This window comes from Tasmannia lanceolata, unplaced genomic scaffold (genome assembly GCF_043159265.1).
Source record: "Tasmannia lanceolata isolate RefF3 unplaced genomic scaffold, GAP_Taslan_0.1 ptg000025l, whole genome shotgun sequence".
NCBI classification, from domain to species: domain Eukaryota; kingdom Viridiplantae; phylum Streptophyta; class Magnoliopsida; order Canellales; family Winteraceae; genus Tasmannia; species Tasmannia lanceolata.
In genome coordinates this window covers 11,018,113-11,152,356 of record NW_027518702.1, presented here as the reverse complement: position 1 = coordinate 11,152,356, position 134,244 = coordinate 11,018,113, and the positions used below count along the sequence as shown (strand labels likewise).

Genomic DNA, 134,244 nt, shown 5'->3' with positions numbered 1-134,244 from the left:
AAGGGTGGATTGGCCTCTACCGAAGATGAAAGGGAATAAGAAGACGAGGGTTGGGATGTTGTGAGGAATAAACATGATGCCCGGTTTCAGAAAGCAGCAGCCGAGAGGAAGGTGTGGCACCTGGGGACTGGAAGTGTTCCCAATACAGATATATTAACTTCAAGGTCGGATCGAATGCGGTAGATGCCAGAAAATCTGGTCATTCTGAGATCTGAACATTCTAAATGGCCCTCAGGTTCCTATAGTTCAAAGCAAAAGAGGCATCCTGTTGGGAGTGGATCATCCCCTCCCAGCTCAGGAGACGGTGATCAGCCAAAGTTCCAGGTTAGTGGTTGACCTTGTTTGGAAGACGGGGGAGGAGGCGTTAATCTCCAATCGATTCCCGGTGCAGTGGTTGTGGGCATCAAAAAATAAATAAAATTTGTCCATGTCAAATTACAAAATCACCCCAATTTTCTTAAGTGGGCCTGACACCCTAAAAAGGGGTCTAAATGTAGGTGGTCTTACTTGAGCTCAAATGGGAGGCCCACTAAGTGGCAAGCCCAAGGGCCACCATTTCAAGTACAACTCATCACCACCAAAACCAAAACAAAGAGGTAGTGGGTCCCACAACCAATTTCACCACTTTGCAAGTTTTTGTGAGTAGTTATTGCATGTGGGAGTAGTATATAATGATTTTTTCCTCTCTTTTTCAAGGGATAGCAAAAAAAAAAAAAAAAAAAAGGGCAAGCAAGGAGAGAAAGCAAAAGAAGGAAAAACAAAGCAAGAAAAAGAAGAAGCAAAAAGGATACAAGAGAAAATAAATCAAGAGAAGAAAAACTCTTCGCCCAACCAAGTAATCAAGTACTTGAAGAAATTCTCCACGAAGATCAAGCCACCACAAAGGCCCCTTCATTCGAGTAAATTCGCGCATCTTCACAGCCGACAAAGCGCGAAGCCCGGAGTGAAGTTCGCACATCTTCAAACATTAAAGAACGAGAATCACGCTGCGAAAGCCCTCGTCTTCAACACACCGATCGTTGTCTTCACAATTTGGTCGTTAATCAAAGGATTGTAGGAAGTTGTACCATTTTTCATTTAATTACAATTCCTTTGTAATTTGTCCCGGGATTTCTTATTAGTGAACGTACGCGAAATATGCTGTCGACAAATTTCTGGCACGCTCGGTGGGACCTCTTTCTCGTCTCATCTTTCAATCAAATCAACTTTCTACTTTCAACAAAACTCAAATGGCCGGAAAGAACGGAGACGCTACTATACCAGTCACTACCGCCGAGGGCAAGAAGATTAACGTGCCCAGCCCGTCTTCCTCCACCAACACTCCCGTTGGCCCCATAACGCGTGCTAAGACGACGACGGGTCTCTCCTAACTCATGGAGCCAGTCGACTACGTAAAAGGGCGACCAGTGACGAAAGTTGTCTCTAGTCCAATGACCAAGTCCGATCTCTCTGGATCAAGTACCGGGTCGAGAACCAGATCTACATCCGCGTTCTCCCCATCTCGAGAAAGCTCTCCCATCTCCGTCCGACACGCGATGATGGTTGACGCCTTCACCATCGAGGAGCATGTCATCCGCATGACCAAGTCCAATGACCAATGACCAAGTCCGATCTCTCTGGATCAAGTACCGGGTCGAGGACCAGATCTACATCCGCGTTCTCCCCATCTTGAGGAAGCTCTCCCATCTCCGTCTGATACACGATGATGGTTGACGCCTTCACCATCGAGGAGCAGGTCATCCGCATGGCCGAGCAACTTGAACGACTAAACAAGACAGTAGAGGAGAAAGATCTTCAAATCGTTGGACTCATGAAGAAGCTCGAGTCGAGCCATCACCAAGCGTAGTGAGTACTACCACCAATCTGATTAAGATTGGCAAGAAGAAGGAGAAGGTCGAACCCGCTGCAACTCAAGACAAGGGGAAGGCTAAGATGAGCCTTAAGGAGTTGGAGGCTTGGAGCAGAAGCAGTACCATTTTCCAGACTCTGAAGTCTCAGGAATGCTCGATGAACTCCTTCAACATAAATTGATAGAGCTACCGCCATCGAAGGGACCTGAGGAAGTAGGACAGGTCAATGATCCTAAGTATTGTCGCTACCATCGAGTAGTCAGCCACCTAATCGAGAAGTGCTTCATCTTAAAGGAAAAGATAATGGAGCTGGCTTGCGATGGGAAGATCGACCTAGGCTTAGATGATGTAGCCGCCACTGACATGGCAACATTGGTCTTTCGGTCTTTTGATCCGATCCATCTTCTGGCGCCACCTCCGAATTTGGAACTACCCCATCGAAGTATAGAGACCTCATCAACTTCAGCGTCAAGACTATTGCACAGTGGGCAAGCTCTTCCCTATTCTTCAAGTGAACAACCTTCCCCAACTGGGGGCATCACTACACTACCACAACAACATGTACCCGTGGATGATGAAGGGTGGACAGTCGTAACTCGTCGAAGATGTCTGCCTCCTCTACAACTTGTCATGCCTCATCGACGCCCAAGGTGGACTTAGAGGAGGACTCGACCCAACACGACACCGAGGAAGAGAAGGACAACAAGGAAGAACAGGGTGCCTCGACTTCCACCTGCCGACCCACAAGAGATCTTCCAACAGCCTCCTCGTAGGCCAGTCACCCCGTTGGCGTTCATGCCTAAGGAATTTCTTCAAGAGGGATGTGTAGCGGTTAACGTTGTTACTTGCTATGTTGTTTCTGATTAGAACGCCACCCAAGACGCTTCTCCAAATTACAATCCTCAAAGCCAAACACCTCAAAGTGACACTACTTAAAGTCATGAAAGAGAGGAGTCGCTTCTTGAAGCCAATGAGATGGTCAAACATCTTGATGAAGTTCCGTCTCACCTTAACCTTTCCACTGCTTTGCAACTGCCCAAGGAGGCTCGCCTTGCTTTAGCTAACCTGAAGCAGTACGAAGGAAGGGCACCCATGGACGAGGAGTTTAAGGCATGTACTTTTTACTTGGCCACCATCACCTTCACTGCCGAGATCTCCTGTTAGGCTCTCGCCCTCACAACAAACCTCTCTATGTCACTCGATACGTGGGAGAGCATAGTGTCGACGCATTCTTGTTGATTGTGGCTCGGCCGTTAACATCATGCCTTTGGAGACATTAGAAGGAATTGGTCTCTCTATCAACGACCCGACTTGTAGCAAATTGGTGATTCAAGGCTTCAACAATGGTTCACAATGAGCACTTGGTATGATTCGCCTAAAATTCACAATTGGTGAGCTATCCTCAACGTCGTTGTTCCATGTGATCAACGCCAAGACGTCTTACCACCTTCTACTCTGTCGACCATGGTTGCACGAAGCCGGAGTAGTACCATCTTCATGGCGCCAATGCTTCAAGTATAGCCAAGACGGGATTCTAAAAAGAGTTGTTGCGGAGGAGCATCCATTCACTAAGGCGGAGGTCCACTATGCCGATGCGAAGTTCTACTTGGAGAATGAGACGGTTGTCGTAGCGTTGCCAGCCTCTGTACCCAAGACCAACGAACCAAAGGTCAGTTGAAGGTGGAAGTGGAATCGGCAACACAGTCTCCCTCCTTTTCTTAGCCAACAAAGAAGGACCTTGAACCTCCATTAACTCCGACTTCAATTTCGGCATCCGTGGCATCCCCTCATCTTTTCTTCCGTTACGTCCCACAATCCCAACGTAAGGAAGGGCAAGCTCGATTCATCTTGACTCCTAAAGTTGATCGAGTTTTCTCCAAAGTGGATCTCACCACACTTCAACGGGATTTAACCTCCCATTCACCTAACTCACCGAGACGAAGGTTATCAACAGCCACTTCTCAAACTTGCACCAGCCTCCCTACAAGTAGTCGAGGCTTCTACGTCAAAGATGCCAATCAATAATTCAACGTCTAATCGACATGATAAAATGGCATGGATTGATCCCAAGCTAGAGAAGTTATTCCAGACAGCTGGATATGGAAAGGGAGAGCCAAAACAGCCTGGAGATCTCCCATCGGATCAAGAGCTTCACTTCCTTACAAAGACACAACTAGATCTTGTGAGAGCTGGCGAAAGAATATCCCCCTCCAAGGCCGGTATCGGTTATAGTACGTCAATTCCTATTCGAGCATTGAAACGAGATAAGAAAGCGAATGTCCAACATATCACGGTCGAGGCTGTCGAAGACTCCTAGGTGGATACCTCCACCCAAACTCGCACTTCTGTCTTCGATCGTATTAGAGAACAACCACATCGTAGTTTGGTGTTTGATCGCTTGGGTCAACAGAACACCACCACGGCGGCCCACCCTGCTTAGTCCTCCCGTACCTGGGTATGCGATCGTCTATGCCTCCACAATGGCAAGGAAAGATCAGACTCACATAAGACGAAGAGAAGGCGACACCGACAAAGGACGAGATCCAAGAATGATCCACAGAGCATTGTCCCTTTAAGGATGAATTGCCAAGCTATCTTGGAAGTTTCCACGGATGGCGCTTTGATAGTAAGAAATCACACCATCGTTCACACAAACCAACTTTCAAGCATTGTGGTCAAGGATGTTGAGGCATCTGAGGATGAAGATGTTGCCGAAGTCCATCATAATACAGTCAAGGAGGCCTCTGATGATGAAGACTCAGAAAGGCTTCAAGATGCTCCGCCCACCTTTGAAGAAGGGGGGCAAGCCACCGTGGACGAACTCAAACAAGTTAATCTCGGTACCGAAGAAGACCCAAAACGTATCTTTGTCAGTACCTTACTAACATCAGAAGAAGAAGCCGAATACATGAAGCTTCTACTCGAGTATATGGAGGTTTTCGCTTGGAGTTACAAGGAGATGCCCGGACTCAATCCAAAGATCGCAGTGCACCACTTGGCTGTCAAACATGGTGTCCGTCCAATCAAGCAAGCTCAACGCCGTTATCGGCCAGAGTTAGTACCACAGATCGAGGCCGAAGTCAATAAGCTTGAAGAAGCTGGCTTCATTCGAGAAGTGAAATATCCCACGTGGATTGCAAACATAGTCCCAGTCAAGAAGAAGAATGGACAAATCCGGGTTTGCGTCGACTATCGTGACCTGAATCAGGCATGTCCCTAAGACGATTTTCCCCTGCCTATCACGGAGCTCATGGTGGATGTGACTACAAGGCACGAGGCTCTCTCCTTCATGGATGGCTTATCTGGAAAAGCGTCTCCGTCCTGTGGATCTTTGGAAAGACAAAGAAAAGAAAGAAATAAAGAAAGAAGTAAAAACCTCAAAAACGAAGGAGGTTATGAGTATTGCCACCAATCTGATCAAGATTGGCAAGAAGAAGAAGAAAGTCGAACCCGCTCCAACTCAAGACAAAGGGAAGGCCAAGATGAGCCTTAAGGAGTTGGAGCAAAAGCAATATCCTTTTCCAGACTCCGAAGTCTCAGGAATGCTCGATGAAGTCCAACATAAATTGATAGAGCTACCGCCGTCGAAGGGACCCGAGGAAGCAAGACGGATCAATGATAGTAAGTATTGTCGCTACCATCGAGTAGTCAGCCACCCGATCGAGAGGTGCTTCATCTTGAAGGAAAAGATAATGGAGCTGGCTCGCGATGGGAAGATCGACCTCGGCTTAGATGATGTAGCAGCCACAAACATGACAACGGTTGTCTTTGGGTCTTTTGATCCGACCCATCTTCTGGCGCCACCTCCGGATTTGGAACTATCCCATCGAAGTATAGGGACGTCATCAACTTTGGCGTCAAAACTATTGCACAGCGGGCAAGCTCTTCCCTATTCCTCAAGTGAACAACCTTCCCCAACTAGGGGCATCACTCCACTACCACAGCAACAGGTACCCATGGATGATGAAGGGTGGACGGGCGTCACTCGTCGAAGACGCCTGCCTCCTCGACAACCCGTCATGCCTCATCGACACCCAAGGCAGACTCGAAGGAGGACTCGACCCAACACGAGGCCGAGGAAGAGAAGGACAACAAGGAAGAATGGGGTGCCTCGAGTGCCACCTGCCGACCCACAAGAGATCTTCCAGCAGCTTCCTCGTAGGCCAGTCATCCTGTTGGAGTTCATGCCTAAGGAATTTCTTCAAGAAGGATGTGTAGCGGTTAACGTTGTAACTTGCTATGCTGTTTCTGACAAGAATGCGACCGGAGACGCTTCTACAAATTACAACCCTCAAAGTGAAACTCCTCAAAGTGATACTACTCAAAGCCCTGAGCGAGAGAGGAGCTGCTCCTTGAAGCCAATGAGATGGCCAACCATCTTGATGAAGTTTTGTCTCACCTCAACCTTTCCACTGCCTTGCAACTGCCCAAGGAGGATTGCCCTGCTTTAGCTAATCCGGAGCACTATGAAGGAAGGTTCCCACGGACGAGGAATCTAAGGCTTGTACTTTTTGCTTGGCCAACATCACCTTCACTGACGAAGATCTCTAATTAGGCTCTCGTCCTCACAATAGGCCGCTTTATGTCACTGGATACGTGGGAGAGCATAGCATCCTACGCATTCTTGTTGATTGTGGATCGGCCGTTAACATCATGCCTTTAGAGACATTAGAAGGAATTGGTTTTTCTATCAACGACCTGACTCGAAGCAAATTGGTGATTCAAGGCTTTAACAACGGATCGCAACGAGCGCTTGGCATGATCCGCCTCAAGTTCACAATTGGTGAGCTATCCTCTACAGCGTTGTTCCATGAGATCAAGGCCAAGACGTCTTATCACCTCCTATTTGGCCGACCATAGTTGCACGAAGCCGGAGTAGTACCATCTTCATGTCACCAATGCTTCAAGTATAGCCAAGATGGGATTCTCAAAAGAGTTGTTGAAGAGGAGCAGCCATTCACCAAGGCGGAGGTCCACTATGCTGATGCCAAGTTCTACTTGGAAAATGAGACGGTTGTCGAAGCGTTGCCAGCCTCTGTACCCAAGACCAACGAACCAAAGGATCAGCCAAAGGTGGAGGCAAACCGGGCAACACAGCCTCCTTCCTTTTCTCAGCCAACCAAGAAGGACCTTGAACCTCCATTAATTCCGACTTCAATTGCGGCATCCGTGGCATCCCCTAGTCTTCTCTTTCGTTACGTCCCACAATCCCAACGTAAGGAAGGGCAAGCTCGATTCATCTTGACTCCTAAAGTTGATCGGGCCCTCTCCAAAGTGGATGTCACCACACTTCAGCATGAATTTAACCTCCTAGTCACCCAACTCACCGAGAAGAAGGTTATCCAACAGCCTCTTCTCAAACTTGCACCAGCCTCCCTGTTATCCAACAGCCTCTTCTCAAACTTGCACCAGCCTCCCTACAAGTAGTTGAGGCTTCTACGTCAAAGATGCCAATCAATAAGTGACGTAGCGCGGGTCCCGGCCAAAGAATACGGGTTTCAATTAACCTAGGGTGGATGGATTTTTCTTTCATTTTATTAGTAGGGGTTTGTAGCGTGGTGTAATAATAACCCCTATGAGGGGTAGGCTTGTCCTTTATGTAGCTAGAGATATTATAGATAGGGGTTTTCCTTTCATTTTATGGAACTTTTGACAGAAATTATTGGAACTAGAGACTCGTTTTCTTGTTGAAATGTATGCCCTTCGAAGTGCTCAAGTTGAGAATGTCTAAATGAATTTTCTCCATCTTACACTTCCTTTCCATTGCTGCATGCAATTATTTTTTTTTATCTTTAGAAGAAATTCAGTAATTTTCCATTTAGCCCCATGAATGGAGTTCTATTGCTGAGTTAAAGTCACATCCCTTCCTTCTAGCTAAATTCCATTTACTTTTCCCAATATTATTCTTAGCCGATTGAATTATACTGTCGATGTTCCTTGTGATCAAAATTTCTTGAAGCAACCGTAAATAATGGTGATGTTAGCCTGGTGGTAGCTTCTTAGTTTTCCTGAAATCCAAACTCAATTGGAATGCTCTGTGATAAACCGAGGGGCTTAAATTCCAAAGCTTCCAAGTGTATTTTGAAGGCTAATGGTTTATTCAAACAAGTGAAGCTGAAGTTGAATTCCATCAAGAGAACCTAGTTTTTATTTGGGCTTAGGCCATTTCACCCACAATCTTTGGGTTCAAGGAGTGCTAGTTGATGCAACTGTGTGGCCCTTGGAGCTGAACGAGGAACGGTTCACTAGCTACTAGAAAACGTTACAAAGGAGACTCGTCAGCCCCAGATCATTATTGAAATGGTGTTGGGTTATTAATCCCTTGTAGTGCTGATACTACCAACCCAAATGGATCTCAGGAATGGAAGTCTCAACGGCTAGCTCAGAGACTGTTTGTGTTAATGCCTATTAGAATTTTTAGCTTCCAGCCATATGATCTCTTGAGTCTTAAAGCCAAGGAAATCACCAAGAACCAGAGAACCCATCGAAGCAGTCTCTCCCATTTGAATTCTTTGTGAACTTCACTTCAGTGCCATTTTACCTACATCAATTTATAGTATCAGAGCAATCATTACTCAGAGCCTACATCATTTAAATTGGTAACAAAGCCCTTCCTACAGGGTCCCACCTACGTCAATAAGTCAACGTCTAATCAACAATACAAGATGGCATGGATTGATCCCAAGCTAGAGAGGTTATTCCAGACTGGATATGGAAAGGGAGAGCCAAAACAGCTTGGAGATCTCCCATCGAATCAAGATCTTAAGATCTTAACTCCCTTACCAAGACACAACTAGATCTTGTGAGAGCTGGCGAAAGAATATCCCCCTCCAAGGCCGGTATCAGTAATAGTACGTCAATTCCTATTCGAGCCTTGAAACGAGATAAGAAAGCGAATGTCCAACATATCACAGTCGAGGTTGTTGAAGACTCCCAGGTGGATACCTCCACCCAAACTCGCACTTCTGTCTTTGATCATATTGGAGAACAACCACATCGTACTTCGGTGTTTGATCGCTTGGGTCAACAGAACACCATAAACACGAAAAATGCTCTGATATTTGCTCAAGGTTAGATATACTAACACAGAAAAATTCTGACGATTGCTGAAACGCATAAACTCCCTGATGCTCTGTTTGGATGCCGGGTTTTTTTTTTTTCCTGGGATTTATGTGGGTAAAGGTAGGAGACAAAAGAGGGGACAAGCATTAGAGAACGATATTATGATGAGTGGAGAGAGAGGGTAGAGAGAGAGAGAGAACACCCTTTTCAAGACAAGATTTTGCTGATGTCAGCAAGAAAAAGCTGATGTGACCACTAAACCTTTACCCACATAAATCCTGGGAACAAAAAAAACCTAGCAACCAAACAAAGCATGAGGGATATTCCGGCGACTTTTGAAGACGTCCTTGATAGTCATTTTTCACCCCATGAACGTTTCCTATGCATTTTGAATCCCACCTATGTTTCTTAGATATAATTTGTTCGTGAATACTTGTGGAGTTATCATGGGGAATTGAAGGAAATTGAAGAGGAGGACATCAACATTTTTGACGAGGTGGGGGACCTCGACATTTTTGTTCGTGAATATTCTTGCTACTTTTGAATTGGCTTCAGGTATGCCCGTGCCAATTCATCTTAATATTTTGTATTGCAGGATGGGACTCCTGGTCCCGAATGCTATTTGAATATTAATGAAATTTGTCATCTTTCAAAAAAAAAAGTTGGTCTAGCTAACATTACGATTTACATGAAAAGAATACAATCCATCTAGTTTGCTAGGAGGAAGTGACCAAGCCAATTAAAGCTAGTGGGCTCTGCGTTAGATATTTGAAAGCAGTCAATGAAGCTCTTCTAGGGAAGTGGTTGTGGAGATTTAGGAAATAGAGGCAAAATCTTTGGGTGGGAGTCATAATAGGAAAATATGGGGCATTAATCATTAAAAAAAACGATGATAATGTGCCTTGGAAAATTAATTTAAGGAGAAAAGATGATAACTTCGGGTAAGTGGATATCAGATGATAAGTTCAGGCATAGTGGAGTAACTGTATGGAGGGATGTATTGGTCCTTGAGATGAAGTTTAATGGAGTCATATAAGATTTTGTGCTTATTAGGGGGACAAGATAAAGTTCTGGGAGCATAAGTGGTGTGGGGAGGCCCCCTTCGAGGATGTCTATCCAGAGCTATATTTTGTGGTGATAGAAAAAGAAGTGTTCATAAAGGAATGCGTTGTAAGAAATATGATAACGTGTCTTGGAAAATTATTTTCAGGTGAAACTTCTTTGACAGAGAATCGGATAGGATGGCGAATCTACTGGTAGCACTCGAAGGAATCTATATCAAGAAGTCGGGGAGGACAAAAGGGTTTGGATATGGGGCTCTTTCGGCTTGTTTGGCGTCAAATCATTCCTCAAAAGACTGTTTGAAACTCTGCTCCCTCATGCCTAGCCAGAGTATGGAGCATCCCTGCTACGCCCAGGGTGTGTGCTTTTGGATGGTCAGCATTGGTTGACAAAATTCTCACGGTTGATGACTTTCGCAATCGTCAGATGGTGATAGTTGATCATTGTGCTTTATGTGTGGAGGCATGCGAGCCTGTCCATCATATATTTATTCATTGCAACTTAGCCATGTATGTATGTAGTTGCATGATTCTAATTAGGTTTGAGATATCATTGGTGTTCCCTGCGTCATTGTCAGATTTGTTGGAGAGTTGGGCAATGGCCCCATTGTGAAAGAAGGGAAAAATCCTTTGGAATGTATCATTGTTTGTTATTATATGGGTTAAATGGAAGGAGAGGAATGCTCGAGTATTTAGAGGTGAAGTTAAAAGTCCTCATTTCATTGTCACGAAGGTTATATAGCTCTTACTACATCTTGGGTAGGATCGTCCTCGAGTTCAGATTTGTACCAGCATATGATTTATTGTGGCGATGGCGAGAGGTTTGCTACAGTGATGAGCACTTAAGTTTCATCTTAAATGTCCATTATTTCCAACCGTTCAAAAAAATGTTCATCATTTGCATATGATTTCATATGTTCTCGTGATTTTACAAGATTTCTACCGAAATTTCTGTATGAAACTAACATGGTTCCATTTCCATCATGATCGAAACACACATTGAATCCAAAACTTGAAACCTCGAGTATCACTTGATTCTATGGGAAATGGTGTGCGTGCCAATAAAAAAGACGGGGGCATTGGCTTTAGATGTTTAAAATTGATGAATAAGCCTCTTCTTGGAAAATGAACGTGGAAATTTGGAGAGGAGAGAGAGCCTTTGAATATTGTATTTGATTCTAAATATGGATCCTGCTTTGGGGGCTAGGATTTGACGGATGACTTAGAGATAAAAACTGCAAGGATCCTGATTTAGTGCGAGACTGCAAGGATCCTTATTTAGTGCGAGACTGCAAGGATCCTGATTTAGTGCGAGACTGCAAGGATCCTTCGTCTGGAGAGATATCAAAACGTGTAAGTTCCTATTCTGGGAAGAGATGCGATTTAGAGATAAAAACGAGAAGATTAGATTTTGGATGGATGAAAGGTGCGGTTGTAGACCTCTACAACTTCTTAATTTGAATCTTCTTTGGTTATTTAACATGGCCTCTATAAAGGAAATTCGTGTGGCTTATTCCTTTTGTAGAATTTTTTTTTTTTGAAAAGTGACATATTTCATTAATATTCAGATAGCATTCGGGACCAGGAGTCCCAGCCTGCAATACAAAATATTAAGGAGAATTGGCACGGGCATACCCAAGACCAATTCAAGGGTAACCAAAATAAACAAAATTACAGAAGAAACTGAGCAATCTTTCCTCTATTCTGTAGTATGTCTTCTTAACATCTTCCATCGCAATCTTATAAAACTTCCACCTGTACCTTTTTGAAACTACATATAATTGTAGATCTCCCAAACCAAAACCTCTTGAAAATTCAAGCTGACCGATACATCTGAAACTATTAAACCTGCTTCCTGAGACTCTAAGAGTCCAGATCTGAATTAGAACTCCAAGAAGGTGTAGCAAAGTTAAAATATCCAGACAGGAAAACCTAAGCGAAAGAACGAGTCTCTCAAGCTATGGCTTTGGAAAAATGACAACTTTTGGATAGCGACAAGCAATTCACAATGCTAGTAGACGATAAGAATACTGGAGAATTATGATAGGGATTTACCCTATAGCAGCCTACTGACCCAAATTCTGAAACTCCATAAAAAAACCGACATATTATAAAAAAACCTATACTACCACCAAAAAGCACTAGACTGAGATAGTCTCAAACCTAGGGGAAGAGCCTCCCACACCAGAACCACTGCTAGTGAAGCTATCCCAAAACCCCTATCTCCTTCTAAAATCCGGGCCTAAATTTTCTTGTTGGATTCAGTTTTCCATTCTCCTTCCTTTCTCTATCTTTTCTTTTCCTCTTCTCGTCTCTTTTTTTGCCTCTTCATTCTCCCTTTGTCCTTTCTTTTCCTCCCTTATCTTTTCTCTCCTCCTCTTTTTTTTTTTCTCGGGGCCGCCGGAAGGCCTTTCATTCAGGGTTGTTATCCTCGCCCCCCTTTACACCATCATCCTTGTCAAGTCCAGATTCCCTACGCTCTTTCAAATCCCTAATAGCCATGGATCGAAACAAATTTTTAGTGGCTTCCAAATCATCGTCAAAACTATGCCGAAGACATCCCCTATAGCCAATAACTCATCCATTTCCTCAGAGGGAACATCTTTACTCTCTTCTGATTCCAGGAAATCCATCAATCTTGAGTCCGCCTTATGTCCTTCCACTCCCATCCAAGGTCGACCTCCATGCTGACTTCCCGGTCTAGGGAATCCCTTGACTCCTAAGGTACTTCTGTTGGGATACTCATCAATTTTTCCAAACGCTCAATCTCTGCCGCTTTAACTTCCTCCCAACGCTGACGACGGGTCCTTCGCTCCTCTTCCAGAGCTTTCTTAAAGAAAGGAAATTTATAGATTCTGACAAAAGTCTCCTTCGGGTCAATTTTCCCTGAAACCTTCTGAAGACGGTCCTTGTTAGCCAGAGCGTCCCTCTTAAATTGTTTCCACCGTCTCTTCCAAATTTCCATGGAAATTTCCTTCGGCGTAGGACACTCTTCTGCCGCCATTTCTTCATCATATTCCAACTTCCAAGCCCCTAAGAAACTGTAAGTCATCTACCTCAAACGTGACTGCCTTCCTCTTCTTTGATGCGGAACCAGACTCAAACGACATCGTAGATTAAAAGGGTTTGAAGGGTTTATCGAAGTCTTTGAGAAGAAGGCTAAACTTAGAGGCTAAGTTAGTTTTTTTTTGTTCTTTCTTTCTTTGAAAACCCAATAGATTTCTTTTGAATAGAGAAAGACCTCCTTTTGTAGCCAATAAATAATTCTCCGGACACGCGCCCCGCCCCTTCTGACCTACTCTTTCTCTCTGAAATGGAGTGCCATTTTTAGAGGGATTGACACGAAACCTTTTGATGTGACTATTGTAATCAATCAAGACTTCTGAACTTCCTTTATTCCTTTTGCTTATAAAAAAGCGGTTTTAATCTTTACCGCATTTTCTACTGACACTGGTTGCAGATTGCGACAGTCAGAGATATCTTTCCTGGAAGTTTTTCCAGCGAAAATACAAGATTTAGCTTTTAATGCGGTGGATCGGAACATTAGATTTTCAGAGTAATTTTTTTTATTTAAAGACATGGTCACTTCTCCCCACATAATCAATTTGGTCTAGTTTAGGAGACAATTTTTTAGAGGGGGGATTTTTGTAGAGGTGGATTGGTTAGTCCTGGAAGACAGGATTAACTGTCTTTAAAGGTGTTTCTAAGAAGTATGCACTCAAAACCAAATCCTTTATGTGGTGATCCAGTGGGCAATGAGCCTCTCTCTATGTTTACGAATTATTTGGTGACTACTCTTCTACAAGTCTTGAGAAGAGATTTTGTTGAGCTGTTACGAGGGATTTATAAAGTTGAGCTTCCATTACTCGTGCATAGAAAACCCAGGTTCGACAGACATTGGGGATCTACTAAAGGAGTTCCGATAATGAGATTAGGTTGGCCTTTTCAAGGCCTATTGGTAAGAAAGAATCCAATGAGGCAGAGGTACAGGTCCTTTGTTATAGCATCCGTCACGTGGATCAGACATTGTTGGATTAACTTATTATTGAGGGCGAGGTGTGAGAGGCAGCCGACATCTTGTTTTCCTCTGCTCCCGAGTATAATGTTTTGCTCTCTCTCTCTCTCTCTCTCTACAGTTGTGTTAGTTTTCGTAGTGTGGAAAAAGGCTAGCCAAGGAAACTTGGACTAGAATGGTGGAAATGGCTCATATGGGAGGTTTAATAAATATCTCAGATGCAGCAGCCACCTCAGAGAATATGAAACTTCGATCTTTCAGTAAATTTGAGGGCTTTTGAGAAAAGTCCATCATCTGGTAATTTGAATTCCATGGAAAATGAATTTACTGAATGATCGAAGTTTCATATTCTCTGGAGGAAATTTGCTGTGACCATTGCTTGCATCTGAGAGCACCCACACATGCTATGATTTTGTCTTATTCATTCAATTCATCTGGGCCTCACATTTCGTATTTAATAGGCCCTCATGTCAGTGGTTCACTATATAAAGTCACGTGAATTGCTAAGTTTTCCTCCTTGCCCTTCCCGAAACCTCGACTCGAATAAAGTTCTCCATCTCAAGAAGAATGTTAATATCATCAAGTTGGGTGCAATTGAGGGTCAGGTGAGTGTACCATTGTACTGGGTCGAGTTGGTTGAGTTGATCATGGGGTGCCTAAGGAAAAGACGAATTTGACTGTGAGGATAAATAAAGAGAATGGGTATACGAGTTGTACACAAAAAGGGAATACAATCGGGTTTCAGGATCAAAGAACTGAAGTAGTACGAAATTACGTACCTTAAATCTCCCCTTTGAACTCTAAAATCTCAAATCCGAAATCAAAATAGCAAAACAGGGGGGTATAATGGCACATAAAACAGGTTGGATTGGCAGAATTTTGTGAAAGGTATGGAAAGGAAAAATGTTTCTAAAAGTTCCTACTTTTTTACACATGCAAACAGATGAGTTGAACCATCCCTTTAAATTAACAATAATCATATTATTTCTCTCTAAATCGTGGAAAGGAAATAATTCCAAGAAAATATTTTGTCAGAAATTATTTTCTTGAAATCCAATCAGGGCCTTAGGTACTGGCTCAATTGACGGAGGGAAGATATTTAAACCCCTGAGGATATGAAATGAGGATAAGCAAAGAGCCATCACTAAGGAAAAAATATTCATGTAATCAAGCTGGAATTGACTGGTTTGTCTATATTATAAGAATGGTCTACTTTAGCAGAGAAAACAGGAATATTTTATATTTAGATAAGGAAAGGAAGGGGGGGTATCATTCAATCCACAAGCCCACATGTTTTTCATACTTTTAAAAAGAAATTTCAAATTTCCTAGGATAAGACTAACAGCAACCCGGGCACGAACTTGACTCATACAAAAAATGTGCTTTTGAGAACCCAACGGTCAGTTCAAATCTGTTGTTTGGACTCAAAATTAAACGTGAATTTGAGTCCAATAATCAGTTATGGACTCACAATCGGTTTTTTGTTACTCTTTTGATGCCCCCAAAATCCATCCTTATCTGCAAATAATATCCATTTTAAATTAATCCTACTTACAAGTAGGAGATATGTAAAAATCTTTGGGCACTAGATTGTGCACTTTGTGCTAAACCATAGAAAAACTTTGTACTACTGCACAGCATTAAAGCAGCTTACTGTCTTCCACTGAAAACCTTACTTTCTTTAGCTAGTTACTATAATGGTTCATTTTCTATTTACTAATCTCTTTTACTCAGATGGATTGATTTTTTTTAACGCTTTACCTACGACATTCAGTGAGAGTTACCAAAACACAGCTTGCTCCGCAGCTATATCTTTTGCAAAATTTAAAACAGCTTAGTTTCTATTCATGGTTTTAAATTTCGACTGAAATCCGAAATTTCGGTGGAGACCGACACTGAAATCACCAAAAACGGAAACAGTCATTTATTTCGGCCGAAATTTTGGTTTTTCCGAAATTTGACCCAACAAATCTGTTTTTTTTAATATTAATTTAATATTTCACCAAAATTTCGGTAATTTCGGCCGAAATTTAATATTGAATAAAATATTGGTTTTGGGTTTTGTACCAGATTTGGACCGAAATTTTGAAATTTTAGGGTCCGAAACCGGTACCGAAACCGAAATGTTAAACCTTGGTTTCTAAAACCACTTAACCCTACAGTGGTTTATTCTATATTTATTTATCTCTAAACTGAAATTGGTTAATATTTTACCCCCTTTACATACAAAATTCAGCGACAATTGCAAAATACAGGAACTGATTAGCTTCTCAAAAAAAAATTTTTAAGGAAATACAAAAAGATAAGAAAGCATATTATATCAACCAAAAGAGGGTTATATGATGTATATAGGTGGGGAAATATTTCAATCAAAGAGGGGCAATGATTCACCATTACAGACTTAAAACAGAAATAAAATTGCATAAAAAAGAAGACATTGACAATAACTTGATATTAAAGAAGGCAGAGTTCCAACATGCTCCATGCAAACACAACTTCAGACCTAGCAAAGGAAGAAGAAAACCCAAAGAAAAGGATAAAAAACACTATACCTCATAGGCAGGTAAATCTGAGCTGAAACAACTAAAATCTCACAAAGAGCGAAATTAAGGGAAATATCCTCTCCTCCTATTCAAATCATGCAGGGAAGAGAAACCCTAACCAGAAACTGAATTACTCTGCTACTATTCACCATCGCGCTTGGGCGCCTCTTTGATCTCATCGACCCCGTCATCCTGAAACACAAGCAACAACAAATTTAGAGTCCACAAAAGAAAAAGATCGTTAGGATGATATAGGGAAGACCAAAGCAGATTCTACACCTGCATATCTGAAGTCCACAAGGTGAGATTATCGCGAAGAAGCTGCATTATCAGAGTGCTATCCTTGTAGGATTCCTCCCCTAGAGTATCCAGCTCCGCAATCGCTTCATCAAATGCCTAATCAAACAAAAAAAACAATTTTTTTTTAAAAATAGAATCTAGAAACGTTTCAAGGCGTATTACAATCGCCAACCCATTATCAATACCAGAAGAAGAAAATCAAAATCACTGACCCTATCCTTAGAGATTCATTTCCTATCTCATCCAAGTCATAGTCAAGAAAAAAAATAGAATCTAGAAACATTTCAAGGTCTGCTCTAATTGCCAATCTATAATCAATACCGGAAGAAGAAAACATAAAGCACAGACCCTACCCAAGAGATTCATTTCCTATCTCATCCAATTGCCATGAAACCTTAAAAGACCAAATCAACTCAAAAACCAAGATCACGATTCAAATCTTGTTTCCAAGAACAAAAAGCCCTAGACAATCAGGCCAGATCGATTAAAAAATTCAACATCACGAACCCAATACCTAGATTGGTTAAAAATAAACCTCACGAAACCGAATTCCTAGCCAAGATCTTGTTTTCATGAAGATCACAAACCAAACTTCCCTAACATAAAAATGAAACAATTAGAATTTTCTTTGACATCTTAATCTGCAGATAAGCACTCTCCGTTTACAACATTCAAGAGAATGAAATTGCGAGAGTTTCAAAATCCTATGTGTTTCCATACCTGTTTGGCGAGAGTACAAGCTCGATCCGGAGAATTCAAGATCTCGTAATAAAAGACCGAGAAGTTGAGGGCTAGCCCTAGTCGGATCGGGTGCGTAGGAGCGAGCTCCGCCACCGCAATGTCCTATAATCACAAAACAACATTAGAAAACAAAATTATAATTATTTTTGAACCTTTTTTTTTTCTAAAACCCTAACCGTTCTGATGATGAAGGTGAGGAAGACAACCCTAACCCTAACCCTAACCCTAGCCCTAATTCACAAACCTGTGCCGATTAGTACACAGCATTAGAAAACAAAATATAAATTTAAAATAAAAAGATGAAGAAGCTGAAGAAAAAAACCCTAACCCTAGACCTAATTCACAAACCTGTGCGGATTAGTACGCAACGTTAGAAAGCAAAATATAATTTGAAAAAAAAAAAAAAGATGAACAAGGTGAAGAAAAAAAACCCTAACCCTAACTCTAATTCACCAACGTACGTTAATGTGTACACTGCAAGATGCCGATTTGTGTTTTTTTTTTTACCCTAACCGACTAACCGTTCTAATGAAGAAAGTGAAGAACCCAAAATATATAATTTTTTAGAAAACAAAATATAATTTTTTTCTTAAAAAAATAGAAGAAGATAAAGAAGGAAAAAAACCCTAAAAAAAAACCCTAACCCTAACCCTAATTGACAAACCTGTGCAGATTTATAAGCAGCAAGAGTACTCTCAGCAGCCTCTTTCCTCTCAACCCCAGTCTTAAACTCAGCAAGATAACGATGATAATCACCCTTCATCTTCAAATAAAAAACCTTGGAATCTCCATTCAAAGAACAAGGAATAAGCCTTTCATCAAGCAATTTAAGAATCCCATCACAAATAGAATTAAGTTCGGACTCAATCTTGGCCCGGTAGTTTCGGATCGTGACCACATGGTCTTCATTACCACGGCTTTCTTCTTTCTGTTCGATTGATGATATGATCCGCCAGGAAGCCCGGCGTGCTCCGATTACGTTTTTGTAGGCTACGGATAGGAGGTTTCGTTCTTCTATTGTGAGTTCCGAAGAATCGATTGTGGTTGTGAGTTTTTCCATGAATTCTACCATTTCTTCGTAGCGTTCGGCTTGTTCGGCTAGTTTTGCCATGTATATGTTTTCTTCTCGGAGAGAGGCCATGGATTCTGAGAGAAGGGGGGCGAAAGGGGAAAAAGGAGGGTTTAAATTTGGTTTGGTTGTTTGGGTCTTTTGAGGTTTTAGGGTTTTTTCTTCTTTTAGAGAGAGAGAGAGAGAGAGAGAGAGAGGGGTCCTGCTGGCAAGGACGAGTGGCAGCTGTTGATGTCTGTGGAATTTTTGGAATCCTGCATTTTGGGTACTGATATTGGCACTGCTTTGTTTTAATAGTTGCACGAACTCTGATTATCTTTCTGGTTGGGAAAAATTGCAAAGCGGGGACATCAAAATACTAGAATTGGCAACGAGGGACACTTTTGAAAAATTGTTAGAGAGGGACGAAATTGGGGTTATCAAGTCTGTAAAAGGGGTTATCATCCCTCTAAATGGGGTTATAAACTTTCAAAAGGAGGTTATCAACCCTCTTTAGCAATTTTTCAAAAGTATGTCTCCGTTGGAAATTCTCGTATTTTGATGTCCCCAGTTGGCAACTTTTCCTTAAGGCTCTGTTCACTTGTTTTCTAGCCGCAGGAAAAGAAAAGAAAGGAAAATAATCTGATGTGGAAAACTAGAAAAGAAACTGTGAGAAAATTCCGTTGCTCACTTGGTCGAGAAAGGAAAAGAAAGTATGCAGGCAAAGTGATTTTCTCAGGAAAGTGATTTTCCCATCCTTTTGGTGAGAAAATTTAGAGGGAAAGTGCAAGAAAGTTGGTTTTCCATGTCATTATTTACATTTTCCACATGTGTAATTCCGCTTTCTCGAGAAAACAAGTGAACGGCGAAAAATGTCAAATCATGGGAAATTTTGGCTTACTTTCTTCTCCTTTCCTTTCTCAAGAAGGCAAGTGAACAACAGAGCCTAAGGAAAATAAGGTGGGTCCGGTTGGGTCATTTTTCATAAGCCCATGGAAAGGAACTATCAATGCCGATCCAATCTTCTCCCAAAACCCGCGCCTCACACCGTATTGAAACTACATCCCGCATCATCGGTGCTGACTCTCCAGAAAATGAGACACGACAGCGGAATTCCCGCCACCAAGCAGGAAATTTGTTGACCGTTACACTAAACCCGCCTCCCATGTCAAAGAAAGGAATCAAAGGTTCCCACCAAGACCACCATCCCCCCCCCCAACTCCACCTGGGTATTCAGGGAATCACGCCCCCACAATTATAACCGCCGCCCATTCCGCCCCACGTGGACAAAATTAAGGGCATAATTAGCGTCATGGGCATCATGGGTCTCCTCTCCTATAAAATGGCGTCTACACACTCGAGCAAAGACAATCTCATTCATTTTCCCCACCTTGCTGGTAACTTGCTTTGGCCCTCGCCCTTTCTCATCACCCTTTTTGTCTGTGTTGCCCATCTCTGACTTGAGGAGTGTCGAAGTGGCTGCCCGGAGCCACAACTCCGGACCCACTGACGCCTTGTTTGTAAGCGTAGGATCACAAGCTCTACCGGGCTAGTACGAGCTGCCAGATTTTGGGCACCATCAGTTGGTTTTTCCCAATTCTCATTTCTTCACACGGGTTAATATAAGAGGCTGATGTTGGATCAAATATCATGGGAGGTAAGTCCTACACTGGACTTCACGCTCAGGCGCCATATAAAAACTCCACTACTCATTTGGTTTTAACACCTCAGTAGTTGTCTGAGTCTTTTGCTCCAATTTTTTATTTTTTTAGTCTCAATGGGGTACTGATATACTGTTAGAAAATAATGCAATCGAAATCAGAAATAAACAAAACCTAGACTTTGAGGCACGTTGATCGCTTTCTTTAAGGCTTTATTTGTCCCCACTCGATCTTGAGTTTGCTTAAGGGTTGCAGACAAATTGCCTCCAGGATACAACAAAGTCTTTGAGAATTTTCAGAAACCAAATCTGATAACTCTCCAACGAATTCTCTATGAAATAGTATAATTATGGCTGTATGAGTTATTAAGAAAGAAAGAGAGAGAGATAGATCATCAGTATATATGAAAACCCACTAATTTAAAGTATTTATAGATTATGAGTAGTTGCTTCCAACAGTTAGAAAACACGTAGACAAAGACACCCTTTCATTTTAAATTCTAACAGTCATATCTGTTAGTTTATATCCAACAGTTAGAAAACACCTAGAAAAAGACACCCTTCCATTTAAATTCTAACAGTCATATCTGTTAGTTATAACTGTCAAAACTGATCTTTTTAAATTCAAATATTTTTTGCAAACAAAATTCAACAATCCCCCACTTTTGTTTGAAAAAAGCAGATTTAAAGTTTGATTCCTACAGCCATAGTTAAATGAGAATGATACGCATACAAGGAGGTATCTTTCGATTTAAACCTTCAATTAGTGTAAATGCCTCAGGACTCTATAAAAGTCACTAGTAGCCTCGGCTTTAAACTAGGTACTCCATGTAATAAAATCGGAGACATCACACACACCCCAATCTCCTATTTCGACGAGAAATTCTTTATTTTCTACTTAGCACTATAATGGCCATGTGCTATACCCTGGGTTCATGAACACTCCTGAGGAGAGTAAACCTTACCTCTCTTGAGAAGCGGCACCAGTTCTATGTTCTTATAGGTGAAGCTCTACTATGTGTCTCCATTGCTTTGGACACATTACCAGAAGGTCTTAGACTTCATTAAGAGTATTACTCAACCTCTAAGTCGCAATGGACAATACTGATTTGTTTTATTCATGGATCTCACATGTATCTCACATGTATCAGTATTAAACAATCACTTCTAGTAACTTCGTTTTTACCCTTTAAACCTTATGACTAGTCATTTCCTAGTATTAGGTTGGGTGTCCATTACTGGTGATTCAAATACTAGGTTTCAGTCCCATATCATGGGATGCCATTCTTACTAACTCCCTTGAAAGAGCTTTGGTAAGAGGATCTGCCAAGTTTTTGCTTGACCTTACATAGACAATTGTAATAACACCATCCTGTATCAATTGTCTCACATAATCATGTCGTAGACTTATGTGTCTAGACTTACCATTATACGTACATCTGTATGCCTTTTGTAAAGTAGCCTCACTATCACAATAGATAGTCATGGGAGGCATAAGGTTAGTCCATAAATTTATATCCAACAATAAATTTCTAATCCACTCAGCCTCTTTTCCAGTTGCTGCTAAGGCAATAAATTCAGATTCCATAGTTGAGTAAGATATACACGTTTGTTTCTTGCTTGCCCAAGAAATTGCACCTCCACCTAGAGTAAATACCCATCCAGAAGTGGACTTATTATCTCCCACACTTGTAATCCAACTAGCGTCAGTATATCCCTCCAATACAGCCGGGTAAACATAATAGAACAACCCAAAACCTATGGTTCTCTTAAGATAACCAAAGATTCTACCAATGGCTTTCCAATGTTCTATACTGGGGTTACTTGTATATCTACTAAGTTTGCATACAGAAAATGCAATATCTGGTCTAGTGCAATGCATAGCATACATCAAACTTCCAACTGCACTAGCATATTCAAGTTGTGCTATAGCTCTACCAGAATTGTTTTCTAACTTAAGATTTGGATCAAAAGGTGTAGTAAACTCTTTGAATCCAAGATGATTAAACTTAGTTAACATTTTCTCAATATAATGAGACTGACTCAAAACATAACCCCCACTATGCTTCCTTACTTTAATTCCTAAGATAGTATCTACTTCCCCTAAATCTTTCATTTTAAACACGGAAGATAGATAATTCTTAGTCTCATTCACACCAATCATATTTGTCCCAAAAATTAGCATGTCATCAACATATAAATAGACTATCACACCATAGTGATTAGTAAATTTAGAGTAAATACACTTATCAGCCCCATTATGTCTAAAACCAAAAGATAATATAACTGAATCAAACTTCTCATGCCATTGTTTAGGTGCCTGTTTCAGGCCATACAAAAATTTAACTAATTTACATACTTTCTTCTCATTTCCAGGAAGAACAAACCCTTCGGGTTGTTCCATGTAGACCTCTTCATTTAAGTCCACATTTAAGAAAGCAGTCTTTACATCCATTTGATGAACATAAAGATGATGAATGGATGCTATAGCAATGAGAATTCTTATTGAAATTATACGTGCTACAGGAGCATAAGTATCAAAATAATCTATTCCCTCTTTTTGCCTAAAACCTTTGGCTACTAATCTAGCCTTAAAAGCTTGAATAGAACCATCAGAATTATGTTTTCTTCTAAAGACCCATTTACAACCAATAGGTTTAGATCCTTGAGGCAAATCAACCAATACCCAAGTGTTGTTAAACATTATTGAGTCCATTTCATCGTTAATTGCTTCTCTCCAAAAAGAAGCATCTCTTGAAGACACGGTCTCAGAAAAAGTCTTTGGATCATCCTCTATGTTTAAAACTAAAGGCAATTTCTTGATTATGTTATTATCTCTGTCACCTTCAACCAGAAACACAAGTGCTTGAGAAGAAATAAAATCCGGTCCCAAATCTTTATTTTTCTTTATTCTAGCACCTCTCTTAGGTTCTGGATTAGGTTTAGAGATATTAGAATCTCCTGTTTGATTTTCAATTCTTTGAGAAACAGTAGGTTCTAGATTTTGAGAATTACTTCTAAAATCAGGAGAGTACTTATTTTCAAAGAATTCCACATCTCGAGATTCTACTATAACATTAGACTCCAAATCAAGAAGTCTATATGCCTTACTGTTTTCAGCATAGCCAACAAATATACTTTTAATGGCCCTTGGTCCAAGTTTAGTCCTTTTAGGATCTTGAACTCTATAATAAGCCAAACACCCCCACACTCTAAGATATAAGAGGTTAGCCTTTCTTCCTTTCCATAATTCATAAGGACTTACATTAGTTTTCTTAGAAGGAATTCTATTATGAATATAACATGCAGTCAACAAAGCCTCACCCCATAAATTCATTGGTAACTTAGCATTCACAATCATGCAATTTACCATCTCTACTAAATAACGATTTTTCCTTTCTGCTAAACCATTCTGTTGGGGTGTAGAGGGAGCAGTTACTTGGTGAATAATGTCATGTTCTTCAAAGAAATTACCTAAGTAATATTCTCCACCTCTATCAGAACGTAAAATTTTAATTTTCTTTTCAAGTTGATTTTCTACTTCTGATTTATAAATTTTTAACATGGCAGAAGCTTCATCTTTAGATTTTAGAAGATAAATATATAAATATCTACTGTAATCATCAATAAAAGTTATAAAATGCTTCTTCCCACCACGAGTTAAAACACCATTTAATTCACATATATCATAATGTATTAACTCTAAAATCTGTGAATTTCTTTTAACACTGTGAAAAGGTTTCTTTATAATTTCAATTTAACACATATTTCACATTTATTAAGATCATCATTACCAAAAGTAATTAATTCTAATTTTTTCATATTCCTTATGGAACCAGAATTTATATGTGCTAAACGATAATGCCATAAAGTAGAAGACTCAGCCATATAAGCAGAAGATGCAGTCTTATTGATGCTTAGTTTAAACATCCCATTACAAGAGTACCCTTTCCCAACAAACAGTCCATTCTTTGACAAGATTAACTTGTCAGACTCATACACAACCCGAAATCCATTTTTGCATAGCAAATTAACAGAAACTAGATTCTTCCTAATTTCGGGAATGTGAAGGATATTGAGAAGCATAAGCTTCTTTCCATATGTGAAGTCAAGTTCCGCAGTGCCTTTTCCAGCAACTTTGGCGAATGCTTGGTTTCCCATTTGCACTTCTTGGCCATCAGTCACTTCCTCGTATGTCTTGAACAAAGATCTGTCCTTGCACACATGGACCGTAGCACCAGAATCAGACCACCATCCAGCACTTTTTGTTGCCATGTTGATTTCGGTGATCATGGCTACAAGGTTTTCTTCCACCACGTTTGCCTTTTCAGAATTGGCGTTCTTACGATGCCTACACTTATTGGCGTAGTGACCATTCTTCCCACAAATGTAGCAAGCACCCTTCTTCTTTTGTCCTTCCTTCTTGGGAAATTTCCTTTTGAATTTACTATCCTTTTTCACTTGCAGATTAGGATTCTTTGATTGTGATCCACTCCCCTCCACATAATGCACATTAGACTCATTTGGAACAATGTTAGTTTTGAAACGCAAATGAGACTCCTCTTCTATGCGAAGATGCCTTTGAATTTGTTCCACATAAAAGTCTTCTGTTTTGTGCATCATTTTCTTTCCATAATCTTTCCAAGACGGGGGTAACTTAGAAATAATCATCCCCACTTGGAACGATTCAGGAAGAGAGATTTTGAGGGTTTTCAGTTTGTTCACAATCACTTGCAAATCATGAACTTGTGCAAGAATAGGCTTACCATCAATCATAGCAAAATCATCATAATTGGCTATAAGAAGTTTGTTTGTACCTTCTTCTTCAGCCCTATATTTGAATTCCAGCGCATCCCAGATTTCTCTAGGAGACTTGACATCAGTGAAAAGATCATAGAGACGATCAGAGAGAGTGTTGAGAATGTGTCCTCGGCACAACAATTCATCTTCGTCACGTTTCTTCTTTTCTTTGTTGATGTGATCCACTTCTGCAGGGGATAGATTTTCTCCTTCAACGATTGGGTGCAAACCAGGATCCAAAACGTAGATGATCTTCAAGGCAGTCAGGAGAAACTTCATCTTATCTTGCCAACGACTGAAGTTGTTGCCATCAAATTTGTCGAGTTTCATCACTTTGATTGATTCCGACTCCATTAGAACACAAATAAAGCCTTAAAATTGTTAGAAAATAATGCAATCGAAATCAGAAATAAACAAAACCTAGACTTTGATGCACGTTGATCGCTATCTTTAAGGCTTTATTTGTCCCCACTCGATCTTGAGTTTGCTTAAGGGTTGCAGACAAATTGCCTCCAGGATACAACAAATGAGAATTTTCAGAAAGCAAATATGATAACTCTCCAATGAATTCTCTATGAAATAGTATAATTATGGCTGTAAGAGTTATTAAGAAAGAAAAGAGAGAGAGAGAGAGATCATCAGTATATATGAAAACCCACTAATTTAAAGTATTTATAGATTATGAGTAGTTGCTTCCAACAGTTAGAAAACACGTAGACAAAGACACCCTTTCATTTTAAATTCTAACAGTCATATCTGTTAGTTTATATCCAACAGTTAGAAAACACGTAGAAAAAGACACCCTTCCATTTAAATTCTAACAGTCATATCTGTTAGTTATAACTGTCAAAACTGATCTTTTTAAATTCAAATCTTTTTTGCAAACAAAATTCAACATATACGAACGACTTTATTTTTATAATGGAACTACTCACTTGGTTTTACACATGTTAATTAACTTTATACGGCTTTGAACCATGGTTTAAAATTTTGGTTTCAGTACCGGTTTCGGCCCTTGGAATTTCAAAATTTTGAAATTTCGGTCGAAATCTGGCACATAACCGGAAACGAATATTTCATTCCATATTAAATTTCGGTGAAATATTAAATTAATATTAAAAAAACAGATTTTTTGGGTCAAATTTCGGAAAAACCGAAATTTCGAAATTTCGGCCGAAATAAATGACCGTTTCGGTTTTGATGCATTTCGGTGTCGGTCTCCACCGTTCGGATTTCGGTCGAAATTTAAAACCATGCTTTTAACCGACAAAGATGCTCCCAACACCCAATAAAAAAATGTAAGACAAAAGATGCGGTGCCATTATCAAAATATAGATATCCGTACATCATCTCTCTCCCGGGTCTTTAATTTAAACCGACAAAGATGTGCTCCAAACTCCCCTAAGCACGCATATACGCACGAAATACTTTGTTACGCACGCACGTATGCATGCAGATGCTTTACTTACTATTTTACTTAGTGTAGTTATGTACTTAATAACTTACTTAGTTAAGCACGCACTTAAGTAGTGGAATAAGTAGTAAAAAAAAGGAGACAAGTATTGAATTTGCCTAGGAGAATAGTGGTGAGTAGTGTTACCAACCCCACTGTCGTGTTTGTGGTAAGGGTCCACCAACCTTGTCTAAGGTCTCTTGTTCAATTCCCACAGCAATTGGTACCAAACACCCTCTTTTTCACAATGGTGGTAGGTAGTGTTTGGTTGCGCGGCATATGAAAAAAGGGGCTGTCATTACCAATATTAAGAGGGGACAAGAATTCCCCCTGCAGACAGAGACGGAGCCAAGGTGGGGCGATTTTTGCCGAATTTTTTTGCCACCCTATAATTTCCAAACGTAATCTTCCTGGCCCCCTTGGATTTTGCTGAAATGTTCCTCTCTCTTTAATCTCCAGATGAAATTTTGCCCGCCTCCCATAGGATTTTGCGGAAAAGTCTGTCCATCTTTAATATCCAAAAGAAATCCTATTTTGGAATTGATTTCCTTTCAAGTTTACCCTTCTTAAGATATCTCTCCTAATCTCTCATTTTCTTAGAAAATTAATTAGGTATATAAGGGATTTCACCTTGTTTCCAAAAACAGCTAATTTTGTGGCATTTTTAAAGCATTTAAGATCTTCATCTCTACCGTTGATTCTAAATTTTAACACCTCATATGTCTAGGCCTCTAGGGTCCAAAAGCAAGATACATTTGGAGTAGGAAGGAAGGGGAGACAATTCAAATATCTAAAGGGAGAAAAATAAGTGTGTAACTGTGTCCATTTTTTTATGGTGTGTGGGAGGGAGTAAAGTCCATTATTTTTTCAAAAAGTAAGTTGGGCCCACTTCATAGGATGATCCAAACCGTTCATTTGTTGGGCCACAACCTCAATAAGTTGTGCTTGTAAATCATCTCCATAGGATGACCCTAACCCTCTGATTTGTAGAGGGACTGCACATTGTGGAAAATTTTATAAATCCGAGGGTTAGGATCATCCTATCGAGATGAGTTACTGGGTACAACCTATTTACATTGTGGCCAAATCCAACGGATAAATAGTTTGAATCATCTTATGAAGTGTGTCCATTGTATAAATATCCCCTTGTTCTAACCATGAATCCTATTTCCATATTCCAATTTTATTTTATTTTTATATAAAAAAAAATGTCATAAAATTGAAGCCCCAGTTGATTATTACAGTACACAAATAAACAAGAGAAAAATGAGTGTTTTCATCACTAAATGGGGGTAGAGAAATAAATGAGAATGATTTTTTTTTTTTTAAAAGCAAATTGATTTGAAATTTATGTCAACCTTTGATATTTTTTTTACTTTATATTAATTTAGTAATTGTTATAAAACCACCATCCTCTGCCCCCCTACAGCAAATTCCTGGCTCCGTCCCTGCCTGCAGACATGCAATAGTTACCTAGGAGGCATGCCAAGGAGTCTCTGACTAATGCAGTGTTAGCAACCTAATAAGAAATGACATCGATTCAACCAAAATTTCGACGATTTTACTTAGCCGCTGGGCTTTTAGGTGAGTTTCCCCTCAAACACACCAGTGTGAGATTGGTAATAAAATAAAAAAACAAGCCCTGTACATAATTTTGAGTCCAATAATCAGTTTTGGATTAGCAATTGGTTCTCAAAATCCAAAAACAAACCGGGCTTACTCTTTTTTGCTTCTTCCCATTGTAATGAATTGGTGGGCTCATTCAGGCCCAAGCCCATCTTGGGCACAGCCCATATTATAATAGCAGAGGCCCAAAAAATTGTTTTGCTAAAAGCCCATTTCTCTCTACCCAAGTCATCTGCAGCATCTGCTCTCGTCAGCCCACCCTCAGCGTGGGGCCCACTCAATGCTACTAAAGTTACCCTTTGTCTTCTCGGGAAGATAAAAAAATTCTGTACCTGTCACAGCAGTCTTCATTGACTGGAGGTTGACAAAATGTGCAGTACTTCATCTTTTATATTTGCCCAATGAGAACACGCCACGTGGTATAAGTTTCTCTCTGTTTGGCATCAGTTTTGTTCAATCTATCGTGGTTTTGAGCCTAAAAACCCATTTTAGATCGTTCTGTCGGTTTGAAGGGATGGAGCGTTTCGGGCGTTACGTTTCTGTGAAAGATATCGGGTCAGGAAATTTCGGGGTTGCTAAACTTGTTAAAGATAAGGGAACTAATGAGCTTTTTGCTGTGAAATGCATAGAGAGAGGTCGAAAGGTAAGACCCATCTTCTTTTTTTTCTTCTATTTCTAACTTTTAGTTTCATTTTCTTTAATTGTTTATGCTTTAGTGGGTTTTTTTTTTTTTTTTTCACTTTTGTTTTTGTGGGTTTTGTTTATTTGGTTGTTTTTTTATCATTTTTAGTGGATTGAATTGGAGGTTTTGTGGTTACAGATTGATGAGAATGTGAAGAGGGAGGTCATGAACCATAGGTCCTTGAGACATCCTAACATAATTAGATTCAAGGAGGTAATTTTTTTTAATTTTTTTTAAAATTTTTATCATTATGTTTGGTATGCTTTTCATTAGAGATAGAATATCTCTTTATGGGTGATTTTAGGTTTGAGTTTATTCTCAGGTTCTTTTCCCTTTTCCTCATGATTTTAGTCTAATCCTCTTTTGAAATTCGTTCCATGATTAATTATCTTATGTAGTGTCTGCAATAGGAGAGAATGGAAGAAAATGATCCATGGAGACGAACCCAACTAGTGTCAGGATTAGACTTAGTCAATTTGAGCCGGGTAGATTCTTTCACCTTCTTCATCAAAATTTTCTAAAGGATTCATTATCCGACCCCAACTAGTTTGGGACAAAGGCTTAGTTGAGTTGAGTTGAGTGTTTGTAATAGGAGAACAAGCTTAACCCATCTCAAATAAGTTTCCATGTTTCCATACTAATAAGGCTTTAACAAAGAAAAGTGCCTCCATAGAGGACTATTTCACTAATTGAAATTCCAAGTGGCTTCAAGTGGCTTTTTGTCAGAGAATTCACTTTTCGTCTAACCAGTAGGTTCTTTTATAGACGTGAATGAGTATATGCATGTTGGAAGTGGACTATTCCAAGATACATTGTTGGTTATCCTAACAGAATAGGTAACCTAGTGCAATGATGGATGGATGTCAATCCGAAAAATAACAAAATCGTAAGTAAGATGGTGAATTGCGAAGATATGGCAACATAAGTTGGTGATTGAGAAGTCATGCTTGGTGGCATTAATCTTGGGGAGATTTTGAGAGTAGAATCCACTCTTGTATAAACATTCTCCACAGCTTTGCTTTGAGTTGAGATTTAGCAATCTTATCTTTCCCTATTCGCATTTATGTTTGTCTTGCATGGGCTTGAGATTTGAGAATCTCAACTATATTTCTTTCCATTTTCCTAATATTTCCTTTGATACCTACACTCTCCCTCAAGCTGGCCTTAGGCGGAAAACAAAGACCCAGTTTGATCCTAAAGAACAAAATGTGGAATGAGTGTGATTTGACAAAGATATCAGCTATTTGATCATCGTACGATACAAACTCTGTGCCAAGTAATCCAAGGCAGAAAACAAAGACCTAGTGATAATAAAGTTATGATATGTTTAGTCGATGCATGGAACCTACTGGGCGGGTGAGAAGAGGCGGATATTCCCCATTGGTTATTTTGTTAATCAATGCGTAGGCAGTAGTGGTTAAATCTTCCTTGGCAACTAACCTCTTTGAAGTGTCATTCTTTTGGCGGAAACAGCTATCCGCTTCATTCATGTCAGGGCAGCCTCTATTAAGGTGCAAGGATCATCCCCCAAGGCGTACCTGTAGTGTCTTTCATCCTTCAGATTTGCAGATACAATCGCTGTCAACTTCTGTGCTGCTTTCTAGTTCTAATTGTTGGCGTTTCCTTCCAGTCTTTCCAATTGCAAATATGGGTGCCTTGGAAGTATCTGTTAACTCAAGGCCAATAGACCCCGTCGTCCGGCCGGCCTCCCTCATTCTCTACCGTTCGAGTGTGTCTTGTGTCCCTTGTCTTTTTGCTCTCAGCGGTCTTTTCCCCTGGCAAATGGTCGACATGAGAACATGAGGTAGATGTGGGGGGAACCTGCAGCTGGATTGAATCCTTCGTGATTGAAATGTCCTATGGAATAGGACATGATGTACTTGGACTTCCATTACACATTAAGGGGGAGTTTTTGATACCAAGAGTCCCTCCCTCCATTCTGGATCGTGCTTGTAGTTGTTTCGCCCGCGCTCACGCACTTAGACTTCCACCCACCATTCACGCGCTCTTTTGCCCTGCCCCATTTGATCGGGATTGTATCATTTATGAAAGGCTTTTCTCGGGGGTCTCGCCTTTTTCACTTGGTTGCCAAGCCTAAAATCTCCACTACTTCTTCGATCGACACTTACTTCAATTCCAACGCAACGCAATCTATGTGCCAGTCTTGCTTATGAATATAAGAATATATAATGCTGTTTTTGAAGGATGAAATTCACTCTGACACCCAATTAGACCTACTGTGTGCCTTCGGTCCTTGCCATTGTCCCTTTGAGACCCTTCTTTGCCTTCGGGCTAAGCCCAATTTTTTCCGGCTGGGGGAAACGGACTTTCTTTGGTCATGAAACCCTCTCCTTGGTCACTGCGGCCTTTGTGACTGGAGTGATTGGCATCTCCTTCCTTCATTCCGTAAGCAAGCTACTTCCTATACTTCCCCCGAAGATAGGGGGCTGAACTAGCAATCAGCACATATGCAATCTTTTGACAACGAGAAATGCTTATGATTGTTTGTATAGTATCAGCTTAACTACTAGAGAAAACATTTCTAGAAGCCATCCTCTTCCACTTGGTCATAACCTTTTGAAACTAGTTGTCCCTTGGAGTCTTTCCGGGCTATCACCAGCTTTCAGTTTGTCTCGAAGACCCATTTGCTGCCTGCTATATTCATTGCCTGCCATGAAGAGCATTTAACTCTTCACGCATAGCCACCTTGAAATCGACCCATTTTCAGGGCAGATTTCAAAGATCTTGGTTCATGAGGAATGTGCTCTACGATATGTAAATCAACATATTTGGGATTTGGCGAATGTCCCTACCTTCGACCTTCTGGCCATGGTGTGACTAGGTACATCTGGTATTGAGACTAGTGTTGGAAGATCAATGTCCGGTCTATCTCAATCCGATTAATGAACATGTGGAGGAGTGTTGTGGTGGTGTTGATTCTTCCTTTGAAGGTTGTGGTCCATTTGAAATGAGGCAATTGGCCAAACAAAGTAGATAAAGGATTGGGAGGAAATCATGGCAGCAATATGGTTAGTGAATACTATTTGGCAGCCTAGTCAATTTTAGGCCTTTTTTTTTGCACTGATAAGACTTTATTAAATAGTAAGAGAAAGTGGCCATGATCAAGGCGGTGAAAGCGCCAAACACAAGAGCAGAATTTATTTTTAGGTCTTTCTTTTGAAGGCATAGAAAAGATGTAAAGAGAAATATTTGGGCACAGTTGGGTCTCCAATAATTAATGCTCCATAAGTTTATAATCTCTTATATCTTATTGCGTTGAACAGAAACCAACATTGTTGCACCGGTGATAATTTATACTCTCTTATTGCTATTACTTAATACAAAAAATACAATGATATAAGACTTAAGAGAGTACCCTTCTACAAATAATTGTCCAAAGTACATACATGTGAACAATAATGATTTCAGATTTAATATTGTATGTTAGTAAATATTGTATGTAGGTACATAGGAAACAATCTCCAATCTATTTAGTGAAATTCATTGCGGTGGTTGCAACAGTCATGGACTCTAGCATGGCAGTGGCAATGACATCAGAGGCAGATGTAGGCAGGGCCGCCTTATAGTGAGTTCGATTCCGCATGACTCCTATTCTGATATATGCAACCTAAGCAGCTACTTCTGATTCATCCTTCTCTATTCTACGATCTGATCTCGTCTGTGAACTTACCCGACAAGGAATTTCGCTACCTTAGGACCGTTATAGTTACGGCCGCCGTTCACCGGGGCTTCGGTCGCCGGCTCCCCTGTCATCAGGTCACCAACTTCCTTGACCTTCCGGCACTGGGCAGGCGTCAGCCCCCATACATGGTCTTACGACTTTGCGGAGACCTGTGTTTTTGGTAAACAGTCGCCCGGGCCTGTTTTGCTCGATAGTGGCCGTAGGAGGTCTTCAGGATTTTTCTTGCTTGACAAACATGTTTAGAAGCAGGTGGACAATAAACGTGCGTAGGACAATGGCAAATAGTTGGAGTTTTTCAAGTGCCATGAGGCTAGGGGTAGGGGAGGTAGACAAATACTTATCTAGTAATTAATACTCTCTACTAGCTTATGTAAAGTATGACCACTGGCAATATTAATTATTAGAGCCCCAACTTAGATGGAGAAAAGGAAAAAGGATCAAACAAAGCCGGCAAGGAAAAAGTGTCTAAAAAGATGATTCGTAGCTATCTTTCAAAAAAAAAATGATGATTCGTAGAAGAAAAAGAGAAATAGCCAATTAGTTCTCTATAGTTAGATTTGATAGAAGATGGCTGGAGCCAAAGAGATTGCATATTGTTCCCAATTCCAAGGAATTGAGAGTGAGAGAGAGAATTTGGTTATAATGAAGATAATTAATAGGAATGTTAGGGGGTTAGGTGATGAAGAAAAGATGGCAATTGTGAAGGAAATGATGGGTCGTTACAGGGTAGATGTTGTTTCATTTTAGGAAAAGAAATTGAAGGAGATTCGCCCAACCATTTATAGGTCATTGTAGAGTAGAAAGGAGTCGGGTGGAGCAATTCAAAATCAGTGGTGCATCGGGTGGCATTGTTGTAGGATGGGGTCTGGTAGTAACCAGGAGAATGGCACAAATGATTGGGAGGTACTCTGTATCAATTCAGATAAGAAACGTGGAGGGTAACTTGTCTACACAACCGTAAGTGGTCCCGATGATGATGGGCTGAGGGGAGAGATGTGGAGGGAATTAGAAGGGTGTGCATGAACTTTCTGAATAACTTTTTGGGATTAACTTGTAAAAAATGGTGGCCCTTTTACTTGTCGATGACGTTTTTTTTATGGAATGGTATGACAGGTTAGTTTATGGTGAAAGTTTTTTATTTTTAGCACAGCATTTCTGGAATTAATGTTGGGTTTACAAGAGCAAGCTATCCATACAGTGCACTTTCACCGACTTTCACATGAGCTGTCCTCAATCTTACAGGGATTTAGGGGCTAACACTATGTGATAAATAATGGGATTTCAGAAGTAATATGCACCCGTTTTATCTATAATTTTAAAAAATATATATATAATCTATTGCTCTCCTCTCATATATCCTTGTCAACAAGTGATCATGTAAGTAATCAATGTGAACCTTTTATCATTGGGTCTGCTTAACTAGAAATCAGTACTTTCATGGCTTATAATTCTCAAAAAAATTAACTACAACTTCCAGGTCCTGTTAACACCTACTCATCTAGCCATAGTCATGGAATATGCTGCCGGTGGCGAGCTTTTTGAGAGGATACGTAGTGCTGGTAGATTCAGTGAGGATGAGGTATATAATTCAGAAGTACCTTTTTTTTGTCATTTGTATAGTGTAATTAAGCTTCACTCATTTCTTTATCTATTCATTTGGTGATCTTGACAATGGAATAGGCAAGATTTTTCTTTCAACAACTGATATCAGGAGTCAGCTATTGTCATTCCATGGTATCACCTACCACCTTTCTTATCTAACAATTTTTTAGGTCTCTATTGTCATCCCTAGGCAAACTCTGACCTTGATGATTAAGAATAGTATTAATATTCATTTGATCTTTTCATTGTAGCGAATCTGTCATCGGGATCTTAAGCTCGAAAACACACTATTAGATGGGAGCACAGCGCCTCGTCTTAAAATATGTGATTTTGGCTATTCCAAGGTAATTACGTAATTGGTAGATGGTAGTACTAGATTTTTTTAGATAAAGTCCCAAGTCCCAACCATGGTTTGAAATTTTGGTTTTGGTATCGGTTTCGGTGGTGGCCGAAATTCGGTAAAAAAAATAATAAATTTCGTTAAAATCTGTTTTTTTTGCCGAAATTTTGCTCGGTAAAAATATTAAATTTCGGAAAACAAATTAAAAAAATACAAATGGCTGAAATTTCCAAAATTGGACTTCAGCTGAAATCTGGGCCGACACTGAAATTTGTACTTTTGTTGTCGGCCCCGGCAGAAATCTGAAATTTCAGCATTTCAGCTGAAATTTAAAACCATGGTCCCAACTACTAATTGCTTGTCTGATATTGTAGTCTTCTGTATTGCATTCACAACCAAAATCAACTGTGGGAACGCCAGCTTACATTGCTCCAGAGGTCTTATCTAGAAAAGAATATGATGGAAAGGTGATTACTCGATTCCCATTTTTTCATTTTACATTTTGGATTTTCATTACACGATTTTGTTCTGTAAAACTTGTTAATCTGTAATTCCTGAAAAGTGCAGATTGCAGACGTTTGGTCTTGCGGGGTGACCTTGTATGTAATGCTTGTTGGGGCTTATCCTTTTGAGGATCAAGATGACCCAAGAAATTTTAGGAAGACAATTGGGGTGAGCAAATGGTGTTGCTTTAGAGTTATCAGTTAATTAGCCATTTTCCTGCTTTAAAGTAATAAGTTTATTAGCCACTCCCTACTAGAGTTCAATAAGAATTTACTAATTTTTGCAGCGAATACTTAGCGTCCAGTACTCCATTCCCGACTATGTGCGAGTCTCCATGGAGTGTAGGCATCTTTTGTCACGAATATTTGTGGCTAATCCTGAAAAGGTAAGCAAGTCAATCTTATTCCTCGTGTGCTCTTATACATTATGAACTCCTCTTTGATTGTCTTTGCAGAGGATAACCATGCTGGAAATTATGAATCACGCATGGTTTTTGAGGAACTTGCCAATAGATTTGGCATTTGGAGATGGACGGAACTCACAGAATAATGACATAAACACTCCTTCTCAGAGCATCGAAGAGATAATGTCTATAATACAAGAAGCTCGGAAACCTGCCGAGGGTCTTAATTTAGGTGGGCAATTCGTCGGTGAATGTGCAAACCTAGATGACATGGATGAAGATGTAGACCTTGAAGACACTGAAACAAGTGGGGATTTTGTATGTGCACTGTAAATTAGGAGTAAGGTATGAGCCGATAACTACACAGAGAAATTAATTCTTTCTATCATTATTGGAACCTGCAATTTATCATAGGGAAGCATTGGTATTTCTCACTGTATGACGTTGGAAAACAGTTTTTCCTCATGACCTTCCGAATACAAATATGTAATGGAGCAGGATTGTTTTGGGCAGAGAAATAGGGTATTGTGTTTCTCTTATGTTTATTAGATAAGGAAAGGGGCATTGTTTCATTAAAGTGACTTTCTGTAGTACATTTCATCAATGTACCAATTTCAAAATGTCTGACTAGAAAGCTCAACACAAATGTTTATAAGTTTTGGCCTTAGAAGCACGAAGTGGGGGGTTTAGAAGAGTCTAAGGTTGGGAGCGTCACGGGAGTGTTTATGTAATAATTTTTGTATAAAAAAAGGGCGGCCTGGTGCACGAGGCTCCCGCCATTGCGGGGTCTGGGGAGGGCTAGATGTACGCAGCCTTATCCTTGCTTTGCAGAGAGGTTGTTTCCATGACTCGAACCCGTGACCACCAGGTCAAAATGGAGCAACCTTAAGGTTGCGCCAAGGCTCGCCCTCTTTATGTAATATTTTTGTACGTCTTTCAAAATTCAGGTACATCAAAAACAGTAATTTCTTACCATTTTCATAGATATCTTTCAAATTTTAATTACATAAAAACAGTAGTAATTTCTAACTATCTTCATTAGCGTGCCCTCTTTCCTCGTGCCTTTTGAAGATGCATATGTGTCTTCTCTAATGAAGTACTTTGAAGAGTTGAAGGAGTTTGATGCAAGGAAGTTGGTGATGGTGGGATTGATGGAGTAATAGGAGTAGGTGGTGTGGAGAGAATGCTGTCATCAGTAGGGTATGACAAGCTCCTTAGTCGCTCCTTCCTATGGAGTGCCAAATCGCAGTTCTAGTGCGGAAATGTCACCCATGAGGTACGATTCCCACTTCTAAGGTTTTGGCCCTCCATAATCTATCAAAACCTTAGTCAGGTCGGCTAAGTCATTCAGAAACTCACCCAATCATCCATCAACCTGACCAAGTCAACCCAATTTTGTCTTGGACGAGTTCCAGATTGAATACGAGCTTTTAAAGAGTGACAAACAATTACTGACACACCATGAATACCATTTATATAATTTGCTTGGAAAATCTATAAGAGACAAAAATTAGAGAAATAGAACACTACAAACAAGTGTTCATAATTGTTAACTTACCAACTTCTCCAAAGGCTTAAGCTGTTGGAGAAAGGCGTTATTTATCTTTTATACTTTAACACTCCCCCGCACGTGTGGCCCACTTGGCAAACACGTGGCACATGTGGTCCCACTTTGGGCCGACCATTGCATGTGGATTTTTTTGCTATCCGGGAGGTTTGAACTCAAGACCTTTGGCTCTGATACCATGTTAACTCACCAACTTCTCCAAAAGCTTAAGCTATTGGTGAAAGGCGTTATTTATCTTTTATACTTTAACAATAATTTATACCTTATAGTCGGTTCAAACAATAACTTGGTGTTTCTCTTATCATATTGTGGGTCTAACAAGACTTTTGGAGAAACAGATTAGAATAGGAACCAACAAAAAAAAACCTGTTTAAGGTTAAAACCTAGTTTTTTGGTAATTTTCTGTTTCCGTGTGTGTGTGAGAGAGAGACACAGAGAGAGAGAGATATAGAGTTGGGATATTTGGGGAGGTTAAAACTTAGTAGCTCAAATACTTCGTTAAATGCAGTTCTTCTAAGCCACCAATAAATTTGGTTTTTACCTCCTCTTTCGACTGTGGTGGCTGTCTCGGACAAGAGTTCATCTTGTTTAGGCTGTTAATGTAGCTGCTAGTGCACACATTTTCACTCATTTTCTTGAGAGGTTTGTGGTTTGGTTCTAAAAGATATTCTTCTGATTTTGATCATTATGCACACATTTTTTTATATGTTTCCTATATATTGTTTCATGCCTTTCTTTTCAATAAAATATTGTATTTTCAAATGCTTTCTATACTTATTCCGGTATGATTCAGCATCTATTAGACTTGCAAAAGGCAAGGTTGAATCACCTTACTGCCCAACCAGCTTACCTATTGAGTTTTGGGTCTCGGGTTATATCAACCATATCCAAAACACCTCATGCATTTCCTCCCTGCCCAACTAGCTTACCTATTGAGTTTTGGGTCTTGGGTGATTTTTTATTATATCAACCTATCCAAAACACCACATGCATTTCCTCCCTCCATGATTTTTGTTGATAATTTATGAAGGCCACTTATATAGTTATATCAGCACGACTATGTTTTACAATGGGTGAACTCACCTTGTTTTACACTGTTTACCCAGCTGCCAAAGCCTATTATAATTCCCAAAAAGCTCTCATTAGCCAATTAGAAGTGTAAAAGAAGGTGAGTTTGCCCGATTATCAAAACACGGTTCTGCCGATATCAGTCCTCTTTATGAATTTCCCCCTTATTGTTGTTGGTTTTGTCATTGTGAGCAATCTATGATCCTTATATGCATGCTACTCTGCAATTTGGAGGCAATGTCCAAGGCTTAATTACCTATATATTTCGTGTCAATTCATTTTGATTTAATGATATTGTTCTCATTTCATTCTCATTTTAGGTGTTCTGTAGATCATGGACAGTGAATACAACTATGCGTGTTAGTGACCATGGATTGTTTGTATGCAGTTCCAGAGGCCATTGGAGATCTCAAATCATATTTTTCATCCTATGAATGGAGGATGGGTTGAGTGAATATATTGCAATTATTTGTTTCTTTGTCATTATGATATTGGGCCATTTTGGGTTAAGAAAGTTGGTGGGCAGCTAGAAAATTTATAGCAGTTATGTACAGTTTATTTTTGAAGTTGTATTGAGGTTCACATGAACATGGAACATTTCTTGGTGGATTTCACAGATCTTTTGTAAAACCAATGAATGATTGTGAGAATGATTTGGTTATGTAATACATACATGGGATGATTTTAACAATAATTCATGTCCTGTAAATGGGCAAGTATTAATTTTGAGTCAATTATTCTTGTTCAATGAGAAGTATATCTATTGGTTTGGATTTTCCAGTGGATCAAATTTTTTGTTGCAGCCTCATTAGGCTACTTAAAATTTTCTTAGAATTGAGTTTTGATGTTGAATACCCATTGGAATTGCCAGCCTATTTTGTTAACAGATGATTGTCAACAAAATTGTAGTCAAATAGCACAAATTCAATTTGACATCAATCTACATCCATGGAAAATAAAATTTATATGACAAACAATGCATATTGATTTCCATGGAAATTTAGCGTTTCATTTTGGTAAGTTTCAAACTTTCATTGAAAACTCTACAGGGGCATCTAAGCTACTCTTGGGACTTCTTTGGCTACCATTTTACATGAACATGGTTTTATGTTAAATATGATTATTTGCAAATAATGCTAAATTCATATGGATAATAGCTTATAAGGAGGCATTATTGCCCCATTTGCAAATAAAATTAAATTCTAATAGAGGAAACTGAGCTCACCAAACTAATGTTGAGCTAGCTTGCCCAATCACATGGGTCCCACATTTTGGGGAGTGATCCAAACCATTCATTTGCAAGGCCTTATCATAGATAGGGTGTGTACCAAAAATCAGCTCCATAGGATCATCCTAACCCCTCCATTTGTGGAGGACAAAAATGGACAAACTATGTAAGGGACTTTCAAATGAATGGTTTGGATCATCCTAACAAAGTGGGCCCCCATGTGATTGGGCAAGCTAGCTCACCAACAGTTTCCTCATTCTAATAATACTATTTACAAATAAAGTATAATCTTGGTGGCATATAAAAGAGTCCCTTGGTTTCCCATTTGCAAATAAGAATAACTTGAAGATGAATGCTAAAGTAAGGGTGCCCTTGCAAACACCCAGTCGCAAAGGGTGCCCTTGCAAGTGTTGTTTAGGACGTAGACGTAACGAGCACCTTTCTTTTTAGCATTTGTAATGTAAAAATCCCTTCACATTGGGGTGTTTGAATCTAGAGAAACGAAAATTATGGAAAATAATATTTTTTTCATGGAAAATAAGGGTGCGTTCTCTAACCCTTCTCGTCATGGCTTTTTGTAAAATGTTGAGGACACAATTCTATTACATCCATTTTGCCCACCCCAATGGAAAGAGAATGAGAAGTACTGAAGGGCATGTCCTAAAATTCCTAGGTCTAGTAGGTTTGCATTTTTTCCTTGAAAAACAAAGAGAATTTTCAATTTTAGAAAACAAAATCGCATGAAAAATGAGTTAGCAAACACTTGGAACAAGTCATGTTACCTTGCAAGGATGATCCTAACTACGGCTGCAACAGGGTCGGGTTTTTCAAAACCCTAGCCCAACCCTGAATCCCATTATCTTGGCCCTGACCCTGAGTCAGGGCCGAAAAGCCTCAACCCATTGCCCGCCCTACAGGCCACAGGGCTCAGCTCGGCCCTGGCCCGCCCTGATTGGGCGGGGCTGGCCCTGATTGACCCTAGTGCAAATACCCGTTAAGAGTGCCAAAATAAAGCAATCACATGTCATATAGAACAAAATGATCAATAAATATAGAAAGGAAACAAAATAAGACAATATGAATTCAACAACATGACGGGCAGCAGAGACAATTAATAATAATAATCTTAAGAAACATCAATCCAAGATAATAGAAAACATTAGCAAAAGAAATATGCACAGATGGTTCAATTATATAATAGAAAACTTAGGGACGGGCTGACCCAAGGTATTAACCTTGAACCTGACCTGACTCTAAGTCAGGGCCTAAAAAATAAACCCCGACCCGTCCTCAGGGTTGGAAAATCCAACCCAGACCCTGTTCGGGCTCAGGGCGGGTCAGGACCAAACTTGGACCCCTAATCTTAACTTCTTCATCGGTGGAGGTTTTTATTGTGTACCGTCCATTTTAAACCTCCACAAATTGAATGGTTAGGACCACCCTACAGAGAAGATTTTTTTGGGCACGCCTTATCAACATCAAGGCCCAAGAAATGAATGGTTTGGATCACCCCAAAAATGTGGGCCCCACTATTTTTCTATCCCCAACGTGCATGCACCACCGTCCACTTAATAAATTTTCTTATCTTATAGTGCATGGGCATTAAGTCCAGTGCACTTAGCACCACCCTTGATATTTGATCCAACAGCAGCCCACTTTTCAAGAGTCTGCTCTTGGATCAAAGAGAAACTATACGATGAGCTCACTTTTTGAGAACGTGTTGTTGGATCAAATATCAAGGGCGGTACTTCTTTCTTACACCTGCACTGGATCAAAAATCACTCTAGCCTACACTGGACTTCACGCTCGGACACACCGTATGAAAACTTCTCATGCCCATCAAGGGCCTTATGTCCAGTTCGATTAAACCCTCTCTAGATCGGAGGGTTAGGATCAACCTATGGAAATGATTTTTGGGGCACAACCTATTTAGGCTGTTGCCCATCTAATGGACGGTTTGGATCATCCTGTGGTGCCGGCCATACTGTACTTTTTAATTAAGTGAGGAGTGCCATCATCAAAATACGGTAGTGGTGATATCATTTCCCATATTAATTATCAACGGTGGTTCCGCGAGCTACTATACTCCTCCTTTTGGTCTATATATAACTTGACACGACTGAAATAACGAGAAAACCCTAACCCTAACCGTAGCTCTGATTTTTCCCCTTCTCTTTTGCTTCTCTGCAGCCTCCATCGACCATGAAGGTATCATTTTCAAAACCCTAATCTCTCTCTCTCTCTCTCTCTCTCTGTCTCACATTTTCTTTACTACTTGTGATTTCTCAGTTCAATATCGCAAACCCTACCACGGGATGCCAGAAGAAGCTTGAGATCGACGATGACCAGAAACTGTGAGTTTTTTCCCCTTTTCTGCAATTCCTTTAGGCCTTGTTTGGATTGCAAGAAAAAACATTTCTTGGAATTTTTTTTCTTTATATGATTTTGAGGGAAAAGATGTAGTTATGGTTAATTTAACGGGATCTCATCATAAATAAGGTCGTTCTTAATCAAAATTGAAGAGGGTTGGTTCAAATTTTCATTCTTTGTATGTAAAAAAAAAAAAAAAAGTAAGAAATTTTAGAAATATTTTTCATTTCAAAACTTTTCCAGAAAATTCATGCAATTCAAACTGGGTCTTATCTTTTGTTAAAAGAAATGAAAATTACCAATTAGATCTCAGATTTTCTTCCTATGTGGAATTTGATGTGCATGCTGGATCTCTGCATTTGGATTCCCATGTTGGGACTCTTGGATTTGTCGATAGGAATGGTACTCGCAAAGATCAAAATTTCTGTTCTGGGGGGTAGGACTATGTTTCGTTGTGCCGGGGTGGCTCGGAAAGTAGTAGTAGAATAAGAAGTCAAAAGGGCGGAGATTAGCATTTGATTGGTCTAGAAGAAGTGTAAGTAGTGTTTGATTGTGCGGCAGTTCTCTCCGAGAGTAGTGGAATAATAGTGGGATAGTGGTAAGTAGTGTTTGGTTGCGTGGCAGTTCTCTCGGGGAGTAGTGGAAAAAGTAGGGGTTTCATTACCAAAAAAGAGAGAGTGAAGACTGAAGAGAGAGAAAGAGAGAAAAGACAAGACATTTTCCACTATTCTTCTACCAAAAATTTAACTTTTTGGTAGAATTTGGTTAGAAGATGAGTAGAGGGGGACATTAGTGTCACATGGGCATCAAGTGTGCCAAAAAGCAATAATGATGTCTGGAACATGTTGGGGAGTCAAATGGAACTTCAATGAAATATTGACAACCAAACAATGAATCGGCATTCATTGGCATTTGAAATTCCATTGAAAGCGAGTGTTTGTGCAACAAAACATAGACTCGAGCCATTAAAAAAAGGGGATACGACTCGATTTCTGGTTGAAGTATTTGATTTTTGTTCCTTGAGCCCAACGGGAAAGAGGAGGGTGAAAATATAAAATGTTGGTTAACTCTGAAGAAATAAAAACTCTATTGACAGCTTTGATGTGGTGGTGAGTATTGTTAGGCGCTATCATTGAATCGTTGGAGTCTCTACTATTGGTAGTAAGTAAGATTTAAGAGTGCGTTGATGTTGGAAGGCTGAAACTTGGTAAGAATAATAAAGTATTACTAATCTACCAATGCCCAAATCATAGATCCGTGGTACCAAATCCATTGATCTATGATGTTTCTCACATATAACCCAAAAACATATGATACATATACTAAAATATTAAGAATCAACTGAGGCGTGAAAGTTAATGGATACGGTGCCAAATTCATGGTGCTATAATGTTTTCATGGATTTAACTCAAAATCTGGTAAACATATAAAGCCGAGAAACTGACCCATTAGGTTCAATTGCCACATGTCTTTATGTATTATGTTCCTCACGCATTGTTCTTTACATTTCTCTGGATCATGTAGACCATGCAATGATTAAAAAAACTTTGAAGTTGAGTGTCATTTTTATCCATTCAACGGGCAAGCATTTTTCTATAGTAGTATACACACATGCTTTGGTCATGGGATATTTACTTGTAAAGCATTGTTATCTTCTAATAGAATGAGTGATTGGTGGAACCGTCTACAGAATGATGTCTTTAGTTCACCGGTTCTTCATCATGACCAACAAAATCACTAACAAGCGCGGGTGCGCGCGCGCACACACACATATATATGGCTGATGTTTACATCGTTAGGAAATCTGAGTAAATAAGCATTAAGGCCATCTTTCTTCAAAATATTGCATGGTCCAAACTCCAAACTTCTTGGCTTGTAATTTGTGATAGGACCGTTGGGGGATACTGGTATCCCATGCCATGAGATAAGACGCAATATAAAAATGCTATAAAACTTAACTAGAATTAAAAATAACTAGTTAATAACAATAAATTTGAAATAGTATCCGTAAGACTCACATACTCAATCCTTTTCAAAAGCAAAGAAAGACTCACATACTCAAAAATTATTATAACTGTAAGTATGTAAGAAAAACTAACAGGAACATGATAGCAAATTCAATGAGAAATGACAAGGTTGAAACGTGACAATTATTTTTTTTGGAAATCATAGCGAAATTTATTAAAAACAAGGAAGACCGAGATGGTCGAAATGCAAAGAGAAACGAACTATATAAAAGGAAAACATAAGAATTACAAAAAGCAACATAACTCAAGGCGGAAGTTCATCATAAAGAACAAAAGAATCCAAGGATACTCCATCCTTAGCTAGCCTATCTGCCACCAAGTTAGCCGAACGCCTCACGTGCTTAAACTCAATAGAGAGGGATCACATCCAATCTGAGATTTCATTGAACCATCTATCAAATCTCCCAGGATGGATTTGAGAATCCTGAAGCCATCTGATGACATTTGAAGAATCTCCTTCTAGTACCACGTTGTTTAATCCCTCTCTTTCCATCAATTTCAATCCATGGTAAACAGCATGCACCTCTGCGTCAGTTGAGTCCGACACCCCTATAGGACCTGCATAGGCCCATAGGGGTGTTTGACAATTATTTTGACAAACGAAAGTATCTATGAAGCATCCTCGAGTGCATAAAAATGTCAAAGATTGCTTGTTCATATGTGTGTTCTTGTTATATTCAATTTCCATATCAATGAACAGTCATTTTGGTTGTTTCCCTATTATTACATCTCAACAATGCCACAATGACAGATCTAAATATTCAAAGTATTGCATCTCAACATCCCCACAGTTACACTCCAAAATTTCCCTTTGTTGGTCCCTCACAAAATTTGAAATGCAGGATTGCAGATATCTCTAAAAAAGAGTTCCTACTGACAAATGCTTACTATGATTCATCTCCCTTTGGAGTTGGTGTAATCAGTGGGACTCCACAGTCCATACCATTTTACCACCAAACTGCTCTTTACACGTACAGATTTCAGATTGTTGGATGTTGAGGTTCTAAATAGGCTTTTCACATATGAGACAGTCTGTAGTAGTTGGTATACAGTATTCTGGTGCATACTCTCATGAAATCTGCCATGCATGTATTGTGTACTTTGTATGTTGTATGGTATTAAGGACAATCAATAACTTTGCACCATAACATAATAATTAGTGATTTGGCCCCAAGGATTCCTCTCCTTGTCTTTATCTTGTTTATTTACTTATCTTTAATTGTCCCAGCTAGATTTGCCTTCCAAATGTACTCCTTCTACAAAAATGCCACCAAGTATATAGCATTGGTTGGGGACAAGTTATATAGGTTCCTTTTGATGGATTCAAAAGCAATGCTTTAACCTTCATGTGTTCTATCCAGCCGAAATATAAAAGTGATGATGATGATGATAAATGTATCTTGTATTTATATGGCAATTTACACTTGATCCCTAGCCTTTGATCGATAATTTTTCATTGTTGTGGTCTTATGTCTGACATGATGTCTTGCTAGCTTGTGACATCGATGTGGTCTGATGTTAGTATGATGGTCTGTTGGAGCAATTTCTTAGTTATTTCAAATCTGTTTCACTTAATTTTAATTGCAGCCTTACAAAGCTGTTCTTGAATGTCATGAAATAAAAATTGCTATGACTGGCTTTTAAAACAAATTGGCTGGAGTTTTTTTGTTTTCTATTTTTGATCCCAGTGCTTCATGCAATGTTCTGCGTGATCATTCTTTTTCTGTTTTTTCCTTATATGCATTTTATGCAAAATAATTTTGATAGTTGAGTATCCTTTAATTTCTTTTATAATCATACAGACGGGCATTCTACGACAAGAAGATTTCACAGGAGGTTCTTGGAGATGCTCTGGGTGAGGTATGATTTTTCCACACTTTAATGCTTGAGAATTTTGTAAAGATAGATATTTAAAGTTGGGGTGTTCTGTAGGAATTCAAGGGGTATGTCTTCAAAATCATGGGGGGATGCGACAAGCAGGGGTTTCCAATGAAGCAGGGAGTACTAACTCCTGGCCGCGTCCGTTTGTTGCTGCGTAGAGGTTGTATATCCTTCTCATTTAGTGCAAAATATTGACATTACCTTTCAAAAAAAAAAAATCCCGAGAATTTTAAAAATCTATTGATATTTTCATTTACCACGATAATATCGCAATATTTTTACAGTATTTTAATGATATTTTTATTTTTCTTAATTTATATATTTTTAAATAATTTTATTTGCATCGTTTTTCCCAATATAAACCCTACAAAATAAAACAAATTTATATATCCCGAGAACGATATTTGTGACTTAGCTTACCCTTAGTTTATTAATACTATTGTCTGTTTTGGCAGGACAACCTTGCTTTCGTGGATATGGTAGGCGCAATGGTGAGCGAAGGAGGAAGTCTGTTCGTGGATGTATTGTCAGCCCTGACCTTTCAGTTCTGAACCTGGTTATTGTGAAAAAGGGTGATAATGATCTTCCTGGATTGACCGACACTGAGAAACCAAGAATGAGAGGCCCAAAGAGGGCATCAAAGATTCGGAAACTCTTTAACCTCTCCAAGGAGGATGATGTTCGCAAGTACGTCAACACGTACCGCCGAACTTTCACGAATAAAGCTGGTGGGTATCTCATCTCAATTCTCAGAACATTAGTTTTTCGCTTGAAGGTTCGTCTTTATCAATGATCCATTTTCCAAAAAACATGCATGAGAATTTAGGTTAGTGTTCCTATGTGAATACATAGAAGTCTTTTAGGCCCTGTTAGTTTTGGATTTTGAGTCCAAAACTGATTATTGGACTCAAAATTAAACACAATTTGGAGTCATCTAATCAGTTTTGGACTCCATTGTGACCTGCTGGTCACGGGTTCGAGTCACAGAGTCACAGAAACGGCCTCTCTTCAAAGCAGGGGTAAGGCTGCGTACATCTAGCTCTCCCAAGACCCTGTAATGGTTGGAGCCTCGTGCACTGGGCCACCCTTTTTAATTAGTTTTGGACTCAAAATTGATTCTCAAAATCCAACACGAGCAGGGTATTCATAAATTCAAATATGGGATTTGATTGTCTCTCTATGGCTATTGGTAGTACTGATTTTCATGTACAAAAGGTTCCAATTTCTAGGGTCCTTCAAAGAAAAACGGATTACACAAAAGTTATGGAAATAACAGGGCTGTTATTTTGATTTAGAAAAAGACAAAAACTAACCCGCTAGTGGGTTACTAAGCATCGGGACATGCAAACTCAATTTCTATTGAATCACAGAGGAGTACATATGTTCTTGGCAGGGAAGAAGTGCAGTAAAGCTCCCAAGATACAGAGGTTGGTCACTCCCTTGACTCTGCAAAGGAAACGAGGTAGAATTGCTGAGAAAAAGAAGAGGATCGCAAAGGCCAAGTCAGAGGCAGCTGAGTACCAGAAGCTTCTTGCAACCAGACTGAAGGAGCAGCGAGATCGCAGGAGCGAGAGCCTTGCAAAGAAGAGATCCAGGCTGTCTATTGCTTCTAAGCCATCTGTTGTAGCCTAGGGATTTTGGGCTCTCCTTATTTGAGAACTTATGGCCAAGTAAAACCTCTTTCTGGGTTTCTAGAGGACTTGTACCATGTGAGGTAACATTTACATTTCTTCTATTCTGCTTAAGCAAGTAGGAATGTTTTGAGGATCCATCTCTATATGTTTTGGGATTTTGTTATTGGATATTTAGATGACGCAATATTGTGCTGTTTTCAAGTATTGAGACATGCTTTTCTTGTTGCTGAATTGTTATAAACTTTGATCATATAACAGTTGACTGATGAAAATCCAACTATTGGGCCCTTTTTGTGGATTGCAAGAAACACATTTCTGATGGAAAATTTGTTTCTTAGAAAAAAATTTCTTCCTAAAATTTAAATGGAGGTGATATGATTATGGTTAATTTAGAGGGAGATTATCATAAACTGAAGGTCTCTCTGGGTAAATATTGAACAGGGTTGATTCGAGTGTATCTTTTTTTGTGTGAAGAAAAATTATAAATATTTTTACTTTCCAAAGTTTTCCAAAAAATTCCTGCAATCCAAACAAGGCCATATGCAAAATCCATTATGTGAAAATCCAGCCAGATCTTATATGGCTCTACTGCTTCTTTTTTTTTATATTGGCACGCCTTTCTTGAACCTACACTCCTGACGTCAAATTTTAATATTGACTCCTCTTTACCCATCCATGAATTTTACTTTCCATGGGTTTCACTTTTCCCCACTCTCATTCTACTTCTCGTCACCACACTCCTGCCTAATAAAACAACCAAACACGGCCAAGGGTTAAAAAACATTGCCCTATTGGGCGAAAAATTGACCCCAACAAATCCTGGAGCCTGCCATTAATAGTAATGTGCAAAGTTTCTTCCTGTGATATGAGTTACCACCCCTTGATCACTTATACCACCCCAAACATCTGAAATGGAATATGGCTACCGAAATTGCACTGTATATTCAGAATAGTCCTGATAGGCTATGGAAGTGGACCCTACAAGTAGTCTAAACACTTCTATCCCAGTACATGGGCTACGGACCCAGTAAGCCATGTGCACACCTACATGAGGAAGTGATTTTTTTGTGTATTTATGGCTACTTTTTACACAATATGGGTGGCCCAAGGAAGAAAAGGGGGTGGATATATCATTTCCTACAACGTGACATGCTAGCATGTCCTCACCAAGCTAATAGTGGACCCCTTCATGTCAATGTGTCATGAGACAAAATCGATGATGTACAAAGGCTCCGTAGCTAAAAAGTTACAGTTAGACCCCTGCGGTTTCAATTTGTGTAAGGTAGACCCTCTCAATTGACGGTTCGTCCACAGATTGAAGGGTTAGGATGATCCTTTGGAGCTGATTTTTTGGGCACACCCTATCTATGTTAAGGCCCATCAAATGAACGCTTTGGATCATCCAAACAATGTAGGCCCACTGTTTTTGGTAGTGTTTGGATTCGAGTATGGGGTTGTACAAAATTTTGCCTTTTCTAAGCTAATTGTGGACCCCCTTTGTTTATCTTTTCTTAGAAAAGGCTAAATTTTCAGTTCTTTGTGTTTGTCTCTTCAGGCTTCAGCTATGTTGAGAAGTTATGTTGAGAAGTGCTTAAAAACAAGGAAATAATCAACCATATTTTGGGTGGAGTTTTTTCTTTCCTTGTTTTACAGGCCTTTCTTACCCTCTCCTCACTCAGCACCCCTCGTGTCCATTCCTCTCCCACCGCCCCCACCATTGAGTAAGCTAAGGGTGCGTTTGGCAACAATTCTAATCCTGTTTCCTGATTTTGATATAGTTTCTTGATTCTGTCTATGATTCAAATTCTGTTCATTAAATCAGAATCACGTTTGGTAACTCACATAAAAAAAAGTCATTTTTTTTTATTGTTGGTACAGAATCACTTATGGGATAAAATTGATTATTTCCTACTAGTAATAGACAATCAGTAGTATGCTATTCATAAATAATACTAGTAAGCAACATCAATAACAATAGTCGATATCCTCTCAAGATATCAAATCCTGCCCCAATAATCATTTCCATAGGATGATTCTAACCCTCGGATCTAAAGAGGGACTCACATTATAGGTTGAGATCATCCTATGGAAATGATTTTTGGGGCACAAATTATTCAAATGGACGGTTTGGATCATCATATGGTGTGAGCTCTACCTTCCATTTTGAAAATTTGGGGGTGAATTCATCATAGACGGGCTGAATTTATAGGTTGTCCATGTTATTTTGTTAACCAAAAATCAACAGAGAAACATGCAACATTAATCTTGAAAAAGAAAAGTTCTGTAAAGGCTCTAAATTGATAATGAAAATCAGATGACCATTGTACTGTTAAAATTCAGCTGTAATTATCTAGCATAGCAATTCAAGCTTGTCAGGTAAGAGATTCCAGTTTGCAATTATCAAGGAAAATAAGGGTGGAGAAAAGAGAAATTAATGAAGAAAATTGGGGAAAAAGGAACAGGCAGAGAGGGGAGGAGAAATTATATGGTGGCTGCCCTTTACATATCAAGGGCGGAGAGACAAAAAATCAACCACGTTGATATTTGATAAAGGTAAAAGTCAAAAAGAGAGTTTGACCTGGATCAAAAATCAAGGGGGGAGGGTTTTCTCTCTCTCTACCCTTGTTGTTTGACGGTCGGCCACCATATAAAAACTCGAGAGGGGAAAAGACTACTTCAGCAGGAAATGCTATTCGTACAGTAGTGTATCAGGGTATGCAATGAGCAGAAGTCAGGATAAAGGGTCCTGGTCTCGGAAGAGATGCAGCATTACGAGCCATTCGCAGAAGTGGTATACTATTAAGTTTCGTACGTGATGTAACCCCTATGCTGCTAGATAGCAAGAACCATTTCATCGGACATGCGTCTTTTTTATTTTCCAATGAATTTGCATCCTTCATTAATGGAAATTGTTTGATGTAGTGAGTAATAGGCTCTGGTTGTTCGCCGAGAAATTATATGGTGACCGCCCTTTACATATAAAAGGCGGCCACCATATATATATAAAGGTTTTTATCTCTATGGAGAAAACAGTGGAGTCTTTGGAGAAGTGGTTTAGCTCTTTGGAGAAGACTGTGGAGAAGAAAGGGGTTAAATAGATATAGATAGGTAGAGGAGAGATCGTGCGCCCTATAAAATGATCCCTTTCCTTTCCTTTCCTTTTCTTTTCGATTCTGTTTGGCTCTGTTCACTTGCCTTCTTGAGAAAGCGCAGGAAAGAAAAGTAGCGTCTATTCTCTCAGGAAACATGAAATTTCGTTGTTCGCTTGGTTTCTCGGTAAAATAGAGTTACTGACGTGGAAAAGCAAAAAAAATACGTGGAAAGTCTAGTTTCTCGCAAAACACCGAATTGGTTTCCAGCCAAAATGAGAGGAAAGCTCGTTTCCTTTCTCGCGAGAAAATTTATCGGGATGTTCTTTTTCGACCCACGCCCTCTGGAGCCAAACCCTAGCTGCAACTCCTTTGTCCACCTTGGGCACTCCAGCGACGAAAAACACTTTGGCGAGCTCTAAAATTCCGGCAAGGCTAATCTCTAGACCATTGATCTTGTACAAGAAAAACCGGCCACAAGGAAAAGAGAGTTGCAGAGAGAGATGGAAGCAAATCCGGTCTCCTTCTCCGGGAACATCGCCGGAGCTTCGTCACCCCACGGCATCACCACCATCACCATCATCCGGCAGACAGCCACCCTTCTCTCCCCTCACAACCACCATCTCCACCCCAAACCCACTTTGATTCCCTCCCATTTGCAGCCATTAAAACCCATCATCTCCATCTGACCAAACCCTCCTCCATTAGATTGGAAATTTACAGCTACCCCCACCGCCACTAGATCTGCCATCTACACCACCATCTTCCTCCACCATTACCATTAGATTTGGCCTCCAAATTCCACCTCTCATCACCTTCACCTGTAATTCGCTTGAACCAATAATCCCACCATTAAAAGCCCTAGTTGTAAACCCCACAATGCTATCTCTCTCTTCCTTAATTCCCCAAAATCTGGGATTCTGGAAATCTCCGCCCGAATCCGGCCATTCTAACTCATTCTCCGGTCACTCTCTCCACCACCGATCCGCCATCTATTACCCCCATTAAACATAGGCTCGGATCTGTTGGGGTTTTGAGCTAGAGAAAAGAGGGTTTCTAGGGCATTTTTTTGCAACACAGTAAAGGGAGAGTAGGAGAAGCATCGGCCGCAACCACCACCGCTAGAGAAAAGAGGGTTTCTAGGGAATTTGAACTATCCCACAGTTGGAAAAATGGGAGTGTCTACTTCTGTGGTTACAAAACCATGATTCAGGAAGAATCTGATGATGATGTCTTCACTGATTCTGATGAGGATGAGGATATTCCAATTACGCTCAAGGAAAATGGAAAGCCAGAGGCCAAGGAGCAGCAGCCTAAACCTGCTATGGATAAAGCTAATGCTGCAAAACCTGAATCATCAGTTATGAAAGGTGAGGATTAGTAACTAGGGCATCATATAGTAAAATTGGTTGTTCCTTGGAGGTTCCTATCTATTTATTTTGTTTACAGCGACTGATTGGTAGGCAATGGTTTTTGGATATGTTGTGGTATTTGCTGAAATGCATTTACACAGTGACTGATTGATAGGCAAAGGTTTTTGGATATGTTGTGGTATTTGTTGAATTGCATTCACTGCACTGATTGGTAGGCAAGGGTTTTTGTTGTATTTGTTGAAATGCATTTGACATCTTGTAATCCCATAACAGGGTTTGCATGTTTAAGATGCCAACCCCCACCCCCACCCCCCAACCAATCTTGAACACTACACCGCATGGCTTACACCATAGCCGTGGAGCACCATTTTGTCTACTTTCATCAACCCAAAACCATAAACCCAGGGGAAATTTTGTAAAAAAAAGTTCAGGAGAATAGAACGTGAGTTTGTAAAGCAAACATTCTGAGATTGTTGGACACTGTATTAAGCCATTGCATTTTGGGCAAAAAATAAAAAATAAAAAAATATGGGTTTCTGCATATTTTCCCTTGCTTTCTGGGCAAGTGAACAACTAGAAAATAACTTTCCTGCATATTTTCCCTCGCTTTCTGGGCAAGTGAACAACGAGAAAGCAAGAGAAAATCACAGTTTCTTTTCCTTTCCTTTCCATTTTGCCAAGTCAGATTCCTTTCCTTTCTTTTCCTTTCCTTTCCCGGGAAAACAAGTGAACAGAGCCTTTCGCAAGAGAAACGTCAAAAAGTTGCTCCATTTTTTTCAATTTTGGATCGGAATCAAATCCCGGAAAAGCGGTTACCCTGATTTTAAGAAACGATTTTTGTGGAGTTAAAATCTCACATTCGACTCTACAGTTAGGGCAATACCCTTGTGGTGTAGTCTTCAACAGTTACTATCGGATGAAGGAAAGGCAGGGGCAGCTTATGGTTTCACATAGATTACCTCATAGATCAGTGCTGTAAGTAGTCAAAGGGAGGACAAGCATTAGATTTACCTGAACTTACCTAGAAGACTAGTGGTTTATTGTTGGGCTTTCAACCTCATAGACTAGTGGTAGGTCTCACTGCCAACACTCTATGAGAGAGAGCATCATTCCCAAGAAATCGAAGCAAAATTCCATCTTTTTTTTGTCATTTTTGGCTTGGATTTCATAGGGAGGTGACAAGGGTAACACATCAACAGACCTGCAATGATTAACCAGGAGACATGGTAGTCTCCAAGAATGTCAATGCTATATTGGCTACTAAACAAGGATTTTTGCTGATGTGGCACCCAAATGCCAAGCAAAACCCTAAGCTATCCTGGTTTTGTGCAACCAAATACACACAGAATTGCTTGAAAGACTTTTCTATACGCTTAGGAAGGCAAAAAGGTACTTCTACAGAAGATTCAAATATACTCACCTCAAGAATGTTCTAACTAACAATGCAGAACCAAATCACACATCCCGAAACCCAACCACCAACCAAATCAAGAAGATCTACAGCACATACTGTTCTTCGCTGGGATCACTTGTGCAGGCCCTGGAACAAGAATCTTCTTCCCAGTCAGTGATGCGACATTGCCATTGCCTTGACTCTCCCCGGCAACAAGGTTCTTTCTGTTCACAATGTTGAAAATCTCAGTCAAAACAGTCAAGAACGCAGTCTCAACGTTAGTAGCTCCCAATGCTGATGTTTCCAAAAAGAAGAGCCCTTCTTTCTGCGCGAATTCTTTTGCATCCTCAGTGGGTACGACTCGCTGGTTTTCGAGATCGGTTTTGTTTCCAATCAGAATTATCACAATGTTTTTGTCGGCATGGCTACGCAGTTCTTCCAGCCATCGTGGTATGTGATCGAAGCTCTGACGTTTTGTTATGTCGTAAACCAACATAGCCCCAACAGCGCCTCTGTAGTATGCACTCGTGACAGCTCTGTATCTGCTTGTTATAACAGTTAGAAACAAACCTTCAGAACTCTGGAGCCTAAACCAGATGTATGATAATATATCCAGAATCTAACAATGGAATAGCAAAGCAAAACCTAACATAACATTTTTACAAATTTGTAAATGTCCGATGTAAGGAGTTAAAAGAGGATTAAGGCCATGTAACTACAAAGATAATCCATTAAGGCCATGTATTGCAACCACGATTTTTTTTTCATGGAACATCTGCTTACCAGGAGTTAAGAGAGGAGTAGGGAGAATGAGAGAATTGAGAGGGCATGAATAGAAGACAGAACTACAAAGATACTTCATGCCGTGTGGCGACCACATGTGTCTGAGCATATGCTTGCAAAGTGCCCGTGTTGAAAAAAGTCAACTTCTGAGACAAGGTACTAGCTAGGTGTGAGGCTGTGTAAAACACATAAAACTAGATTGTGCACTTGAGGTAATTGTGTTACCTCTCTTACTTTGTAGGCTTTAGGTAATCAATATGAAGCCAAATTCTGAACTGCAATATGTATAAAGCACGTCTATCAAGTTTGTGGTTCAGGGCAAACATCACAGATATCCTCTACTCAATGAATAATGATGAAGAAGTATATGGTCTTGATTCACAATAATTTGCTATTATGTTTTTTTTTTTTTTTTTGAATGGTATTATTATGTTCACAATATATGGCTCCGTTGGATGTATATATCAAACCTCCAACTCAAATATGAGAGACAATGAAACAACCAATTGAGGTGCATGCTTGACACCAAATATTTGTACCAATTGAGGTGCAGGCTTGACCCCAAATATGTGTACAGAGTACAGACTCTACACTTCTATGCTGAGCACCTACTCGAGTTTTTGCTTTATGTATATCTAGTGTGATATATTTGCACAATTTATGTATTTACTCTTGCCATTAAAAAATTATGCATTTTCTTTGCAAATCGTATACATTGGGATCCTGAAACATATCCTACAAATCACATCAAATTACTATAATCGATCATCAACCCTCTTTGAATGTTTTCTTCTCTGATATTTTGAATGGCAAAGATGTTTATTAATGAATAGAAAGAGAAGAAACACCCAGGGATTTTACGATCCAACCATCTAATCACGTTAAGGGAGTCTCCTTTCACAATCAATCGATCTAAAGATCTGTTGCCAGAGAACTGAATTTCATGCAACACCATCATATATTCTGCTTCGTCGGAATCCTTCACCCCAATAAGACCAAAAAACGTCCACTTAGTTATATTGGTCTTGTCTCTTAAGAGCTCCCCAACTCCTGTGGGCCCGGGATCACCAACACATGAACCATCAAAGTTCAATTTCAACCATCCTGGGGCCAGGGAAGACCAATGAGGCAGTGGAGAATAGGTCTCCACTCTCCACACTGGAGCAGACCTTCCAAAACCACCTTAGAGTAACTGAAAACGAATTTGAAACAAAGTACTCTCTTCCACTTAATTGTAGTCGCAATCACCTTCATGTGAATGAGATGAGCACCTTTTACTTTTCCCTTCAACACGTGATTATTTCTTTCTTTCCACACTGTTCAGAAGGTACCTAGGAGCACTAAACTCCGAAGAATTTTCCCTCTACTTGGCCAGGGAGCTAGTGCCCAATTATCCACAAGCTCTTCTAGCCGGAGAGGAAGTACCTAATAAAGATTGAAACGATCTGGTACACATTTCCACACCTCTCTCGTGATCTTGCAATGAATAAAAAGGTGGTCTACAGTCTCACCAGCCGCTAAGCAGGTCACACCTTGATCAATTATAAGAAATCTTCAGCTCCTCTGATGGTCAACCGTCAAAATCTTATCCAAGGTCGCACACCACCCGAAGGCACACTCCAAAGGGAGCGCTAGCATCCTCCATGTCCTGTTTGCTGACGAGGTAGGTAAGGCAGGCACTAGATGGAGGCAGAAGGATTCGACATTGAAAACTCCGACAGAATTCCAAATCCACTTGTTGCTTCCATTTCTCTTCAAGAATATTGGAATCCAGAGCATCTATAAACCTGGCCATCAAGTCTATCTCTCTGTCAATAAAATTGCGACGAAACCTCACATTCCAAGAAACCATGCCTTTAACCCGCTTACAAGAATCCTGAACCAAGGCATCTATGTCACTTGCCACTGCGAGTAAATCTGAGAACAACTCCATCATAAGAGGCGTCCCTCCCGCCACCACCAATATTACTGACTCTGATGGGACTAATGACAAGGAAATCCGAAGGGGTCCTATATTGCTATATCTTGGACAAGCCATCTATACAGCACCCTATAAATCTGCCCATTTCAGTCTAGCATCTAATTATCAGATAAAATTACCGCAACACCAAGTAGGGCCAAAACTGTCGCTGGAAAGATTTCTGCCATTGGTGGATCACTTTTGTAAACTCTTAGTCTCATAGCCAACCATCTAATAAACATATTAAATTACCACTGCATCATTTAGGTCAAAAGTGTTGCTATAAAGGGTTCTGGCATTGGTGAATCACTTTACAATCTCTCAGTATTATGTCAATATTGCAAGAAGCTATGAAACCAGGATCCTTCAAAATTTTCTTTTCCTTCAGTATTGTCAGTTAGAACACACACACACACACACACACACACACACACACACACACACACACACACGCGCGCGCGCGCACACACACATTTGAATGGTAAATTTTATTATTGTATGGAAGTGTCCGCGTATCTTGAAATTTTCAAGCCAGTCGTTCTAGACCTTGAGGACAGTTTGAGACCTGGTAGTTGGTACCCGTGTCAAGTGTCTAGGTAATACTGAGTAAATCGTATATAGTCAAACACAATGTCAACTAATAATCGATAATGTATAAAACTGTAGGCATTCATAATAATTGGTAATGTACAAACAGAGACACATGATGGATGTCTACATTGGCAAGCAATTAAACATTGGGTTTAGATGGAGCATATAGACCCCCAACAGAAAAACTTTTGAGCCCCCTTACTTTACCTTAAGGTGTTGATGAGTTACTTAGAAGCCAGGAAGCCTCAGTTCTTTAAACAAGGCCAAAGACCCAATAAGTATAAAGAATTTTGAGGTTGCTTTTCGTAATTATGAATGTAACGGGCGCATTAGAGTAATTCACGAGAATTACTCATAAATGTCTATTCAAACATAACTGTAAAGACTTTGAAAGTTTGAAACATAAAAAACAACTACAAATAAGGCGTATTACAAAAATCAAAATTATTCCCTTTAAGAGTCAATCATAACCTGTCACAAGAAAAAAATTAAGACTACAAAATAGGCAATAAAAATGTGGATACTTACTACAGTTAAATCCTATAACATAGAATCATAAACCAAGATGAGCCTGTAGCTCTAACACTCACAGTGATCTAACTAAAGTTCTTACCAATAGGCCTGGGCAATGTGAGAAATCTTGTTTCAAACAATGGATCATATGTACACATAATGTCATAATTGTATCAAAGAACATAAGATATGATTTTCAATTTCGTCTACCCAGTTATACAAACACGTACGTACCAGTTACCATTAATTGGTGTGTTGTTAAATAAGACTGCTCAAATCACAAAACCTAAGAGAACAAACAATGCTCCAACTGAATTAACAACACTGTCATCAAATGAAATATCTTACAAACTCTCACACATCTTTTCCGAGATCTGACTCTGCCTACCAAATGCATCATAGAATCCAACTGAAAATCATAGCCAAAAAAAAAAAGAAAAAAGAATCCGATTGAATGAAGATCTATCAAGAAAAATACTTATTCAGAAATCAGCACTCCGCCAAACGAGTTCTTACTCAGAATCGAATAAAATAAAAACTTACTCAGAAATCAGCACTCCTCCAAACAAACTCTTAATCAGAATCGAATAAAAATTAACTCGCAAGAACTAATAAAACCTAGATCTGGCTCTACAGTTTTCAGAAAAAATAAGAGGAGAAATCAGCACTCCACCAAACGAGCTCATAATCAGAATCGACTAAAATAAAAACTTATTCAGAAATCAGCACTCCTCCAAACAAACTCTTAATCATAATCGAATAAAAATTAAGTCGCGAGAACTAAGAAAACCTAGATCTGGCTCTACAGTTTACGGAATTGAGAAAAAGAGAAATCAGCACTCCACCAAACGAGTTCTTAATAAGAATCGACTAAAATAAAAACTTATTCAGAAATCAGCACTCCTCCAAACAAGCTCTTAATCAGAATCGAACAAAAATAAACTCTCAAGAACTAAGAAAACCTAGATCTGGCTCTATAGTATACGGAAACAAGAAGAACAAGAGAAAATTCGTGTTTTTACCTTTCTTGTCCAGCTGTGTCCCAGATCTGAGCCTTTATGCTCTTATGCTGGATAACTAGGGTTCGAGTCTGGAACTCGACTCCGATCGTGGCCTTAGAATCCAAAGTGAACTCATTTCGAGCAAAACGAGAGAGGATTTGAGATTTTCCTACTGCCGAGTCTCCGATTAGAACGATCTTGAATACGTAATCGATCTTTTGATTGTCTCCGTATCCTCCTCCGCTTGCCATTATAAAAAATGTTGAGACAGAGAGAAGATAGTAAGGTTTTGAGCGAGAGAGAACTTTGGGAAAGGAATTTGGCGAGAAGGAAAGCGTGTAAGGTAAGCTAAATATGAAATTCACGTTCAAGGGGTGCGAATTATCCTACACGGGGTGCGAATTTATCATTGCTCATATGAATCGGAAAGAACAGTGTGGACGGTACTTTTTGGTCTGTATTTGTGTACTGATATTTCGATGGTCTGTGGTTGCGTATGTTGTGGGACCGATACGGGAGGAGGCTGGTCTTAAAATAAGTAGGTTAAATGACGAATCTGCCCTTAAGAGAAATGATATGAGCACAACCAGCTTTTGATATTCTCGCCTTCTCGGTGACTCATCTTGTCTTTTAGTATTTAACCAGCTGTCAAAGTTTATTACAAACAATTCCCCAAAAGCTGTCGGAAGCTGAGTAAAAATAAAAAGACAATGTGGGTCAGTGCAATTATCAAAACATTGTAGTGCCAATATCAATTTCGTAATTTTATTGTCGGCACATTTGCCCTTCCCTTCACATTTGGCCACCGTGAATTTATTTTCCCGGAATATTAGCTTCCCATTGGTGAGAGATAGTGGGCGAGGGATAGATACTAGAGGGAGTGACTAGTGAGTGAAGATATGACAAGAAAAGCGTGAAATCCGGAAACAAAAAACTCTACTCAAAGTATGATCGGCATTTTCCTGATTTTTAGCCAATTCTCACCCATATCTCAATCGTGTCCTCTCAAATCTCTCTCATTCTCTCACCTGCCCTACCCCTCTCTCACCACCTAGAGACACTAATTTATCATGGAAAAAAAATCCTGACTGCCAAACATGGCTTCAATCTTATAAGCTAAAACCTGGATTTTACAATACGTAAAATATAAAATTTAGGTCTAAGCTTATAAAATCTAGGTTTTAGGTTGTAAAATCAGGGATTTTACAATCCTGAATCATAAAATCCATCTGTCCAAATGGGCCTGAAGTGATGGTGTCCTTGCCTACAACTCAACTCAACTAAGCCTTTGTCCCAAACTAGTTGGGGTCGGCTAATGAATCCCTCAGATTTTTTCATGAATAAGGTGAATGAATCAACGCGGCTCAAATTTAATTGACTATGTCTACTCCTGACACTAGTTGGGTTCGTCTACATGGATCATTTTCTTCCATTCTATCATATCCAAGGTCATGTTCGCTTTTATGTTCCTAGCCCTCAAGTCATTCTTTATTATTTCTACCCAAGTTGTTTTCGGTCTACCCCTACCTCGTTTTACTCCGTCATTTTAGAATCTTGAATTATAAAAATCCATGTGTCCAAACGGGCCAGAAGTGGTGGTGTCGTTGCCTACAACTCAACTCTACTCTACTCTACTCTACTCAACTATGTCTTTGTCCCAAGCTAGTTGGAGTCAGCTAATGAATCCTTCATAAAATTTTCATAAAGAAGGTGAAGGAATCTACGCGGCTCAAATTGACTAAGTCTCCTTCTGAAGGGACGAAGCCAAAGGGGGTCCAGGGGGGGCAAGGTGGTAGGGATTTTGATGTGGGTGCCATTCGTTGTTCAAAATCAAAACGTAAGCCAGCAGCATAATGGACCTAATGGTAGGGGGGTCCAGGGGGGGCAAGGTAGTAGGGATTTTGATGTGGGTGCCATTCGTTGTTCAAAATCAAAACGTAAGCCAGCAGCATAATGGACCTAATGGTAGGGTTTTTGATGTGGGTCCCATTCATAGTTCAAAATCGAAACGTGACAAGAGGACTCGCTGCGCTTAAACGAGAAGTTTCCGGAATAAAATATAGGGAATGATATACTTGACCCTTTTATTAATTGGGACAGCCCGCTTTATTGTAAAAGAGGAGTCATAATTGCACTAGAGAGGCTGTCTCAAATAGATCATTACTTTCCATTTTTTATACGAAGGAAAATTATATTTCTAGTTTGAGAAATGTTATCAACACAACCATATTTTGATATTTGCACGAACCCAGCTGTATTTTCTTCTTTAACAGGCTTTTGAGAGCTTTTCGGGAAATGTAGCAACCTTTTGACGAGAAATTATATGATAGGTGGCCATACAAACTCATATGTTTCAAAATGTACAGTACGGTGCATTTCATAGGATGATCCAAACCGTCTATGTGTTGGGTCACAACGTAAATCGGTTGTGCCCAAAAAACACCATTTCCGTGGGATGATCCTAACCCTTCAATCTAAGGGAGACTGCACATTATGGAAACTTTAATAGATTGTAGGGTTAGGATCATCCTATGGAAATGGTTTTTTGGGCACTACATATTTATGTTGTAGCCCAACAATTGGACAGTTTGGATTATCTTATGGAGTGGGCCGTGCTGTATATTTTGAAAAATAAGAGTTTGTACGGCCACCCATCATATAATTTTTTAATTGAAAGGTTTGTACAGCCACCCATCATGTAATTTTAAAATTGAAACTAATTTGAATAGAAATTTGTGCAAATTTAATTTTTTTTACTTTATAATAATTTATTAATTGATGTATAACAACTATTTTTTGCCCCCTCTAGTGCACATTCCTGGCTCTGCCCCTGTCCTTCTGACACTAGTTGGGTTCGTCTATATGGATCATTTTCTTCCATTTTATTCTATCCAAGGTCATGTTCTCTGTTATGTTCCTAGCCCGAATTCGTGGAGCCGTTGCTTATGAGTAATAAATTAAGATGAAAACAAATACACAATATATGAGTTTGAGAATTTATATGGTGGCCGAGCGTCAAAATCACAAGGGCAGGGTGGCAAAACCCTGCCCTTCGATTTTAAATCTATTGTGATTTTGACGCTCGGCCACCATATAAAAACTCAGTTTAAAGTTAGGGTGATGATAAATCGGCAGCTCCAGTGGGATGGTTTGCACCCCTTTCATGTGAATTGACGTCAAAAGTGTTAAAAGTATGGCGCTTTTGATGCTTTTTGACATCAAATCACGCTACAGGGGTGCGAATTTATCATCTCCCAAAAGTTATTATGATTTATGTATCTCTCGAGACTCTCGGTTGGCAACGGTTCGGTTTCGGTTCGGTTTGGGGGGTCCCCCAAACCGAACCAAACCGAAATTTGAATTGGTTTGGTTACCGAACTGAAATTTGAATATTCGGTTCGGTTTCAATTCGGTTCGGCCAATTTCGCAACCCATTACTCAAAATCATTGAAAATCGGGGGCAACGGTTCGGTTTCGGTTCGGTTTGAAATTTGAATCGGTTTGGTTCTACCAAACTGAACCGGAATTTGAATCGGTTTGGTTTTCGGTTCGGTATCGTTCGGTTGGATTGCCACCCTTGTCGAGAGGTGATAAGTATCTAATATAATAAAATCTAGCTTCCCTCATTTAATTTCAACGGTCAAGGAGTACTGGAGTAATAATCATTAGGATGCCTAATGAGATCACTAATTCAACCCAACTAACTAATAATTAAGCCAATAAGTCAATGATCTAAAGATAGTAGTACGAAAATAAAATACTTAATAAGTGGGCACTGACCTTTGTTTTCTTGTCACTTTGTCCCAGTTGCACAAGTCGGTGTATTGAAGCTAGCCCTGGCAAACGGGTGTGCCGGGCCGGGTTTGGCCCAGCACGTACGGGTCCGGGTCAAACGGGCCGGGTCAAAATGACCCGAAAAATTTTATGGGTTACTAAGCTTGGACCCACACCCGGCCCGACCTGTGGGTCACCTGTGTTTTTAGTAAAATTTTGTTTTTATAGGTATTTGCTAGCCACCTTCTCCAAAGGTTACTTCTCGCCCCTCTTTGCAATTGTATGTGTTGAGAGATTTGTCAAATTACACTTGGTGAAAAATGCACGGAGATACTATTTGTGGAAAGGTGGCTAGCAATAATAAGTACCGAAAGAAGTTAGCAATAATAATCATAAGGTACTAAAGTTTTGGAGGAATACGGAATATGTGCTGTAAGGTAGAAAAGTTATTGAAAAAGTACTGAAAATGGTACCTTTATATGACAATTACGGAAAAAAACTACAAAGAAGAGGTTTAGAAATATGACAATTACTTAAAAACTACTTTATTTCACTTCTACAGGCACCCGCAGGTTCATCCGGACCCGCCCACTTTTGACGGGTCGGGTTGACCCGAGGGTCAACCTAGAAACAGGTCACAAAATGTTGACCCGGACCCGGAAACAGAAATTACGGACGGGCTGGGTCGACCCATGGGTCCGGGTCAATTCTTGCCAGATCTAATTGAAGCAATTGGTACAAGTTGTTATATTATTTTTGCACCCCCTCTCCCTTATCATTTTCTTTGTTCTTAAGTAGCTAGGCATTCATGTGGGAGCCATTTGGATAAAGTTCAAAATTGAAATTTTTAGGAATTATAGAGAGAGGGGTTGTTCTTCTTATTCTTGACATACACTCTCTGGGCCCCACCTATGCGATTGGAACTGTTGTTTTTATCTAACGCACGAGATGTTCGTTCTCTTGTGAAATCTGACCGGTGAAAACTGATCCTCTCGTGTACAAAATAGTAGAAACAAACAAACAAACCACAAGATGCACGCATCGAGTTTTTGCATGGTTCGGCCAATATGCCTTCAGGGCACGGGTGAGATCATAATCTCCTACTACAAGAAAGAAATAAACAAAGATTACAACGAGATTAATCGGAAATCCACAACTGTAATCTCTGCTCGGGCGAGATCATAATCTCCTACTACAAGAAAGAAATAAACAAAGATTACAACGAGATTAATCGGAAATCCACAACTGTAATCTCTCTCTCTCTCTTTCTCTCTTCAACCAAGATAACAAAACACAAGGAGAAAATCTTCTCTCATTTTCTAACCATACGAGAAATTTCCAAGAGGGAACTCTCTCTTTCTCTCTTTCACACCCGCACACTTGGATCCATGGTTTCTCTCCTTTTATATAGACAAAATTGGTGGGCCCCACCCTATGAATGGGCACAGGTGGAGATCATATGATTTACGGCATCAAAACATGTGATAAAATGGTGAGGCCCGCTCGATGCATGGGTTTGAGTCGAGTTGGCCATGACTCAATGAGACCCACGCTATCATAACATATCACAAAGCGTCACCGGTATTTTGGTCTTTTTAACGAGGTAGACGGAGAGTACGACCGAGCAAGGGACTGGCCAAATGGTATGCGCAAAAAATCACAAGTACGTGAGCATGCCTTAGGTTTAGGAAAATTAAAAAAAAGTTAAGGCATTTGCACAAGCCACCTCGTGAATGGAGAAAGCAAGCAAATCCCTTTTTTAAATAGTTGCTAAAAAGCCCCTAACTCTGCGTTAATTTAATCGGTTAAAATTTATAAAATGCCAATTTTACCCTCCAACTAAGGCATTCTCAGACTCAGAATTATAAAATGCTAAAATTACGCTCTCGTTTTCAACCTATGCTTTTAGCCATCGGAACAGATTTTTGCTTATTGGATCGTTGTTCGTTCACACATTGTATGATAAGCACACCATTTTTAACCGAAATGCATAACCACAAAATATAAGACAAAGATAGAGAATAACAAAGTGTTGAGAAAATCCGCCGGGCAAATCAATCCAATCGTGCACAAATTAAACGGAAAAGTAAAGATAAACCAAACAAGCCACAAGATGAACACCAAGATTTTACGTGGTTCGGCCAAGCCTACTCCACGGGCGAGAAACATGATATTCCACTATGATAAAAACAAAATACAAGGATTACAATGGATTAATCACAAACCCACAAACCTGCAATCCTTTCCTTGCTTCACAAACCCAATGTTAACTATTTACAATTTTTTAGGGGAAATGGAGCTTAAAGATAGAAAGGCACCACGATGTTAACTACTTACAATTTTTTAGGGGAAATGATTTCAGCGCTCCAATATTTTGATAAACACGCGCTCACTTGTTTGTCGTGTAGTATTTAAAGAGTTTTAAGAGCTTTTTGAGAACATCCCTTTAAATACTACATGACAAACAAGTGGAGCGCATGTTTATCAAAACACTTGGTAGGAGCACATGTTTATCAAAATAGTATCCCTTTTTAGAGATACTATTTTCAATAATCTAGAATGCGTTAAAGAAGAGTTAATGGTAGGAGGGTAAAATTGGCATTTTATAATTTTTAACAAAATTAACGTTTACTCGTTAGTGTGTGTTTGCTGCGTTTGGTTGCCGGAATTTTTCTTATTCATGGGACTTTTGTGGGATTTCTTCAGGAAACCTACGTTTGGTTGGTGGGCCCAAAATCATCCCAGGAACCAAAAATAAGCTCGAGAAGAATTCTTTTCTTCCCAAGAGTTCAAGCTTTTCCCACCATAGTCTGGTCAACCAAACATGGGATTTTTATTTTACTAGGATACTTCTAGGACTTTTTTCCCCCCTACCAATCTCCTCTTTAGGAAGCCTTTTGGATATTAAAAGGTATTCTTATTTCTTAAGGACTATTTATCAATTAGTTTGCTCAATAGGGACTTATCGGTAGGACTGTCAATCGGGATGGGCAAGCTCGAAGCCAGCCTGTTCGGCCCGTTAAAAGCCCGCCCATAATTAAAATGAGAACAAGCCAAACCAAGCTTGGTCAAAAGTTGAAGCCCGAACTCTAATTTGGGCCGAGCTTGATTAAGGGTCGTCCAGCCCGTTATAGGCCCGGGCTCGATAATATATTTACTATATAATTTTTCAAGATTTTTTATGCCCTTAAAAATCAGTAGATATTAATTAAATAGGTTACTTAAATATTATTATCCTATAGGCTATAGTTTGACATTAAATAGTTTTTTTTCTTTCTTAATTTTGCCCCTCTTCAGCCCACTCCATATGAACAGTTTGGATCATCATATCCTATAGGCTATTGTTCGACCTCATATTTATTAAATGAATAAGACAAAATCTAGCAAAAAGTCAATTAGTGTGGCTTTTCTCACATGCCAAAGCCAACAAGTTTAATGGCTTTTTATGAAATTGGCTTTTCTGTCTCTGGCTTAGTCTTTTCTCGGGCAGAAAGGAAGAGGTGATGGGCAAGCCCGAACTCAGCCCGAAGCCCGTTGTGGAGTTTGGGCAAGCAAATTTCTAATTTAGTGAGGCCGCAACTCGGCCCGAAGCCCGTTGTATAGACATGGGCTGAGCTTGAGCACGTCAGGCGCGCCCAAGCTCGGCCCGATTGACAGTCCTACTTATCGGCAAAATCCCCAAAATAAATTAGGGTTGTCTTGTTTTTCAGAGAGAGAGAGAGAGAGAGAGAGAGAGAGAGATGGCTGAGGAAGAACATGAGGTTTATGGCGGGGATATTCCAGACGAAGGAGAGATGGAAGGAGACGTTGAGATGGCTAGGGCAGATGAAGATGCTCTCAAGGTTTTATCCCAACTTCATTACTCGATGATAGAGTTATGGATTTATCAAACCCTAAACCTAATTCTACTATTCTGCAGTTGCAGGAATTAGATGATATGAAGAAGCGTTTGAAGGAGATGGAAGATGAAGCGTCTGCTCTCCGTGAAATGCAAGCCAAAGTCGAGAAGGAGATGAGTTCTGTACAAGGTACCGTCTTTTTCTTTATTTTTTTAGGGTTTCCAATCTGTTCTTTTTGTTTCATTTTTTTTTAAGTATCTAGGGTTTCATATGGTAGATCGATTGATGGGCATCTGAGGTTCTTTGTGAAACTTCTTATTCGAAGATCAGAATCTGCCTCAGATGCGTTCTAAACACGGGCTTTGTTGTGTGTTTTTGTATTTAATCTATCTTAGAACTTTATGACTGGATCGAATGAGCTTAATTTGGAGATTGTTGGGAATGTGCCTTATTTCCTGTAATGTGGTGGGAAGGCTGAAATAGGAAAGTAGTTGTTTCTAGGTTATGTCAAACCTAGGTATATAACCTCTTCACCACACGAACAGAATGTGGCGGCAAAAAAGATTGTTTATTATTCAGATTTATGTCCAGTGCGTCTTTGATGATGGTGGTAGATGTTAGGGGTAGACATGGTTCGGTTCGGTTCCGGGGTATACCCCGAACCGAACTATATGCAATCGGTTCCTAGAATTTGGAACCAGAACTGAACCATATATCTTTGGAACCGAATCAAACCGAACCAGAACCGAACTTGATCGGTTCGGTTCGGTTCTGGTTTTACCCAACCTTTATTTTATAATTTTTCCCATTTATTGGATGAATGAATGGAATGCATGGTCTGTTCAGGAGAGAGTTTAATAAAACCACCAGAATTTAATAAACCACCATGTGACGATTGAGATTTGAGATTTTCTTCGTTTTTAAGAACTTATGAATAAAACTTTAAAAGGCAAACAAAGCAAAATGTTAAAGGGGGGTGAATTTATCATCAAGCAGTTAGTGTAAAGTGTAAACCATATTTTCTCATGGAAACCGTATTGGGTGTGTCTGGGGGGGGGGTAATTTTATCCGATTGGGGGGATATGATCCTACTCGGTTCGGTTCTCGGTTCCAGGATCCCAAACCCAGAACCGAATCGAATTCTCACGGTTCCAAGATCCCATATCCGATTGGTGGGGTTGTAATTTTATCCGATTGGGGGGATATGATCCTACTCGGTTCCAGGATCCCAAACCCAGAACCGAACCGAATTCTCACGGTTCCAAGATCCCATAACCGGAACCGAACCACCAAATCCTAGAACCGAACCGAACCGAATAGGCCTATTCGGTTCGGTTCTCCGGGTTGAACCGGAACCATGTCCACCCCTCGTAGATGTATCTTGAAGTTGTGGTGGTGCTATGAGGATGGTTAGAAATTCAAAATCGTCACGGAGTTGATTGTTTTCTGGGTGAGCGAATTAGAGGTGGAAGGAGTAGACTCTAATGGAGGAAATTTGGCATTTTTTTAATTAGTTGTTATAGTGGTGTTGTTTGAAGCTTGGCGGTTCCAGCTGGGGGAATCCCCGGCCTTCATGTGTTGGTGGCCTCCTTCGTGGGCATAATGGGACCATGAGGTGTGCCTTTTCGGGGCCATTGGGGAACTCATATGCAACAATGGTGGAGGTGCAAGTTCTTTTAGTAAGTATTTGATTAATAGAGGTAATCGACCTACCATTAAAAAAAAATTAAAAAAATAGAGGCAACCGACCTACATCATAGTAGGAGTTTTGAAGAATGTTATTAATTGGATGAGTTATGGATCTAACTATCCCTGGAGATACACAAAGGCTATTGGAGAGATCCTTGATAGAATTGAGGGGCATGCGGTTGTATTTCGGCATGTTTTAAGATTCGCCAATAGCGAGGCTGATCGGTTGGGTACCAATAGAGCAGTCTTGGAACTCTTCCACTCCCTCCCCACCTTGAGTGAGTGCGGGTCGTATTATCTTTTGTATCTTTCCTTTTTTCGGTTTTTGTTTTGTTCTGAACATTTCAATCCCCGGCCATTTGGTCCTTTCTTTTGATGCTTGCTTAGTTTCCATTAAAAAAACACGTGACATAACTTGTTAAATCATTAACCTGCAAAGCATATCTTAATATCTTCAAATCCCATGAAAATTGTCTCATAGCTGAAAAAGACATGACCACTCTTTTTGTCCGATGTCAAAAAAGGAGTCATGTTTGCCCACTAACCAGCACACATGTGATGTCATGTGACTAGGTTGGTGATGACAACAGAAAGGTGTAAGTTTGGCCATGTTTCCCCTGCTTTTGGATTATTCCTAGGCTAAGACAAGGTAGAGTCTTTTGGGCCCTTTGTGGGTTACATCAGTTTGAAAAGAAAACATCGTACTTTGGAGAAATATTGTTGTTTAAAAAAAGAACTGTGGGATTCGGGGTGGCACAGTGAGATTGAATATTCAAATGTGTTCTGTCTGTAAGGTTGCAGAAAAGTTTACGTAGGTACTTGGACTTTACATATAGGGTGGGAACTGGGATTTGATTGTATTTTTGAGGGCCCGTGTGTATGCGTATGTGTGTGGTGTTTAAAATCTACTTTTTTTTATATATGTTTAATGGCTAGAAGTAGGAAGAAGGAGAAAGAAGAGAGGAGGGGTTTGTGCTTCATTGAGAAGTTCTATGAGTGACCTTGAGGATAAGATTGTTTGGAACTTGAGCTTTGGGATGCTTCAATGAGGAGTTCTATGAGTGACCTTGAGGGTAAGATTGTTTGGAACCTAAGATTTGGGAGAAACCTTAATGATGAAAGGATTCCTTCCTTGGTTAATGGGGATGGTTTATATATTCCAGCAAGATCCTGGGTATCTATAGACCCCATTGGTGGGTTGCTTGAAACTTCGTTTTGGTGAAAGTTGTAAGTTAGACCTTGTTTCTTGCTGTGGGGTTCTCAGGTGGTGGGAATTGCTGTTATACAACACTATGGTAAAAGATGAGGCCATAAAAGGTGGGTGTGAATGGTCGCAGCCATTGCAACAAGACGGTTATTGAGCATTAAATTTGTTTCCTAGTCCATAGGCATTGTGGCTATTTATTGGCCAATCATAGTGTCTCACCTCTTTACTTAGAGGATCTTATCATCCTTAGTTGCTCAACAACGTAGGGGATTTGTGTAACTCACAGTTCTATCTATCTATCTTTTTTTGTATTGATTTTATGAACGAATTAAAAATGAAGACATTCGTAAAAAGGTGGGGGTGGCGCCAATTGGGGAGAAGATGACAGAGCACCGCTTAAGATGGTTTGGACATATCCAACGCAGGCCTTTGGATGCTCCGGTGAGAAGAGGCGACCCGTGCCAAATTGATGGAGTAAAAAGAGGTAGGGGCAAACCGAAAACAACTTGGGTAGAAACAGTGAGGAAAGGCTAGATAGCTAGGAACATAACAGAGAACATGACCTTCGATAGGATAGAATGGAAGTAAATGATCCACGAAGAAGAACCCAATTAGAACCAGGATTAGAGCCGGGTAGACTCCTTTTACCTTCTTCATGAATTTTTTCTAAAGGATTCATTTAGCCGACCCCAACTAGTTTGGGACAAAGGCTTTGTTGAATTGAGTTGATTGATTTTATGAACGCATGTATGTGCTAACTGCAATTTACCTGTTTAATTATAGATCCTAGATGTGCTAATTCTTTTTTTAAGTATTACTCTTTCTATACGTGTACATGGTCTTTCCCATTTTGTGTTCATTCTTGTGCTTATTAGTGATTCCATTCCTCTCACAGACCCTGCTAGTGTGGCTGCAACACAGGCAAGTAAGGAGGAGGCAGATTCTCGGTCGGTGTTTGTTGGTAATGTGAGTTTAATTACTTTCCATAGTTGCACTTTGTTTTGTTTTTGTTTTTGTTTTTGGTAAAAGACTGTATATATATGAGGACCATGCAAAAGTTCTGTTTTTACAAAATAGAATGAGTTATTGACTGTAAGAGTGTAGCTGTATGAGCTATTATGTTGCCTTTGCTTTTGTTTTTAGCATTTCGCATATGGTTGTCCGTTAATCTTGGTGTTTGGATTTATTTGGCAATTCAAGTATTAACATAGCCATTGGTTATGTGTCCTTTTTAGATGAACCTCACTGTTTGCTTATTTGACATAGACAACTAGTTTATGTGGTTGGCCCACTCGTAGTGAATGTTCACGTAACATGTTTCTTTGTATTGTAATTTATATATAATACACATTCAGACACATGCACACACGCATATCGGCTTATTGCTATATCTTTTGTGATAATTTATTTATTCATTTTTAGCTTGTCCACAATGTTTGTTGTATGAGTTGTGTTCCTACTTAACTCTTATTTAATAATGATTTATATTTTTAATTTTCTGAAAGTATCGAATGTGCTATTTGATTGAGTTTGATAGGTAGAACTGCATATGCTTTAGTGAGTGAATTGATCTCAATTAGCACTCCATGCTTCATTTTCATTTTCTTCTGAAATATACAATCTATAAGTTTATGTTATTATTTAAGGTAAACCATATACTACCAGTTTTTTTATTTTATTTCGACAATATAGTTGCATGAACATGAACGAGTTTTCATACTGTTTGCCCCCTCCGGAAACACGAAATGCAATAATATCTTAGGAGATGAAGCAATGATGATATTCACGATACTAAACTGGAGATTGTAGATTCTTTTTTTCATCAAAATTTTCTCTTGTTATATATATCTCAGGCCATTTCACTTGAGGAGAGTTTTTCTATGATCAGACCCGAATCATGTTCTGCATGTATATCCTCCTGTTGGCGAAATTTTGTTTTCTATTTACAAGATTTTCACTGAAATTTTAAAAATTTCGTCTACACTGAAATTTTAAAAATACCAAAAATTTTTGTCAAATTTTACCAGATTTCGGCCGAAATTTCCACTGAAACCGAAGTATTCCGATTTCAGTGGTGACCGAAACCGAAATGTAAAACCTTGGGGATAGGTAATGTGGTGCAGCGGAAGTAGAATAACAAATGCAAGTTTCAAACTTAAATTCAAACCCAAAACAAAACTAAGCACATCTCTCAATGAAAGACATGAAGAAGAGCAGAATATCGTGCTGCCTTTAAAGAGAAAAAAAAATCCAAGAAAAGGACAAAACTCCTTGCATGAACTTCAATTTTCATAATTAATCAAAGTTCTCGAAAGAGAGTGTTTTACATTATATAGACTCTTTGCACCTCTAAAACCCTTCCCCTTCCCAGACACAAACCACTCAGACCTTTCCTACACAGTCTAACTTTAAAGCACTTTTAAAACAGTCCTAAACAAGCTAGAATTCTATCGTAAGGGGAAAAAAAGAAACTTTCCAAAAAAAGTAACCCAAATCTCCTCTAAAATTACAAATTCATATCCTGAATTGTTTCTAATTATAACCTGTAAGAACTCAAATTATATAAGCGTTTCTTTCTTCAAGATTCATCCTTCTCCAGTATTTGGATTGAAGAACCCATGGATTTATGCTGTATCATAATGTGGTATGATCAAGATGACCTTCTATGTAATCCGCTTGTAGCACAGACATTCATTTCTTTCCTTCCCATTGGAAAAAATGAAGAGTAGATTTCCCTTGGAGTTGTAGATGCTTTTTCTTCTTATAATCTGAGATATAGTGAAATTACTTCCACAGTTCCATTTGTCCTATACTCTTCTTTAAAAAAATAGTTCCATTTGTCCTAACATGGATTCAGTCATGATCTTCGTGGTTATTATTGCTAAATCCAAGTGACACTAACAAATCTTCTGGTCTGGTTATACAGTTTCAATTTCTTGAGTTGTATTTGTCAAGCACTTTAGAAATTTTAGGATGGACTCTTTTGTGTTGTTTGTAGTCGTTTATCTTATTTTTCTGCCTTTTGCATTATTTTGTATCAAATAATTGCCTGGGATTGGGTTATCTTTATCACCATTTGAGGTTTCTTTCAATGCATCTGATAAATGAGGGAATTTCTTCTTGTTTGTGTATTCAATCATGCATCTGGATGCTTTTAGAAAGTAATTTGGTATGGATGTACATATTTAGTTTTGAGTCATGCTTTGACAGTATGTTTGGTAATGGTCGCAGGGTTGTTCTTCACTCTTCGAGTTCTCTGATAACTTAGCACTGGGAATTGTTACCTGACATTTTGTATGCCAGAAATTTTTTTCTGGTATAAACAATCTGGGATAAAAAAAAGGAAAGCTGCATGTATGAAAATTTAGAAACAAAAAGAAAAACAATGAAAAAATAAATAAATAAGAGGGCCAAAAAAATCTAGAAGGGCCCCAGCCCAAAAAAGAAAGATAAAACATCTTATGAGATGGAAAAAATGAGAAAAATGAAAAGAAAAAAGCGAGTGAAGGTCAATTGTAGAATGTAGATCAGATCCCAGTAGGAAATAGAAAAAGAAGCAGGAAGAGATGGAAAGGGATTCAAGAATTAGGTGTGGCCAAGGGGCATTTGACTTGAAGGCTTGAAGGAATGGCATGATGACTTGGCATACATGGGATAACATAAATGAGTTATGGGTATCTGCAAATTTAGATGCGCAAGCCAGATAACTCCTGGTGGCGATCCTGTGGAGTACCTAGTTCCTTCGCAGCACATGGTGAGGTGTCCTTGAGCTCTTTATTGTGACCTTGATCTGCTGCTTGTGATGTTTTTCATCCAGATGATTGCAAACTATTCCATACTGTTTGACAGTCTCATTTTGTTGCTTAAGATATAAACCTATGATTTAGCTGGCACTTCGAATTTATTCCCGACACACGTGTCGTGCCGTGTCCGACACAACACATGTGTCGACACTCTTTTTGACACTCTTAAATGTACTACTAGAAGTGTTGGACTTAATGTGGGCACGTATGCTCATTTTTGTACCGTGTCAAGTTTGACATTCTGTTTTATTGGATATTGTGTTTACCTCTTTTATTACTAACTCTTCTTTTATTTTAAACTCTTCCTGGTTAACTTGCTCTATGCTGGCCTTTATTGTTTTAGCACGAGAGTTTCAAGATGTTAGAGTGCGACTCATTACCTGTTCTTTGTAATGGACACATATTCATCTGTCAGTTTTGGACACAGACATTCCTTGTACTAAATGGTATCCCTAAAGCCAGTCATAGTGATGTGTGAATTTTTCCATATCATAACTCAAGTCATAATAAAATACCAGTGTGTAAATTGTGGGAAATATGGCATATTTGACAAGTCTTTCTTTTCTGAAAGACTTGCCCTTGTTACATAGGTTGAGTGCCTGGGATTTAAAAGCTGAATATTGACTTAAAACTTCAAGAACAGTCTCTTAAAAAATAATTCACCATAGTAAACTGCTATGAAGCTTTTTGGTTTTGATCACGAGTATGTTTGCTCAGTTGGTAAATGAGTCTGTAACTGCACAATTTCTATTTTGCTTTTGAGGTTTACATATCAATATTTCTGTAAAATCTATCTTTTTATCATGCATTTTTCTTCTGATTCTATATGATAGTTAGGTGACCCCTTTACCATAATGTTGTTCTATCATAGAAGTGCCATTATAGAATTGGAAAAGCTCTATCCCTTGGTGAGTCAACTCAACTCAACTCAACAAAGCCTTTGTCCCAAATTAGTTGGGGTCGGCTAAATGAATCCTTTAGAAAAAATTCGTGAACAAGGTAAAAGGAATCTACCGGCTCTAATCCCTGTTCTAGTTTGATTCTTCTACGTGGATCATTTTCTTCCATTTTATCCTATCCAAGGTCACGTTTTATGTTATGTTCTTAGCTATCAAGTCTTTCCTCATTGTTTCTACCCAAGTTGTTCTCTGTCTGCCCCTACCTCTTTTTACTCCATCAATTTGGCCCGAGTCGCCTCTTCTCACCGGAGCATCCAAAGGCCTACGTTGGATATGTCCAAACAATCTTAAGTTGTGCTCTCTCATCTTCTCCTCAATTGGTGCCACCCCCACCTTTTAACGAATGTCTTCATTTTTAATTCTATCTAACCTTGTGTGGCCGCACATCCATATAAGCATTCGCATCTCCGCTACACTCATCTTATGCACATGCTGCTTCTTGGTGGCCCAACATTTTGAGCCGAACAGCATGGCTGGCCTCACAGCTGTCTAGCCATCCCTTGGTGAGTAACTCTTATAAATCATTGGGAAGATTTTTGCGACTAGATTGAGAGGTGTGTTAGGGGAGGGGATCTGCAAACCAAGGAGCATTTGCTAAAGGGTGTAAAAAACGGTATGCTGATTGCAAATGAATTGCCTTGAGTCATGTAAAGGGAAGGGAGGACTGTGATAGTTTGCCAGGTTGATATGGAGAAGGCCTATGGTTTGGTGGATTGGGTTGGGGGTTTGTTGACCATGTGTTGGGAGGAATGGACTTCAGTGATCGGTGGAGAAAGTCGATGTTGGGGGTTTCATCTCCTTAGTTTTGATCAATGGTAAAGCCATTGGGGTTTCCAAAAGTTTGAGGGGATTGTGGCAAGGTGACCATTGTCCCTTCTCTTATCACTTTAGCGGGGAAGCTCGTAGTAGTGTGATCTTTTGAGACAACAATATGTGGCTCATTTCGTGGTTCTTTATGGGAAGGAATGGTGTGGTTTTCTCCCATCTCCAATTCATTGACGACACATTTAACGCTGTGAGGATTCTATCAACCAGGTTAGGAAACCTTATATGTATTTTGTGGATCACATACCATACGTGAGTGGCCGGGACAACCCTAGAAACAGTTGCTTTTCCACTACTGAAAACACTTCCTGTCTTGAAGAAGCAGCCAATGCCCTAGCATTGGGGAACTTGACACCTCTGCAAAGGTCGGATCTCAAACTTGCTGCCGATGGTCAATTATACTGAGTTGTAGAATGTAAAAATCGGTTTGAGAGGATATGTCAGGGCTAATTATTAAAGGTGAATAAAACTTTATGTTGGGTATTAATATGGAAGAGAGTTGAGTGGCGGTTTGGCGGAGCAAGTTGTAAAAGCTTTCTTCCTCTTACCTTTGCCTTCAAAATATTGTGAAACCAATAATCAAAAGAATTGAGAAACACCTCTCTTTTGGTTGTAGAATAACCCTTATTAACAAGGCCTTGTTAAATTTTGTATTCCAATGACGGTGGCCATACAGATTGAGAATCTCCATAGAGATTCTTGTGGGAGGATACTGAGGTGGGTAGAAGATTGAAACACTTGGTGAAATGGAAGAACTAGTGCACGCGTAGGTCGGAGGGTTGAATAAGATTTTGGGAAGGTGTTTGGGTTGGCAGTGTTAGTCTTTGTCAAGCGTATCGAGTCTTTATAAGTTGTTTTGTGAGAAGGAGTTTCATGTCATGGACTCTTTTGAGACAGTTGGGAGAAGGGTAATGTGATCACATGGCCCTTTTGCCACTATCTCAAAGAGTAGGGGATTGAGTTCTTTCCGTCCTTTTAGGTACTGTGAAGGATTGTATGTCTCTATCATCATTTCAGACATGATGATTTGGAGCCTGGTTCAAATGTGATCTTCTTGGTTTGTTCTTTTTAATGTTGTTTGTCGAAAGGGGACCAACCATTATTTAGTTGGATGAAGATTTGGAATTGATTACACCACAAGGTCTCTTGTTGGATGATGTCGCACCAAAAATTGATACACTTATACATCTTGAAAATCAAAGGCCTCCACATAACAAATAGATGCGTTCTTTGCTTGAAGAACCAGACAGACACCTAACTTTTTCATTACTTGTGAGTTGGTGAGGTGTGTGTGGCATCAGATTCTTACCCTTTTTGGCATTCAATGGATTCCCCCCAATCCTTTTCAAACCTCTATGGAGTTGGCACTTGGGTGATGTCGCACCAAAAAATGATACACTTATACATCTTGAAAATCAAAGGCCTCCACATAACAAATAGATGCATTCTTTGCTTGAAGAACCAGACAGACATCTAACTTTTTCATTACTTGTGAGTTGGTGAGGTGTGTGTGGCATCAGATTCTTACCCTTTTTGGCATTCAATGGATTCCCCCCAATCCTTTCCAAACCTCTATGGAGTTGGCACTTGGGTGTGAAAAGTCGAATCCTTTTGTCTCCTAACACCCTTTGGGGTAACATGGCATATATGGGAGGAGAAAAACCAGAGGACTTGCGACGAGTGGTCTAGTTGCGGTAGGGTGTTGAGGGAGATCAAAAGCATTCTTTGTTAATGGTCCATCATGAGGAAGGAGTTTAAATGTTATTGAATTCAAGGCTTGCATCGGAAATGACCGGAAATTGTTTTGAAGAGTCTCCAAAGAGGAAAAGGAAGCCTAGTTGAAGCCCTCCAATCCAAGCACACCCAAGCTTATCTTTGACTGTGCATCCTTCAGTGACCTGGGTTCACCTCTATTGACTGTGTTTCCAGAAAGCACTTCGGGGAGATTGTTCTCTCCTTTTCGGGCCCCATCGGTAGAGAAGATTCAAATGAGTTTGTTTCTGTTACATGACAATGTAGTTCCACATGAATGAAATAGGGAAAAGGCACGCTGCAATGTGTGCAACTGATGTGCGCTATATAATTAATTGCTATAGGCTCTCATGTATGGATTGGATGATTCAATGATCCGATTTTTTACATGGATAGATAGAGGGACCAGATCATAGAGTGCTTATCAACTCTCAAACTTTTGTGAGGCTGATAAGACGTAAAGTAAAATTGTCTGTAATTTGCTAAAATGAACAAAGCATACAATCTCACAGTAAGTGTAACAGAACCATGATAAAATATTAAATAATAATTTTTGAATTTACATCAATAAAAAAATTAGAGAGTGAACAAAGCAGATGTGTTGATGCTTAAACCCTACGTCCTCTTAATCGATCACAAAACAGATAAGAGAGCTCGATATTTGATCTGTCAACATTTAAGGGTACCCCTGAGAGGTCTTGACTTAATCCGTCATGATACCTAGAGGTGTTTTCTTTGCAAAGATTCTATATTTTACATGGATGGTTAAATCTGCAATATACTGATCCCTTTTTACTGAAATGTTATGCTGACTAACGTCTGTAATTCAATTTCTATGCACAAAATTTTGTGGGTCAAGGCCATTCCAAAAAAAAAAAAAATTTGTGGGTCAAAATGTTGCAGGTGGATTATTCATGCACCCCTGAAGAAGTTCAACAGCATTTCCAATCCTGCGGGACAGTGAACAGAGTTACAATTCGGACCGACAAGTTTGGACAGCCAAAGGGTTTTGCATATGTGGAATTTCTAGAAGTGGAGGCTGTTCAGGAGGCTCTCCTTTTAAACGAATCTGAATTACACGGTCGCCAATTGAAAGTAAGTCAATTTGCTCTGTAATTCACATTCTTCTGTACAACTTTTCTCTTTAAACTTGGTAATGAAAATGTTGGTGTGCAGGTTTCGTCTAAACGTACAAATATTCCTGGGATGAAGGAGTACAGTGGTCGGCGTTTCAATCCTTATTCAGGCTTTAGATTCGGAAGGCCATATCCATCACCATATTTCTATGTACCTTTTGGATACGGGTGAGCCCTTTAAGGCCTGTAACAAGTTCTCTTAAATTTCAGTTTTGGTGGAAAATTAGGCTCAAATCAAGTAAAAATATGATATTAATTTCGTTTTTTTAAATTTCCATCGAAATGTCTAAAATCTCGCTCGAATTTTCAAATTTCAGCAATTTCGGTGGAAATTTTGGCAATTTCATTGGAATTTCATAAATTCAGTGAAAATCATAACATTTCGATGGAAATTTTTGTAAAAAAAGGTAAAAACAAAATTTCAGCAGACATTGCGGCGAAATTTTGGAATTTTGGCGAAATCTTGTAGAAAAACGATTCCATGTAAATTTCATTTGGGCCTTAACCAAAACCGAAATATTTTGGCCGAAACAACAGCGGCCGAAATTTAATACCTTGATTCTGTTTTCACTCAAATTTGTAAATTTGCCACATTTCTCTTTTGGTCAGTGTTATTTGAAGGATATTTTGCTTTCTTATGCAGGAAAGTTCCCCGGTTCAGAAGGCCAATACATTAGGCCTACTATTGAAAGGCCAATTTAAATCATAGTCGTTTTCTACAGACATACACTGTTTAGGTATGATCTTGTTTAGTAAGTCCGCAACTTTATCCCTCTGCATTGCTCTCTGAGCAGAGATCCATCTCTGTTGAACATCTGAACTGACATTGATATCATAAACATGTTACTGTGGGTGACTGTATTAGAAATTTGTTTTGGTTTTGATGAATGTTTGTGAGCTAATTGAAGATGTGCCATGAGAAAGGAAAGGTGACGTTGAACTGTTAGGCTCTGTTTGGAAAGGAGGAAGTTTTTGGAAAATTTTGGGAAGGAAAAATATTTCTAAAAGTTCCTCTTCTGTTTTTACACACGAGCAAAGACAACTTCAAGCAAGCCAATTCAATTTTTATGTAGGGAGATCTTCAATTTATGATAATATTCTTCTAAATTAACCATAATAATGTGAGCCATACGATGATCCTAGCCCTATAGTATATTTTAGTGAAAAATGAATGGCTCAAAATGTTCAAGAAATATAGAGTTAGGGTTATCTAATGGAAAAGATTTCTTGGAAGGGGACAGACAAATGAATACATGTTTTGATTATTATTTGGCAACCTTTGCTCTCTTTGTAATTTTCTATTTTTGAAATGCTAAACTGAAGGGCGCCTTTTGTGAAAACCCTGTGCCAAAGGCGTCCCATTGGATCCACCCTATCCAATTGCATTTAACACTCCTTTAATCTTTCAATTTTCAGTGGGGAACCTGCCCCCCGCCCCTCTTTTTTTACTTGGGACAGCCAGCAGCTGTGTGTTTATGACTATACAAATAAATGCAGTTGGGCGAGGCAGATCCAATGAGGAGCCCTTGCAGCTAGGTTTTTGCAAGGGTGTGCTTCACTTTAGCATTCCTCTAAAACATGATGTTAAGGGGTAGCAACAGGGCGGGGACGGATATTGGATTACCTGCCCCCGTCCGCGCCCCGTGGGAAAAAGCTAATCATCATCCCCGCCCTGCTAGGAATAGAAATTATCCATCCGCCCGCCAGCAGCAGAGGGGGCGTTATACGCGATGTGGTGAAAAAGACTGATTCAACGAGATATGCCCCGGCAGAACTAACTCACTAGTATGGATGAGCTCTGAAGAAGTGGATAGGATGGTTGAGATGGATGATGTAGAAGTGGGAAGCAGGAAGAACTTAAAACAGAACATTAAGTATTGAATTGGGGGGCGAGCCAGAACCATCCTCATCTCTGCCCCATCCCGCTTTGGGGAATTTTTTTAATCCCCGTCCTCGCTTAAATTGGGGAATCCCCACCCTAAGTTGGGCGGGGCGGATCGGATCCTTAGTTTTCACGGGTTTAATTGCCAGACCTAATATTGTATAACATGGGGGATATATTTGTTAATATGCGGTGAAAACCTGATAGTTGACATGAATGCATTGCAGGGTAGGTGGGTTATAAAGGAGAGCTGTGAAGAAGTTTCCTCACATTCACATCTCAACGTTACACTTCTTTAAGGTCATAAATATACGTTTCACCTGGCTTTCAAGTGGGGACCTTTTTCTATCATTCATCAATAGAGTAGTCTTTAGCAGAATGATTGGCCTTGTGACTTTTGAGTCAAGGTGGCAAACGGGCGGTGCCGGTTCGCGGCCCGGCACGGCACGTTTGCCACCTTGACTTTTGAGAGAGGGGTTGCTCCTCTACTTTGGGTAAATTTCATTGGGAGGAATTGTTCCTCAGCTCTGTGTAAATTTGATGCAGGTTCAGTTAGAAGAGGACTGAGCTATAGTCATCTAAGGCCATGTTCGTTTTTTATTTTGAGAATTGATTTTGAGTCCAAAACTTATTTGAGTCCAATAATCAGTTTTGGTCTCAAAATCAAATTCTCATAATCCAAAGGCCCTGATTGTTTTGATTTTGAGGAAGGAAGTGATATATTCGCCCAATTTTCTTCCTCTGGCCACCCACTCAGGGCCCGTTTAGATACCTCATATTTTGTATTTGGATTTGGAATTGAGTTTTGAATACAAAATGAATATATCCGCCAGCTCCTGATGAGGGTGACAGAAAGGGAAGTGGGTACTTCCTGCTACAGGGGAGAGGTTGAGGAGCTAAGAGGGTGAAGGAAACTGCCAGATCTGTAGATTTCCAATTACTTATTTCCAGTCGCTGATTTGGAAATTTGATTTTTTTCACTGTCAGTTGCTGATTTGGAAATCCAAGGATTTGATCCGGATCCAAATCACAACATAAAAAGGGCTGCAAATGTAGAAATCCAAATCAAAATCTTCTCCGCATCCAAATGGGCCCTTAGTGTATTTATAACTACATTTTTATACTAAAGGTGGGACCGTAGGGGGTGGCGGGGTAGAAAATGGGGTGAATGTATCATTTTCCTTCTGAGAAGATTCCTAAAGACTTGCTCGGCCCCCTCCCAACCGTAGTTAGGTTAGCCATTTAATACTTCGTTTACTACGGTTAGAGCAAAAAAACTCATTAAGAAAATAGTTTAAAACACGTTTTAAACGCATTTTGGCCAACTTTCCTATTTTACCCTTGCTATATTTTGTAAATGACAAAATTTTAAACACAATTTTTTCGTGTTTTCATCATATTGACCTTTTTTTACTTAGGTTTGTTTTTTAACCAATACTGTATTAAACCCTGAATCTTTCCCATCCCTTTTCTTTAGTCGCTTCGAAGGAGAGCAATAGTTTGGCTTCAGGTAACGCGTTCCATTAGCTCTCGAGCTTTTGGCGTATTCAATAGTTTGGCTTCAGGTAACGCGTTCCATTAGCTCTCGAGCTTTTGGCGTATTGGTAAGACACCTAACACGGTCGTGTTGAACCTACAAATAGTATTTTAAAGTATATGTACTTTGAGCGACCTTTTTTTCTAAAAAGATACTTTCCTATATCTTATATCACTGGATTTTTCTATGAAGTATTAGAAATAAGAGATTATAAATTATCAACACAGGAACAACACCAGTTGTGCCGGTTACAATGTCTGAGATATAAGAGAATATAAATTTATAGAGCATTAATTAAGAGAGCTCCAAGTTTATACTTTTCCTTCCATTAAAGGAAAATTTAGCAGCCTTTGCTTTATTACTCTCCCCAAAGTTCCAAACCCCTTTTGTTCAAATATAAACTCACATAAAAAAAGCAAACAAGATTAAGATTATAAAACTGAATATTAAAAAATCACTAAATAAGAAAATAACACCACATGATCCTAGAGTCCCAATGAGGCAGTGAGCTGCGTTCCGATCCTCCTCTTTCTGAGTCGCTCAGCGATGATGAAGGCGAGCTCGAGCGATTGAGAGGCGTTGAGCCTCGGATCGCAATGGGTGTGGTATCGAGAGCTCAGATCGTCGAAGGTCACAGGGCGGGACCCGCCGATGCACTCCGTCACATTCTGGCCGGTCATCTCGAGATGGACCCCACCCGGGTGGCTCCCTTCTTGATCGTGCACGTCAAAGAAGGCTCGCACCTCGGCCTGATGAGCAAATTATACATCACAATTATTAAAATTTTAAACAGACCTGACTAAAGAGATTGAATATCGTCACATAAATCCTTTGTCATCTAAAACCCAAAGTTCAGAAATCTTTGATGTCTACAAAGAAATCTTTGATGTTTATTGCTTTCCAACCAAAGTTGGAAATAAATAAATGAACGGAACATACCATTCAAAAATAATAATAAAAATGAATGGAACTTCTACTAAACACACCCAAAGATTTGAAGGGCTCTTAGGAAGTCATTTAACAGACCTACACCATATGTTTTTTAAGCAATAAAAAAACATATAAGTTGACAAGATCTTGGCATCTTGCCACCAAAACCACGGACATCTGATCGCCACGAAACAAGATTTCTGCCGACCCATCGATCAAACGGTCAAGGTTTTTGTATTGAACTTCGGGGTCATGCCCAAAAAATCTTTTCAATATGATGACCCTAACTCTCTGATCCGTGGAGGTTTAAAATGAAAGGCATGGTATAGAAACCTCCATGGATGAGGGTTAGTTTCAAAATGCCAACGAAGCAAAAAATGAGGCCAAAGCAAATCCTAGTCTACTCGGCATGGCACAATCTGAATCCTCAGCTGATGCAGCGCAATCTGAGTACTCAGTCCACACAGCCTAGCACACAGTTGACGTGGTCATAACTGAGAGAGTAAAAGGAGTACTGATTGACTATGAATAGCAAAACGCGGACCAGCCAAGGTGAAAGGGAGTTGACTCGGGCGAGTCAAGAGGACACGGGCGAGTTTTGAAACTATGATCTGAATCAGTGGGCAGGTTCACCTCTATTGGACTGTACAGAGGTACACTGAAATTCAGTGGATAGTTCCCATTGATGGGATGATTTATATACTGGATTTCATCCTAGAATTTCAAATACTAATCGATTGGGATCTTCTCCAAACATTCAATATAGAAATTTATCAAAACACTGCCTAGTTTCACAGAAAATCAATGAAAGTAAATAATTTAAGTATCAGAAAAGGAGGAAGAGGGTGAAAGATTAGTACCCTAATGGCGTCGAAAGGGCGAGTTTTGAGTCCACAGGGAGCTTTAATGGTGTTTCCGTGCATAGGATCACTGACCCATGTGACGATTTGGCCAGCACGGCGAACTGCTCTTATCAGATGAGGAAGCTTCACTCTCATGTTCTCTGCTCCCATTCTTGTAATCACCGTAATTCTTCCCGCCTTGTTCTGGGGATTGAAGATCTCAATCAGCTTCACGAGCTCATTTGGATTCATCTTATCGCTAACCTGCATCATCGAACAAAACCCAATTGATTGATTTCATATTCGAGACTAGACCAATTCAATTCCATTATGTTAAGAACACGCAAAACAAAGGATTGATCATTGAACAAGCCCGAATTGAATGATTTCAGTTTCGAAACTAAATCAATTCAATTCCATTTTGTTAAGAACAAACAAAACAAAATATTGATCATAGAACAAACCCAACTGATAGATTTCAATTTTGAAACTAAATCAATTCAATTCCATTATCTTAAGAACACACAAAACAGAGCATTGATCATCGAACAAACCCAAATTGATAAATTTCAATTTCGAAACTGAATCATTCAATTCCCTTATCTTAAGACCACACAAAACAGAGGACCGATTATCGAACAAACCTTAATTGATTCATTTCACTTTCGAAACTAAGATCAATCCAATTCCATTATCTTAACAACAAAATATACAGAGGATCGTATATCTATCTGTACCTTGATCCCGAGCGGGTTAGCAATGCCTCTGAGGAACTCAACATGGGCACCGTCAAGCTGCCGAGTCCGTTCTCCGACCCAGAGCATGTGTGCAGAGCAATCGTAGTAAAGACCGGAGGTCGAATCCTCTCTTGTAAGCGCCTGTTCATACGGCAAGAGCAAGCACTCGTGAGATGTCCAGAAATCCGTAGTTGTCATGATCGGGTGATCGACTGTGAGCCCAGCGGCCGCCATGAAACCCAACGCCTCATCCACTCGGTTAGCCAACTCTCTATACCTGTTTTTTCCAAACAAGAAGAAACATTATAACCCACATACCAAGGTTTTAAATTTCGGTTTCGGCGGAAATTTCGGCCGAAATCATATAAAATTATACAAAAATTTTGGTAGTTTTAAAATTTCCACCGAAATGTCTAAAATTTTGGTGAAAATTTCAGCAATTTGGTGGAAATCTTTAAAATTTCAGCGAAATTGTGTAAAAAAACCGGTTCATGGTGTATTTTATTCAGGCCGTTCCGTTAGAAAATTTAAACTGTAACCCAAACCCAAGTAGGAATATATAAGAACCGGATCAACTCGGAATGAGTCACTGAGTTCGGGAAAAAAATTATACCTGTCCCCCTGTTCGCTGTGTTCTGTGAAATCGAGATTCCACTGAGTGACTCGCTGCATTGCTGCGTAGCCACCAGTGGCGAAGGCTCTAAGGAGATTCAAAGTTGCAGCGGCCTGGCAATAAGCACGGATCATCCGTTGTGGGTCGGGAATTCTCGACTTCTCTTCGAAGGCATCACCATTGATATTGTCACCGCGGTAACTAGGAAGCCTCACCCCATTCTTCTCCTCGAATGAGTCTGATCTGGGTTTAGCAAATTGACCCGCCATTCTCCCCACCTACAAAGAAAAATCTCAATTTAAATGAAAGGAGGTCACCAAAATGGGTTCATATTTGAAAATAAGATCGTTGTAATTTAATCTTATCTGAAAATGGGATATTAAGGCCTATTTGGAAGCCTGAAAAATCCCAATTTGATCAAAACAGGTCACCAAAATTGGTTCATATCTGCAAATAAGATCTTTGTAATTTAATCTTATCTGCAAATGGGACATTAAGGCCTATTTGGAAGCCTGAAAAATCCCAATTTCAATCAAAACAGGCCATTAAATTTAGTTCATATTCGTTGTAATCAGATCTTATATTCCAAATGGGAATGTCCAATTTGGAAGCCATTACCTATAATATTTCACTAACAAATGTAAGATCTTATGTGGGCAATCATTGATCAATGATCGACGGTCTAGATTGAATAATGAGAGTAAGAGCGAAATGACTGGAGTTAGCTATTGACCACATGGATCAGTAAAGGGTATAAAGGTAATAAGTGCATCTCATCCTCTTGAGAAATGGATGGCCAGTTTAAAAACTCGTTGACTCGAAAAGGATCTCGCACGAGTCGACTCCCTTTTACCTTGGCCGTGTTCCGCGTTGCACGCATCCGCATTCCGCGTTTTGCCCTACAGAGTCAATAAAAACTCCTTTTACTCTCCCGAGTTATTGTTGGAAAATTTGTTGAGGGTACTGTTGATGATAGAAAACAGAAACTTGTTGCTTCAAGGCGTGATATCACTTTCCTTAAGACAAGATTCGCCCCCACTAGTAGTGTGCAAAGGGGATCCGCGAATTGCCTCCAAGATACAATGAACCCTAGTAGGGAAGCCCTACTAATGTTTGATGACGCGTAGCACTAGCGGAATCAAACCCGAAATGCCCTTCCGAAATTTCAAGCCTTAGAGAAATCTCTAGATTCTGTTTCTGCAGAAAAACAGTATCTAGAACAGTAAACAAAAGAAAAACAGTATGTAGAAATACTTGGGGATTTTTGTAGGAGTGTAGAAGAGAGTGTAAAATCAGTCAGAATTGCCAATTCGATTTCTATCTGAAATGACTGAAGTTTGCACATTTTTATAGACCATCCGGTGTCTTTTCAGTGTGAAAAACACCTCTACAGGGCACCTTTCCAGAATGTTTGAAATCTGACCGTTAGATCGCACCCATTGATATTGAACGGTCCTGATCGATCCTAGATGTGACTGTTGGCTTGAGTAAAACCTCTTTCCAACCCAGTCATCATTAGATCAATCATCTATGGTGTGGATCGCACCCCCTTGGCACATGACCGTTGGGGAAAGGGACACAACCCATTTGATCACACCCTTTGACCGTTGGAGTCATGGGCCCGTTGGGCCGACCGTTAGGCCCGAACCGAAACGGGCCCACCGTTAGGCCCGAACCGAAGCCCAACCCAACTGAACCATTCGGCTTGATGGGCCTGCGAACCATTTGACCCACCCATCCGACCGGTCCATCTTCATCTTGATCCAACGGTGCAGATCAAATCTGGAAAAATTAAAGGCTCCAATCGCTCCTCGCGACGTTGCGTACGTGCGAAGTGCAAAGTGCGCCTAAAAAAGCGCCAATAAAGCGCCCTATAGCCCATTGCCCACGCCGCGCGCGCGCGTGTGCGAACGGTGCGTTGCACCGTCCCGCGGGTCCAACCATGGGTTCAACCCAATGTGCAATCAACAAGAGTTAGAAAATGTAGTGCTTTATAAGCCCTTCTCTTTCTTTTCTCTCATCCGATGTGGAACTATCTTTTTCAACTACACTTCTACATCCTTTTGTAAAAGCAAATATTTCCAAGAAAACTTTTTCTTTTTCCCAAACGCTTTTGATAAAACATTTTCCAAAACACTAAAACATGTAATATACATGATTTTGAAAATGCAAAATCACTAACAATCCCCCACCATTTTCAAAATCAAAGAAAATTTTCTCATCAGGCTTGGAAATCTTATGCATAGATGAAGGTATCTCTCGATTTGAACCTTTACTTAGTGAGGACATATCAAAGTTAACCAGAATTGCATAGTAGACGTATCTTTGAACTAGCTATTCTATTTGGTTAACCGGATACGTCTCACACACAAGATTTCACCTCTTTGGGCAATTTCTAAAACCGACACATGTACTGGCCTTGTGTCTATATCTTGGTTTCATGAGCGCTCTAGAGACTAGCCAGGTCTCATAGGAAGCGGCACCACTTCCACACTCACATAGGTAGGCTTATCAAGAGTGCCCCTGTAACTAAAACACTCCAACACTATGTTATAAGCCTATTAAGAGTTTAAATACTCAGCCTTCTCCTTTTAAACATTACAGGTACCAAGCACTTTACCTTGGGATGGCAAATAATACAGATTATAGTGCTTGCAGTCACTCCATATGATGTACTTGGACTCATTGAACTCAAGACTTGATGTTTATTCAAGTGTTGAGTTGATGTTCCATCATTGGTGACTATTGGTTAATGGCTTTAACCCCATCCCTAATGATGTTTTACACACCAGATCTCTTGCAAGAGCTTTAGTGAATGGATCGGCCAAGTTTTGGCTCGATCTCACAAAATCAATAGTTACTACTCCATTAGTAAGTAACTCTCTTATAGCACTATGTCTAAGTCCTATATGTCTGGACTTACCATTATAAACATGATTATATGCCCTTGATAGTGTGGCCTGACTATCACAATGGACATAAATCGATGGCATTGGTTTAGACCATAACGGAATTTCCAATAACAAATTCCGAAGCCATTCCGCCTCTTTACAGCATGCTGCCAGAGCTATAAACTCTGCTTCCATAGTTGAAGTTGTTATGCATGTCTGTTTCTTAGAGGCCCAGGAGACTGCTCCCCCACCAAGGGTGAAAATCCACCCACTGGTTGATAAATGGTCTATACGCTCAGTTATCCAACTAGCATCAGAGTATCCTTCTATTACAGTTGGATACCCACTATAACATAAACCATAGTCTATAGTTTTCTTTAAATATTTTAAAACTCTATAGACTGCATTCCAATGAGAAAAACTAGGATTACTGGTAAACCTACTAAGTTTACCTACAGCATATGCTATGTCTGGCCTAGTACAAGTCATAGCATACATAAGACTACCAATTACGCTAGCATACCCTAGTTGAGAGATAGTCCTACCAGTATTAAGATACAACTTTATATTTGGGTCAAAAGGTGTTGAAATGGGTGAACATTCAAAATGGTTAAACTTTTTAAGAACTTTCTCAATATAATGTGATTGTGTTAGAATAAGACCATTATCCTGTCTTATGATTCTAATACCCAAAATCACATCAGCTTCACCCATATCTTTCATATCAAAGTTTTGAGAAAGATATGATTTAGTACTTTGAATGCTTGCAATATCAGTACCAAAAATTAACATGTCATCAACATATAAACAAATAACAACACCTTTGCCACCCTTAAATTTACTGTATATACATTTATCTGACTCATGTATCTTATAACCATTTGACACTAAGACTTTATCAAATCTTTCATGCCATTGTTTAGGGGCTTGCTTAAGCCCATACAAAGATTTGATAAGCTTACATACTTTATGCTCTTGGCCTGGCAGAATAAATCCCTCAGGTTGTTCCATATACACTTCTTCATCAAGTTCACCATTTAAGAATGCGGTTTTAACATCCATCTGGTGAATGTGAAGTTTGTATATGGAAGCAAGGGCAATCAACACTCTAATGGTAGAAATCCTAGCAACAGGTGCATATGTGTCAAAGAAATCAATACCGGGTTTTTGAGTAAACCCTTTGGCAACTAACCTTGCCTTAAACTTTTCTATGGTCCCATCTACTTTGATCTTCTTCTTGAAGATCCATTTACATCCTATAGGTTTAGACCCAGGTGGTAGATCAACCAAAATCCAAGTTTTATTACCCATGATAGAATCCATTTCGTCATTAATTGCTTCTTTCCAAAAAGCAGCATCTTGTGACTTTATGGCTTCTCCATAGGTATGAGGGTCACTTTCTATGCTAAAGTTTAACAAGATAGAACCTTGGAGTTTTTCCCTTGTCCCTTCTACCAGGTAGGTTACAAAGTCAGGGCCAAAACTCCTATCCCTTCTATCTCTTGAGCTTCTTCTTATTTTACTAGGTTGTACACTAGGTTCACCAACTTCTGTTTGTGATTCTAAATGATGATCTACAGAAGTTGTAGGTTCAATTTCTTTAGGAATTGAAGTGAACCTATTTTCATAGAAAAAGGCATCTCTAGATTCAATTATGGTATTGACATCTATAAAATCATTGGGTTCTATAACTAAGAACCTATAGGCCTTACTGAGACTAGCATATCCCAAAAAGATACACTCAATACCCTTTTCACCTAATTTCCTTAACTTAGGTTTAGGGACTTTAACTATAGATCTACAACCCCAAACTTTAAGGTAACTTAAGTTTGGTTTCCTTTTCTTCCACAATTCATAAGGGGTTATATCAGATTTCTTACTTGGTACCCTATTCAAAATGTGACAAGCTGTAAGTAAGGCTTCACCCCAAAAACTTTTATTTAAACCAGAATTAACAAGCATAGCATTAATCATTTCAGTAAGTGTCCTATTCTTCCTTTCTGCTACACCATTTTGTTGTGGTGTATAAGGGGCAGAAGTTTCATGGACTATGCCTACTGATTCACAGAAATGAGGAAAGTGATATTCACCACCTCTATCTGATCTGAGACATTTAATGCTTGTTATACATTGGTTTTCTACTTCAGTTTTATAAATCTTAAATTTTTCTAAAACCTCATCTTTATGACTAAGTAGATAAACATAACAGTACTTAGAATAATCATCAATAAATGTAACAAAGTACTTTTTACCTCCCTTTGTGGGAACACTATGAATGTCACATACATCACTATGAATTAAATCTAACAAGTTAGAAGTTCTATCTACTTTAGGAAATGACTTAGTAATTATCTTGGTTTGCATGCATGTTTTACATCTATCTACTAAGTCATTTTCATATTTAGGAATTAAGGTTAACTTAACCATATCATTCATTTTCCTAGTATTTACATGTCCTAAACGATTATGCCATAAAGATAAAGAAGAATCCAAAACATAAGCAAAGACATTCACTTTATTGATATTAAGTTTGAACATCCCTTCATACATATATCCCTTCCCAACAAAAGTACCCCCCTTAGAAAGAATGAACTTGTCAGATTCAAATACAAGTTTGAAGCCATTCTTGTTGAGAATGCTTCCAGACACTAAGTTCTTTCTAACTTCTGGTACATGGTAGACACCGGTTAGAGTGAGTCGCTTGCCGGATGTGAACTCAAGTTCCACCTTGCCCTTCCCTTTGACTTCTGCTGTCGACGAATTTCCCATGTATAACACGCTTCCATCTTCAACTGTTTCATAAGTTGAAAACAGGTTCCTGTCTTTACAGACATGCATCGTCGCACCAGAGTCAATCCACCAATCATTGCCATCTTCAAGCATATTTGCCTCTGAAATCATGGCGACAAACTTTTCTTTGTCTGTTGGTGCACCCGACTTCTTATCCTTAAGAAGTCGGCACTCACTCTTGTAATGGCCTGGTTTGCCACAGTTGAAACAAGCACCCTTTCTTTTCTTATTCTTATTAGTATTCTTTTCAGGGTGTTTGTTTCTCTTCCAATTGCCTTTTCTTTGTTGGTTCGAATTCTTGACATTTTCCACCAAATGGATCTTAGAGGATACAGTTTCATTTTCTTTCTTGTCTCTGATTCTTGACTCTTCCTCAATCCTGAGGCATTGAGCCAAGTCTTCAATAGACATTTCCTCTTTCTTGTGTTTTAGACTTTTTCTAAAGTCTTTCCAATTTGGTGGAAGTTTGTCAATAATTGACGGGACAATGAAGGAATCATCAAGAAGGATGCCTTGCAAATGAATTTGATTAATTACATGTTGTATTTCATGTAATTGATCAATAACAGACTTATCATCTACCATTTTAAAATTTAAAAATTGACTCACAGTGAATTTCTTGCTACTGGCGTCTTCCGCCAAGTATTTGACTTCAAGTGCATTCCAGATTTCACTTGATGATCCCATGCCTTGATATATGTCAAATAGTGTATCTGACATAGCATTTAGGATGTGCCCTTTGCAAATGTAGTCATCCTGTTCCCACTTCATCCTTGCACGAGCCTCCGCCAAAGTTTCATTTTCATTTGCTGACGGCTTTAGAGTGGTGAGAACATGGACCACTTTGAGTGATGTCAAAATGAAGTGCAACTTCTTCTGCCAGCGCTTGAAATTTCCTTTGTCGAAACGTTCGAGTTTGACAAAGTCTTGGGTCATTTGACGAACTGAATAAAGTGCCATTGAAACAACAGTAGTAAAATCTTGTCTTAAGATTGTTGGAAAATTTGTTGAGGGTACTGTTGATGATAGAAAACAGAAACTTGTTGCTTCAAGGCGTGATATCACTTTCCTTAAGACAAGATTCGCCCCCACTAGTAGTGTGCAAAGGGGATCCGCGAATTGCCTCCAAGATACAATGAACCCTAGTAGGGAAGCCCTACTAATGTTTGATGACGCGTAGCACTAGCGGAATCAAACCCGAAATGCCCTTCCGAAATTTCAAGCCTTAGAGAAATCTCTAGATTCTGTTTCTGCAGAAAAACAGTATCTAGAACAGTAAACAAAAGAAAAACAGTATGTAGAAATACTTGGGGATTTTTGTAGGAGTGTAGAAGAGAGTGTAAAATCAGTCAGAATTGCCAATTCGATTTCTATCTGAAATGACTGAAGTTTGCACATTTTTATAGACCATCCGGTGTCTTTTCAGTGTGAAAAACACCTCTACAGGGCACCTTTCCAGAATGTTTGAAATCTGACCGTTAGATCGCACCCATTGATATTGAACGGTCCTGATCGATCCTAGATGTGACTGTTGGCTTGAGTAAAACCTCTTTCCAACCCAGTCATCATTAGATCAATCATCTATGGTGTGGATCGCACCCCCTTGGCACATGACCGTTGGGGAAAGGGACACAACCCATTTGATCACACCCTTTGACCGTTGGAGTCATGGGCCCGTTGGGCCGACCGTTAGGCCCGAACCGAAACGGGCCCACCGTTAGGCCCGAACCGAAGCCCAACCCAACTGAACCATTCGGCTTGATGGGCCTGCGAACCATTTGACCCACCCATCCGACCGGTCCATCTTCATCTTGATCCAACGGTGCAGATCAAATCTGGAAAAATTAAAGGCTCCAATCGCTCCTCGCGACGTTGCGTACGTGCGAAGTGCAAAGTGCGCCTAAAAAAGCGCCAATAAAGCGCCCTATAGCCCATTGCCCACGCCGCGCGCGCGCGTGCGCGTGCGCGTGTGCGAACGGTGCGTTGCACCGTCCCGCGGGTCCAACCATGGGTTCAACCCAATGTGCAATCAACAAGAGTTAGAAAATGTAGTGCTTTATAAGCCCTTCTCTTTCTTTTCTCTCATCCGATGTGGAACTATCTTTTTCAACTACACTTCTACATCCTTTTGTAAAAGCAAATATTTCCAAGAAAACTTTTTCTTTTTCCCAAACGCTTTTGATAAAACATTTTCCAAAACACTAAAACATGTAATATACATGATTTTGAAAATGCAAAATCACTAACAGTTATGACCGAGTCAATGCACCGAGTTGACAAAGACCTTTCTTGGCGGCGTTCCGCATCACATCCGTATTTTTAAACACTGAGTTAAACTATATCAAGGAAAGTGTAGTTGGTTAAACAGATAAGCCAAATCGAGTCTAGTGTGGATGGAACTCTAGAAGGCCTTATGGGTTCTGCATCTGCTGCCATCTAACTTGACCAAAAGAGATCGAACAGGCACAACAAAGAGGCCGTGGAAGATCCAGCACGGTCAATCACCATCATAGCCTATCGAGATAAATTCCTTAATCTTTCTTCTTCTAGTATAGATTCAATGCATGGTTAGATCCATTTCTGTTTATTTCTATTATTCTATACATCTATAGTATGTTTTATATTAGATCTACAAGGGCTGCTAACAAAACAGGATTTCGTTTCGAAGATGAAGACAAAAACCCATGTTGTGACACATGCACAAAAGACAAGGAAATGAGCTCATATCCCCACGAAATGAAAAAAAAAAAACAAAAAAACTGTGGAGTTGACCAAATATTCGGTCAATTCCACTTTGGTCTTTCTTTTCCTAACGAAATTCTGTTTTGATAGTGTTTTCCTCGATCTATTGTTGTGTTTGTGATCATGGATCTTGTATTATTCTAGATTAAATATAATGATCCTAGGCTTTATAACAAAACCACTTACATGAAATAAAAAGGGAGTATACCACAATTGATATTGATATTGACACACCCATTTAGTTTTATGCACAGTACCTTAACAACTGGCATTTGACCTCCAAACATAAGAACAACACCCATCTGAAGAAGAATCCGAAAGGTATCCCTAATATTATTGGCATTAAACTCCTTAAAGCTCTCTGCACAATCCCCTCCCTGAAGAAGAAATGCTTTCCCAACCGCGGCATCGGCAATTCGCTCTTCTAAATGCCGGGCCTCGCCTGCAAAGACGATCGGAGGGAAGTCTTCTAGGGTTTTAAGTACAGATTCAAGATCTTGTGGGTTTGGGTATTCTGGTAATTGAAGGGCTTTTTTTGATTTCCAACTATCAACAGTCCATTTGGTGGGAATTTTTGTGGTGGTGGTGGTAGGTTTGACGGTTAGGATTGGGTTTTTTGCGGGTTCCGCGGCGTGGACGGCTGAGATTGGTTTGATTGTGGGGATGAGAGGGAAAGATGGGTGGTGGGTTTTTGATGGGAAGATTGATTGGGTTTGGTGGAGAGATTTGGTGGAGAGAGAGGTAGAGGTGGTTGGTGTTAGAGCCATTTTCCTTCACTTTTCCCTCACTTTTACTTCTCTTTTCCTTTTCTTTTCTTTTGGAATTGAGGGATATAGAGGAAGAGGAAGAGTAAGAAGAGGGGTTCTTAAGCAGGCCCTAAGAAGGTGAAGAGAGAAGAGGGAGAGATTTATAATGTGATGAAATTAAAGGGTTTGGTGGGAGAAAGGTGGTAGTTGGGAAAAGGTGGAGACTGGGAGAGTGGGAAGGGGGTAAGGAAGGGTGGAGATATAAAAAAAAGGGGTTCTTTTCTACCTACTCAGGGTCTTACCTAACCATGAACATTTTAGGGCTCGGCTCAAAGCTGATTAGCTGAATGATATTGCCCTTTTTTGTTGGTAAAAATGATATTGCCACTCCTAAAATTTGCTACCCACAAGCTGATTTTTGCCCTCTAGTAAGAGATGGAAAATAAAGTTAGAGGAGACAAATTCAAACACTGATGGAATTATGTGGTCGGTGGTGCTTTACATGGTAAGAGACATGTGGAAACGTGATGCACGCTTAGTTCAATAATCAGTTTTGGAACGTGATGCACGTTTTGGATTATTGGACTCAAAATCCAAAAGGAACGAGCCTTATAAGTGGATTCAATAATTAATTTTTAGTTCAATAATCAGTTTTGGACTCAAAATCCAAAACGAACTGGTCTTTATTATTGGGCTTGCAAATTTGTGACCTTTGGGAAGAGTGTTGAATGTGTTGATAGCCATCACAAGATTGAATCCTAACCATCAACATTGGGTCTCACAATATGTGTAATAGGTCAAGGGTTTATGATCATATAATCAAGTGGGTCTCTAATTGTTTGTTGGCTAGCATGATGACACCCACATGGGTCTCTAATTATTTTTTAAAGATAGAAATGGGTCTAATTGTGAGAGAGAAAGAGAGAGAGAGATAGTTACTTTGTTAGCTAATTAATGGGATTTTATACTAATAAGGTGAGACTTGTTAACTGACTAGATTTAAAAGTTTAAAATTGGGGATTTGCTAGGGTCCATCGCAAAAGGCATTTTGCGGCTAGTCTGTCGCACGTCAGACCAGCCACCTCATGAATGGAACCAACACTGGTCTGACGTGTGACAGACCAGTCGCAAAATGCCTTTTGTGATGGATTCTAGCAATTCCCTTAAAATTGGGGTATTTTCATCAAGAGGGCTGCTAGCAAAACATGATTTCATTTGGAAGATATAGATATCATTTGGAAGATAAAGATAAATCTCATGTTGTGACACATGTGCGAAAGACAAGGAATTGAGTGGGTGCCCCCCCTCGGAATGCAAAAAAAAAAGTCGAGGAATTGACCGACGAGGAATTGAGCAAATCGTCCGTCAATACCACTTTCGTCTTTATTTTGCACAGAAATCCCCTTCGGAAGTGTTTTCCTTTCATCTTTATTTTCCAAAGAAATACCATGTTAGTCAAAGTCTACTACTGTCACATTTTCATAAAAAACTAACTCGGCAAATTTTACTAAGGAGCCGTTGAATATGCGGATTTTAGAATCTTAGATTTCCTCAAAATTGTAGTTAGGAGACCATAGAAGAAGGAGACCGACTGCTTCACTTCTTTTTAGAATCTTGGATTTTAAAAAAGTTTTAGAAATCTCTCCCAAATCCTTAGATTTCTAAAACTTAGAAACATTGGATGATTTCCTGCTCTCTTGCTAATCGAAAGAAGGGTGAGAAAACAGAAAACGGACAGTTGGTCTTCTTCTTCCCTCGTCTCCCATCTACTATTCGGAGGAAATGAAAGATTCTAAAATTCGCTTATCCGAACGGCCCCTAAGTACTTTGAGAATTTAAAAAATGAGAGATGGTTTTTTAAGAATCTATCAAATAATAGATGGTCTTTTGTACAAAAAAAAACCCCAAGATTTTAACAGCTAATTAAACGGTCCAAAATTAAGGGGGTAGCCGGGTAGGGTATCAGTAGAGGCAGTGGGGTTATCAAGTCCCTTTCGAAAAAGCATCACTCATTGAAACGTAAAAGAGTGGCAATATCAGAACAAGGTAGTACCTTTTGTATTAAAGAGTTGATAAGACTTGAGCTGAGCCTAACAAAGCCGAGGCTTGGCGTTAGTTATAGCCTTTTGATGTGGCTTCTGCAGGTTTTGTAGCCGTCAAAGTCCAACTAACACAGACACGACAAAAGGGAGCACTCGTTTTCAACAGGTTTTTGAAAGAAACCTTAAAACAGGAAAGTGTTATATTCGCCCCCTTTTCATCTTCCCCACATGTATTTATGATTCTCCTTTTACACTACAGGGGCTGGCCTGAGGAAGAAAAGGGGCCGAATTTATCATTCCCAGAAAAAAAAAAACCCTCACCTACCCCCTCAGTTGTTTTTTTGTTTTGCCTCCACCCCGCGGCCCCGCCCGCTCTCTTCTAGTAGGGCACACTTCATAGGTTGATCCAAACCGTTCATTTGTTGGCCCACAACGTAAATAGGTTGTAGCCGTAAATCATCTTCATAGGATGGTCCTAACCTTCCGATCTATAGAGATTTCTATAATACGGTACAGCGTATTTTTGGGGTACAGCCTCTACGCCGTAAATATGCAGTGCCTCTATAGATCAGAGGTTAGGATCATCCTGTGGAGATGATTTACAGTGTACAACATATTTACATTGTAGGCCCACAAATGAATGGTTTTGGATCAACCTATGAAGTGGGCCCACTTTACTTCTTAAAAAATACAAAAAATACAGGACTTCACGTGGACACCATATTATAGAAGCCTGTATACATGGAGGTTAGGATCATCCTGTGAAGATGATTTACAGGATACAGCCTGTTTACGTTGTGGTGGGCCAACAAATGAACGGTTTGGATCATCCTATGAAGTGGACCTGCTGTACTTTTCATCCTATGAAGATGATTTACTGGAGACACAACCTATTTACATTGTGGAAGGCCAACAAATGAACGGTTTGGATCATGCTATGAAGTATGAAGTGTACCCATTATACTTTTTGAAAAAACACTGGACTTTCACCCACACACAACATATAAAATCTTCTCTCTCATGGATCTAGCTTGGAACTTTGGATATTCTCTTCCGTTGGTTTTCCATTTCATTATCAACAATTGGGATTACTTAGACCAAATGAAACTAGTTCAGGTGGGTCCACATGGTCGATGTTCCAAATCGTTGATCTTTTTATCCTAGCCCTTTATCATGTAATTGGGCTCATATCATTTCCCTCAATGCCAGATGGTGGGTTGGGTCGGGCTGAGGAGGAACCATTTACTCGACCCGACCCGAGGAACCCATTTTTCCAACCAGAACCCGACCTGACCTAGTTCAACCCAACCCAAACCAACCTGACCTAGTTCAACCCAACCCAAACCAACCTGACCTAACCTGAGTTTTTAAGCTTACTAAAAAAAATGATAAAAAACGTTCACTCGGGTCGGGTTGCCCAAGCCCTCAACCCGAGCTGGGAAAATTCAACCCGAACCGGAGTCCAATCCGACGACCCAAAGGATAGCCAACCGAACCTGACCTTTTTTTTCCGGGTTGAACCCGACTCGAGTCTAAGGGTGCAACTCGGGTCGGGCAGGTTGGGTTTTGAAGAACCCTACCCTACCTGAGAAATATCTTGGGTCGGGTCGGGTCAGGTTTTTCCATGTTGACGGGTTGTAGAAAAAAAAAAAATCTTCACACCAAAAATCCCTACATTTATGTAATCAAGTGTGTAACTTTAAGTAGGAAATTATATTTCCACATCACAAAAACCATCAACTCAATGAAAACAATTATATCAGTGTATTGAAAAATAATTTGCTATGTTATTCAAGAGATAATTAAAAATGTCATATACACCAACATAAGTCGGGTCGGGTTTCGGGTTTTTTCTCTTTAAACCCAACCCTACTAAAGACCCATGATTTCTAAACCCGACCCATGCTATTTTTGGGTCAGGTGGATGCGGGTCGGGTTTTACCCGACCCGACCCGACCCAAGTTGCACCCCTACCCGAGTCGTTCCCCAGATAGTCCTGCGGTGCTGCCCATCCAATTACCGTTCACAGTACTACCATTATCTAACGTGCGCGGGTGGCCTAGTGCGCTTATCCATTGGCCAAATCGCCGATAAAACCTCAGGATTATCTGGATCTCTCTGCAACTCCATCTCTCACTACCACACGCCATACCATCACCCATAAAGACAAAAAAACCAAAACTTCTCGTTTTAGGGTTACACAGACCCTAAATTTCTGCTCCAAAAAAGGGGAAAAACTCAACCATAACGATGACAATTGCTGCCGAGAACCTGTTCACGAATTCCCATTATCGTTTTGTTAATTCGTTCTACATTTTTAGGGCTCGACCGAAATTCCCCTTACTCAATTTCTCTGTTTCCCTCCGGGTTGGTGCAAACACGGGGGTTTTAGAAATTGTACGGAGCAGCTCTTCAAAGAGGAAATTTGATTCTCGATGGCGAGTGGGAGTCTTTGAATCAGGTAAAAAATTCAGCTGAACAAAACCCTAATTTAATTTATTAGGAAATAGAAACCCTAAATTGGCAATAAACTAGGATATGTATTTAAATTGGCAACAGCACCAAACCTATTATTGGGTTCAAAATTAAACTTTATGATAAGAAAAATATGAAACTAGTTTTGTCTATTAAGATGACAGAAAACAAGATGTTTCCACTAGTGTTTTCAAAACTAGTATTCAATGAGCCCAATAATAGGTTTGGTGCTGACAATCGGTTGGGATAATCTCAAACGAACAGGACCGAAATGTATCCTATGTAATTGGGTTTATTACATTTTCTAATTACATAGGAAATGTATCATAGTCATCCCTATACTAGATTAGTAACTATTGTTATAAACAAATTCTACTAATGATAGATGGTCATCCCAATTTCCTTTCAAATCTATCACACCAGCTCGGACCATGTCTTCTAATGTTTGAATTGTCCTTACTGATTGTCCATCTGTCTGTGGATGAAATGATGTCCTAGGAAATGTATTAAACCCAATTACATAGGATACATTCCCTAGTCCATTGCCACTTTAGATACATTTCTTAATTTGTTGCCAATTTAGGGTTTCTATTTCCTAATATAGTTTGCCTTCAGTTTTCCTTCTTTGTTTTCTGTTGAAAGAAGTGGAATAATTGTTTTCTAGGTGAAGTTATTGATGAGCGTGTACAAAGAGAGGGGCTCGGGAGTCTTAACTTGGATACATTCCTTTCAATCCTCGAAGTGTTGTGTATTGCCCCATCTGTTGTATTATCAATTGGGTGCGCTTTGAATTTGACATTGTCAATCTCTCAGAAGTCATTTCAAGCGTCTTTGGTGAATAGGGTTTTTGCGTGGCAGTTTGTTCTGTTGGTGGGTGCCATTGCGATCGGTGTTTTTATTCGTAGAAGGCAGTGGCAGAGGATTTGGAGGTATTCTTTCCAGTCGGGTAGTGAGAGTTTTAATCTAATTGGGAGAATTGAGAAGTTGGAGGAGGATCTTCGAAGCTCAGTGACGATTATAAGGGTGTTGTCGAGGCAGCTTGAGAAATTGGGGATCCGGTTTAGGGTTACAAGGAGGGCATTGAAAGGGCCCATTACCGAGGTAAGGCTATTTGTCCCAATTAAGAATTTCCTTTTGATTATTTCTAGGGTTATTTAGGTATGTGTTGGTACTTGCATCTGTGTTTGAATGCTGGTTGAATTCTTGTAGGAGATAGGCAGTTAGTCCTGTTATCTTTTTCTATTGGAAGGATTGAATGATTATCATTGAGAGAGAGAGAGAGAGAGAGAGAGAGAGAGAGAGAGAGAGAGAGAGAGAGAGAGAGAGAGAGAGAGCATTGAGAGAGAGAGAGAGAGAGAGAGAGAGAGAGAGAGAGAGAGAGAGAGAGAGAGAGAGAGATCACAATATACTTGTGTTCCTTTATTTCCCAACTTCAAATTTTTCCTATCTTTGGAACTATTTTAATATTTCATATTATTTTCCTGATAAAACTAAGAAAAACCAGAAAATGAGATTTGTCAGTGTGTTCATATTAATACTATTTCCAGAAGCACTAGCATTCACATCAATGCTTTTTCATCGTTTCACCGGCTGCTTCCATGATATATTCGGCTTTATATGGAACTGTTACTCATATGTTCCTATATAAGGTAAAAATTCCCTGAAAATGAATGTGTATAACATTCTCTGCCAATACCAGGTGGTGTTGAAGTTAATTATACTAGAGGTCTCATTTATCATCCATGCTATTTTTATGTTTATGTTTGCAGACTGCAGCATTGGCTCAGAAAAATTCTGAGGCCACTCGAGCACTAGCAATGCAAGAAGACATTCTTGAAAAGGAGCTCGGTGAAATCCAAAAGGTCTTGTTAGCGATGCAGGTGAGGCTTGCGTGCTTAGTTTCCTAAGCAGGGTCCCTTACTAATTTACATTCTTGGAAGATACTTCACTTAACGTAACATCTAAAACAGAATCTTTGTCATGGGCATTGAAGCCAAATGATCCTTACCAATTAGTGCCATTGTTTTTTGAATGATGTCCAATACTCCAATTAGTGCCACTTTTTTATTCCTCTTTATTTGAATATCTCTACATATTTTTGAGCTTAATCAGTTGCATCATTATTATTTCCTATTACTTATTAGCTGTTTTGTACCGAGAACAAATCCTTGAGAAAGAGATTGAGCCTCTAGCTCAATGGTCAGAGCTTTGTTCTTTGACCTAGAGGTCGGGGGTTAAATCCCAGCTTACCTACCCAAAAAAAAGAGCAAATCCTTGAGAAACCAGAGATGGCAAGGGTACAATCATATTTATTTTGATGGCTAGAGATGTGTTTGGCACTCAAAAGGATTATGGTCGGACCATAATGATTCATTATTCCTCTATTATAGGAATTGTGATGCTATATTGCCAAGTTTTTAAACGTTGGTTTCTAAATGCGCGTCGTTTGCTATCGATATGGAAACATGTCGGTTTCGGTCATAGATTTTGGTGGAAATTCTTCTATATCACGAAGTTTATGAAAACAAAGATTATGCAACTCAGCCATTAGAAATCGATATGGGAGATTGGGAGGGGGACAGAAACATAAAAAAAAGAAATAGCAGTAATAAACATGACAAAAAATAAACTACCAAAGGAAGAAAAGATAAAAAAGTAATGAAAAGATGAACTTGCTGAAAAAGGAAATAGAAACGGAAAAAAAGGTGCAAATGATGAAAATCTAAGTTGAAACTTTAGAAAGTGCTGGAACAAGCTTAAATACACTCTTAGGTCCCGATTGTTTTGGATTTTGAGAACAGATTGTGAGTCCAAAGCTGATTATTGGACTCAAATTGATGTAATCAGCTCTCTAAGTCCAAAACAAACAGGGCCTTAGAAACCATCGTGTAATCAAGAGGAAAACAACCATCCGTAATAGTTTAACAATGTAAAACACTTAATGACATGAATTGTTGCACATGTCTGTAATAGTAAGGTCCATTCTAAAATGAAAATGTATACAACCACATATACATATGCTTCAAATAAACACAATGTAGGAAACAACAAAGAAACTCAGCTTGAGATGGACTTACTTTTATCTTAGTTGCTGATCTTGTTTGCTTGATAACGGTGATACCATACGAGGATATGTATCATATTCTGGAGATACATAATCTACAAGCAACATTCTATTGTTGTACTTTTGGTTGCTTGAATCCTGCTCGTCATTTAACAACATTTACTAGGGTTGCCTTGATGAATTTCATGTCCTACGTTAGAGTTGAGAGTTGAGACTTCCAATTACTTAGCCATATGGTATGTGTGACATATCCCTTTTATTTGAGCCATAACAATGAAAACCATTATCGAAAGATGAAAGAAAACAGATGAAAGATAACCCCACTAAAAAAAAAAGAAAAAAAAGATGAAAGAAAACAGAAAAGGAGGGGAAAAGATAACCCCACTACAAAAAAAGAAACAACAAAGAAAAACAAAACTCACAAAAATTAAACAACAAAGAATAACAAAACTCACAAACATTACTGCTTGGTGGAAATCTTATAAAATCACGGAAACTTACGTAAACATATGCAAATTATGGACTTTGAAATGAAACTTCAATTACGGACTTTAAAATGAAACTTCAGGAATTGCTAGAATAAACACAAATACACACTAAAACACGATCAGATAAGTTTAAAAAATAAAAAAAATAAAAAAAATCAAACACCTAGTGACATGTGCTGTCTTAAGCACATACCACATTTCACATGTGCTTAATATAATTTTTTTTATACATAATTCATATACCAAATTTCATTTCAGTATCCATTTCGATTTTGGTTGCATTTTATTGGGGATTGAAACGGAACCATTTCGGTCATTTCTTGTTGGTTTCGGTGGAATTTTAAAGCCATGACTAAGTCCTATTGACACTTCCCTTAGCAAGACAGTCCTCCACATCATTAGTGCTCAACAGCATTTATATGAAGAATGGCGTGAATCTTCACATAATTAGTTTTGCACTGTTTTAAGAGATCAATTTAGCTGTTATTTGTGATAATGTGCCACTGCTGTGAAGGTTGTCATGAAGGCCATTCGCTCAGATGGCTGTTGTAAATGTAGGAAATTATAGTAGAGAGTCAATCTCTGTTCCGCTAGTCGTTTTGACTAGACCCTTTGATCATACAACTGTTGAGTATTTAAAGCTTTTGGTTTCAGTAACTATGCGATCGAACTCACACGGAAGCTATTAAATTTTGACCAATCTCATATCATTAGGATAAGTTAAACTTGTGATTTCATTATTTGAATTCCCTGCTTGATTTTGAGAACTATTAATGAAGCAACAAAGTTTCGCACAACTACAATCATTGGGAGAGAGCAACAACATTAAACCTGACACATGTAAGTGTGTAATGCTTCATGGATATCAAAAATATTGTCAGCCCTTTTCGACACCTATTTTTATATAATTTTGTCAGAAACCAAATTCGTCTATGTTCTTGATGTACCCTTACCATGTCTGAGTAATGCCATGAATCTGCAAGGTAGAATGAGAGGATATTAATGAAAACTGAGGAGCAATTAGTCATCATATCTACATGTTAATTTGGTTTCTTTGACCTCAGGATGAATATGCTAAACTAGTCATTGGTTCTTTCCATAATTCTTCTCACTACATTCTTACGTCTTTTCCCTACATTTTGAGAGTCACCCATCGAAAATTCTTTTCCTCATTTTCTTGAGGCAAGCATAAGATATATTGACTGGGATAGGCATTTCAAAAGATAGACAAGTGAAACGGGTAAGGTCTAACGTCATAAGGAGTCTGTATTTACCAAATAGGTAGCTACATTGGATATGGGCAGCCTAAATATTATTTCCCGAATAGGTATGTTAAAGTCTAAAAGATTCAATAATGCCTTCTCCAACAGCTTAAGCTTTTGGAGTAACTGGTTGTTTCACATGGTATCAGAGCCAAAGTTCCTGAGTTCAAATCTCCTTGATAGCGAGAATCCACATGCAATTGCCAGACCCAAAAGAGGGGCCACATGTGCTACATGTAGGCCAACCCTAGAAAGAGAGAAAGAGGGGCCACACGTGAAGGGGAGTGTTAAAGTCTAAAAGATTAAATAACGCCTTCTCCAACAGCTTAAGCTTTTGGAGTAACTGGTTGTTTTACAAGGTAGCCCCATTGTATTATGAGACTCCAAAGTTCACTGTGAGAGGTTGCTTTTTCATGCATACAGGGCATTTGATCCTTTGCCAGTTTTCTTTGGTTGGTAAACTTATACAATCTGCTACCATTCCAAAAAAATAAATAAATTATACAATCTGCTTCTAGAGTGTTCTATAATGTACTCCTCCCTGCTTGGCTGTTGAGGGGATTTGCAAATATACTGTATGCCATTGTATTCCAACATGAAAGTCTATATGAAAATCCACCAATTAGAAATTGAGACTTCTCCTTTTCCTATCCAACTAACCTCATTCAATACTTTATGAATGGGTTACTAGGAGATAATTCTCTCCTTAATAAAATAATCTATCATTCAAGAAAAAAATATGGCATAAAATGATGTCATGTCTTTCTTCCGTAATAATTTTATTTCTTCCTCACTCACCCATGATTATGATTACCTTTGCCACGTAGTTCAATTTTAAACAACCATTCTGATAGGGGATCAATCTTCTTTTTCCTTGTAACACATTCGTGCCAAACCAAATCTCTCTCAAACGGAGCTGGTTGTGTTCTTGCGACTCATTTTTGTTGGTTTTCAAGATGGAGGAGGATAATGTTTGCTATTTATGACTGCATCGTGGAGCCCTCTATGGGCTCCCATGGCTTCAATGTTCTTCCCTTCAGCCTTGCTACAGTTCTGCTTTGTCGAAGCAGTAAAGATTGACAGTTGGTCCAACTTGAATCTGAGCCTTCTCTTCATAGTTGGCAGCTATAGGTTGTAATTGATGCAGAGATGGAGGTTTACTGCTATCCTTCAGAAAAATGAAAGGTTTGATCCCTCGGTGCTCTGCTCGGTAAGGGGTAGAGCTGGAAATTTTCAATCATAATGGAACCTAAGCAACTTCCATTTCTGGTGATGGCCAATTAGATAGTGGGCCGTGGGCACCTAGATAAATATCTTCCGACTAGTGGGTCCTAGTCGATGGTTTGGAGGTTATGCTGATTTCCCTGATTATGCTAAGGATTTATCGGTTGATCACAAAGGTATCAACAACATCCGGAGCATCTTGTTAGTCGATTTTTTGAGTTATTGCATAGATTCAAAACTCTCTTGCGTCATCGCCGACTTGCTCGAATCGACTCCCTTTTACCTTGGCCGCATTCTTATTGGAGTCCGCATTTTGCCCTACAAAGTCAATCAAAACTCCTTTGACTCTACCGAGTTATGGCTGCATCAACTAAGTACTTGTCCGCGTCAACTGGGTACTCGATTGCATCACACCAATTAGCACTAAATGATGACCCAACAAAAAGCTACCATTTTAAAATTGCAGTATGTGCTTCTGTTGCCCTAATTTCTTGTGTCACTTCAAAGAAGAAAAGAGAATTTTTTATTTTTCTTTCGTAGAAAAGCTATCATGCTAAACCCTAAATCCTATGGTACGTCCGAAATCCGGGTTTTGGGGGTTTTCGAGATCTTTGACAGACCATAACTCCTTCGTTTGGACTCCAAAATCGTGCATGGTCAGATCCATTGGACTCCTATATGAGCAAAACATGCTCCTTTGTCGCTCCGGCAATTATGGTGCAGTAACAACTGATACCATGGCCTGTGAATCATCTCAAAGTCTAACACGATGAAAGAAACACCATGAAATAATCCAAAATTTACAAGAAACTTTATTTTTTTATGGTACATTAAATTTTAACATTTGCTGCCACTGCCAGAACTTTTGATGCTCTTATTATTTATTTATTTATTTTGTGTGTGTATGCCAGACTTTCCAAATCTTTTACGCCTTCCCTATTATGGTTTATTTTAGGATTTATTATGAGCCTGTGACATTGCATCTCTTCAGAAGTTGGTTGGAACAACTTTTACAAGGGATTTGCATTGGCATTTACACCAGTGTCACAAATGCATGGTCAATTTCACCTCTTTAAGGCTGAGTTCAGAAAAGTAACTACTCCTTGTGAAGGGGTTTGAAGTGGAACCATTAAACAACATATGGGGAAATTATACAAAGCCGGCGAGTAGAATGATGGATATATTTCAGAACATATATATCCGGGTCGTGCTAATTTCAGCAAGTATAAGCTATGCCTGCTTTTTGTCAAATGTTCTACATATCTGTAGCTGTGGGATGCTGAGAAATTGGTGTTATCAATATTGTCATCTTTCTGACTTTGAAGTTTTTGAGGCGCTGATGGTTTCGACTGGTGTTTCTTTGTGGTGAGTGTTTTATAGGAACAGCAGCAAAAGCAACTTGACCTGATTCTTGCAATTGTGAAGTCTGGGAGGCTAAGAGAAAGCAAGCAGGACTATATTGCCGAAGAACAACCAATTGAAATGTGCAATTCAATTCCTGAGAAAGAAGAGGCGAAACAAATGAAAACCGAATCAAGGAAACACGAGGGTGCTAACAACAACAGAGTCTAGACTCAAAATGGACATAGCCCATGATTGTTCTTCACCAGGTATGGAGCTGCTCTTGCAACCATAGTTTCCAGGTTTGGGTTCTGGATTATAAAAAATGTCTAGACTCTGGATTGGATTCAGTCCGCGGTGCTGGGTCCGATGCAGGATCTCTCTTGTCATCCCAACATTTTACCCCCAGTGCAAAAAAAGAGGAAATGTAGCATGATCCAATGGTGGTGGTAATTGGGGCTTAGTTGCAACTTGCAATATGTTTTTATATTAGCCAGAAAAGCATTTGTTTCCAAAACTGATTTGTTACAGATCTTTGGTTTCAAGGGTCAGAAGAATGTTGGTTGTAGTCTTTTAAGGAAGTATTATCATCTAAACAATGTATTCAATGAGAGGAATGATATTATCATCTAAACAATGTATTCAATGAGAGGAATGATCCTCAAGTGATGGTGCAACCGTGCAATAATGATTAAGGACCAGAGTAATTATCCTCTGAACATGTTACAAATTCTGACATAATTATATTTCAAACCATTTATCAACAGGAAAAAGAGTATAAAGAACTCTTGGAAAGGATATAAGTTGGCCTCGAAATCCTTCATACACCAAAGAACATGTGACAACAGTGTTCAGGAACCAGAGTACAAAAAATGCATCCAGTTTAAATTCTAGGAATCTGGGTAGGGGTGGCAACGGGGTGGGGCCGGATGTTGCATTCCTCATCCCTGTCCCCGCTCCACCCCCGTTCTCGCGAGGAAAAATTCCCGTCCTCGCCTCAAGAAAAATTCCCCGTTTCTGCGAGGGAAATTTAATCCCCATCCCCGCCCCGCCATTGCGTTTGTGTGGGGGGGATTCCCTGCCCCATCCATGCCTTTCTATAATAAAAAATTTACTTTTTTTAATCTATTTAAACGCTTATCAAATAAGAATCCAAATTTCTAAACTAAAATATAACAATTTATGGAAAGACAGCCACTTATAGGGATATTTATGTAAGCTAAAAGATGAGGATTACAGGGCGGGTCCAGAGCTGTCCCCATCCCCGTCCCGTGCAGGTCGGCGTAGGTCAGATCCCCATTTTCGCGGGTTAATTGCCAGCCCTAAATCTGGGGTGCAAAAACAGGAAAAAAAAAAAAAAGGAGGGGAAAAAAAGCTTCTTCAATATGGTCATATGTGCAACTACCCAAAAAAATTTTGGTTTTCTATGCAAAGCCATAAAATAGAAGGGGAAGAAATCAAGAAGTGAACAATTGTTTTGAGGAAAAATCAAACTAGAGGTCATGTTTTTCATAAATAATGCCAGTGGAACTCCACCCAACTTGGGAAGCATAAACCCTCTACAAGGTTTGGGGTAAACACTCATCATTTTTTTGGATAATCATCAACCTTTGGATGATTATTACACATTCTGTGTTAGAGAAAATTGCATGTAATTTCAGTTTATCCTAATAAAACAACAAAAATAAAGAACTTAGTTTATCCAGTGGTGGGAGAGTGGCAATGAGGTTTGGAGAAGAGAGAATTGAGAGGACATGAGAAAGGAGAGGTGGCTGAAAAACAGGGAAAATATCTCCATTCAAACTAGAGTTTACTCCGGACAGCCCACTCTAGTGTCAAAGAGAAGTCATAAATACACTAGACGGGGCCGTTCCAAGTAAAAAATAAAAAATGGGGTGCATGAATGGTGCATATTATATTTGATCCAACCACAGCCATAGTTGGTGTCATCCGGTATTTGAAAATTTCAAATTTCATACAAATGAATGGGGGCATTTTGAGAATAAATATTATAAAAATTGGGGATTTGCTAGGGTCCATCTCAAAAGGCGTTTCGCGGCTGGTCTGTCGCATGTCAGACCACCCACCTTGTGCTTTTGTCTCCATTCATGAGGTGGGTGGTCTGACATGCGACAGACCAGCCGCGAAATGCCTTTTGCTATGGACGCTAGGAATTCCCTAAAAATTGTTGTGGATGTGCAATTAATGGTAGTAGTGTTGTCTCAATCGGACCGTACACTTGGCACACCTGCCAGATGTTGATGGCATTATCCGAATTATTGGTAGGTGTGTCAATGGGCCAGATTCAATAACCGGTTTGGCCCAAAAAATGAACATTCTGATCCGATTACAAGACACATTTTGTCAATTTCCGACCCGAAAAGATAATATCAGCAGGCAAAAGTACAAGTGAGGACCACTTGTTTAATGACCCAACTCATCAAGTTGGCTGTGTTTTTTGTTTGGTAGGTAAGTTGGGATTGAACCTCCTATCCTCTAAGTTTGGAGAACAAAGCCTTCACCAGTTGAAGCTAGTCTCAAGCACTTTTAAATTAGGCTGTGTACTTTCAATGAGGTGGCAGGACATAATTGCTTGGAGAGAGACTACGCTCCTCTCCAAAAATCTGGCCCTTTTAGCTTGCTTGGAATTACAAATTTGGAGAGATGAGCTCAAAATACCTACAAGTTTCTGAATTTTTATGCCCGGTAAGGGCGTGTAAGGCAACCACTGTTCTTCCTCATTAATCTGTTTCCATCTAATTTGAAAGATCCCACATTGGAAATGGAAGAAAAGTTACTGGGCTATATATGTGGATTTCTCCTCTTCCTAAGTAGACGCGTTTTCAGCATCTCCAGGGAGCGGGCCCCGCGGAGTGGGTCGGGCACGGTTACTGCTGCTAGAAAACAAAACCGGAGAAGGTAGATGACCCAGAACCGGACAATATCTACACAGTGGGGTCGGGCGTGACATAATTATTCAAGCTAGAATGAGAAACCTTGCCGAACATGCCTTGAGGCCTTGACTATCCTCCCGTGTGTTTTTTTTCATTGTCTTATTTAAATAAATAAATGGGATATATACATTGCAAATATGTGTTGTAAATAGAAAAAACTCTTGTACTTTATTATCTTCTATTTCCCCTAATATTTTTAGAGTGTTTGAATATTTGCCTCTCCGAATCATTCCTCACTAGATTTTGCTCCATAACTAGGGGTGCAACTTGGGTCGGGTTCAACCCGAAAAAAAAGTCGGGTCGGGTTGAGGGGCAACCCGACCCGAGCGAAACATGACATTTTTTATGAATTTTTCTTTAGGGAAATGATTTTGGCGCTCCAATGTTTTGATAAACATGCGCTCCCATATCTGTCGTGTAGTATTTAAAGCGCTGTCAGAGGAATATTGCGGTTCTCAAAAACCCTATAAACACTACGCGACAAACATGTGAGCGCATGTTTATCAGAACATTGGAGCGCCAAAATCATTTCCCTATTTCTTTTTTTATAAGCTTAAAAAACCGGGTTCGGTGGGGTTGGGCGGGTTGGACTTGGGTCGAGTCAAGGTCGGGTTGCGGTGGACCCAACCCGACCCAACATGACTCGAGTTGCACCTCTATCCATAGCCCGTCCATAGCAAGCCATAGAAAAAATAAGGACGTGTCCTTTAACCCTTCTGGCAGCGCATTTGCACTTTTTTCCATTCAACTTATAGTTTTTTTTTTTTTGATGGGTAAGCTGGGGTTAGGCAAGACCCCCACCGGATTTATTAATAAAAAAGAAGGTTACATCCTTACATAGGGGACTCCCGAAGAATCAGAAGCCACAATACGAAGCAGCTCCCGAGGGAGATCCAAAACAGAGATACATTCTCCCTTAATTGGGCAAGATGTCTTAGAGAGGAAATCCGCAGCGCCATTGGCTTCCCTCCAGATATGAGAGATATGCCAGTAGTTCAGGGAGTTGAGGTCTCGGAGGGTCTGGTGAACTTTTGCAATTTGCCGCCATGGGTATTTAAGCACCCCTTTGATGATGCTCACTGCCTGCAAAGAATCCGATTCGATCCATAGCCGATCCGTTCCTTTGCTGATTGCCAACTTGATTCCTTTCGATATGGATTCAATCTCCAATTCGTTTTGCCTCCGATGGAGGCTTTATCTTCAGCTAAGGAAGCGTCCGTATTCAGTTTGAGAATGTCTCCATCAGGAGGTTTCCAGGAACATGTGCGGACAGGAGGAGATCTAGTAAATATTGGAAATCCAAATAGCTCTGCAAATTTAATCGATCTTGCATTAGGGGGGTCTTCAAGGCGCAGATAAAGGATTTTCAGTTTTATAGAGGAAAGGATTTCCGAGAGGATATTTTGCTTGTGGATGCTCTGGTTTTCAAAGATTCTTCTGTTCCTCTCTTTCCATATGTGATAAATGGTGGCCCCAAACGCAATTCTGATGGCAATTGACATTCGAGATTTCCCTTTAAAGGTTTCTCGAATCCACAATTCTTCATTTTTAAGCTGACTATGAGGAGCACGACGGTAGGAGAAATGCCGTAGGATAGTTCTCCACACCCAGGATGAGAAAGAACAGTTGAAGAAGAGGTGATCAGTAGTTTCCCTTTCAGAGTGACAGAGGGGGCACCGAGTGTCTCTGCTGGTTCCAAGGAAGATAAGCCGATCTCTTGTGCTTAGTCTTTGATGGAGGGCTTGCCAGGTAACAAAACTGAACTTTGGGACATGGCCGCTGAACCAAACAGATGAGAACCAAGGAATTTTTTGGCTATGGGTACGAATGGAATTCCAGGAGCTTTTGAGAGTAAATTCTCCATCAGGAGAGGGCTTCCAAATCACCTGGTTTTTGCCCTCAGGAATGATCAAAGCTTGGGACAGGATATTCTGAATGGTTTGCATAGTGCTTTCAGGGTATTGGTCCCAAGAATCTCCCAGGAGCAGCCTCTCTAAAGATGAATTTAGAGGGACGGAATTGAGGGTACTGCCTTCGGGATAGAGATTGCTCAGTAAGCCATCGGGGTGCCAAGGTTCTTTCCAAAAATCAATCCCTTTACCATCGGCAACAATTCTGCAGATGTGAGGCTTTGCTTCTTCTCTTGCGTGAAAAATGCAGCGGGCTCCCCAGGAAGGGTTGGAAGGCATTTTTGAAGTCCAGAAATTCTTATTTCTCAAGTATTTTGCCTTGAACCACTCGGACCATAAAGATTTCCTGTCATTTATAATGTTCCATAGGAGCTTTATCTGACAGGCCCGGTTTATGTCCTTTAATTTGCGAAGACCCAGACCTCCTTCTTGTTTTGGAGTACAAACAGTATCCCACGATATGGGGTGAAAGGATCTTTTCTGGGGGTCTCCTGACCAGATGAAGTTTCTAAGGATCTGATCAATTTTATTCAGAGCTCCAGCGGGGAGACGGAAGGAGGAGGACCAGTACAGCTGAAATGAATTCAGAACAGTTCTAGTGAGCTCTAATCTGCCAGCTTTGGAAAGCATTTTGTTCGACCAAGAAGCGATTCGGCGCTCTATTTTTCCAATGAGAGGGAGACAATCAGTAATGGATAATCTGGTGGAGGTTAGGGGGAGGCCCAGATATTTGATTGGCAATGATCCTTCCTGGAATTGCAGGATTCTCAAAATTGCAGGCCTCATGTGAGATGCACTAACAGAGAGGAACAACTCGCTTTTGTTTGCATTTATCTCTAGCCCAGAGCAGAGATTGAAATGGCGGATGCACTCCTGAATGCCTCTAGCAGCAGCTTCACTTGGTTCTGAAAAAATAAGAATATCATCTGCAAAAAATACATGGTTAATTTGGGAGGAGTTGGTTTTAAATGGGGAGGCTAATTTCCCCTGGATTGCAGCTTCTCGGAGGATGCAGGAGAAGATTTCCATACAGATACAAAATAAAAGAGGGGAAAGAGGGTCTCCCTGTCTCAGACCATTTGAGGATTTGAAAAATCCGGTCGGGGAACCATTAACGAGAATGGAAAAAGAAGGACTTTGGATGCACTGGTTTATCCATTCACACCAGAGGGTGTTGAAGCCCAATTTTTTCATGAAAGAGAGCAGAGAATTATGTCTGATGCAATCAAAAGCTTTTCTAAGATCTATTTTGAGACAGAGAGCTTTTGTATTCTGTCTATGAAAAGGAAATGATATTTCTATCCCATTTCCACCCCCTTTGTTTGTCTTTTCTAAAAGTGGTGGAAATATCAACTTCTCATCGGCTATCACAATCAAAAGAACTTACATGGTGCCCAAAAAACAGTAGGTCCCACCTTGTTTCAGTGATCCAAACCTACGGATAAGATTTTCTGGGGACAATCCATCTACATCCGAGGGCAAACAAATGAATGGTTTGGATTACCCAAATAAGGCGGGCCAACTGTTTTTTTTTTTTTTTTTGGCTGCGCGTGTATGCACGTATAAATTCTCATTTTCAATATCATCACTGCCCCCATTTCTAGTAAATCCACCCTACCACCAAAATCCAGAACTAATCCACTCTACCCTTTAAAAAACAAACGGTAAAACCGTTAAAACGGAGAAATCACCAAAATCCAGCCTGGCATTCTTTTACCCAACCCCCCCTTTATTAAAAAACCACCCCCGTCTCACTCTCCTCTTTACTAAAAACCCTATTTCCTCCCTTCTTCTCCTTCTTCCCCTCTTTTTCCTCCCTGAAATCGAATGAAGAAAAACATGTAAAGAAGAAAAAAAATGGAGGCTCAGAGGATGAAGCAATTAATCCTTCTCACGTTAAAAACCCTAACCACACGTGTGGCCCTCGTGGGTGGAAATCACACCGCTTCCAGATTTTGCACTCGCTAAAAAATCTCTCTTTTTCAATCTCTCGGTAATCTTCTTTTTATTGCTTGATTGATTCTTTTTGATTCAGTTCAAAACCCTAAAAAAAAAAATGAATGTGGGTTTGAGAGATAAAAACAAACACATCGAGGGTTTTGATAATCATCTTGTGATTAATCTACCCGATGGCCTTATTTTGAGGGTAATTGCGCGATCATTGCTTCTAGCCATTTTGATAATGGCACTCCCTTGGCTCTGTTCGAATTATTCCGGGTCGGATGATCCTTATCAATTCAGCGATCTGTTTTTCTTCCCAATGCTATTCCGGGATTTGGAAATCAACGGTCTGATTAAGTCTGGGGATAGATCTATCTTTATCGATGGTGAGGATGTGACGAGGCTAGGGTTTCAGATCTTGTTGGGAGGGAATGAGATGGATCTGGTTTTGGAATCTCATTCCGTCTTGCAAAGTTCGATTCCTGATGAAACATTTGATTTTGCTTGCGTGGATGGGTTCCAGGCTAGGGAGTTTATCGATCGTATACTTAAAATCGGTGGAATCGTTGTGGTTCGACTCGGTGTGAACTCAGATGACTCGTTCCGACTTCCCGTCAATTTTAAAATTGCCTACATTCGTCGATTTGATTCCACCTTTCTGGGTTTGAGGAAAATTTCCAGTGGCAGAGCTCCGGTGAAGCGCTGGAGAAGTGCATTTAGTGGGTATGATGATGTAAAGAAGGAGGCATTGAAAGGGCTTGAAGATGTTCTTTTGGAGCCACATAGTAAAGTTTCATCAATGGAGTTGGATTTCCACTTGAAGAGGACCAAGTTCCTTCCCGACTTGATGGGAGACTCTTTGGAAGGTTATGTGATACAATCAATTACTCCATAAGCTTAGGCCTTGTTTGTTTAAGATTATGCCAACTGATTTTGAGTCCAAAACCAATTATTGGACTCAAATTTACGTTTAAATTTGAGTCAAATAATTGGTTTTGGAATCAAAATCGGTTTGCATAATCTTAAATGAATAGGGCCTTAAGATGTTAGACTTGGTCGTTATTTAATCATTTATGCTTCAACACTTTGTTAGATACCTAACTAAAACGCCAAAAGCTTGAGAGCTGTTGGAATGCGTTAGGCTAGGCCCAGGGGCGGAGCCACATATAGCATGGAGCCCCCCCCCCCCCCCCCCCCCCCCCCAAGTGAATATTCCTGGTTCCGCCCCTGGATAGGCACTTTAAACCTGTCCCACACCAAGCTAGTCCCACCTAGTCCCATACATAGGCAGGCCCCCTCTCAGGACTGTAACATTCCACCATGTTTCTGCTTCTGCCATCCTCGGCGGCCCACTTTGTGATGGCTTTCACTTGCCTTTTTTCTAGGTAGCCCTTTCCACATGTCACTCCTTCCGTGGCGGCCCACATTGTGGCAACTTCACTTTGGTGGCTTTCACCCTAGCTTTTTAACAGGTACCCCTTTCCAGGTAGTCCGTTACCTTTCCAAGTAGTCCTTTCTGCAGGTCACCCCTTCCGTGACTCGAACACGGGATGTGGTGGCGTCATTGATACCAAATGTTAGGTACCTAACCAATACGCCAAAGGCTCCAGAGTTGTTCGAACGTGTTAGGCTACGCCCATTAAACCTATCCCATACCAGGCTGGGTCCCACCTAGTCTCATACCTAGATAGCCCCCCACTCAGGATTGTAACACACTCCCCCTCACATGTGGCCCTTTCTGTTTTTTTTTTTTTTTTTGGGGGGGGGCATGCATGTGGCCTCCCTTTTGGGTTGCCCATACACGTTGATTTTTAATATCAAGGAGTTGTTGGGTTTAGGACACATGTCGTGAGGCAATAGCTTTGATACCATTTGAAACAACTAATTATTCAAAGCTTAAGCTGTTGGTGTTATTTAATCATTTATACTTCAACACAACCCTTCATGTGTGGCCTTTCTTTTTTTTGGTTGGCCATACATGCGGACCCTCTTTTGGGTTGGCCAGACACATGAATTTTTAATATCAATGACTTGTTGGGTTTAGAATCCATGACCTGCCTTGAGGCAGTAGCTCTTATATGTGAAACAACCAATTACTCTAGAAGCTTAAGTTATTAGAGTTGGTGTTATCTAATCATTTATACTTCAACACTCCCCGTCACCTGTGACCCCTCCCTTTTGGGGTTGGCCATACACGTGGGTTTTTAATATTTAGTCGTTGGGTTTAGAACCCATGACCTGCCGTTAAGCAATAGCCCTGATACCATGTGAAACAACCAATTACTCCAAAAGCTTAAGCTGTTAGAGTTGGTGTAATAAAATCATTTATACTTCAACAGGTTACCCAAGACGGGTTTTCATTGACGCCGGCGAGAGGAAGCACGAAGACTGGTTCGAGCGGCATTATCCGATGAGGAATCAGGATTTCAACATTTATAAGGTGGAGACGGTGGTTGAAGGAGGAGCTCTGGGTATGTCTGAGTGGATGAGGAGGAATGTGAAGGAGGAGGAGTATGTTGTGATGCAGGCGGAGGCTGAAGTTGTGGAGGAAATGGTGAAGAGCAAGGCGATTTGCCTGGTGGATGAGCTCTTCTTGGAATGTAATCACCAAGGGCAGAAAGGGAAGAAAACCAGCAAGGGCAAGAGGGCATATTGGGAATGCTTGGCACTCTATGGGAAACTTAGGGACCAGGGTGTTGCAGTACACCAATGGTGGGGTTGAGAAACCAGAATAAAAAAAGGAGTAACAGAGAGAGAGAGATGAAAGATTGAAAGAAGATGAGATGGTATTATTAGTATGTTTTCAGTTTCTACCTCTCAATCTATTAGTACTCTCTCTCTCTATATATATATATATATATAATGTTTTACTAGACTCTTGGAGGGTTGTCTTTGCGTGGCTTTTTCTATCTTTTGGGTGGTGTTTTGGAGTAATAGATCTTGGTGTTGTTTTCTATTTAACATAAGAGTGGGAGATTTAGGAGGGTATTTTTTTCTCTCTTTTTGGTTTGTTTTTCTTGTGTCAGGGGTTGTGTGTAGATGGGCAAAGATTTATGAGATTCCCCACTGTTTATTGTGTTTTGTTTTTCTTGTGGCAGGGGTTGTTGTTTTGCGAACTTGTGATTTATGGTTTATTGTTTAATGAATGCAATTCAAGAAAAAGAAAATGAATGTGAGCTTTCTTATTTCTTTTAGTGAGAATTTGATATAATCTTTCAAATTTTCATGAATTTTGGTATGCTATTGACTCTATCTTACTATGATGCTAAAAATGATGCTCTTTACTAATCACCACAAGCATGTAATATAAATGTGGAAAACATAAGGCAATAGCTTGAAAGGAATTGGGAGGACTTAATAATTATCTTATGTGAAATTTTAATGCCATCTGCCACTCAATCCTAATTTCTTGTGCCAGTTCATAGTACAAAAGGGAGCTTTTAATTTTTTTTAGAAGAGCTATCATGCCATCTAGTCTTGTGATTCTAATGGAGCAGAATTAAGGGCGGTCTTATAGGCCATCAAGATTATTGAGAACAGAGACTTGGGCAGGCTGATAGTGGGGAAGATTTGCTTAATGGCATCCTGCGGATGGACGGGAGTTACCCTCGTCCTTGGAGATTTAAACAATAAATAGGAACATAGTTCCAATAAAGGGAATCCAAGGACCATAATCTTCTCCAATCTGAGTTTTTCTCAAGTTTCGAATGAATTCAAGTACATATTCGAAGGGGTAAATGGCCGATACTACTTGAATGATTCCTCTTTGGCTGATAGGTATTGTAATTGGTATTCCTGTGCATGATTGATGAGATCCACGACCGAGCAGTGGATCTCCAAGTTTGCTTCCAGCATGTCAAGAGATCGGCCAACATTGAAGTGGATAGGTTAGTGAGAGCAGGAGTTGGTGGACGTCTTCAGAGAATTTTGACTTCCCTCCCCCCTTGAGGTCCTTAGAATTTTGACTTCCCTCCCCCCTTGAGGTCCTTAGTTTCTTATTGTAGTCTTCTTTATTTTCTTTTCTGCCATTTCTTTCCTCTATTGACTATCTCAGTCGCGAGGTTCTCCCCTTTACTTTTCTAATAAAATGATCCTCATTAAAAAAAAACTATTTATTTATTGTGATTATGTGTGCTTTGCCTGCCGCCATTGCTAGAACATCTGACGCTCCTATTTATTTATAAATTGTTTGTGCGCTCCGCGCACGTGCCGGTGTGCGTGTGCGTGTGCATGTGCATGTGCATGTGTGGGCTTGGAGAATCCTCAGTGTCACAAATGCATGGTTAATTTCAGTCTACAGCGCTGGGTCGGAGGCCAGTCCTCCTTCGAGGAAATGTACCATGATGTAGTGTATGGTGAATCCTACCAAGCATTCGGTGTATGCTCTGCCACTTAGTTTGATAATTATTCAATGCTGGTGATGAATGGTTCCCATTTGCAACTTGCACTATGTTTTCATGTAAACCATAAAACCATTTGTTGCTACTGATTTGTTACAGATACTTGGGTTCAAGGTTCAGAAGAGAGTTATTGGTTGTAGTGTTTAAGGAACTATTGCCATCTTTACAATGTATTCACTGAGAGGAATGATCCTCAGGTGTGTTCAGACTCAACTCCATTTCTCTATGGTGTCTGGTTCAAGTGTTGCAATCTGTTGGAGACTCGGTCTGCACCTCTGGCTTTGGGGGTGCTACGACCTTGGTGGTTCTTGACTGATGTGGTTTCTTGAAGGAGCTGCTCCATGGAGTAGAGAAAAGGCCTTCTGAGACATATGACTTGTTCAGTTACGAACTCATCCATCTATTTTGTGGGTCTAAAAATGGAGAGGGTTGGCCCTATAATGCTTTTCTTAAAATTTATTTCGCCTAAGGCCAAGTTTGGCAACCATGATTTTTTTTTTTGTCCATGATAAATTAGTTTGGCAAGTGATAAGAGAAGGGTAAGGCCGATGGGAGGAGGAGAGAATCGAGAGGGCACGGATGAGTAGATGGTGAGAAGTGGCTTAAAAAACAGAGAAAAATCAGTCATATTTTGGGTAGAGATTTCTGTTTCCTTGTTTTTCAGGCTTTTCTTACCCTCTCCTCACTCCTTCCGTCTATCTCACTCCCATCCTCCCTCACCATAGGTTATGATGATATTTCAGCAAAATAAAAATAAAAATGCATGGCTGCCAAACATGCTTTAAAACTGAGGCCCTTTTGCAATATCCTACGTTTTTCCATTGTTTGATTGCACATGGAAGTACTGCCTTCAACAATCACAGTTTAGTTTTATTTTTAGGGACATTTAATTTAGGATAGTAATATAAGAATTGCTAGCATCCATCGCAAACGGCATTTCGCGGCTGGTCTGACATGCACCTCGTGAGAGGAATGATAGAATGAAGTGTGCCCTTGCAAAAATCAGCTTCAAGGGAGCCATTATTAGTTGATTTCCGTAAAAGTCATCACAGTTTCCACTTTTTTAGGCGCCATCCACTTTTTTCCTTTGCAGAAATTAACCAATAGGGTTGCCCTTGAAGTTGATTTTTTCAAGGGCGCCCTTCATTCTATCATTTCTCTTTATAATGATATCCCTACATTTTCTTCTAAGTTGTGAAAATAAAAAATTCCTTAGGAAAAAATTACTTCAAGAAGTACTTTTCCTGCAATCCCAACATGGGTATGGAAATTTACCTGAAATAACTAGGGGTGAAAGTTGTGCAACTTGGGTCGGATCAGGTTGAAGCCAACCCTAACCGAACCTTAGATAGCATTCCCTCAACCCTAACCCAACCCAACCCGAGCCTCGGTTTGAGGATGGTCAACCCTAACCCAACCCGCCTCTAAATCTCTCCACCCTTGACCAACCCATCTAACCCGAAATCACCTGGGGTTGAATTGGGTTGGGTTCTTTTCACCTAGGGCCAAATAGAAGAATACAATAACCCAAAGGCAATCAAGATAAAATTAGAGGACGGAGGTCGGGCTGCCAAGGCCTCAACCCTAACCCAACTCGAAATTAAATCGGGTTGGTAACCCAACCCAAACCGAGGAAATGCCAACCCAACCCGAGCCATAACCGGTTGAACCCGACCCAAGTTGCAACACCCCTAGAAATAACTTTACCTAAAAATGGGTTATCAAACTTTGAAAAAATTGATTCCAAATGATTTTTTTTTTTTTTGAGGAAATGATGTATTCGCCCCCTTTTCTTCCGGGGGCCACCCTTTAAAGTATAAAAAGAGTTGAAGGCCTAAATACAATCGTTGCTTCTACCGCCAAAACTGCCCTAAATGGAAGCTCTTAGGAAGCTGGAAAATGTTCAGAGAATGCTCTCATTCGTCCAATCGTCTGGTCTCTCTTCAAATAACAACGATTCAGATCGTTTCCTCTCCAATTTTCTTCTCTTCATGGTAATTTATAATCTTCTTTTCGTTTCTGAATTTTCCTGGAAACCCTTTTCATTACTAAGGGGAAATCGGTTTTCCAGGCATTTCATATAGCTCTTATTTTCATTGAACTAAATTATTTTTTGTTCCTGTTTATACACTTTATTCAATTAATAGTGATTTGTTTTGCTTGGGTGCATTTTAGGATGCAAAATTTGGTTATGTAGTATTGATTTTATGATATGTGCATGTTAGTGGTGTATAACTATATGGGCTTTGTTAGTAACTTAGTATGTAGTTATTAAAAGGTTTAAAATTTCGGTTTCGGTACCGGTTTCGGACCCTGAAAATTCGAAATTTCGGTCGAAATCTGGTACAAAATCCGAAACCAATATTTTATTCAATATTAAATTTCGGTCGAAATTTCGGTGAAATAATAAATTAATATTAAAAAAAAACCAGATTTTTTGGGTCAAATTTCTGAAAAACCGAAATTTCGACCGAAATTCCAAAATTTCAGCCGAAATAAAATACCGTTTCGGTTTTTATCGATTTCGGTGTCGGTCTCCACCGAAATCCAAAATTCGGTCTAAATTTAAAACCATGGTTATTATGTAGTTGTGGGTATGTGTTTTAGTTATGTGTGTTAGTTATTGCTTATGTGTCATGTAAGTGGGTTAATATGGTGGTAATGTGGCAATCCTTTTTGCTTGTATTTAAGAAGTTATATCTTAATAAGAAGGAAGAGAATTTGCAACAAAAACAAAAACATTGTTTCAGGAGAGTCATGGTTCCTCTCGAATTGAACCGTTAAGAGGTCCGGTTGCCTCGAATCAGCCTCTCCCTCTCTTTTTTCTGTTTTTTTTTTTTTGTTTATTTGTGTTACGGGCCTACGGCTAATTAGGCACGTAATGACGAAACATTCTATTTCATTTCCGCTTTACAAATCTTCAACTTGTTAGTTTACACTTGGAAAACAAACACATAAAGTAAAATATTCAAGAATGAAGGGTGAACTGGTTTGTTAATCAATGTTTAAAAATGCGGGTACGGGTCAAATTGCGGCCAAGAAAAATCCATGTCGGCTCGGCACGGACCCGGCCAAGAACGTGGTTGACGCAATCATAGCTAGGGAGCGTCAAAGGAGTTTTTATTGACTCTGTAGGGCAAAACGCGGAACATTGCCAAGGGAAAATGGAGTCGACTCGGGGGAGTCCATGATGGCGTGGTGGAGTTTTAAAACTATGGTGTGTTTTGCTGGAATCAAGTGATATTATGCAACTAGTTATAGTATACACTTGAAATGAGAATAATTGGATATCAGAGCTAAAACAATTAAAATTAGGATTTGTATGTAGGAACGAGAGCGACTATGAATGGTTGAATTTTATGTTTGCAGGTAACTTAAACTTTCATCTACTGAGCAAGCAGCAGGAAAACAACTATCATGGACTTGATTTTATTTTGTTTTGATAACCGAATGGGTAAGATCAACCTTTCATCAAGGCCTCCATGTTGGGGTTTTGCTCGGTACGTGGGCTCATGAAAAGGGGTTTCCTGCCATTTAGGCTTCCACTTCTTTCGATGTTGTAAGTTCTGCAACTCACACATCAAACGCTTAATCATTCTCATCAATTCCAGCTTCTTATCTTGTTTTATTTGATTTACATGATCACCACATTCTCTACCACGTCCAGCCATGAGAATCGATTTAGCTCCAATACCAATTTGACGCTGTGCAAGATCACATACATATATAGACAGATCTGATCTACAATGAATAATAAAAGACATTAAAAAAATAGAGCAAAAAATGGAACGAAAGGCAACACGATGGTGCTTCTGGTTGTACATCTTGCTTGGAGGAAAAGTGTTGTAGAGGTGAAAGAAGTTCATTTGTATGATGTAAGACACACTTCGTGGGGAGTCCATTAAAAAAATTACAAAAATTGAAATTCATGCCGGTAGCTAGCCTGTTCTTTATTTTATTTCCCTTGAAAGAGCATCATATCTTACTCTCCTTGTCATTTATTGAGGTATGTGAATGGTTTTGTTTTGGATATAATTTAAATTCGACACTTGAATTCTATATCTGTTGGACTATTTTGTGTGCATGGTCATTTTGTCTAAAAAGTATGCAACATTTGGGGTTGCCATAATGTAGTGGTTACCATGTACAAAAGGACCTGTGAATTGCATGGTGAGAACGTGGCTAGACTCTCTCAAATGCTTTACCTATTATCAATTGAGGTAAAACTATTGTAGTGAAATGATGTAAGTTGTTGGTGTGTTGTGAAGCTCAAAGCTCATTCTTCTTAGCTTAGTAATCAATTCTGTTCCCGTTGCCGCTCTGTTGTTCTCTTGTATTGGAACATTCTTGCATTCTATTCTGGAAAATCCGGTATGATAGGTGAATTATTTTTTAAAAAAATAGGAAAAATGGGAATTATTTAGAAAAATTATAAGAGACTACTACACCAACCAAATTTAACAAAGTGGCACACATTTTGCTACTACATCTAAAGGCATGTAGGCATGAAATTGGTTCTTGATTAGCCTAATTAATATCAAATTCAGTGCACCTTTTTCAAATCATCACTTTGATGGAGAACAAAGAGATCACCCCTTGGAGTAGAACGTGATGGAAGATGTTGCACTAGAAAATGACGAGTAATCCTCACCTTCAAGTCCCAGTTAGGGTTTTAGGGAAGAAATGAGAATATCAAATATGTGAAAATGAGTAATTTACGTTAATCACCTTGCTTGAGAGGGGTAAAAGACATCAATTGCTCCTCAATCGGGTAGGGAACAATCCCCAAAAGGGGTAAAACTTGAAAAAAGAAAATATCGCTGCAAAAACGAAGTTGTGGATACAATCTAGATTTTTCATGCAATTCTGAGCAGAATGACCTATTCCAACTGGACTGGAGCAGGTCGGAACAGACTAGAATTTCTGGAATTCCATCCGATATCTTTTGTTTGGAGTTTTATTCATGGTTTTAAATTTCCACTGAAACCGACACAAACCAACCGAAATGTTTCCGTTTCCATCCCCACTGAAACCGAAGCGACCGAAATGCATAAACCAAAATTTTAAGTGTAATAGTGGTATACTATATCTGTATGTATTGTATAATTTTATTTACATGAATTGCATGCGAAAGGTGATGCATGTATTATGTGTAAATATTTATACGAATTTCATTTGAAATTTGGTATGTGCTAATTTATCATACATGCGTGACATTGCATGTCACTAGGTGATTGATGACTCGATCTTTCAAACCATTATGCATGTCACTAGGGAGCTGAATCCGTTGGTTGTTGAAGGGGGCTCCCTTAACGTTATTAGATGGGTAGATCGGATGAATCCTCAAACGTGGAGGTTTGTGGTTGCAATTGAATAAGTGCAGGAGGGATACTTGGTTAAGTTTCATCATGTAAGGAGATCAGGTAACAGTTTAGTTGATAGTGAAGTTGATTGTCTAGCTCGCGAAGTTGATCATCTGGCTCGCTCCAGAATAGACAGGACCAAATAGAGCTTTTTGATTTCCTTCCTCTTTGACCTTGTATTTTGGTTGGGCTAGATTGTATATAGGTTTTTGCTTTTGTCTTTCTCTCTCCTACTTGTATTGACCACCTCGGTTGTGGGGTTATCCCCTTCTTTCTATTAATATATTTCTTTGCCTTTCAAAAGAAAAATTAATAACTAAGGTTCTTAGTAAGGCTAAGATTTTTCAATATCTGTCTCGAGCCCCGCCCCAATTTCCATGACTGAATTTGCAATAAAACTTATGCTTGAATTGCTCTGTATGTATCTTTTGGTAATCTAGACATTATCTCTATAAACTATGTGGTCACGTGATGTTTCTTAAATCCACTACTTTTACACATAATTACTATTCTATTGATCCTTTTCCTTGAAAATTGATATGGCGAAGGTACAACCATGTGACACACTAAATGTGGAAAAGAGATGCAATCTGGTTTCTGAAAATCTACCAAAGGTTAGCCAAAGTTCCTAATTTCTGCTTTCTGTTTCTATTTCATTTTTTATTGTTATATATTTTATATGTGCCAGTGTTATTGCGTTGGCAGATTTCAGCTGCAATTCTTGAGGAAGCACTGCTCTGGGTTAATGGGGAAGGTATGTTCAACATGGGAAAATCTATATAATATTGTGAAAGTGGATCCCCATCATTACTCGTAAATCCCACATAATTGTTTTTCACTATCATATAAGGGTGTCAATTTTGGCTCGGGCTCGGAAGATTGCTCGAGCTCGTCTTGAATCCTTAACGAGCCGAGCCGAGCCCGATTTAGGCCAGGCTCGGCTTGGCTCGGCTCGGCTCGTTAAGAATTTAATATATTTAAATATATATATTATATATTAATATATACACTAAAAGGGTTGTCCAGGGAGTGAAAGGGCGAGGCAAAATATGTCACTTCATTTTTGGAACCCCATTTGTTACTTGGACCCCACCCCATAGTGTAAAAAAAGTAGTCAAATTACACTAGTAGGGCTGTCCAGGGAAGATGAGGGGTGTGAACTTAATATAACCCGAGCTCGGTAAGGCTCGGGAGCCTGGCCGAGCCGAGCCGAGCTCGAGCCAAGCTTTTGAGCTTAACGAGCTGAGCCGAGCCTGGCCAAGAGCTCGTTTACACCCCTACTATCATAGATTATGTTTTCAAAATTGTAAGCTTTATGAGTTGATGAAACTTTTTATATGCCTAAATTGGGTAGGAATTTTAAATTTCTAAGGAAAAACTTCATATAACCTATTTAAATTGAAACCAGGAACTAGCGGTTTGACCATATACTTCCCACTCCAATGTGTGCACCGAGGGAAGTCTCTTACTATAGAATTTAAACTAATTCTAAGATGCTACAACATGGATAAGCAATCATGGACAAAGGTCCATTTTTGGAAACAATGGGGCTACCCAGCCGACAATATATTTTTGGTTACTATAGAGCACAGTAACCAAAAACATATTATTTTGATGAGCAGTCCCACCCATATAATATGTATATTGGTGCATATCGGGCAGAAGTAACAATTGATTATTCTTGTTCAATCCCTGGATGTTTAGTCCAATGGAAATCTATAAATGCATTTGACAGCAGAGTTTAAAAATTGATTACTCTTGTTCAATCCCTGCATTTATAGTCCTAAGCAAATCTATAAATGCATTTGACAGTAGGGTTTAAACTGAGTGTACTTAGTATGCTTGTGAGAAACACCACAAAACAACCTGCCATTTACCATATCAATACTATTTGTATACATAACTCACATCATGCGATACGCTATCGGACAGTTCAGGACACTGATATTGATAAGCTATCACATACATTAGAATTTAGATGTGACATGGGACATGCATGAATAAAGAGTGGGACAAGTTAAGTAGATTTAAAAAGAAAGACAGGTATTGCCAATATATTGGTTATAACATCTATTGCATTCGTCACGCGCCCAATGTTTAAACTAAAAATATGCAACTCAACAAATAAGAAGTGTGATCATAGAAGTCGGAAACGTCATACGAAAGTGGGAAACGTGTTTCCGAAACGGAAATGGAAACGAAAACGAAAACGAAAACGAAACCAAGGTTGCCAAGGCGGGAATCGAAAGCTGGAATTGAAGGCTCCTGGGATGGTTGGAAGCGGGAATCATGGGTTTGCCAGAGAGTCGACGGAGATTCGACGGGGATTCGTCGGGGATTCGCTGGGGAATCGCTGAGAGTCGCTGGGGAGTTAGGATTCGCTGGGGATTCGCAGGGAATCGGGGTTCCTATAAAGTGGGAATCGGGGTTCCCAAAATCGAGGTTCCCCAGAATCGGGGATTCGAATCGAATCACGGTTCGGATTCACGATTCGGGGATTCGCGAATCCCCAACTCCAGGCGAATCCTGCTTCTCTGAACGAAACACCTATTAAAAATAGGGGAAACTTCTCGGAAACGCGTGGGAAATGTTCGGGAAACGCGTGGAAGACGACCGGGAAACGTTTGGGAAATGCGTAGGAAACGTTTCACTTCTGTTTCTCTTGCATTTTCCCACCTTGGCGTTTTCCGCCTTCCTCCCTACAATCAAATGCATGAATCTTTCACTTGTGTCTTCGTCTCGTATTTCCAAACGTTTCCATTGCATTTCCCAACACGTTTCTCAATGCGTTTCCCAAGACGTCTCTCTATCGCTTCCCGTTTCTTGTTTCCCCTCTATTTTTTTCTCGTGTTTCACGTTTCCATTACACGTTTCGCTTCCCATATCCGTTTCCCGACCTGGTAACTATGAGTGTGATTGTCGATTTGACGGGTGGCTTATATTTGAAGTATGATAGTTCCATTGTTTAAAATCACCTCGAGTCGGACAATTCCATCCCCAATTCTTGACACATTTAAATCACTGCCAAATATTTACATTGTTATTAGGGCTGTAGGACGGCATCACTGATATGAGACTTTAAATTCATGGGACATGGCATGAACAATCATATGCTGTAAGTAATGATGGTTTTGAAGACACAAAATGCTCAATCATATGATGCTAATAATATTCATGAGATTTAGCGGGTTATTGCCTATTTTCTCCTTTCATATGACTAGTATTATTCTATCGGCATTTGGATGGGTTTAGAAGACAAATATTACTTTATTTCACCTTTTTAAAGTTTCTGAATTTTGATATGATGCTGTGAGCTCATTCTGCCCATTTGCCATTGTTCAAACGCACACTATGTTTTTTTAATCTTTTAAACAATTTGAGAAAAGAAAATGAAAAGAATTACTGCTGTTTTGGGAGAATATTTCTGTAGCATATGTGGTTTATTTCATTATCTGTCATGGTCCTTGTTTCCTTCGATGACTGTCTCAAAGAATATAAGTGGGAGGTATTAACTCACAGAATAAAAATGCACTGTATTGCAGACCATCAACAGAGTTGCGTTGAGCTTCCTGCCCAACTTTATCTTGACAATAAACAGGATCAGTGTTTATTTAGATCGAATGTGGATGACATGGCTATGATTGAACTAGATGCAATGCAACGGTCAAATTCTACGCTTGAGGATTTTGTGAGTATATCCGTTTTTCTTTAACCTTGGATTTTGAGCGATACCAAGGTTTTAAATGTCGGTTTCGGCCACAACTGAAACCGAAATTTCGGTGGAAATCACTGAAATTTAGGTGTAAATCTTAAAATTTGGGAGGAAATTTTTAAAATTTCGGTGTCGGTCCACTGAAATCCGAAATTTTGGTGGAAATTTCGGTATTTCGGTTGAAATTTAAAACCATGACCGATACTGACAGTTCACATTTTCAATGAAAATAATAGCTAAAGGTCACACTAATGCCTTTCTTGTGTTTTATCGCCTATGGATTCATCTTTTGTAACCTGTATTTGTACCAGTTACTGTGTTCTATAGTTATTCTCTTTGGTATGTGGTACAGGTTCCTATTTGGTGGTTTGCTTCTTGTTTAATAAGTCTGGAACTCTAGGGTAGTCTTATGCGTATGCTTTTAGATCATTCGGTTTAATAATCTGGTGGTGAGCAGATTTTAATTAAAAAATGCTGAAGGTAAAGTGAAAATTTTCAATTTGTATTTATTATAAACTATAAAGTATATAAAAAGCTAACCTAAGGTGGTGACTCCACAATTGGTGTTCATAATCTCAAACAAATAGGCCCTAAGTATCTTAATTACTACCTTTTTGAATGGAGAATCTTTTCTCGTATCTTTGTAATCTTTCGTGACGGTTGAATTAGCTTCTGGAACAGGAAAATGTATTTTCTGCGGTAAATATTAAGGTTTTCTTTTAATTGTATTTATTTTGGTTACTTTTTATTTAAAGGGAATCTTGATAAGTGTCCAAAGGTACTGCAGTCTTTGTTATTAGTGATTGTAAATAAAGTGAAATTCAATCTCAGAAGCCTTGTGCATCCTCTTGAGTTATCGAGTCACAGGCATATTTTTCATTTTCTGTATTTATTATTTTTTACACGTTTACACGTCTTTCTTTTAATTGTATTTATTTTGGATACTTTTTTTTTATCCTTCTGGATGCACTGGGTTATGAAAATTTTGATACCTAATTTGAAGTGGGTATGTTATGATATTTTGTCTACATAGCAGTGCAGGTCTTATTTTATGTTTCATGGAATGGATGTGAACAAACCACAATCAATATTCAGATTCCTCCCTGTTCTTTCTTTCACAGAGAGCTATATTTATCAGGTAAAAGGATCAACACGAATACCATCGTATACTACCCTTTCAGTTAACATGTCTGCTGCTCAACTGTCTTTTTTTTTGGGGTGCAGCTGGACAGTTTCAATGAAGAAATTTTGAATTTATCAATGAAGAGTACTGCTACAGAAAGAGGACCTAACTTTTTGAGCGATACAAGTAAAGTGGTAAGCTTAGGTCCTTGAGACAGCAATTATGAGTCTCTTTGAGTAGTCAATTGGCGACTAATTGATCAATCTGATTCCCACTGAGATACAGGACAATCAAAGGGTGGCAAATCACTTCCCAGAGCCTTTCAAAAGTGATCCATTTAGACCTCTTGTTCTTCAACTAGAGCGCCTTGGACTCTTGACAGAACGGTGTGGCATCTTGCTTATCGAACACCCTTTTATTATACAAACTCTGTTTTTCAGAAAAGATGGAAAAGTCTGCCCTTCTCTAATGATCTGTTATTTTGAATTTATTTCTTGAATTTAGAATAACAACGGAACTCAGTTTTGGGACTGAGTATTGGGCTCTAGAAAGGAAGCTTTGTAAGGCACTAATCATAAAAAACGAGGTGCTTATATTTTGGACTCTTTGTTCCTTATCTAGTTTCTTTACTTGATTAATTTATTCATGAAAATTAAGGAAATTTTGTTTGGTGTTGTTTCCACACACTTTTCTCTATTGTAGTGTTTCTTGATATCCCATTGCAAGGCTGCAACGTGTTTGTAAATTGCCATGTCAGATGTGTAAGTCGGCATATTCTGCCTTTTTTTCTCATGTGTTGGGTGTTCTTGTATATAAGTAAACATATTCTTGAATATACAGTCTCACTGTAGATCTAAATATTTTTAATGCATTATGTATCTTTACATATACTTGTATGAAACAATAATTACAAATATTTGTCACTGGAATTTCTCGGGAAGGGTATATCTCAGGAATTTTAAATTTTTTTGTTAGTTTCTTAGATCATCGCCACAATATCTTTGTTGACAAGCGATAAGCTTTGCAGGAGAATGATCTGAACTTGAGGACTCGATCGACCAGAGCATCGATATATGCCTGAGGCAGAACAATGGCTGCAAAACCGTTTTTAGCAACTTTTAATTTATTTTCATGCTTTTTTTTGCATGTTTGCTTGCTGGTGTAGGAGTCTAATTTCATGCAAGAATAGGTTTATGATACTTAGAATGTTATGTAAAGCCAGTATCTTAAAGGCTAAGGAGATTATAGTTATTCTAAGTTATGCAATAGTTATGCTATGGCTATGTTATGAAGTCTTATGTTATGAATGAAGTGTTTTGAGTTTCAACCATAAATTTCTTAGGGTTTCTTGTGAACTCTAATCCTTTTCTCATTCTTTCTCGTCTAGTGCCAGAATATCTTAATATTATGATGGTTGTTCGCTTGGACTGTTTGCCTAAACAAAATTATGATGGTGGATCACCTTATAAATCAGAGGATGTTGATTATTAACCATTACACTTATTGCATAGCTGCAAGTGAAAATATTGCAGGGTGGCCCGAGAGATCTTGTACTTTGTGCTTTCCCTGTCTTTGTGGAGAATATAGCGGACCTAATAGAGGAATGGAATTTTGCTCCTTGGCCTAGAGGGGACAAATTTTGTGACATATTAGCGGTGTTTTGGGTATTGTGGAAAGAAAGTAATAATAGTGTTTTCACCATACAAAAAAAGAACCAACAATATTGTTTTCACTGCAAAGGCAAGAGATTACTACGCTATCAAAAATCAGATTTTTTGTCATCAGTAGTGAAATCGAAAAGGGGCCTTTTCAATTTTCAGGGCATTTTGGAATCCTCCATGCGCAGATCTTGGGCTGAGATCCGAACTAGAAAGATTAGCTCCAGTAGGCCGTCACCTAGATGGGAGTGCCCCTTGCCTAGATGGATGGAACTAAACTTTGATGGTTCTAGCATTGAGAACCCAGGAGAAGCTAGTGTGTGAGGTCTCATTCCCGAGGCGGATGACAGCACCAAGAGGGCTTTCTCCGACCCTCTTGGGGAAAAGGACTCGGATGAAGCAGAAATCAAGGCATAGTTGACAGGGATTTTTGCGGTGGAGAGAGAAGATTTGGATTGTATAATAGTGCAAGGAAAATCACTTAATGTGATGGTAGATGAAATAGGGCACCAACTTCCCATGAAGATTCACGGATGATATTGAGGAGATTTTAGACCGTGTGGAAGGACATTCTGTGGTGTTCCAACACACATGACACTTCGCGAACAGTGAGGCAGACCGCTTAGCTCGCTATGGAATTGTGATGACCGAATTGGAGAAGATTTGGGCTTGTTTTCTAACCATCTTGGTCCTTGGACTCCCCCCTTTAAATAAATTCTAGTTGCCATTAAAAAAAAGGTAACTAGTCAGTAGTAACTACTAACTAACAAAAGAAACTAAATTAATAAATGTTGAGTTGGGTGTCTTGAATTCAAACCCGTTTAGGGTCCAAAATATTGTGTGCACCCGGATTAGGCCCCCGGCTGTTTGGCCCGGCCCGTTCTATGTGTTTTTCGGCCCGATAAGACTAACTTATGGCCCGCTTTATATAAAGGGGCTTTTAGGGCTTATTTTGACGGCAAGTCTTGTAAAGAGGGTTGAGAGCTCAAAAGAAAGGGGAAAAGGTGTGCTAGGGTTTCTAGTGGGTTTGGTGAGAGAGAGACCGATCTTCTCTTGTAATCTCTGAATCTTATAGTGGATTTTCTCATCGCCTCTACCATGGAGTAGGCTTTTGCCGAACCACGTAAATCTTTGTGTCTTTGTGTGATTGCTTGTGTTAATTCTTTCATTTTACTTTGCCATTGAAATCGCAGATCGAGTAAGAAGAGGGGTTTTTTCACAACAATAAAGCAGTCATTACCTAACAATTAACACTCAATGGTGGTAATCAATGAACATCCACGGTTCAACATATTCGATAATGTCAAAATTCATACATATAATGACCATCGAGAAAAAAATGTACTATTGCAGCCTACATAGTACATGCATAGACATTCATTGAATCATTTCACAGTGAACATTTGAAGTTTTATTAATATGAAATACATTATCAATTGCTTCAAATTTAAATTTTAAAAGCTAACATGAAAGGTATTGTTGAGTCATACCTTAAGTGCAAATCATATTAATACTAAAAGAAAACCCTTTTCTTTAATAGGAAACTATATGGCTTAGTAATTTCGTGTTAGACACCTTATTAAAGGTGTTGGAGACTTGGACTCTGGTTTTCAAGTGTCCAGAATGGGACACTTTTAGGAGTGTCAAGTGTCCGACACTTTTGATGATGTCACTCTAAAACCCCATCTGTAACTGTCCAGGGGTGTCGTGTCGTGTATGGAGGTGTCCAACATTCCAGTCTGCCAAAAAACTAGTCTGTCCAGGTATCACAACCTACTAGTGTGTGATATTGCCTAAGCTCTTGATCTAAGTAATTGAGTGTGTAAAAGTTGACATCTATATCATATTACAATAAGGAATCTGTGACTTTCTATTCTATATTTCTGCTGGAATATTGTATTGACAATGATAACATTTCCTTCAAATCTGTGTTCATTATAGTTTTTCTTTCATTCTATGTTTAAGAAACATTAGCTTTAGAGGGGAATATACTTAAAGTTTTGTTATTCAGATTTTTAGTGAAGATGTAATGAGAGCTATTCACCTGAAATCCTTCGACTATCGGGTTTTGAATCTTTTGTTGTATCAGCTGACAGAACAACAGGTAATTCCTATTTCTCTTGCCTTTGCTCCTTTTCTCTGCTTTTACTTAATAACTTCTTTTGGTTCACTGGCTATACACTAAATCATTTCAAGACATGTAATTCTAAATATGTTCTCTTATTTTAAGTGTATTTTTAGTTGTTCTTTAAGAGCCTCGGTGGTAAGCGTCAGATTAGGTTTTGATGTTTAACTGATTAAGGTTTGTTCTTGTTCCAGAAAGTTAGCAAGTCATGTTTGTTTCAGTTGTGTCATGTGAATAGAAGTACTGAATGTATAACATTTTGGTTCGTAATAGACATTTTGGTGGAAAATAAAGTGAACATGGCTATCTCTTTTCAATCACACTCATCATTGGATTTTATTTTGCATATTACTCTATTGCTAAGGTTTTCTGCTATTGCATGTATATGAGTGTGGCTTTAACAAAGTTACAATGGCACCATAGTTTTTTTGGTGCCACATCTGATCTCTCTCTCCTACTATTGCATGTATATGAATGTGGCTTTAACAAAGTTACAATGGCACCATAGTTTTTTTGGTGCCACATCTGATCTCTCTCTCCTACTATTGCATGTATATGAGTGTGGCTTTAACAAAGTTACAATGGCACCATAGTTTTTTTGGTGCCACATCTCTCTCTCTCTCTCTCTCTCCCCAGCTCCCTGGGAGCTTTTTGTGATGAATATATTTTCTCTATAGCTGAAAATTCCTAGAAAGGACCTATTTTTATGATCATGCTGTAAATAAACCATTTTTTATAGCGATCTTTATTAAAATCTAATACCAAAAGTTTCGATTTATAAAGTTCCTTCTTAACAATATTTTAGCTATTTGATAAAGTTCTTTCTTAGAAGATTCATCTTTGCCTTTATGCAAAGATTACTTCATTTGAAGCTGTTATTCTAGTTCTCATTCAAGAAACTCTTATTTTTTTCTTTCTTTTTAATGGTACATTCAAGAAACTCCCTTCCAAAGATATTTTATGTCAATTTGTATCCTTTTTTTATTTTTTTATTTTTATTTTGAATGGTGAAGCTTTATTAATTAAGAGAGAAAAATTAAAATTGACTGAGATGGTCGAGGCCTACAACCAAACAAAGAAAGAGAAGAAATACAACAAACCCTCAAGGGGGAAGGTTATCAAACACCTCCACAACAACTCTGCCAACCCCAGAATGAGCCAACTCGCCCAGCTTCACTGTTAGCGAAACGAAAACATGGCGGAATGTCGAGTGGCTTTCCACCATATCGAACACCTCCTCGATAGCATCTGCAAATCTCCGAGGAAAGTTGTTACCATCCTCCCACAGGATAACGTTGTGAACATCTCCTTCAACAATCATGGAATCCAGGAGAATGGGCCCTGAAACTCTCATTTGGCCACGCGTGTTCTTTTCATTTTCTTCCTCGGTGGCTATCACAAAATGCTTTATTAGTTTTTTTAAGCAATACTCATATGCCATTTTAACTGTCATTGTTATGGATTTTTCTGCTTTCTAACCTTCTACCAATGAATTTTTTTCTTTGAGGATAATGGATTTTAGTGACGGTCAAACTTGTTTGTACATCCTCTTCTTCGCCTAACCTGCGTCATATATAATAGTTTCTCAATCATTCTCTTTCGTAAGTATCTTTATCTTTTGAATCTCCAAAATGTTTCTAGTTATTACACTTTCATTATGGATGATCTCTGAACCATATCACCATATGCCTTTGTTGATATGCATCATAGATGATTGCTCCCAAAGCATTCTACATTTCATTTTACTCACATGATCTTTTGATCTCCAAAATTTATATTTATAAATCTTTGAAGCATATTAATGTATCCCTCTTTTGATATCGGATCAGGGTAGCTTTTTATGATATTCCATGTTTGGCAGGACTAATGTTAGTTTGTTAGATTATTCTTTTAGTGATTATGGTTTCTTTTCTCCAAGTTGTCGTGAAGGTCAATGACATGCATATGGAGTTTCTATCAATCTCAGAGTTTCTAGTCGAGGTCTCAGATGACCTGTAAGTACATTTGTGCTCCTTATACTTTTCCACTTGCATGTCTGTATGTGAGTATCTGTAACGGACTGTGTACGGTGTGATAAGTTGCTGTAGGGAGATGGAGACTAAGCTATTTTTTGAATGCATTTACTTGCTCATGTGATCATGGATGGTGTGTCCATGTGTGTGCAAAGGACTGGATTTGGTGTGAGATAAGTAGCTATGTGGAGACCTGTCACAAATATCTCTGACATTTTCTATTTTGATAAAATGACAAAATCCCGAAATAATCCTTAGATTTTTAAAAATATAGCGGTGTCTTCATTTTTATCACTAACTTGAAGACATCACGATGGCCTCGCGATATTTTTATGAAATTTTTTATTTTTGGTTAAATTCTATATTTTTAAATTATTTTATTTTATCATTTTTTCCGATATAAACCTGAAAAAATAAAAAATAAATTAATATATCGTGAGATTTTGGCTTGCAGTGAAATTCCCGAGAATGATATTTGTGACTTAGGTTGAGACTAGGCTCTTTTTGGAATAATATTCAAAGTGTGTATGCCTGCTCGTGTGTGGTGTGTTTGTGAGAGTCTGCAAAGGACCGTGTCTGGTGGGTGATAAGTAGCTTTATCAATAGCAAGTTGCTTTTGCAATAATTGATTATTTGTTCTTTGGTAACCAATCTTATCATTTCTTTGCTCATTTTGTACATTCCTTTCTTTCTCTCTCCATTTTTCTTTTTTTTCCTGGACAAGCACGGCACTATTCTCGCTCAAATGACAATATGACAAAGTGATGGATGCTGTAGGTTTGATTATGAGGTGGGTTCATTTATTCATGTTATATTTCTTGCTGAAAATTTTGAGCCACATTTTGAATAATAAATTGGCAATGTAGAACACAAGTGTGCGAGAGTAACTTCTATTGGCATATACGAATTCTGAATCTAATGTGTTGCCTTCTTGTATAGGATGATGTGATAGAGAACAATTTCAATATTTTACGTATGTTCATTGGACTATACGGAGCATCAACAGCACCAAGCGAGTTGGTAAGTTAAGAAACTAAAATACACCCAATTATGTTGCCAGCCAAACTATATCTTGGATAACTTTTATCTTCATATTTTTATGAATAATATGTGATCATTATACTTTTGCAGGCAAAATGTATTACAGAGGCTGAAGAGAAGTATGAACGGCTATTGAATGCTTTGGATCCTGACCTCTCCCAGAATTACAAGCGAAGATGTGAAGAAGCAACAAGAGAAGGTGAGCCTTGCTTTCCTTACATTGTAAATTGATTTATCTTAGGTCCTGTTTGTTATACATTTTGAGAACCGATTGTGAGTGCCAAACCTATTATTGGACACATAATCTTAAACCTTAATTTTGAGTCCAATAATCCGTTTTGGTCTCACAATCGGATCTCAATCCGAAACAAACAGGGCATTAGGACAACTTCTTTAAGCTTCATAATCACTTCTGAGATTAGGTGTTTGTAAGTAAAAACATTGATTTTTTGTAGGTGGAAACACATCAGGACATTCCTTGGGCACATGGACTATACCCCCTGTGATTGCTGATGAGGAATTCTACCGATCTCGTTTCTTAAGCTCTAAATCAACGGTACCTCCAACTTGACTGAGTTATACTGTTTAATCGCTCTTACATTTCATGTAAATTTTAATTATTGTAATGCAACAAAATATTTTCTTGCTTAATATAGTGATTAGTCTGATAAGGTCAGTTGGGAAGTCAGTCTTAACTTCCTCAAGAACTCTGAATTTAAGCATGCCTATGTTACATGGATTCTTCTGAATCGGTGAAGTACTCATGTGAGACACATGTCAAATTCCAATACTCTGGGATTCACTGCGACACTTATTTTATAATCATGGATTGTAAATTCCTGGATTTTACGAGCTAAAACCAGAATTTTATAAGCTAAAACCTTTATTTATAAGCTAAAACTTGGATTTTACAATCTTGAAAACGTACAATCCAGGTTTTAGCTTATAAAATCCAAGGTTTAGCTTTTAAAATCCAGGATTTTACAATCCCTGATTAGAAAATCTTTGTATCCAAACGGCCCACTAGAGGAATGCCATCATAGGTGGATTCTGGGTGAGATTCTGGAGCTGAACCTGCTTGGCACAGTTGGATTCTGATGGTGGGCTGCAGCCAAAATTTTGTAAATGACTGGGCCTGAATCTGGACCTGCCTTATGGAAGCCTAATTTTGGGTTGGATTCGCCTAGTGGATCTGGTTTCGAAAACCTAATATTAACCTATTGGTCTGCAATGGTTGATGGGCCTCGCCTAATGTTAATGGGCCCCAATCTGGGCCTGCACCTATGCAATGTTATTTTGGATCTGATTAGCCTTATGACCAGATTATCCTCATTATGGATCCTTGAGATGGTCTGAATATCTCTATCGATTGAACAACATTAGCCGTCCATGGGCTTTTCTCATTTCAATCGTTAACTTGTAGGCCGTCCATTAAAGGCAGGTTACTTTCTGTTCGATGGATTGAGACCATCCATGGTGGGCCCATTAATTTGTTGGGTTCACGTCTAAAAATAAACTTCGTGGGTTGATACTCAGGCCTGTGG

At 39.4% G+C, this 134,244-nt stretch overlaps 9 protein-coding genes across 15 annotated transcripts; 6 read left to right on the top strand and 3 right to left on the bottom strand.

Annotated features, from left to right (window-relative positions):
- Positions 1 to 16,281: 16,281 nt before the first annotated feature.
- LOC143857697 (14-3-3-like protein) lies at positions 16,282 to 18,859 on the bottom strand. 2 transcript variants are annotated; one of them, XM_077368135.1, is made up of 5 exons: positions 18,237 to 18,856; positions 17,552 to 17,674; positions 16,811 to 16,927; positions 16,651 to 16,723; positions 16,282 to 16,491 (listed from the first exon to the last, which is right to left on the bottom strand). In XM_077368135.1, the coding sequence occupies exons 1-4, from the start codon at positions 18,711 to 18,713 to the stop codon at positions 16,673 to 16,675; spliced, it is 768 nt and encodes a 255-aa protein (XP_077224250.1). In that variant the 5' UTR covers positions 18,714 to 18,856; the 3' UTR covers positions 16,282 to 16,491; positions 16,651 to 16,672. The 2 variants fall into 2 exon arrangements, with proteins under 2 accessions (XP_077224250.1, XP_077224251.1); XM_077368136.1 differs by having other exon boundaries at positions 16,282 to 16,723; positions 18,237 to 18,859.
- Positions 18,860 to 28,585: 9,726 nt separating this feature from the next.
- LOC143857758 (serine/threonine-protein kinase SAPK2-like) lies at positions 28,586 to 38,762 on the top strand. 3 transcript variants are annotated; one of them, XM_077368225.1, is made up of 10 exons: positions 28,586 to 28,802; positions 28,980 to 29,054; positions 34,022 to 34,123; positions 34,225 to 34,278; positions 34,398 to 34,490; positions 34,861 to 34,953; positions 35,054 to 35,158; positions 35,277 to 35,375; positions 35,445 to 35,738; positions 38,360 to 38,762. In XM_077368225.1, the coding sequence occupies exons 1-9, from the start codon at positions 28,674 to 28,676 to the stop codon at positions 35,724 to 35,726; spliced, it is 1,032 nt and encodes a 343-aa protein (XP_077224340.1). In that variant the 5' UTR covers positions 28,586 to 28,673; the 3' UTR covers positions 35,727 to 35,738; positions 38,360 to 38,762. The 3 variants fall into 3 exon arrangements, with proteins under 3 accessions (XP_077224340.1, XP_077224338.1, XP_077224339.1); XM_077368223.1 differs by having other exon boundaries at positions 38,349 to 38,762; XM_077368224.1 differs by having other exon boundaries at positions 28,587 to 28,802; positions 38,417 to 38,762.
- Positions 38,763 to 41,328: 2,566 nt separating this feature from the next.
- On the top strand, positions 41,329 to 47,372 carry EMB3010 (Ribosomal protein S6e). Its single transcript, XM_077368278.1, has 6 exons — positions 41,329 to 41,464; positions 41,546 to 41,610; positions 45,456 to 45,513; positions 45,586 to 45,694; positions 45,990 to 46,262; positions 46,928 to 47,372. The coding sequence occupies exons 1-6, from the start codon at positions 41,459 to 41,461 to the stop codon at positions 47,164 to 47,166; spliced, it is 750 nt and encodes a 249-aa protein (XP_077224393.1). The 5' UTR covers positions 41,329 to 41,458; the 3' UTR covers positions 47,167 to 47,372.
- Positions 47,373 to 52,978: 5,606 nt separating this feature from the next.
- Positions 52,979 to 58,206, bottom strand: LOC143857757 (ras-related protein Rab11A). The gene is made up of 2 exons (XM_077368222.1): positions 57,893 to 58,206; positions 52,979 to 53,565 (listed from the first exon to the last, which is right to left on the bottom strand). Exons 1-2 carry the CDS (start codon positions 58,120 to 58,122, stop codon positions 53,118 to 53,120), a joined length of 678 nt encoding a protein of 225 aa, XP_077224337.1. The 5' UTR covers positions 58,123 to 58,206; the 3' UTR covers positions 52,979 to 53,117.
- Positions 58,207 to 65,324: 7,118 nt separating this feature from the next.
- On the top strand, positions 65,325 to 77,801 carry LOC143857732 (polyadenylate-binding protein 2-like). Of its 2 annotated transcripts, XM_077368192.1 has the most exons (6): positions 65,325 to 65,487; positions 65,565 to 65,673; positions 69,276 to 69,346; positions 76,623 to 76,814; positions 76,896 to 77,023; positions 77,499 to 77,801. In XM_077368192.1, exons 1-6 carry the CDS (start codon positions 65,386 to 65,388, stop codon positions 77,530 to 77,532), a joined length of 636 nt encoding a protein of 211 aa, XP_077224307.1. In that variant the 5' UTR covers positions 65,325 to 65,385; the 3' UTR covers positions 77,533 to 77,801. The 2 variants fall into 2 exon arrangements, with proteins under 2 accessions (XP_077224307.1, XP_077224308.1); XM_077368193.1 differs by lacking the exon at positions 77,499 to 77,801 and having other exon boundaries at positions 76,896 to 77,027.
- Positions 77,802 to 80,539: 2,738 nt separating this feature from the next.
- On the bottom strand, positions 80,540 to 92,721 carry LOC143857544 (phospho-2-dehydro-3-deoxyheptonate aldolase 1, chloroplastic-like). The gene is made up of 5 exons (XM_077368013.1): positions 92,077 to 92,721; positions 83,397 to 83,674; positions 82,784 to 83,060; positions 82,065 to 82,310; positions 80,540 to 81,023 (listed from the first exon to the last, which is right to left on the bottom strand). Exons 1-5 carry the CDS (start codon positions 92,584 to 92,586, stop codon positions 80,760 to 80,762), a joined length of 1,575 nt encoding a protein of 524 aa, XP_077224128.1. The 5' UTR covers positions 92,587 to 92,721; the 3' UTR covers positions 80,540 to 80,759.
- A 3,840-nt stretch (positions 92,722 to 96,561) lies between these two features.
- LOC143857701 (uncharacterized) lies at positions 96,562 to 105,126 on the top strand. Of its 2 annotated transcripts, none has more exons than XM_077368145.1 (4): positions 96,562 to 97,068; positions 97,747 to 98,183; positions 98,852 to 98,962; positions 104,076 to 104,471. In XM_077368145.1, the coding sequence occupies exons 1-4, from the start codon at positions 96,858 to 96,860 to the stop codon at positions 104,085 to 104,087; spliced, it is 771 nt and encodes a 256-aa protein (XP_077224260.1). In that variant the 5' UTR covers positions 96,562 to 96,857; the 3' UTR covers positions 104,088 to 104,471. The 2 variants fall into 2 exon arrangements, with proteins under 2 accessions (XP_077224260.1, XP_077224259.1); XM_077368144.1 differs by lacking the exon at positions 104,076 to 104,471 and adding an exon at positions 104,501 to 105,126 and having other exon boundaries at positions 96,576 to 97,068.
- Positions 105,127 to 111,083: 5,957 nt separating this feature from the next.
- LOC143857950 (uncharacterized) lies at positions 111,084 to 114,451 on the top strand. Its single transcript, XM_077368516.1, has 2 exons — positions 111,084 to 112,132; positions 113,606 to 114,451. The coding sequence occupies exons 1-2, from the start codon at positions 111,382 to 111,384 to the stop codon at positions 113,986 to 113,988; spliced, it is 1,134 nt and encodes a 377-aa protein (XP_077224631.1). The 5' UTR covers positions 111,084 to 111,381; the 3' UTR covers positions 113,989 to 114,451.
- A 3,053-nt stretch (positions 114,452 to 117,504) lies between these two features.
- LOC143857922 (ATP synthase subunit B) lies at positions 117,505 to 133,384 on the top strand. 2 transcript variants are annotated; one of them, XM_077368475.1, is made up of 14 exons: positions 117,505 to 117,660; positions 121,578 to 121,643; positions 121,735 to 121,783; positions 124,572 to 124,717; positions 125,778 to 125,879; positions 125,966 to 126,058; positions 126,150 to 126,250; positions 126,369 to 126,450; positions 129,534 to 129,626; positions 131,577 to 131,641; positions 132,437 to 132,449; positions 132,599 to 132,679; positions 132,791 to 132,899; positions 133,156 to 133,384. In XM_077368475.1, the coding sequence occupies exons 1-14, from the start codon at positions 117,541 to 117,543 to the stop codon at positions 133,269 to 133,271; spliced, it is 1,236 nt and encodes a 411-aa protein (XP_077224590.1). In that variant the 5' UTR covers positions 117,505 to 117,540; the 3' UTR covers positions 133,272 to 133,384. The 2 variants fall into 2 exon arrangements, with proteins under 2 accessions (XP_077224590.1, XP_077224589.1); XM_077368474.1 differs by having other exon boundaries at positions 125,775 to 125,879.
- Positions 133,385 to 134,244: the final 860 nt, after the last annotated feature.

What these genes read in the sequence shown, in the direction of transcription:
- LOC143857697 (XM_077368136.1), bottom strand. Translation starts at nt 18,713, where the DNA reads ATGGCCTCTCTCCGAGAAGAAAACATATACATGGCAAAACTAGCCGAA. An exon ending in CTTGTACTCTCGCCAAACAG is followed by an intron (nt 16,928 to 17,551) that starts GTATGGAAACAC and finishes TTGTTTGATTAG; the next exon opens with GCATTTGATGAAGCGATTGC. An exon ending in TGTGGACTTCAGATATGCAG is followed by an intron (nt 16,724 to 16,810) that starts GTGTAGAATCTG and finishes CTTGTGTTTCAG; the next exon opens with GATGACGGGGTCGATGAGAT.
- LOC143857758 (XM_077368225.1), top strand. Translation starts at nt 28,674, where the DNA reads ATGGAGCGTTTCGGGCGTTACGTTTCTGTGAAAGATATCGGGTCAGGA. An exon ending in GTAGATTCAGTGAGGATGAG is followed by an intron (nt 34,124 to 34,224) that starts GTATATAATTCA and finishes ACAATGGAATAG; the next exon opens with GCAAGATTTTTCTTTCAACA. An exon ending in ATTTTAGGAAGACAATTGGG is followed by an intron (nt 35,159 to 35,276) that starts GTGAGCAAATGG and finishes TAATTTTTGCAG; the next exon opens with CGAATACTTAGCGTCCAGTA.
- EMB3010 (XM_077368278.1), top strand. An exon ending in ATCGACGATGACCAGAAACT is followed by an intron (nt 41,611 to 45,455) that starts GTGAGTTTTTTC and finishes ATAATCATACAG; the next exon opens with ACGGGCATTCTACGACAAGA. An exon ending in CCGTTTGTTGCTGCGTAGAG is followed by an intron (nt 45,695 to 45,989) that starts GTTGTATATCCT and finishes CTGTTTTGGCAG; the next exon opens with GACAACCTTGCTTTCGTGGA.
- LOC143857757 (XM_077368222.1), bottom strand. Translation starts at nt 58,122, where the DNA reads ATGGCAAGCGGAGGAGGATACGGAGACAATCAAAAGATCGATTACGTA. An exon ending in GACACAGCTGGACAAGAAAG is followed by an intron (nt 53,566 to 57,892) that starts GTAAAAACACGA and finishes TATAACAAGCAG; the next exon opens with ATACAGAGCTGTCACGAGTG.
- LOC143857732 (XM_077368192.1), top strand. Translation starts at nt 65,386, where the DNA reads ATGGCTGAGGAAGAACATGAGGTTTATGGCGGGGATATTCCAGACGAA. An exon ending in CAGATGAAGATGCTCTCAAG is followed by an intron (nt 65,488 to 65,564) that starts GTTTTATCCCAA and finishes ACTATTCTGCAG; the next exon opens with TTGCAGGAATTAGATGATAT. An exon ending in GGTCGGTGTTTGTTGGTAAT is followed by an intron (nt 69,347 to 76,622) that starts GTGAGTTTAATT and finishes AAAATGTTGCAG; the next exon opens with GTGGATTATTCATGCACCCC.
- LOC143857544 (XM_077368013.1), bottom strand. Translation starts at nt 92,586, where the DNA reads ATGGCTCTAACACCAACCACCTCTACCTCTCTCTCCACCAAATCTCTC. An exon ending in CACAGCGAACAGGGGGACAG is followed by an intron (nt 83,061 to 83,396) that starts GTATAATTTTTT and finishes TGGAAAAAACAG; the next exon opens with GTATAGAGAGTTGGCTAACC. An exon ending in CTAACCCGCTCGGGATCAAG is followed by an intron (nt 82,311 to 82,783) that starts GTACAGATAGAT and finishes TCGATGATGCAG; the next exon opens with GTTAGCGATAAGATGAATCC.
- LOC143857701 (XM_077368144.1), top strand. Translation starts at nt 96,858, where the DNA reads ATGACAATTGCTGCCGAGAACCTGTTCACGAATTCCCATTATCGTTTT. An exon ending in TGAAAGGGCCCATTACCGAG is followed by an intron (nt 98,184 to 98,851) that starts GTAAGGCTATTT and finishes TTATGTTTGCAG; the next exon opens with ACTGCAGCATTGGCTCAGAA. An exon ending in AGGTCTTGTTAGCGATGCAG is followed by an intron (nt 98,963 to 104,500) that starts GTGAGGCTTGCG and finishes AGTGTTTTATAG; the next exon opens with GAACAGCAGCAAAAGCAACT.
- LOC143857950 (XM_077368516.1), top strand. Translation starts at nt 111,382, where the DNA reads ATGAATGTGGGTTTGAGAGATAAAAACAAACACATCGAGGGTTTTGAT. An exon ending in GATGGGAGACTCTTTGGAAG is followed by an intron (nt 112,133 to 113,605) that starts GTTATGTGATAC and finishes ATACTTCAACAG; the next exon opens with GTTACCCAAGACGGGTTTTC.
- LOC143857922 (XM_077368474.1), top strand. Translation starts at nt 117,541, where the DNA reads ATGGAAGCTCTTAGGAAGCTGGAAAATGTTCAGAGAATGCTCTCATTC. An exon ending in GCTCTGGGTTAATGGGGAAG is followed by an intron (nt 121,784 to 124,571) that starts GTATGTTCAACA and finishes ACTGTATTGCAG; the next exon opens with ACCATCAACAGAGTTGCGTT. An exon ending in CAACAGCACCAAGCGAGTTG is followed by an intron (nt 132,680 to 132,790) that starts GTAAGTTAAGAA and finishes ATACTTTTGCAG; the next exon opens with GCAAAATGTATTACAGAGGC.